Source organism: Scleropages formosus, chromosome 3 (assembly GCF_900964775.1).
Source record: "Scleropages formosus chromosome 3, fSclFor1.1, whole genome shotgun sequence".
Lineage (NCBI taxonomy): Eukaryota > Metazoa > Chordata > Actinopteri > Osteoglossiformes > Osteoglossidae > Scleropages > Scleropages formosus.
This window is the reverse complement of record NC_041808.1, coordinates 21731329-21859702: the sequence shown is the minus strand read 5'-3', so window position 1 is coordinate 21859702 and position 128374 is coordinate 21731329. Positions and strand designations below refer to the sequence as shown.

At 43.6% G+C, this 128374-nt stretch overlaps 5 protein-coding genes and 2 non-coding genes across 9 annotated transcripts; 3 read left to right on the top strand and 4 right to left on the bottom strand.

Annotated features, from left to right (window-relative positions):
- Positions 1-8782: 8782 nt before the first annotated feature.
- Positions 8783-57695, bottom strand: LOC108935265 (glypican-5-like). Its single transcript, XM_018753753.2, has 9 exons — positions 57211-57695; positions 50540-50701; positions 42784-43475; positions 30963-31174; positions 29721-29831; positions 29252-29374; positions 20788-20908; positions 17049-17184; positions 8783-11509 (listed from the first exon to the last, which is right to left on the bottom strand). The coding sequence occupies exons 1-9, from the start codon at positions 57392-57394 to the stop codon at positions 11307-11309; spliced, it is 1944 nt and encodes a 647-aa protein (XP_018609269.2). The 5' UTR covers positions 57395-57695; the 3' UTR covers positions 8783-11306.
- A 2159-nt stretch (positions 57696-59854) lies between these two features.
- On the top strand, positions 59855-59926 carry trnaw-cca (transfer RNA tryptophan (anticodon CCA)). Its single transcript has one exon. It is a non-coding gene; the product is annotated as a tRNA-Trp (tRNA).
- Positions 59927-60062: 136 nt separating this feature from the next.
- trnap-agg (transfer RNA proline (anticodon AGG)) lies at positions 60063-60134 on the bottom strand. Its single transcript has one exon. It is a non-coding gene; the product is annotated as a tRNA-Pro (tRNA).
- A 7087-nt stretch (positions 60135-67221) lies between these two features.
- Positions 67222-68168, top strand: LOC108935105 (lysophosphatidic acid receptor 6-like). Its single transcript, XM_018753396.2, has one exon. The coding sequence runs from the start codon at positions 67289-67291 to the stop codon at positions 68141-68143; it is 855 nt and encodes a 284-aa protein (XP_018608912.2). The 5' UTR covers positions 67222-67288; the 3' UTR covers positions 68144-68168.
- A 6004-nt stretch (positions 68169-74172) lies between these two features.
- LOC108935264 (integral membrane protein 2C-like) lies at positions 74173-82493 on the bottom strand. Of its 3 annotated transcripts, none has more exons than XM_018753752.2 (6): positions 81807-82493; positions 79453-79590; positions 77406-77594; positions 76975-77085; positions 76224-76374; positions 74173-75421 (listed from the first exon to the last, which is right to left on the bottom strand). In XM_018753752.2, exons 1-6 carry the CDS (start codon positions 81900-81902, stop codon positions 75330-75332), a joined length of 777 nt encoding a protein of 258 aa, XP_018609268.1. In that variant the 5' UTR covers positions 81903-82493; the 3' UTR covers positions 74173-75329. The 3 variants fall into 3 exon arrangements, with proteins under 3 accessions (XP_018609268.1, XP_018609266.1, XP_018609267.1); XM_018753750.2 differs by having other exon boundaries at positions 77406-77600; positions 81807-82492; XM_018753751.2 differs by having other exon boundaries at positions 77406-77597; positions 81807-82492.
- Positions 82494-91424: 8931 nt separating this feature from the next.
- On the top strand, positions 91425-93932 carry LOC108935035 (transcription cofactor HES-6-like). Its single transcript, XM_018753288.2, has 4 exons — positions 91425-91785; positions 91889-91975; positions 92091-92172; positions 92780-93932. Exons 1-4 carry the CDS (start codon positions 91705-91707, stop codon positions 93238-93240), a joined length of 711 nt encoding a protein of 236 aa, XP_018608804.1. The 5' UTR covers positions 91425-91704; the 3' UTR covers positions 93241-93932.
- Positions 93933-98656: 4724 nt separating this feature from the next.
- LOC108935214 (period circadian protein homolog 2-like) lies at positions 98657-124012 on the bottom strand. Its single transcript, XM_018753636.2, has 24 exons — positions 123838-124012; positions 115856-116417; positions 114448-114546; positions 114025-114182; positions 113769-113890; positions 113415-113616; positions 113114-113165; positions 112627-112769; positions 112313-112391; positions 111073-111179; positions 110821-110974; positions 110518-110626; positions 109610-109741; positions 109368-109470; positions 109055-109223; positions 108659-108777; positions 106731-106931; positions 105598-105849; positions 103654-104570; positions 102448-102610; positions 102135-102342; positions 101605-101755; positions 100512-100634; positions 98657-99125 (listed from the first exon to the last, which is right to left on the bottom strand). Exons 2-24 carry the CDS (start codon positions 116299-116301, stop codon positions 98724-98726), a joined length of 4611 nt encoding a protein of 1536 aa, XP_018609152.2. The 5' UTR covers positions 116302-116417; positions 123838-124012; the 3' UTR covers positions 98657-98723.
- Positions 124013-128374: the final 4362 nt, after the last annotated feature.

Genomic DNA, 128374 nt, shown 5'->3' with positions numbered 1-128374 from the left:
TAATGCTTTGAAAACTCACACATCAAAGTAAGGTTTTGAAGACCTTTCATAGCTGACACATAATAATATTTGGCAATAAACCTAATATGATTAAGCGTCGTTGCTGCATTTGTGATTCTGATTATTACTTAAAAGTTAAACTCCTTTTCCACAAGTTTTCGTTTTTTTGTCCTGACCCTGTGGTGTTCTTATGAGACATGACGGCGTAAGAGAACGTAAGCAGTTTTATACATAAATTTATGAAAACTAATCAGATTCAGAAGCTTTTCAACTTCAAAAAACATTGTTGCAAAGATATGAACAAGGGGGAACTTTCCTCAGCCGTGTGTCCCTGAATTAAACAATCGAAGCAGAAGGTCAGTTTGAATAACCAGGGTGTTGGGGGAGTGTTGAGGGGGTCTGGCAGGAGCCCATGTATCCATGGCACAGCTGGGCATAGTGTGGTTACCCAGATACAAAATGCTCAGAGAGAGTCTGCTCTGTGGACCCTGTCAAGATGGGCAATATTTCCTTGCAAAAAGCCCCTCAGAAGCCACCCTGGGCTGTTTTGACTATTGTCCTGCTTCGGCAGCAACAACTGAATTGTGACAAAACAGTTCCTTTGAGTGGAAAATTTTTCGAAGTGGATAAAACATGGTATTTTCATCTTTACAGTAGTTGTTTTTATTATTCGAGCTTCACATTCTGTGAGAAAGTCAGGTGTCAAATTTGACCCACAATTAAAATTTCAGACTCAAATTAACAACTTGGTAAAACGGTTTTAAAAATACCTTTTAAGGGTTTGCGCTAGTCCATTGTTTTGTAACTTTTACACTAGAAGAATATGATGCCTTATTCTTTGGGCTACTGAATGCAGTCCACAGCAGCAATGTTTAAAGGTTTTTACTAGCACTAGAGCTTAAGTGGAGGGAACTGTTTGGTGGGGGGTGAGGGGTATGTGGGGTTTTGGGAGGGATGGAGTACTAGTGGCGTGGTTGGTTTGTGTCCAGCCCCCTTGATTTTGGCACGAGGGGTTGAACATCTTTTTCTGTGTATTATTGCACTTGTTCCAACTATTTGCTGTTTCCACTGCCTGCAAGTAAAAATTCTGTTACAGAGGACAATTTTCGCTAGTAAGTTTTAATGCCTTATTTGTCCTTTCACAATCTTATCAATGGTGTTCTCTACAAATACACCCCTTTTATAGTCTTTGTCTGACTTATCCATGTTGTTTTCTTGGTGTCACAGTAACAAAGCAGAATACTACAGGTTAACTTTTCCACGGCTGTTTCATTCTTATGAAATGCACTTTTGCAATGTCTGTCTGTTTACAGAACCGTCCTTAAAATACATTTATACATGGTATTATGACCGATTTCAGTTTGACTGTATTCCCGTCACTTTGTTTTATCTTTGTTACACTGACTTGACCTTTTCACGTTCTTACATATTTGCCCATTCTGCTAATGTTATAATTATGCAGTCTCTGTATGCTTGACACTGTGTTTAATAGTCGTGTACGAGCGTTACTCAGGTGTTACTCTGTGCACGAGTATTGTTGTTTTGTGCTTCATGGGGCATCAGCAGCAGTAATAGTAGTAGTGAAATAATAGTGTGCTACCCATGTTTGTGCTTTCTGTGGCATCAACAGCAGGGACAGCAGTAGGGAATCCAGGTTGATGCTTTCTCTGGCATAAGTGGCAGGCCAGTTTTTGCAGTAGAACTTGTGGAAAATGTGTGTTTTGTGCTATCTTTATGTATGCTCTTTTGTCAACCAGCTTTAGATGGCAAGACATTTTCTGTATTTTACAGGAAGGTATTAAAGGAACTACTGCAAATATTTGTAGTCGTGTTATCTTTACATAATGTTATCATTACATTGTTCTGATTTTGTAAGAGTCACGTATAAATTTCGCATTTAGAGGCTGGATACTGAAACATTCAGTTTCACACCAATGTTCCAGGGTGAGGGTTCTACTGCTGGGGAGAGCATTAGGTCCACTGATTTCTTGAATGGCAAAGTCATGTCCCCAAAAATGCAATAGAAGTGAAAGGGGTTTAATGATCTTGTGAAGAATGCAAAGCTACTTACAGCCCAAACAACAGCAAACACTGACATAAAACACAAAAAATTAACCACAATGTGCAAGGGCTGTACAGCTTCTAGCCTTCAGCACCTTGCCTGTCTGCCTCTTTATATACCACAATCCTTGCATCCTTTCACACCAAACACTTCCAAGATGATAAATCATGGTCATACCCATACACAGAGCATCTGAACACAAAATACATATAGACATTCATTTTGCACGTGTTCCTTCTCCATCAGCCTTTCTTTGCAACAGCACTGAATCATATCTCCCATAAACAGTGGCCTAAGTCTTGAAACATTGGCTCTTGTCTGCTGGTCATGAAGTATTATCCTTTGGATGAAATGAGCCTTCAGTCAGGCACCCCCGGCCCTGCTTAGTGTCCATAGCATAGGTCAAACTGCATGGGCTGGAATGGAGATAGCCGTGTATGAATTGAATTGCTTTCTCTGGCAGGCCTGGGCAATTGAACCTCTGCTGGTTGCAATACAAAGCAACACTGTGAGAAAGAACACTACTGCGAGCTGACATTTTGTCTTTAGACATGTTTGCCTTACCCACACAGTTACTTACTTGATGGATGGGTGTGGTGTGGTGTACCAAGAGTGGACCAACAGCTTAGTGTTAAAGAGAATAAAGTGATTTCAGTGAATAAGAACCATTAACACATCATTTTATAAGAGATTTACAAGTCCTCACAATGACCCTGTTTGAGGTCTGCCTCTTCAAACAGAGGAAGGACAGCACTGTGAGCACATTTTTTGTGCAGAATGCCAGTGCTTCATAGGAAGCAATTGTAAGGGAGAATAGTCTAGGCCTGAATAGGCTTTGGACCTCCATTGCTTGTTTCCAGTCCAATCTCTCAGGTAATTATCAACCTAAGCACATTCCCTGCCTGTAACCAAGAGGACTTTTATCCTATAAATATTTAATCAAGTGCCTTGTCTGCTCTGCTGCATTCCTCGTCAGCAAGGAAGATACAGGAAGAGAGACGTGAAGGAAAAAAAACAGACAGTGAATAGATTTTAAAAAGGAGGGAATGAGGAGCAGCTCAGAGGGGAAGAGAATTCCCTCAAAAACTAAACTGTACCTTCTAGATGCAGCATCCATCCATCAACCCACCCAGTGTTCCAGGCCTCTGTCTCCACACAATAACATACAATGTGGTATTCCAAAGCTAACTTCTCTAAAATGGTGCTACATCCAAAAATACTTCTCCTTAAAAAGATGTAGATGTATCTCCTTTTGGACTAGCCATCCCAGATCAAAATCTGGCCCAGCTGGTAAAGCAGTGTGAGCTGTTTTTCTAACAAAAAAGTATACCTTGCTCTGCAGACCATGCTGTTCTAGGGATTTTTTTTGTTGTGGTTTGCTTGGCAAGGGGGCATGGTGGTGCAGTAGGCTTGACTAGGTCCTGCTCTCTGCTGGGTCTGGGGTTCGAGTCCTGCTTGGGGTGCCTTGTGACGAACTGGCATCCCATCCTGGGTGTGTCCCCTCCAGCCTTGCGCCCTGTGTTGCTGGGTTAGGCTCCGGCTCACTGCGACCCTGCTTGAGACAAGCAGCTTCAACTAATGTGTGTGTGTGTGTGTGTGTGTGTTTGCTTGTCCTATTGGACTTCTTTATTTTTCTCATTTATCATTTCTTTGTAAAATAATTGTAATTTTTTTCTACAGAGGCCATATGTCCCCAATTTTAGAAATACAAAACTTTTACTCTTATTCTTGCTGCTACTGTTCTCAGAACATACTTTTAAAAGAATGCAATCAATGGACACAGTGAATAATTTTACAGTGAAGAATGATTAGTGGTACTGGGCTGTTCCATTAGATGAGCAATCAAAAGAATGGTTAATTGCCAGTATGTAATACCTGGCTGTTCTTAGCAAATATACTATTATGATCAAAGCCCAAGTACTTTGGTTACAGGAATTTCTTACTGAAACCAGTTCACTAGTCATTGAAAGAAAAAAAAAAATTTAAGAGGCTGTCCCCACCCACTCCCCTGCCATTGCTATAGTTACCTTCTGCCCTCGAGCATGAAAAAAGTTAAATGAACAGGAATGGAAACGCCTACAGCGATTTAGTATAATGTTTTCTGCCTGGTATACATAATCCATGTGTCAACATTTAAGGCAGAAGGACTTACTGAATAGGCTCTGAATTTTTCTTCTGCTGTCATACACTTTCCACCGATTTAACCTAAAATATCTTGTGTGTGCCATAATAGATGCATAGAAGTGCAGAAAACTTCACAGACTGAGACAATGAGTAGCATGAGGGTTAGTGCCACTGCCTTACACTCAAAAGACCCGGACTTGAATCCCATCTCCTGTTGTAGTATCCTCGACTGAGGTACTCCCCCTGAGTTGATACAGTAAAAATTTCTCAGCTGTATAAATGGGTAAATTATTGTACATATCTTAACATTTAAAGTCCCTTTGGAGATAATTGTCAGGTAAAAACGAACTAAGTTAAACTACACTGATTTTTCAGGAGTGCAAAATGCACATTTATCCAACACTTTTCTGGAATGCAATGTACAATTCAGAGGACGCAATGGTGCACAGCAGACAAAGAGCTCTAGATGCGCACAACCCAAGAGAAACATATCCTGGGTAGCAAATCTTCAGGCCTCATTGTATTTAAAGTTTTGCCAGGATTCTATCCACAGACACTCTGTCACTGATTGTTTCTTACCAGGACCTCTGTGACTTGACATGTATATATATCAGCTGAGGTTTTCACTATACTCTAAACCGTTCCAAACAGCAATACAAAGAAACTTTCAGGAAACAGAGATGTTTTAGATGGATTCAAGTGCACAGTTTATTTGCACAGATGAAAGCTGTTTTCATCAAACTAAAGATCAAGCATGTCAAGCAAGGCTTGTGATGACAAAGACACTGAGACTCAAACTGACTAGAGCAGATCTTCTAGCCTAAGGGAGAATGTGTACTAGGGTGCAAATGAAACATTTTCAAAATGTTTTTTAAAACCTTACTCCTCCATTTTGTTCCTTTTGGTAAAAAAATGCATACAAGTCAATTTTTAACATAATCCAACTCTTTTTAATTTTTTCAGGAATATCTCACTTGTGTGTGCTGAGGATGCTTTATACCGTATTGTCAAGCATAAGACTTGTTCATTCAGCAAATCTACTGCCCACGCTCACTTTGCAGTTAGTTTCTTCACCGGTCTTGCCTCTTTTGGTTTGGAAAAGTCCTGTCAGTGTTCCTCCATTACCAGTTTCTGTTCTTCCTTCTTACTCAATACCAAACTAAAGAGCTCCATTAGCACTATGCTTCTTCGTCACTCACCACCTACAGTGCAGTGACTGTTGATGTTGCCTGCATGTAACATGTTCATTTCAGCAGAAGTAAATCCGGCTTTTGTCAAGAGGAACAAAGAGGTTCATTGTATTAGATGAAACAAGGTGATGCAGCTGATTTTGTGGCACAAGTTTCTTGTCAAAGTTTATGCTGGTTGAACAGTTGTCAGCGCCTTCACAATTCAGAGCAAGCAGCATGTCAGCCTTCTGTGCCTCTGGAACCTCAGCATAGATGCTGATCCAGTCATTGTCTCACTGAGGTTAAAATCATTCTAAAGACACCATCACCATCATGTCTTGAAAAGAAACAGTTATGTTGCTAGTAGAAATTAAAACTAAAAGTGTTAAATAAACTAAATGCTCTTGATACAAATAAGTAACATTAACACACACTGTCCAAAGCTGAACCCAGCAACAGAGGGTACAAGGGGACACACCCAGGACAGGATGTCAGTCCACCACAAGGGACCCCAAGCAGGACTTGAACCCCAGACCCACCACAGAGCAGGCCCCAGCCAAACCCACTGCACCACCACACCACCACATCCCTGGGCCCCCATACCCTCTTTAAGATTAACAAAAAAACGTTTATTTTAGTAATGAAGAGGCTATAAAACAGTACTGATGGTAGAAAATGAGGCACTGAGTGACTAGTTATGCATGAGATGTAACTCCCCCCAACAAAACTTGCTACTTCGAAAAAAGAACTTCCGAGTGTAAGACCTTACAAACAAGGAGGCCTAATTTTCTCCATGTTTTCATTGGGGTACAGAGCAAGACACTGCAAGGACTATGGCCACTGAGCTCCTTCTTAATGCCCTCCATGACTGGTTAATAAGCTGCCGGATATCAAAAAGCCACTCAGACTCAGAGAAGAAGGAACCATCTGTGTTCTCAGAGGATGCTCTTCCCAGGACTTATGACCTAAACAGAATCACATTTTGAAGCCCTTTTTCTCTGAGATCAATTTGTTTGTTCAGTAGAATTTTCTCTCTGGAACAGCTTATTTGCCCAGAAAATCTTGATATTCCACAAAATATTTGCAAAGGTATAATGAAATTTCCCTTCAAGTATCAAGAATGGAAGTGACAGCAGCAAAAGCATCACGCATAATTGATAGCTTTTCTGGGTCTCTAAAAGATTTAGTCAGTGAACAGAAGCTGGTGAATCAGCCTTCAATAACCTCCTTTTCAGCCAAAGCCCCATGAGAATTACTTTAGAGTACCAAGCATACCTACTGAAATGGCATCACTGAGAATTTAGCACTGCAACTGCAGCTTTGCATTTGGGTCCTTGACATTACAGAAAACTAGCAATCACAACTTTGCTTCTTGTTTGCTGTCTTTATTTAAAAGTTGCTGTCATGTATCTATAAGGATGGTATGAGTTAGAAAGAAGGTCTGCTGGAGTGGCTGTAAAGCATATATTCAGACCAAAGTTGGGCATGCACAAACTTTAAGTACGTGACTTCACCAACTAGGCATGAGGAAAATCTGATGATCATAGCAACTACTGGATGTGGTTCAAAAGATACACTCCAACAATCCTTACAGCAATCCAGGTATGTGATCCACTCTAATGATAACACATGGCAGAGGGGAGCCAAGGGCCTCCGTAGTGCTCCCATTTCTGAAAGCTCTGTTGCTGGAAAGGTCATTTCCAGATACAGCCCTCCAGCCCCAGGGGCTTTCACGTTGCACTATATTTTCATTTAATAACAGAGAGAATAAGCATGAATTCCAGGAGGATTTCATGTGATTACTGTCCATAATAACTCTGTCTGTTGCTTGTAGCAATGTTTATTTTCCTCACAGTAGAGTGTTTTAATCACTTGCCAGAGGGTGCTTCTGCTATTGGTCATGGTAATCTTCCCACTCTTAGAATCAGCTTTAATGCTGTATGTGTCTTGTTACACTATCCAAGGAATTCCAGTATATTAGTATTACAGAGGAACTAAAAAGCATCATTACATGGCCTGCAAAGCAATTCATTAACTGTAAGTGATGTAACAGTGTGATAATACCTTAAAGAAACCTACCTGTAAGACGGAATTGTCATGGTGAAACAATGGAGGCCGCAGTGAAGGTGAGTGGGACCCAATTGCGGGTTCTGTTTAATGAGCAATCAGTCCAAAATCACGAGACAAGAGCAGTAGTCGGGGACAGGCATGGGTCGGGCGATGTGCGTTCAGGGTTTCGGGAACAGACAAGGAAGATAGTCGATGAAAATGAAGCAAGGCCAGAAGCCAGGGGAGCAAGACGTAGAAAGGACGGGTTTGCTGTAGAGAATGTAGACGCAGTTGCTTGTGAGAGGTTCCGCAATCAGGCGTGGACTCCCGGTCCTTTTATCCCCTGCCGCCTTGATGAGAGGCAGATGCTGGCTGGGTGCATGTGACAAGCATGATGATAAGATGGATTACAATGGAATGTTATAGTATGACAAGTAAAACATACCTGGCGTACTATATACCCGTTTTCTCAATACCATCATATTCCCATTCCTTGCTCGGTGCTATGCATGAATAGAGGGTGTGATTAGATAGCAACATAATGATCAACATCTTTGCCTGTGTTCTTCATTTAGAACATGGAATAATAAATAACCACAGCTGGATCTGAACTAACTGACTGTGCTGTGCTCTTTGGGGTTGTTAGCTCTTTCCCTGTTTCTGCTTGTGGTATGAGTACTCACTAGTTCCCTTGTTCCAGGCTAAGGTCAATTTTTTGCCTGGAGGTGTGGTCTCCCCTTCCAAGAACCCCCCCAGTTTAATTCATCCACCAATGTTCAGTTTGCCTATCCGCAGACCCCTATTTGCTCACAGCAGCTCCTCCATTTCTTATAGAGGTTAATTACCAAGCAAAGTTTGAAACAACTGTAGAATCCAATGACCTTGAGTTGGTTAGTCTTATAGATGTCACCTTGTACAGATCTTCTGTGAGAAGTGATCTGCTCCTGACATGGAATCTGATGTGTTGCCAACACCAGTTGCATCAAACAGTAGTTAGGTACAAGAAGCTTAGGCTTATATTCCTAGACATAAACTAGGTGTGTGGGATTAAGAGTTTTAAGTCAAATTCCACCCTCTTTAGCAGAACGGGACCTAACCACACAGTCAGCTTGTGTGGTAAACAAGTCATACTGCTGGGGTGCTGTAAAGACTGCTGTTTGTATGAGTCAGTGTTTGTGTTTTTCCATGACTACTGTTCTGCACGTCAGCTGAGATAATAATGCAGACTGTGCAATTTTAAAAGGACAAAAAATTGAGACACAGCTATGATAAATGGCCGTCCAGACCTTCATACATTTATTCTTGCATCAGCTAAGTGAAATAAATGCTTCATATTTCAACCTCAGACAGACCAGTATATCAAATGAATAGGCATAACTTTAGGTAAATACTGTCAGGCAGATTCCCTTCTTATGTGTCATGTTGCATCACAGGCAAACAGAGGGACCAATTCAGCTTATGTTACATTCAAAACATGTTTGTGAAACACATCAATAAATCTGTAGGAGTGACTCTAACATACAGTTGGCATGTGTGTGCATGGAATTTCCTCTAAACTCTCAATTTCTTGGAGTCATTCTTGGCAAAAAAAGCTTTGAAACTTATCACTCGATTTAATTCTGGGAATTGTTCTTTTATCACCCCTTGCCCAACTTTAGTGGCTTCTGCACAGCACATGACTGAACCTCCAAGTTATATCCCCCTAATCACTTATAAGTCAGAGCTAAACCATGGCCTTCTTTAGCCATGGCTGGGTCCTATGTTTAACTTTCCTTCATGGCTGGCCAGGTAATCCTCATACCACTTGAATTGGGGCTCAGTTCTCATGGCCTTCCTGCAATCAGGATCCTCCTTTTTTAGATGTTGATGAGTAAATGAAACAGGTCTAAACACATCTCACAGTCTGATGTTAGCTTGTTATATATTGTTCTGACATTCATCAAAGTTTTAATACATGTGGAGAAAAAAGAATATGTTTATGGAACTGCTTGAAGAAAGAGCCATGACAGCTTCTACAGACTTTGTAGTCACTCTGTGAATTATTCAGAATGAAGAGCTTAGTCTCTGCTTCCTGTATGGATTGCAATCTTGTGACGGGCATGTATCATGTGCAGTTGCCCTAAAAGGAACATCACCATCTGGGAGAGGACACATTTTATTATAACATGGTGAAAACAAGACAGATTGTTTTTTATGCAGCATTTCTGTATATAACCTTAAAGAGAGTTATTCACACCACTGAAATTTCATGTTCAAACAAGAAAAGAAAAAAGTAGGGAATTAACTTAAGTAAGGAACTTAAACGGTGTTTAATACTGTATGTGTTAGCATTGCAGGGATGTCGTTTGTTTCAGAGCCTGGAGAAGAAGCCGATGCCTTTCTGCAGTGTGAATCTCCCTAGATCCCCATGCACGCTTCTGAACATAGTGTGACCTCTTTTCAAAGCATTGGCCTCAGCATTTACAACATTTAGAACATTTAGATTTGAACGTTTAGATTCCTCTACCACAGCGTTTCAGAGTGCTGATAAGAAACAATGACAGACACAGACACACAAATGCACACACAATAATAAAACACAAAAGCAAGCATGTTCTAGTAAAAAAGGATATGTCCTATCTTGATGCCAACCACACGTATTGTCTGGTAAAAAGTTAGTTTAATTTTTTTTCCTGCTAAGAAGTGGTTTGTGGTTTTAGTAAACAATAGCAGAGATAGTCTTCTGAAAGTCTAAGGCAATGTGTAAGTGTAAGTGGGATCTTGTGATGGCCCACAAACATGTAGACAGCTGTGTTACAATCATTACTACATGATTAAGTTAGGCCGGGTTCCAAAAAACAGCCTATAGTACTGCCATGCCATAATACAGTAAAAGCAAAGTGAAGCTGTCTGAGAAATAAAGCATTAGCAATACAAGTAGAGTGCAACATCAAGTAACAATGCCTCCATTCTCCTGTAAAAATTGCAATGCCCAACATGTACTCTACCAGCAAACTGAGGGTAACTATATTCATGAAGATAGAGAGCTTTATTACTTGGTGGCTCTGCTGTTGCTAAAGGTGATTTATGAAATGAAATCTGTTACGGTTGATTGAACATTCTGTTGGTGTGGTGACTGATACCCGGATACATCTACTGACTACATGGAACTGTGCTGTGAACCGGGCATTACCACAACCAGTCCTCTCCCTGTGAGCCACTGCATGTAAAATGCAACACTCAGCAGCAACTTAGATAAATCCATTGGCGTGCACTATATAGAACAAATAAAAGATCGACCAGAGAAGATTTCAGCTCCGGTAGAAAGTGTTCAAAGGTAAACTGTGCGCTTATTCTTTGACAGTGATGCAGGAGAGAAGAGGGATGTCCCTCCTTTTTGCTACTCTAGTATGCTAAACTTCAGATACACTTTCTGGCAAAGCAGTAACAGTAAACATCTAATGGGAAAAGGAATAATTGAGCAGGGGGTTGTGGATGTGTACTTTTTTCATGATTACCAGATATTAGAAAGACCAGTACACCCCCTTGAGCTGAATATGCTGTGACTGCTTGTTCCTGGGAACTGCAGCAGAGAACTTTGCTATATATCTGCCTAACAGCAGTAGTGTGTGCAGTAGTGTGTGTGTACATGCCTGTGTACCTAAAAGCCCTATAGAATAAGGATTTATAGTACAGCAGCTTAAGAACAAATGCAACAAGACCTTCAATCTACTTGAAGAAGGCTCAATATCCAAGCCGATGCAGAAGAAGCAGGGACTTCCTAACCTGTTTCTGCGAACAACCTACTGTCTGCCCTCTAAAACAACCGATCCCCCCCTCACCTTCCCTGCAATCCTCTTCCTACTTCCTGGCAGTGTTGTATGCCCTGGGGGTACAGGAAATAAGATCTCCCTGGTCCTGGCTCATAACAGGTTCCATTGCATCTGTAGCACTAGCAGGAAGAGGGCGATGGAGAGTAGCGCTGAGCTGGTGGTGAAGGTGCAGCCGTCCCCCTTAGGGCGCTCCTTCCATGGGCGGATGGTGGCAGTATGTTGAGATGGGTTTGCTGCTGCCTTCTTCCCTTCTTCGTTCCCCTCTGATGAGGTGTCAGGCTTCACGTCTTGAGCTGCCAGAGAGACGTGCACATTTAATAGCTGCAGTGAACCTTGAAAAGGTAGTTCGCATACAGCTTTATCAAATCCTTTACAAATCATAGAATGTGCAAAAAATTGCACAAGCAGTTCTGGCATTACGTGTGGTACGAGGCTGCATTTGCCTCTCCAAATAACGGGGCTTTCTAAACCATACAAAACCTTACAAACCTTACAAAACCATACAAAACCATCAGCTGTAGCTGAACCCTCCGAAGCACATGTTCCTGAATCGAGAAATGGCGACAAACAGGGAAAATAGTTTATGGCTAGAGACAACTGAAGCCACCTTAAGTATTTATTCAAGACACACCAAGTGACGGACTTGGTTTCTGTTCTGTTTTGAACGCTGTTGTACTCTTCTGCACGTAGTTTATTTTTCCGTCAGACAATAGGGTTTTCCAGATAACCTTTGGCTTATGTTCTGGTCAGGTTTGACCCAACTTCACAACTTTTCTCTATCATAAATGTGTTTTTTTCACCTGATTGCCATAAGGCTTCACAGCTTTCTCCACACTAACCATCTGAAAACATAAAATTATTGATCACAAATTTAATCGAATTCCATGTGTTTTATTCATACACACGCAAGTGGCATTATTTCAGGAATATGAAGCACAAAGACCACAAATTCCAAAAAAAGTGTAGAATTCGTGATAATGACTAGGAATGGAACTGGTCAAAAAGGTGTAATGCTACATTGTCATCATAAATGTTTTATAATTGCTTCATAAATAATTATAGGCTGTCCAGTTTTGGATGGAAACACCAAAACTAGAAAGCAACTTCAAACTAAACCCAAGGGTTAATGCAGCTGTATGTTAGACACATTGTGTAGAGAGACTGAGCAGGCTGCCAGAACTCTATCATTCTCACTCAATTCTTCAGCGATCTACACACTATTATTATAGCTACTTGCTCAGCAATCCTTACATCTGTATATTCTTTAGTCAGCTGGATAACCACAGTGAGAACATGAACTTAGGTGAAGGGGTTAGACAAACACACCCTGATCGCAACAGTCAAAGGCCTCATTTACTGCTCATTAGGACAAGGTTGTGGTTTACAGTATTTAGGCAAAAAACTCAATCTGAATGAAGATGAGCAGAAATGAAGTAATAACGCTCTTACAGTGTTCATGTCAGATTGTTTATCTTTTCTGCTGTGTCCCTGGGAACATGTCTGAGTATTCCAGCAGGAATATGTTGCACATAACAAAGAGAGGTATTTGTCCTTAGGGGAGGTTCAGCAGATGTGCGGTTTCTGTCAGCTGTGTCTCCCAGATTCCTCATCATCGGCAGTTAGTCTCAGGCCCAGGTGCTTACCGGTCCCTGGACATTCAGTTCTAAATAGTTTTACGAGGATTTGAATTTTTATACCCTGCTATTACCTGACTTATTGCCCTTAATTCACTATTTTAAGTTTTTAATAAATGCAATAGACAAAATCCTAATTTGCAAGTGTTCAAACGAATTTAGTATTGTGGCGTGCAGCGCCGTGGGTTTAGATGGGGCGAATAAGGACGCGGAAGCAGCGTTCATTACGAACGATTTATTTGAACAGCAGTACAAAAGAAATAATGCCCTCGGTCCAAGAACCCCTCTTCCTCCAGGACCTGCGCTTATAGCCAGCCTGCCTTAGCACCTCTAAGCTCTCCCAGCACCCTGGGAGACACGGTCACCCTACCATTTTCCCCTTAAGTGCCCCCAGTGGTTACACACCATTTAACATTATCTCCCATAATGCAACTACTTGCATTTAAACACACACTCCCCTCCTAAAACAGTAACGCGGGGTTGTTACAGTATAACTGAATTCATTAAGAAGAAGGTCTTAAGCCATACTCCATTCTCTGTGGTAATTTCAGTGTGTTTTACAGCTTTTCATTAAAACAGGATGCCGGGACCAAATTAATTATGCAATTAACATACATAAAAAATAGTGCTGGTATATTTGTCTTGTGCAGTTACTCCCACAAAAGCAATCTTCACATTAATTAGGGTTTCAAAGCATTTTTCCTGTCTAAATCACCTGCAGTACTTCAAGTTGTTCTACAGAGCTTTGTGTGTGCAAAGAATCTCTGTCCCTCATTCACTGCTAGTTTTCAGAGCAGGTTCTCAAGGGGAGCTTTTAATGAGAAAATGAGGCATACTCTTATATCATAGACCTTGTTTTCGTAAACAGCCACTGAGCTCAGAGCCTAACCCTGGGGACAGCAACAAGTTAACCTCTTGCAAGGAAGTGGTGACAAAAGTGTACCAAACTGTGTTGTTAAATCAGGCAACAACAGCAAAATATGCATTTTCTATGTTTTAAACTATGAGTTATGAAGAGCATCCCATAAACGGAGACTGTGACGTATTACACACATAAATTGTCCCATTGTTGTGTTCTGTTGCAATGGGTCCTACTCTGTCACTGTGGAGTCAGTTTTGTTACTCTGAGTCTGTCCCATCATTATGGAGACGGTCCCAAGGCCAGCAGTACCGCTCACTCTCTCACCTGGTACATCCTCCTACCAGGTCTTGCTCTGCATTGCTCCCCCATTATCACACTGACTGAGCAATGCTTAATAGTCCGGCAGAAGCCTGCAATTGCTGAAATCATCTGAGCAGCTTTCTAATCCATAGGTTAGTATGGGAAACACACACACTGACTGAAACTACTTGTCCCGAGCGGGGTCGCGGAGAACCGGAGCTGAACCCTGCAACACAGGGCACAAGGCTGGAGGGAGAGGGGACACACCCAGGACGGGACTCCAGTCCGCCGCTAGGCACTCCAAGCGGGACTCCAACCCCAGACCCGCCAGACAGCTGACACAAGCCAAACTCACTGCACCACCGCACCCTCTTATGGGAAACACAAGCTCTAGTAATTAACAGTGAAGGGAATGACATGTAAAGAAGACAGAAGAGAAAGGCGGACTAATGTACAGCACGTTACTACACTTCTTTCAGTTGGGGAGTGGAGGTTGGGAACCAGCGGTATTCTAACAAGTGGTCATCTCGCATCTACTTGTCACTAAATGGGGAAGCCTGGAAGAAAATTTCCCAAGGACAGTGTGACCTAAGGATTGGAATGTGTTTAAAAATCCCCGCTTCTGACATCTCTCTGGGTGCGAAGAGAACTCAGAGCCCCTCTTCCCCATTTTTCCAGTACAGAGAGCTGTGAAACTCGCCTCCCCGGAAGCATACATTTCCTCTCATATTGCTTACAGTTGTAGTTCACAGTCCTGTCTGTTGCACGTGACTCTGTCCGCAGTAAACAGTGTCACAGTGTCACATTCATCTCAACACATTAAATAACTGCCATCAAGAATCAGGCAAGATTGCAAACACTTGTTGCGCAACACTCATTCCAGAAATGCTGGCTGATATCCCACAACAACACTACTGTTAACGGCTGTTTCTAGCACACATTGCTGCGTAACTGAAGGAAACTGGAAGGAAACAAGTCTCAATGCTGCCACAACTGAAATGCTCTCTAGAAAAAGACATCCTGTGAGGAAACATATGAGAACCAAGGTTTTAGCTAAAATTTTATTCGATGGAATATGGCAGAACACTGGACTACTAAAGGATATCACGCAGACACTATAGGTAAATGAGGTCACAAGAGAAAAACTGAATCTTTGTGGTCACTCCAATTTCATAGATCTGAGATTAACTGCTAATTTTGACTTGATCGCTGCACTTGGTGTGGGTTTTCAGAATGACCTCTGACCTTTTGCTACTACTGCAAGGATAGGCTTATGTATTGAGGGCAGACCACCAGTACAGGAAGTTTCATAGATGAAAGTAAAGGAATGAAGCAAAGAGAACACTTCAGTGTTATTTTTGTATTACAGGCTCATAGCAGATGGACCAAAAGTCAAGTGAGCGGGCTCTGTTAAAAATAAAACCCCGAAGTTTGAAGCGAGCACAGAGAGCAGCTTGTATTAAAAACAAACAGACAGTGGCTTTATTGTGGTGCCACTTTTGGTCACCCTGACCTGCAGCCTCTTCTCAAGCTGTAGCCCAGCTGGTACATTGGCACATTGCAGAGAAAGCCTGACTGTGGTTTGTGATATTGGGGTCAACTGGCACTTGCCCCTAAGAGCTTCTAGTGAAGCACGCACCTGCCTTTCTGGTACCAGATGTTTCTTCCCAACCCGACTGGTCACACCAGAGCTCATGATCCTAGCCCACAAGAACCAGATGGGACACGAGCATATATAGATATTACCTCCAGAACCTTTCATTTCCTCTAGCGCAGTGGAGTCTAACCCAAGGCAGTCAGAGTAAGGGTTTCAAGACAAGCTTTTCTTCAGAGCTTTCTCCACACCATGGGTCATTGTATGTGCAAGGCACTATACTCAGCAAGCAGGCTATACAAATGAGTGTCAAAATGTCCAGATGCACATCTTTCAAGCCCAAAGTATATTTTAACAAGGAAAGCATGCTCAGAACATTGAAGCACACGCTCTCGTATGCCACACAAATAACTTGGGGACATTTCCTCTGAGACATTTCACAGGATTACAGAGGAAACACCTACATCTGTACTTTCAGAAATCCTGGTGACTACGCATAACTCATCTCTCAGTTAATTTTTCATAAGTGACGTCTATCCTGTACCCTGTGGCATTACATGAAATTTATGAATCAGGAACAGCAAAACACCCGCAAACAGCAACGTATGTGCTCAGAAAAACTGCTGCTTTACTCAGCATACCATGGGAACGCTCACAATATTACAGTTTTCCTTTAAGTCCAAGTTTTAAGAGATTCCTCTAGCTTAGCATACCAGCTGTAAAATTGTTGGTTTAACCATACATTCTCCTCTCACATTTTTTAGTTACTACCATAATACACCTGCATCTGTTACCATGATGGTGGTAACTTCCCTGCTTTTCATCTCTGTCTTTTCTCTGTGCCCTGTGTTGGTGTACCTACTCACAAGAAATGTGGGAGGCTTTCACAATCCTCACTACTTGAAAGAACTCCAGAGGTGTTAAAACCTGCACTTGACAATTACTCACTTCACTTAGTTAATGGTTCTTGAGTTGAATGCTGCTCTGGTAGTGCCACAGGTGTATTTTCTCCAGTTTGACTGACATTGCCAGTGATTGTCCATCCATCCATCCATCCATCCATCTTCATTTAATCTCATGTCAGGGTCACAGGGTCCACAGCCTATCCTAGAATCCCAGTACATCTTGGACAGTGTATTGTCCATGTGTTTCTCATAGTTCTGACACAGTTGATAAGAAATGATGAAATTAATTTTGAAAAAATGTAATTTGTTGAGACGTATAGACACTATTCCAATACATTTACAGAAAAGATGTACGTCGCTTTGGACAAAAGCGTCTGCTAAATGAATAAATGTAAATGTAAAATGTAAAAAGATGGCTGTTTAGAACTCAGATGAGCACTGAGTAAATAAGTGAAGCCAATGACGCTTGCATGAGGAATGAGGGATGAGACATGGTAAGATGAGACATCAGCAGATCAGTGATCACAGAAAACTCACAGATCTTGGCAGTTTCCTCTCCGGAGCCCTGACAGCCATCCTCATCATCACAGTCAGAGCTGCCTTCTGGAACCCCGCTGCCCGATTCTGGCCAGATCCACCTAGTGCCTAACCCAGGTATGGCCTCCTGCACTTCCTGCAATACACACACAAAACAAGCTTACTAAGAGAAATAGTGGCAGACTACCCAGTGGGGGACCATAATGAGACTGCTAAGGGGTTGGGTCAATTTAACTGAACTGAATCCAATTAAAAGTACTTTCAGGCCAAAACTCTCCCCCATGACAACCAGGAATACTCAGCTAAGCAAGTTAGTGAAAGAAAGTGGGCAATGTTTTAGCTGCTGAGACCAGATTAGACCGGACCAGAAACTGTATTGATCCCAAAGGAAATTGCATAAAGAAACAGCAGCAGACATACAAGAAAGTAGAAATAGAGAACAGTGAAATAACACAGCAAAAAATAAAAAACACACTCAGACAAATATAAACAAGTGCAAAAGTGGTTGGTGTGCACATATATAAAAATAGTATAGATTGCTCAGTAACTCTCTAAAAGTAAGGGAATAGTACCACATCAACAGTGTGAGGACTCATTGTAGAACCTAATGGCTGTTGGCAGAAATGACTCAAGGTAGCCCCTTTTAACAACACAGCTGCTTCAGTTCGCTGTTTAGCCAGGGAGAGGAGCATTTCCAAACCAAATAAAACCCAGGCTGCGCTCATGACCTGCTGCAGAAATGGAGCCTTTTAGTAGAAATGAACTTTTAATTTAAAACGAGGAAAACAGAAGAGCCAGCAGTGAAGCGCTTCTTCAAAATGAAATACTCACAGTTCATAACACAAGCTGTCCAGGAATAGGATAAAACAACAGCTTTATCAAAAACAGAACAAGATATGAATATATCAATAAAATACATTTCAAAAAGACACCACATTTTTCCCAACAGATACAAGCTCTGCAGTTAAAAATGTCAAGGAAATCTGTGATATGTATACACTTACACTTACTGGTCACTTTATAAAGTATACCTAGCTGTTACTGTGTGGGACCCTCTTTTGCCTCCAGAACAGCAACAATTGGGCAAAAAGATGCTGGACATATTCCATAGAGCTTTTGGTCCATGCTGTCTTGAAATTCTCTCATACAAGTCCTGAACTGTGTGTAATGGGATATTGCACCATTGCTCAAGAAGAAAGGTCTCTAGGAATCAAATCATATTAGTTTTCCCACTTCTGAGTGGTCCAAGTTTTGTGCTCCTTACAAAAGGTTATGCATCCTTGTGTGCTGGCCTTAGGTACAATCAGTTTCTGAATGGCAGTACTGCCATAAATTCCAGCTTTGTGAAACCTAGGCACGTTCTGAAAAAATCATGAATAATATAAAAACTGGGTGATGTTCGTTCCTGTTGTACACAGATTGATCCATGTGGATTGTCACCAGGCTCATGGCCGCAAACTGAAGAGAAAAAGAGGCAAAGGAAATCTAGATAGTTAGATAGATAGATAGATAGATAATTTTTTTAAGATTTTTTTTGTTTTTTTACTTTTTTAACTTTTATGTTTTTTTTTCTTTTAAAACTATATAAAGGACAATAGTGGAACACGCCCTTAATTTATCAAAAATGTTTTTGAACAATATAGAACTAATTTGCAACATTACGTGTAATGTAATGTGATATGCAAACTGGGACGTAGGGTGCGTTTCGCTAGCCATGCCGTTATAAATTAGTGGGAAACGTGCGCTTGCTTCTACTCTCATCAGCTGGAAAGAAGCTGCATCACCCTTCCTGCCTGAATGACCCTAAGTCAGGGAATGTGGCAAATGCCTAAGGACAGTTTCTCAAAACCCAAGATCCCCACGTCCCCTGCCTCACCCCACTTTTCCCAAGCCTCCCACTACAGAACAAACTGGATTGCACTGGCAATCTGAGAGTGGAAGATTCAGTCTAAAGGAAATTCAAATGTCATTGCACTTCAGGCAATGCATTCTTCAGGAAATTAATTCCTATCAATGTCACACAATGGAATGAAACTTTCGAAACTAAGTCTTAATAACTGGATAATAAGTCACTCTGTTTATAAGTAACACTCCAAAAAGAAAAGCGAGTGTCTCCTAGAAAAATGTGATGAAAACAGAGAGACTTAAACTAGTCCCAAAGAGTACCAAAGGATCAGGATTTCGGAACCCGACTGTGGCAATAACCGAAAGGTAATAATATGTGTATGTGAATAGAACCAGGAACTTTTTGGAACTGTGGATTTCTTCATAGCTGGTCCTCTCTTTGCTACAAATTCAAGACTGTGTCTGTCAGTTAGGCTTTAGGGGATTAGACACCAATCCCGATCATGACTTTTATTTTATTATTGTTTGTTCATTCATTTCTTTGTTTTATTGCAACAAAAGTAACATTGGGTCACAGCAACACGCAAAGGCAACAACACAGAGCGACACTGGGAACAACTACAAGTATGAAACCAGGAAGACAAGTTACAATATCTAGAAATGATCAACTACTTTGGTCCAAGTGCATTGTTCAAAAAAGTGTGCAGAGTATCTCAGTTTTCATATAGATCAAATGATAATTTTACATATTAGAAGAAAATTCATAACTGAAATTCTTAATATAAGAATAGAAATATGAACATAGATCACAATGGCACAATACAATTAAATTCATTTTTATTACTTTTTATTAACTTCAAACAACATGTGCAACATTTATCAGCATCTGGTCACTTTCACTTTACTTTATAATCTATACCATCAATAAATGTGCTTTTAACGCCACACTACCTCAAAAGAACATCTATAGCTGCTTGTCCCGAGCGGGTTCCTAACCCAGCAACACAGGGTGCAAGGCTGGAGGGGGAGGGGACACACCCTGGATGGGACGCCAGTCTATCGCAAGGCACCCCAAGCGGGACTCGAACCTCAGACCCACCAGAGAGCAGGCACCTGGCAAACCCGTTGTGCCACCCAATACATTAAAATAAAACTAATTTCAAATGACAAAATAAAAATGCACACTCTTTCAAGTTAACAGTTAATGTTAACATGTAATGTTGACTGATTTATTCCATAAACACCTGTAATTGATCACAAACATTAAATGTGTGCTCTGAATACAGAAAGCGAGTTGAAGTCGACCCCCACTGCTACTCTGCTTGGATATTTTTATGTCCATTAACGTTAGGATGAGAAAACACAGGTGGCCCTTACTGCACGGAAGACATTTTTTTTCTTTTTAAACAGACGAGCGATAAAAATACAGTTATAAGTAAATAACCAATTACATGTTAGCATCTTCATAAATTTGTAACTGAGGAACAGACAGACATTGGAAATGTTTAAAAGATGAGTATGTCGAGCCAGGATTGAATAGAGGTTGAGAAGATTACTTTTTTAGTCCTTTAAAATTAGATTTAATACTAATGTTAAGTTAAAATACAACCAAATAAAAGTCTTTATCTGTGTTTTTTACTGAACTTAACCCATGAATGAAGGGACATCTGTATTATTACACTTTTGTCAATCTTTTAAGAATTAAAAGCAACTTTGGATTTGCAAACAAACTGAGCTTCAAGCACACTTCTGCTCCTAATCGTGTTTGTAATTTCAGGAGCCGCTGTAATGCAACGAGACATGTCCATGACGCCATCGTGGCACATACAAGGTAGAAGCTGGATCAGCATAGGGCCATTGAAAGGATACTGTATGCCAGGAGGTTCAAGCCTACCTGAATGAATTTCTCAAGCTTTGCCTTTTCTTCAGCCAGGAGAGAGTCGATGTGATGGACCTTTACCTCAGGGTTCAACCTCTGAGCCTGCAGACCATTGTTGACCACAGGCCCTGCGTAACTGAAAGAGAGTACAAATGAGCAGACTCAGTTACCTAACATTAAGTGACTGTTTCCTTCAGATATCTTACAGTGGCCCACTACACCCTAGACACTCTAACTAGTCACTTTAAAGACTAGTTACGTTTTAGGGTTTCTGAATCCCAATCCTAAACCTTGCACATAAAATAGTCTAGCTGAAGATTGCTTCTTTGAAATATTAATAACACTTGGATGACAGTCAAGGGCCATTATAGTCCTCCTAAATAGGCTCCTAAATTATTTGTCAGTGATCCTGCAGAAGCACAGTCAGGGAATAATATGACATGACCTTGCACGGTTTCCAATATGACATCCAAAGCAAACTAAATCAATTATTTTTCCTGATACCATTAAGGCCTCAGAAATATAATATTAAAATTTAGAGAGAAATTGACATGAATTGCTAGCTAGACAGGGCAGATACTAATGGCAGGTGCTAGATAGCCACCTAGATCACCTGTTAAATTTAATAACTGAAATTTGCACTGCAACCACAGAAACACATCCTTCACACCCGAGACAGAGGTGTACAGTGCACACTGTAAGCCCCATAGTAGAATGAGATTTTCAGCAGCATCCCAGCACTAAAGTGCAAGAGTGTGTTGGTCAGACCATTTATAAGGAGAAAATATGCACTTCCCTCTCTGGCTGCCTATTTCAGCAAGGCTCAGTGTCTTATGTTTACTCAAAATTAATGAGCTTTCTGCTACTACCATCAAAATGCTAGGAAAAGGTTTTGTACAGCTGTGGATACATGTAAAGTATCAGTATGTGACTCATGCATTTTGTACAGCTGGATATATTACACCTCAGGTATAGGTCATAATGCTTTCTATTACCTTTAAGTCTTATATTATTGAAAGCCATCTATCACATGTAACCATAGCATATTCTTGTTTTGTCTTGCCTCCTGTGAGTATTAAATTAAGATGATACAGAAGATCTTGCAGTGATTGTCACTCATATTTATCATCTTTGTCTTAAAAAAACAAAAATTAATGCAGTTTTTAACCACTGTTACTGTCACGTCCACGCCCACAACTCAGTCGACAGCATCTGACTCCGGTTCAGCACCTGACTAACTCCCTACCCTTTAAAAGACACTCCACAGCTCCCATACCTTTGCAGAATCTCATCAGGGACAACCACCCCTCCTCGTGACGCTTCGTTCACAAGCATCGCTAACTCTCAATTCATGTCCTCCGGTTTTTGACTCTTCGCTTCGTTTCCCGACCACGTCCACGGATCCTTGTTCCTGTCCTGTTTGCCGCTCGACTGACCCTTCCCTAAATCCCCCGACCTCGCACATGGATCTTCACCCTGACCCTGACCGTCAATCAATCCCTCGACTCCGGACGAACGACACTGCACTTCGGTCCAGCCGTCCCGGCTCCCTATGTTTAGCGTGACAGTTACCTTTAATGCCTAGATGAGCACTAGAATACTTATATGGGAAAGGAGACATTTGTAAAAAAGTAGAGTCCCTTATTAATCAGAAAGGCAAAAACCAGATAATTCCTTCATTTGATCAGTCAGAATTTTCCTGAAAATCATAACTCAAATTCATAATGACATCTGTATTTCAAGATCAGTAATTTCAAGAAAGCATCGAGTTACATTAAAACACTGATTCACCAAGCCATGCTGAACCAAACCCAGAAAATAATGTGAAAACAGTCAATTTGTTTAGATCTGTTGAGCCATGCCATCATAAACAGCCCAGATGAGCAAAAGGGTGAACTTAGCGTTAAACACAGTAAAGCTGTGAGTATTTATTGTTTTTTTTTTTTATACATAGCCTTAAAATTCATATCATGCTATCATTTGCGGTTTTTCACCTGAAAACAGCATGTGTCTAGCATGTGATGCCTTCTACAAAAAGTTGCTTTCAGTGTTTGGGAAATGGCTGAATAGACCCTTATTCCTCATGGCCACTGAATAGATCTCTCAAACAGAGCTCCTTGAGACACCAGCAACCCTATCCTTCATTTCTAGCATACATTGTCAACATATTCAGTGGCCAGAGAGAATAAATAACTCCGCCATGGATGGTCCCAAGCCCGGCTGAGAAAGGAGGAGGGTTGGGCATGGGGATAGTTACCCCACACCATAAAAACATTGCCAGCTACAGAAATACCAAGAAGGAAACTTCAAGACATCTCAGCTCTTAGAGATGCCTGGAGAGTCCTTCTTGGCAGCTTATGTCACAGGAGGGGTGGAAGGCATGAGAAGAAGAAGAAGAGGAAAATAAATCACTGCAACTGTATTAATCTGACGTAGGGGTGCGGTGCCGCAGTGGGTTGGACCACCATCCTGCTCTCCGGTGGGTCTGGGGTTCGAGTCCCGCTTGGGGTGCCTTGCGACGGACTGGTGTCCCGTCCTGGGTGTGTCCCCTCCCACTCCGGCCTTACGCCCTGTGTTGCTGGGTAGGCTCCGGTTGCCCGCGACCCTGTATGGGACAAGCGGTTCTGAAAATGTGGGTGTGTGTGTGTATTAATCTGTAGAAGGGAGCTTCTCCACATTATATTCTGAAAAAAGCAGTACTTTGCTGTTATGAGCAGGTCTCTTGGTGATTTTGTTGAAGAAACTGTCCAGTATCAAAAAAGATTCTCTAATCTGGATAGTCATTCCGAATGTATGGCGAACCCCTTTTCAAAGCAACATGTTAGTCTGGGTCTTGGATGAAATGGAGAGGAGGACTACATAAACGACACTGCACAAAGATATAAATCTGCCCACCACTCACAGACATGACAGGTTACAAGAAAGCAGAATACAGTGTTTCACACACTTGAGCTGCCTGGCGGAATTTCCAGGAAACCTAATATTCAGAGGTCTATTCCACAAGTATGTGTCTGGTTTTGAGCCACTGCATTTGAAGGAAAGACAAAAGCAGACTGTCTATGTTGGCTGAAGAATTAAACACTCGGAATCAGGCTGTGTTTCCTCTTGGGGGGAGCGTGTCTGATGTATGATTACGATTTTCACAAAGCAGCTTGAAGAATGGATAATACTGCTTGCAATTACAGTTGTCTTGTCCTGGGGTGACACAGTGGATAGTGCTGCTGCCCCACAGCACCTGGACGGTACAGGATAATGTGAGATCCATCCCCTCTCAACGTGTTTGGAGTCTGTATGTTCCCCCCTGTTTGCATGGGTTTCTTCCCACAATCCAAAGATGTGTTTGGTGCAGTGGCATCCTGAGTGAATTTTTCTCATGGGGATTGATAAAGTATAGTTCTTATTGTTATTTCCCTGAAGTTCTTTTAAAAATGATCAAGTTCAGCTGCTGTAGGGTGCCAGTTGTACAGGCCATGTTCACTGCTTTCTTCAGTAAAGCTAATCTAATACTATGCATTTGTCCCAGAACACTCGACCCCTCCCCCTTTTTGTTGCAGATGGTGCTTCCATAGAAAATCCTGATGTTTTATTATAATCCAAGCTTTTCTTCAAACTCTCTCAAAAGGTTGCATCAGTTCAATAACGTGTGGAAAGAGCTTATTGTGGCAAGCAGAAGCCTGTTCACGCCCACTCCCTGCCTGGACTCACAACTACACCTGGTGTGGACTCATTACGAGGAAGCGAACACCAGGTGCAGCCAATGTGGAACATGAGGACTTTAAGGGGAAGGCTAGAAAGTTGTTTTTTCTTATGGGGGAGAGAGTCCTGGATGAAGACTCCTCGTTGAATAGATGTCTTCCCTTTGGGACACTGAGTTTTATATTAAAGTGTGACTTTAATACCCTACCCTACACTCATCCTAGCGGTTTTACGAAGGAAGCAAAAATTTAAAATTATTTTAGAAATAGACTAAACTGCCACGGCTTAAACTGCCAAACTGGTGCACGAGTTAAAACTGGGACAGTCAGCCACCTGGATGATATTCTTATGGTTCTCAGTCTAGAGAGAACTGTATTCTGCAGATAACATTCCTCATGTTGAGCCCCCCCCAGAGTGTTGAGTGCAGTCTGCAGCATCATGCAGTTTGTGACTCACCGGTATCTCATGTGAGTGCAGCAGTCTAGACATGACTAATGTGTCAATGAACATCCCTGCTGCACTACCACAAATTATACCAGCACGATGGCACAGTGAGTACCGCTGCTGTCTCACAGTGCCTGGGGGGATGTGAGAGGACATGGGTTTGAGCCCCGCTCAGCCTCTGTGGAGTTTACATGTTCTACCCGTGTTTCTGTGGGTTTCCTCCGGGTGCTCTGGTTTCCTCCCAAAGACATGCTGTTCAGGTTCCCCCATAGTGTGTGAGTGACAGAGAGAGTGTGTTCCACTGATGCATGGATGAGTGACCCATTGTAGGTAGTGTATCTAGCAGTGTTAGTCACCTTGGCAAATAAGGTGTATGGGCTGATAACACTACATGGAGATCATTGGAAGTTGCTTTGGAGAAAAGCGTCTGCTAAATAAACAAATGTACATTTTGGGCGTGAATGCCTGTCCTGATGAAGTCGTGTGGGTAACCATCCAATGAATACATCATACAGGTGCTCTTCCCTGTCTTCATGCAGAACATCTATGCTATGTGAGTGTTATAGTACAATTTTAAAAAATTTAAGTGCAGCTTTTCTTGTATCATACCGGATAACTACTGTCATATTTTAGGACCTGGTCCTTCTGTGTCCCATCTTCCTACACTAATGTTTCTATTTACCCTCTGATGCTTTGTTTCACAAAAAGGGGCAAGACAGGTAGACCATTATTTTCATTTTCCACTGTTACCTTCCATGCGCTGATAATGTTGCCACGATTAATAATGAAATGTTTGCACAAAAAAATGCCATGCCTGGCATTTGCCTAATAATAAAACTGGCAGGTTTATACAGAACAAAATATCAAAATAATTAGGAAAAAAATCCCTACGTTTACTGAATTATTACATCCTGTTACCAGGTCCTGATTTTTTTTTCCTGAAAATTGTCCAGATAATCAAAAAATGTCATAATGAAATTTTTAAATACGGTCTCAATTTATTGCGCAGGACTCATCGGCTGTGACCCAGTATCTCGGATCAGATGAAGTCCAAGCCAATTAGTGAAACAGAAATAAAATAAAATGAAGCCTTATTTGTGATCATAGACCAGAAAAGTTAAAATCCAGAGTGAATAACAAGGAATGAGGATACATAAGTGCAAATTTCTATTTTCAATGCTAGTGCGTTTCGAGTGCTTTAACTGTCAGATAATGGTTTTTTTTTTTTTGCAGCACCAGGAAACTGGCAGACATGTTGCTTACCCTGGATGATTACTAAAGGATGGTGGGAACATGAATAGTGCACATGGGGGGAGCAGTTATGTGGTGGGATGGAGTGGCAGCACATTCCTCAGGGAAACCCGGCGTGGCTCGACCACAGCTTTCACATGGAAGTCTGTCTGCTGACGCAATGATGTCTCAATTACATAAACATAGCTTGCTATCTGATAGTACAATACCAACGCGCACTTTCTGTCCCATGAAGCAAAAACAGGAAGTGGGAGTTAAAAATGAATTTATATGTGTTCGTTTAAGAGTTTAAAGAGTTTAGAGCCTGTGACTCACTGCGATTCACAGCTTATGAAATGCTCCAGGGTTTGGAGCTATTTAGACACACAACCTTTCACCCATCATATGGAAGATACAATTACAGTCAGCTCAAAACCCACTCAGAAGGGCTATTGTATGCCAACACTTTCCCTGGTTCACATTGCTGGGTGTGATGCTTTTGTGCTCTTTGGCTCTCTGCCTTCTATACAGCACACAAAAGAGGTCCAGCTGAACGCTGCCCGGAGGGAAATCAAGCACAAGCGATTCCACACAATCTTAAGGTGTGTCTGGTGCGGAAAGCCTAAACTCCGTGTGAGAGACTTGCTCGTATCACCTTCAAGAAGGAGAGGGGACGTGATCAGTGTGGGAGAGAAGCCAGCGAAGAGCAGAACAAGCTGAAGTGAAAGATGGCCCATATCCATTGTAGTACAAGCATAGTAGAAAAAGTAACGTGGTACTTGCAGCAGTGTAGTACCAGCAGAAGTAGTTGATGCAGCAGTAAGAAGTACTACTTGTAGCTGTGGTACCGTCTGTTGCAGCATTATAATTTGCACTAACATTCGAACCAGCAATCGCAGCAGTTGCGCCAGTAAAAAATTGGCAGCAGTAACAGTAATAAGCACGAAAACAGCAGCTGAAACTTCAGGTGGCAGCTCCTAATTGAGGTAACTGTAGCCTAACTGGGCTTTTGCAGTCTGAAATATGGTAAGTGCTCGTTGTAGATCATGGGTCAAAATCCCTTGGTAACTGCAAAAAATTACACCTTTGCTAAGTGTAGAAACCGTAGTCAAGTTAGATGTAGTGCTCAGGTGTAAGTCAGGTCAGGGTTACTACAATGTTAGCAGAGCTTCAACAGCTGACTTTCTGAAGCTCTGAGATGGATCTCTGCTGAAGGAGGAAAGCGAAGACCACAGAGGACTGGTGGATATCAAGAGCGCTGCGATGCATTGCTGCAGACACAGAAACATAGTAGTGAAGCTGTTGTGCACCTTCTTGACTGGCAAAATCAATTGTCTTAGTGCCTGATGAACTTGTAATCATTGTCATAATAAATCTGATGTCGAACGTACGGCTGCTGTTGGGAACAGTGCTGGGAATACACAAAGTGACATAATATAGGCTTGGGCAGCAGGATTCTGCGCCTGATGCTGCACTGCAAGGAAAGTAAACAACTGAGAATTTATTTAAAAATAATCTTAAATTAAACCCTTTAACAATTGTTGGAGATATCTTTTACCCTGCAATGGACTGGCATCCTCTCCAGGGTGTATCCCCCAGCCTTAAACCAACTGATTCGGAGACAGGCTCCGGACTGCCAAACTCTGCCTAGGACAAGCAGTTATCAAAAGTGATTGATTGAGTGAGTGAGTGAGTGAGTGAGAGAATATATATTTCTGTAGAGGTTTAGTTGGGTTTTGCAAAAAGTGGGCTATGGGATCCCCCTAGTGGCAACCTGAGATGTTCAACTAGTTCCACAGGAAAAAAAGAGGAGAAATCAGCACATTTTACCTTGTTTCGCCAGCGCTTCACTGCATCCTCCACTACAAACTTTCCCCACCGACAGACCAGTAGGTGTGACACTGTAAGTGGTAGCATGACAACAGGAACCATCACAGCGTCCTCATGTGGGGGGAGACCTCCACCCACACCGCAACCCTACATTATACGGACCAAGAGTGGTAACGGGAATTGTGTTGAAGTGGGATAGATTCAGCACCCCCCTCACCATGAACTACTATAATGGTTGACTGATCCATTTTGAAAATAAACTAAAAGTAAGGGTCAAAACACACTCATCACTTACTTGAACTGCATTACTACCACTAAGATAAAATCCAGACTAAAGTGGTGGCCCCACTTCACTATAAAATAGTATGATTTACCTGTTGTTCTATAAAGTCATATGTGCAAGGGAAGGCCTGTGGATGAACAGTCAAAGAGCACGCGCGCACGCACACACACACACACACAAACACACCGTCTGAAGCCACTTGCCCTGAGCAGGGTCGCAGTGAACCGGAGCCTAACCCGGCAACACAGGGCACAAGGCCAGAGGAGGAGAGGACACACCCAGGATGGGACGCAATCCACCAAAAGGCACCCCAAGCGGGACTCAAACCCCACACCCGCCAGACAGAAAGCACAGGCCAAACCTGCCACGCCACCGCACCCCCCTAGTCAAAGAATAGCAAGCCCTATTTGATGAAGGACCATGAGACTGCGGTTTTCACACCTTCCCCTGACTCTTACCTAAACTTCTCACCATGTGTTCTTGATAGCGAAATACACAAGGGTGCTGCTTCTAGGCCAAGCATCGATCCAGGTACTAATCAACGCAAACAATATATATGATACCAATTATATATAAATGCCCCAAACACAATGAAATACACATGAGCTACAAAACCAAAGAAGCAACACATGGTCATTTTTCCCGCAGGTCACAGCAAAATAAGTTTGATATGTGGTTCAAAAACTTCATTCTGTTAGGGTCTTTTTTTGCTTCTAGTCCAAAACCTGACCATAAATCATTTTCATGTTTAAGAATTATGAGGCATTTTGTCATGGATATGTGAACAACCGTTCCAAATCTACATGGTGCTGACTTGAGTCAAATTCTTAAAGATGAAAATGATTTATTATCAGCTTTTAGACTAGAAGCAAAACAAGACCCTGACAGAATGAAGCCTATTATCTTGACAGAGCCACTTGTGCCGACACAAGAGCAAATATATCACAGAAGAGGTTTACACAGACAACAGTCTGGGCGCAGCGCAAATGCTCCTACCTCTCAACCACATTGTCACCACCCCAGCAGGTCAAGTCATCAACGGCCATCTCCCCTTCACATATGAGCTCTGGCAGGGCAGTGAAGAAAGACTTGTATTGTAGCAGGTAACGAATGAAATCCCTGCAACAAAGTAGTCAAGGCAGTGAGGGGTCTTGAATAACATAGAGGAACATAAGATAAAGGAGGATCCATCATGCAGACTGTGAGAAAAGTACCATGTAAGGGTACTTTTCAGGCACAATACTACTTATGAATCCCGTACACTTCAGAAAATGAGGCAAGCACAGTATAACATGCTACAAGCAGTAGGGATGGTGTATAAGTCAGGGGGCAAAGAAGTAAGTAACATTCAGCAGACTATTAGCGTTGACTTCCAAAGGGTTTGGGCGAATGCCTGTACATTGAAATCATGAGTGGTTCGCCTACTCATGAAAAAGACCCTGGGAAAGCAGAGTTCAAGCCTTACCTAGATATCTTTTTCATATTTCTAGGTTTATCCCCCTTGGAAGGTTTCAGAGGTAGAGCACTGGGGATGGCCAGTCGCTGGGAGATGGGTGGCGAGGAAAGAGAGACAGGACTGGACACACGTAGAGCAAGGAGGCAGAGAGGGGGTGTTGGTAGTGTAGGAGGGAGGAAACAGAAACACAGAGGGGAAAACACACATAGGACAAGGGCAATAAAATGAAACACTGTTGAATTCATTATTTGACAGCACATCTACCATCCACATGTACATTAAGCAGAAACTAATGCACAGACATCAAAATCTAAATTTCAGATATTTTACTGGGTTGCTTTGTGTAGTTCAGGTCTTCGTTATTTTACTGCTATTTCACCACTGGTTTCACCTCTATAACTTGAGAATCAGGAGCTCCCATCTCAGCGTACCCATCACTGTTGCCTCACCACCACCAACGATTCTTTGTGCGCCTGCAAGTTCAGTCTCAGCGCAGCTGCCGTTGAAGTGTCAGTGCACCCACACGGGCTCCTGCCACAAGGATGGTACACCATCCTGATGTTTGTGTCAGCATCATAGAGAGCTAGCACCCCACCAAAGAGGTGGCAAGAGCAGATGCCAGCTGGAGAACCAGGGACAACATGAGTGAGCTCCACTAAACCCATAGCAGTTGCAGAACTGGCAGAGGGATTCCTCAGCACCAAAAATGAAAACATTATGCAGCTGCAGCAGCTGCCAAGTACAACCTGCTGGGCATACCGTGTGGGTAAAGTTCTCTCTGGAGGCACGGCAGAGCTGACCCGAGAACTTAACTTCAGACTCAAACTCGATTCCTGGCAGGTTACATGGTATGTTGGCTTTCATTCCATTAGAGCTTTCAATTAACATACTCATTTTGACAGAGCAGGTCAATGAACGTATTGTACAATCCAGATCATGATAACTGGTTTTTAATTCTATTCATTTTCCTGATTTTGTTTAAGAGGGTTATACATGGTACCGCCACGTTTTCATTTCCATTTCACACTAGGTGGTCATATGTACGATGCGAAATGTGCTGCAATTCCAGCGATGTTTTTTGTTGCTGACCTACATCAGCTGACCTTGCATTTGTCCTTTTCTTGAGTGCTGATTAAAAGGACTTGAAAGTTTCTGATATCTGTTTCCTGTCTCTCACCAGATAAATCCTTAATATCGGAGTAGGAGGAAGGGAAAGCCAAGCAATGTAATAAAGCAGATCCTGTTCCTCACCTCATTTGGGAAATTGGGCCAGGCAGGGAGTCCACAGTAGGCTTTAACGTGGGGGTGGATGAGGTGCTGAATGGGGTCCTGGAGGCAGTACCAGATGGGGTACTAATCAGCAGGGCAGGTGAGCTCTCTGAGCTCACTGCAGGCGCCACTGTGTGTCCAGGGGGCTGCTTGCTGTGGAATCCCTCTGTTGGCTGTCCACACATCTTGTCCACCTGCGTAGTGGGGGGGGGGGGCAGGTGCAGGGTCAGAGGAAACAGAACTCAGGTAAACTCAAGTGTTCCAGCAGAGAGGAGATAAGCCAACTCTGAATGCATTTTAAAGTTACTGTTTTCCAAAGCAGATCATTCTCACTTAGCTGTTAATTCCGCAGTTATTCTGATTTTACTTGCAATATCACAGTATAATTTGTAACAAGAAAAGAAGGAGACAGCATTTACACATCAACACCTATAAGCTTTGAGCTGGGTTAGTATTCAGTCAACACTAACAGTCAACCCTGTTAGTGCTGGAGTGCTAATCAGGACAGTTGAGACTTTTTCCAAGTGGGTCAAACAGGTTTTGTCCAAGTGGCTGGACAGAGCAATGGACCTGTTGCTTTTCACTCTGGGCCCCTTTGCAGGCTCTGTATCTGATACACAGCCATACACATATACGTGAGTTACAGCCAACATTCATTGTGCAGCCAGGTGTGTATCTGCATTATTTTAGGAAAGCCATTAAAGGCCCCTTTCAAGAACCAAAATTTTCCCTAAATCACGACCAGTCAGTTAATGATCACATGATGACATTATTGTACTTGTAGAAGAAGGGTTAAAATGCTCTAAAATAAAGGATTTATTGTAGCTACTGATTGCTAGGATCCACACTGTGAGTCTAGTGATAGACACCATGAGTCTGACAGGGGTGCGTATTAATTAACGCCTATAAAGCTATAAGTATCCGCCAGTGAGGTGATTTAATAATGCAATTCTCTGGGCAAGCCATACAAAAGCTGGGTCACACTGGATCCTCAGTAGTTAAGCATCCAGGGTTGTTAAATGCACTTCAGTAAGACATTCTAAGAAAAATAGCCTTTTCATGGTTGATGGGCAGAAAAAACCTGCAGACAAGACAACCAAAGGGAAGACTCTGCACTGAAACAGTTCCTAACCGAAACCTAGGGCGTTGTGATGAGCGCAACTCAGAACCATTCGTACTCAAGTGCGGACGTTCATGGAATGCTGAAGAAGAGTTCCTGGTACCTCATGGGACACCAGAATATTCCGTGCACCTCTCAGCTCCATTGGAGTCCCAGAAGCTGGACTTGGATGCGTCACTCCCCTTTCGCAAGTGACAGACATACAGGAACCGCTGTTTGTCTACACTGAGGCTCTACAGGCGAACAGGTGCAGAATGGAGCAGGTGGGCCAGCGGTTCTGTGCCCATGACTGCTATTAATAACCCAGCTATTACGGGGCAGGAATCTCTCAAACACCCAGGCACTGCAGCTGGAGACGGGACAAGCAACACGGAGCGTGGATTAGAGCAATGATGAAACAGTCCCGTCCCCGTGACCCCAACATGGGGCAGGATTGCTGAGTCATTTATTTAACAGGCCATAAGTCTGAACAATAACCTGCCGGCGAACACCAGCGCTGCAACTCGGCCATCTTCCTGAGCAGAGCAGGAGGAGTGGCTTTTCTAACTGTCCAAACCAGATGATTGTCATGTCCACACCCACAACTCAACCGACAGTGCCTGACTCTGCTCTAGCACTTAATTAACTGCTCACCCTTTAAAAGACCCTCCTCAGCTCCCATACCTTTGGGGAATCTCATCAGAGATGACTGCCCTCCTTCGTGATGTCCAGTGCACGCTCAGCCTTTGTTTTCAGTTCTTGTCCTCCGGTTTTCGTCCCTTCGCCTTGTTTCCCGACTACATCCACGGATCTTCGTTTCAACGCCGACTGCCGATCGACCGACCATTCGCCTGTTCCCAACACCGAGATCTTGCCTGATCCCCTGAATCCAGATGAACGACTCCGCACTTGGGTCCTGCCGTCCCAGTTCTCTCAGCCACCCATGACACTGATCTCTCACACAAAATGCATCATTAGTTTGCTCTCCCAATACCCACTTTTTCATTTGTTCAGTCTGTGATTACACACACACACACACACACACACACACACACACACACACACACACACACATTGTCTGAAACTGCTTGCCCCAAGCAGGGTCACAGCGAGTTGGAGCCTAACCCAGCAATGCAGGGCGCAGGGCTGGACAGGGAGGGGACACACCCAGGACGGGACACCAGTCTGTCACAAGGCACTCGAAGCAGGACTCGAACCCCAGACCCACCAGAGAGCAAGCCCCAGCCAAACCCACTGCACCACCATGGCCCCTCATTATTAATACCAGTTATGGCTAATCGGTTTGGATTTTCATGTATCTGGACTGTCACAATTGATCCAAGGGAAGAAACTGAGACCACATGTGGAAATTTCTCCAAGTGGCTGTGAGAGAGAGACGGTAAGCTGCACTGCATTGTGGGAATTGCATAGCGACACACCAGTTCCACTTTGGCACTTTCCAGTCTCGCTTGCCCATTTGCGTGTGTGATTGCGTCCTCTGTTTTGCAGGGCCCCGGCCTGCATCCAGTTAGTGCTGCTTCTCTAGCCTCTGCAAAGTTTACCTGCATGCTGGGACAGTCAGTGTAGTCACTGTCAAGTCATCCACAAAGGCTCTGATGGGTGATTGCCTGACCCTAGACTGGTGCACTCAACCTCTGCTGACTTGACAACCACGTTCCTGACCACTGCAAACAGGATCAGTGAAATAGCAAAGCCAATGATTATCCCCTTCTCATCCTGTGCCGCTCAAATTTTGCTCCTCCCAGTGTGACCCTCAGACTGAAATCACTGTAGAAATCCAGAATGAGGTTTTTGATTTTACTCGGGACATGGTACCGCTCCAATGGCGTCTCCACCAGTTTGTGTGGAACTGAGCCACAGGCGTTTGTGAAATCACCCTGTAAGCACTCTGCCACTCAGGAATTCCAGCTTTCTGCACTGACGCATCAATGTATGCATTCTTGAGGAGGCACGCTGTGAAAGCGCAGTGCCACAATAAGAATGAAATAATCGAATAAGAACTTATGACTATAAAAATAATGGAGTAAAAAATGTCAGTACCTGGTTTTTCAAGATTCATTCAATTTTCCAGAGAGCGTGGGATGAGTGCATTTTGAATTGCATTCAAGAAAAACAAAAAACACAGCACGAGTGTCAGATCCTCGAGCATGGTAAAGAACAACAGCACACACCTTCACTGATCCTTCAGGTCTGTCAACCACCGGTTGCTTCTAATCATTCAGCGCTCCCTTACTGATGGCATGAAAATGCAGAGTCAATGAGTTCAACAAACATGTGTTTTACACAGATCTTGCACGTGCATGTCTGAACGCATTTCACTGCATGCTTGAGTACTGGAGCCTCCCTCTAAGGGCCAGAGGAAGCACGGGGTGGTGGGACGACTCTGATGTCCAGTCTGCCCCGGCTCTCTGGGAGGATCTGCTTACAGTAACCAGAGATGGTCTGTTGAGGGGTTTATTTTTCCAAGGTTTAGCTACAGTGACTCAAGAACTTTCTCAGACCTCTTCTGCCCTGTGCTGCAATGAATTGTGGATATGAAGTTTTCCCTCTTTCCCTAATTAATTTCTCTGTGAATAGGTGGGTGCTCCACATGGCAGCAGCTGCCACTGACACCCCAAGGACTTGAAGAGATGGGATGGAGCACCCAGCAGGCTTAATGTGCACAATAAATCTATCCTATAGCAACCACAAACTCTTTTGTAAAAAATTCACGCACTTTTTCGTAGTTCCACACACCCTTGCACATCCTGCCTCAGCTTTTATAGGGCTTGACACATTTTACACAGTCTCACGTATTTTCTATACTACGGCTCCTCCGTAACTTCTCACATACAACCCTGGGCTCCATATGAACAATATCCTGTGATAAGTAAAATAATTTCCCAGGAACTGAACCATTCTTTGACTTGCGAATGTTCAAATGATATATTTTCACTTTCACAAACTCATTGAGTTTACCCCTTTAAATCTGATTTACCATCAGAATGCATCAGAAATGCATAATGAACACTTCTGTTCACATATGAGGTAAATTTTAGTCATCTTTTGAACAGGCACTTGGCAGTTCAATGATTACACTTCTCTAGTCCTGTGCATTGTGAGAAACAATGAGTTTGAGTTTGTGTTCCCCCAGGAGAGTTGATTGTGTTATGCGTTGTGATTATTTCTTGTTAAAAACCAAGCTAATCTGAGCAGTTTGTGTAGCTTTTCACCCTCTTCGCTCAAATTTTTCTTTTTTTAACTAGTTAACTTGATCATTTGTTCTATTTAAGGTAATTTCTGATAAAGAAGAAATAATCTTTTATGTTTATAAAATGTTTGCCTTATATTCCTTCCTTTCTCTTCATTATACATACATACATGTTTATGAAGTGATGAATGACTTGCAAAATGATGCCTGATGCTTGCAAAATAACTGAGCGCAGCAACCATAACCAGGCACCGGTTCCTCAGTTACACCCCAGCTTTAAATTTCATTTTGAAGAGAGATCAACAAATATTGCATAAACACACGGGAACATAATCTGGCAAAAGACATTTCTACACCAACGGTCAATTTCTTGGCTGTCCAGTAATCCTGCTATTAATATAATAAGTTAATGAGCTGAAGTAGTTCATTTAAATGAGAAAAAGTTAAATTGTTAGGATAAAATTAGACCCTACTTTGCAGCAACAAAAGTAGAGTGTTGTTACAAATACCATACATAGAATTATGGTGGGGAATGATGGGAAAATATGAACATCTCAAGTACTGCAAGAAATAACCAAAGGGACCAATTGTCTCTCTTCATTTTCCATTAGAGTCGTTGCAGGAGATCAGTATTACATTTAATATAAATGGCAAAGACTATTTTCTAATGAATAACTACACCAATCAGCCACAACATTAAAATCACCTCCCTAATGTTGTGTAGGTCCCCCTCGTGCAACCAAAACAGCTCTGACACATCGAGGGATGGACTCCACAAGACCTCTGAAGGTGTCCTGTGGAATCTGGCACCAAGACGTTAGCAGCAGATCCTTTAAGTCCTGTAAGATGCAAGGTGGGGCCTCCATGGATTGGACTTGTTTCTCCCAGCATATCCAACAGGTGCTCGATTGGATTGAGATCTGGAGAATTTGGAGGACAAGACAACAACTTGAACTTTTTAACAATTTTTATAGTGTGGCAGGACGCATTATCCTGCTGAAAGAGATCACTGCCATCAGGGAATACCGTTGCCACGAAGGGGTGTATGTGGTCTGTGACAATCTTTAGGTAGGTGGTACGTGTCAAAGTAACATGCAGATGAATGCCAGGACCCAAGGTTTCCCAGCTGAACGTTGGCCAGAGCATCACACTGCCTCCACCGGCTTGTCTTCTTCCCATAGTGCATCCTGCTGCCATCTCTCTCCAGGTAAACTACACACACGCACCTGGCCGTCCACATGATCTAAAAGAAAATGTTATTCATCAGACCAGGCCACCTTCTGCCATTGCTCCATGGTCCAGTTCTGATGCTCAGCTGCCCATTGTAGGCACTTTTGGCAGTGGACAGGAGTCAGCATGGGCACTCTGACCGGTCTGCGGCTACGCATCTCCATACACAGCAAGCTGTGATGCACTGTGTGTTCTGACACCTTTCTATCATGGCCAGCATTAAGGTTTTAAGCAATTTGTGCTACAGTAGCTCTTCTGTGGCATCGGACCAGACAGGCTACCCTTCGCTCCCCATACGCATCAGTGAGCCTGTCGCCCGTTCACCGGTTGTCCTTCCTTGGACACTTGTAGTAGGTACTAACTACTGCATACCAGAAACACCCCACAAGACCTGCCGTTTTGGAGATGCTCTGACCCAGTTGTCTTGCCATCACAATTTGGCCTTTGTCAAAGTCGCTCAGATCCTTATGCTTGTTTATTTTTCCTGCTTCCAACACATCAAATTCAAGAACTGACTGTTCACTTGCTGCCTAATATATCTCACCCCTTCACAATGCCATTGTAACGAGATAATCAATGTTACTCACTTCACCTGTCAGTGATTTTAATGTTGTGACTGATCGGCATATGTCCGAAATTCGCCAAATTTGGCACTGCCATCAAAGGCTGCTGCTACCAATATTACCTCCTCTTTCTAAGCCTTTTGTGTGTTAAAATTTGAAATCTAATTTTCCTGAGCATGGTATGAAAAAGATTGTCATTTGGAGGAATTCAAATGCTGTTGCATTACAGTACCGCTAAGTGTCAGTACAGTGCAATAACCAAGCTTTATGAGTTACAGTATGAACATTTACACTTATTAATTTAACGGATGCTTTTCTGTTTTTCTGCAATGCAGCGTGCAACTGAGTAAACAATAGTGGATTTCAACAACAGTAACACAAATGGAAACATCCACTTCGTGAAGTACAGTAACTTAGTACAGTATCTCAGTTTTTGCTGGCACATGAGCATTTCATGAGCAACGACATTTAGAACTGGCATGGAGCGCAAAAATGTTCTTCTTTAAACAGATAATGCAGTGAAATGAGCAGATTAGGGGATAATGCAGTGCAAAATGAACTGATCAGGAGGGAACTGGTTTTGAAAGAGTGTTTTAAAACTCCTTTTGCATGTTGAGAGGGATTCAACAGTTCTGAGGGGCCAAGGGAGCTCATTTCACTGCATTGAAGCCAGAACCGAGAAATTTTTGGTTTTGATTTTGGGTCTCTTGTGAGTGGGACCACCAGTAGCCAGATGTAGAGAAGCACAGAAGTCTGGTTGGAGCGTAGCAAGAGATCAGGTCCTGCAGGTATCAGAGAGCAGATCCATTAATGGTCTTGTAGAAGCTATAACCAGAGTCATGAAGCCGAGGGAGAGAGATGAAAAGGGGACCACAGCAATCTAGATCAGCTGAGGAGCCTTGATGGTGGAGGCTGGAACACCAGACAGGAGGGAGATACAGTAGTCCAGGTAAGATATCACCATGGCCTGGTCCAGTTGGAATGAAAACGTCATTATTTATTGGTCAAAATGACCTCAGGTGGTTCTCCTTAGATCAGCATAACCAGAATAGTCCATTGCTAAAGGTGCTCCTCTGTTTAGCCACGATGGAATATAGAAGATGTGGAGTCAGTATTCATTATCTCCACTTAGATTCCTTCCCTGTACCACTTCCTCAGAACATAGCCTAACTCCCAGGACTGAGCCAGTCTTTCGCATTAGATTATTCAGAAACAATGAAAAAATGATAATATTCTGTTAAAGAATTTGATTGAGCATTAATCACGCTATGTATTCAGTCAACAAAAGTTAAATAATTACCAGAAATATTGGTAAGTCATAAACAATATCATACATAATAATAAACAATTAAGGGTAGAGCTAGAATCAAAACTGGTATAAATAGCATCACAGGACCAGAAATAAAAACCTTCAAAAGCTGAAGTGATAATCATTGTGAAGGGGTGGGTCTACATGTTAGGTGTCTGTAGGAAACTCATTGACTTCCCCCCAGCACCGGAGTGAAAGTAGGGGGTGCACACACTTAGCTGGTGACATTTTTCAGGTCGTACACAAGCACTCAGCACATACCAACACTGAACTCTTCCTCCATTCTACATACCGTGTAACACTTGCACGTTACTTGTGTGTTACTCACCTATCAGCCTTGATTACTTTCATGTCTGGCAGAAGACCCCAGTACAGTTTTATTTTTATACAGGCTTTGTATAACTTTGGTTTTCCTGCTTCACATACTCACCTGGACCTGAATGGGAGAATCCAGTGCTGCGAAAATTTGTATTTACACTGGTTCATCAATTTATGAACACCACTGGGACTAGAATTTCATTTGCAAGTCTTTCTTTCGAAATCCAAAGTCACCGTTCATACTAGTTCACAATCCCTAAAAGCTTAGTGAGAAAGATGTGCCTTCTTTATTTGCTGGTAGAGTTCTGCAAAGATCTCAGATAAAGCTAGAGTAAATTTAAAAAACACTTTTTTTTTTTTTGACTTCGCTGACAATAAATAGTCATTTATCCTTATAATCGTGTATCACAGTGGTCCTGAACCTATCCTGGAAGCTTCAGTCACTGCCCTAGGCAGGGAATACCCCAGATAAGCTGTCAATCCATCACAGTTATTAAGCTTAACTGAATTGAAATTAATTTATAATTTTTTGAAAATAAAATATCCATCATTTCCACGTCCTTCTAATCACTCACAAAAGTTGACCAATTCAACCCACTTTCAACTTTACTCCTTTCTTAATTAAAGGGTTAATTAAACAGATGTCCTTTGATTTATTTTCAGGTTATGTTCTGTAGAATTAGCAGGTAAGGCTATAATACATTTTAAAAAATACTCTGTTTCTAAGATACCCCTTTGGTGGTAAATGGTTCAGTTTTTCCTAAAGGCACAATGGAGGCTGTTTAAAAGGGTTCAGTTGCTCTTTTGTGGGAAGCTAATAGATGCACACATGTAGATTTTATATGTGAAATATGGAGTAAATGTATAAATATGGTACATAGTACCTGTTCTTTTTTTTCCAACTTATTTTGGCTACTTCAGGCAACACTTTTGGACTTACACGTGTTGTTCTAACTCACCATGATTTAAAGTGGAACCCCAAAGAAAGCGTGTTCAACCTTCATCAAGCCGTGGGTTGTGAAAGTAATGCAATGTGCAGAGTTCGTCAAATAGCTCCAGCGTATGTAATGACTCATTTCACAGTTTTGTTGTGCTTGTGTCACGAAGTCTGGAAAAAAAAAAAAATCAGTTCAGCAAACACCTACATTTAAACCTCAGTTTGTCATAACCCTGAGTAAGCAGCACAGGAACGGAGCTTTTTTGGTTAACGGAATGATAAATAAACTTTGCCACAGTTAACATTTGGTTTGGGACAATCTGAATGTTATTTTACATAATTTGGTGCAGCAAGAGAAACATTTAATCTGAAATGCCAATAACACACTTTTTCCACTAAGTCCTGACAAAAGCGCACGCACTCGCACCCATAGCTGACGACAAAGCTGCGCACAAACTATTCGATTAACATCTCCGTGGAAGAGTGGTGTGTATCCGCCCTGTTGATGAAGGGGTCGGAAGCACAAAGATGGAGAGCAATCTTCCACAAACGAGCGCAGAGCCGAAACACATATTTTGCCTTCTCATCCAGTCTAACTACACAGCAGTCAGTCCTGCGAGCCAGAAATGTGGTTTGGATGTTCCTTGTGTATTTCCTGAAAAATGGCTTTATGTCCCAATTTCCCATAAACCCCTTTGCTAGTCTGTCCTGATTTACGGAGCCACACCATTCCCAACTCTCTCTCAAAAGTGGGTTCTGCCTTCCACCAAACCCCATGAAGCTGACTCACTGCATTCTGCGCAGCTCCGCTTCGCTTCTTCCTGTTTTCCTCCACATCGTCAGGCACAATTAAAGACATCCTCGCCCTCATAACGCAACGTAAACAGTTATTTGTATTGACACCACTTACATTTTTATAAAAATAACGGTTTTCGCCCCTTTTCTGCGAGTTCGCAGAATTTCTCGATCATCGCTTCATCTCCAGTTTCCCCAGAAGCACACAAAGCCGTGCCATAAATACCGTACTGAGCGGCTAGGGAGCAGCCACGCGTCTGACACTGTAGGAGAAGTAAATTTCACCATCCACGCTGACGCTAAAGATTGTGAAGAGCCCTCTACCACTATTCCCAGGTACACTTGCACTGTGAGTCCTGCTCGGTCAGGCAGCCAGGTAGGATGGGCTGATGAGTGACTGTGTGACTTTCACTGTCGCCACCAGCAGGCTTCACGTGGCAGCTGGTCAGGTGCAACAGTGAGGAGGAAAAACACAGTATTAGTCCACCCTCTGGCAGGACATAGTTGTCCTGGGGGGCCTGCCAGACATGCTGTAACCTGCTCTTGTAATGCAGTTCAGACTAATATTCACTCTCACATTGCTCGTCCCCCAGCAGACCGCAGCCTTCCCAAATTACAGTATCGCGCACGCAGGTCAGCTTCGCGTCCCTGACGGCATGGGCCTAAAATTAAACCCTTGCAGACATCCCTCCACACACGTTGCCTAATTTGAAATTAGCTGCCGTCAGTTCAGTTCGCACCCAGGAAGTATAGGTTAATCTCCGCAACACTCTCCGGCCTGCGTTTAGAAAGCAGTTGGGACGCAATAATAGTGGATAATTCACCCCAGGTCTGCACGCTTTGAAGCGAAACAGGATGGAAAAGGTGTGAGACACAGCCCGGGAAAAGAAAAGCATGGTGACTTCAACGTGACTTCTCGAATGCAGATCTTGTTCCGTGTCCCAGTGATCGAAGTTTCATCAGGACGCCGCTTAACAATGTGTAGCGGCCCAAGCAGAGCTGGATCCCCAACACACCTTGAAAATGAAAATGTGACAGCAGCGGCGTAAGGCAACCCACTGTTATTCTAACCATGTGTAAATAGTGCAGGAATAACATTTGATCCATAGGGTATGCATACCCTAAACAGGGATACTGAGATGGCTTCCTGTGAAATCACACCTCCTTTCTGGATAGTAAAACCCCAGCACCTCATTCCCTAACCATGCGCACTTCCAACAGCAGGAATGTGTTAAAACACAATATCTGCTTTTAGCGCATACAGTGTCTGACACACCCCCTCCATGTGGTCACCAGAGCCACTATCTTTCTGCCATCCTAAAACCTGAAACCTACATGTAAGAAATGGGATGTGCAGCATGAATACCCCACTGAATACCGCAGTGAATACCCAACTGCCAGCACTGCCTCCGAATGCTCGCCACACGCATGGTAGGAGGGGTGTTGGCAGGTAGACTGCTTGGTCCTCGCAATCACTGTCATATTCAGGCTCTTCCCCTCTCATCCCCCTTCCAGAAATCTGCTAGGACCTCGGCCAGAATAACCACATGATCGTAATCATCTCTTCCACAGCAAACAAGTACAGCCAAAGCGGGCTTACGAACCGCTGAAACCAGCCTGTGTAGTTCTGCTTATAATCCTCTCGGTCACCTCAATACCTTCTAAATCTGCAACTTTCTCCGGTTAAGAATTCAGAGAGGAACAGTAATGTTAATAGTAAATGGTACAGTGAATAGCCATGTTGTAGAAGATATTACAGTGCGATGTAACAGAATGATACTGTGAAAAACGGTAAGGAAAAGGAGGTGGATGAGAGAATGCTGCAGAACGAGAGCCTAAAGAGGACTGGAAAAAACAGTTTTTTAAAGTCCAGTCTCAGATGTAAGTGTTAACTGTCCTGATATCAAACAATCTGAAAGAGCTGCTCTATGGCCAAAGACCAGGCTTGCACCTTTCTTCCACCTTGCTGGGCCCAGTGGGTATGGATGCTGGGTGTTCAGTCAGCCTTGTTTAATGAGGCCTCGTTCTGCCAAGCCCTGCCAGGGGAATTCTGATCAGTGACACCTAGAATGAACCATTCATAAAAGAATGCAATCTCCATCCCAAGTCCTACACAAAGATTCCCAATGCAGTCACGTGACCTCTCACGGAGACACCACCCACTGTTTGACTGTTTGACCACTGACTCATGTAATGTCCTACGACATGGGAACATGTTAAGAGAGGTTAGTGTGCAGAGGCTGCTGTACAAACAGATACACATTAATGTGATGAGTAAATGCTGACAGGAGAACACATTTAAAAGGATAGGAGCCTCCCACACTTCTGCTCCAAGACTCACAGTTGCCAAGATGCTGGGTGCGAGGAGCTGGGCATGGAGGAGGGCATTATTGATGTGGGTATGGATGTCCAGTAGCAAGAGCTCCAGGTTATGTGCACCGGTCATGGCACTGCTCAGGTCTTCCAGGATAGCCAGGTAGCGCCTCCAGGGTTCATCCAGCTCAGCGAAGCCGGCCAGACAGCCACGCATTACATTGAGGCAGTAACCCCCACAGGGGCGGATGAGTGTGAGGCCACGGCAGTGCGGGCAGTACTGCATGCGCACTAGTGCCCGGACACAGTCCCTTGATAGTGCTATACTCTCCGAGGCATTTAGAGTCTCTGTCCCCGTGACTAGTGCCTGTCTAAGCACCCGGGCCACCTGCAAGGACTGGGCAAGACCCTCTACCAGCACTGCTGGGGAAAGGCCAAATGGCTTGATCGTGTGCCAGATCATGTGCAGACACTCTTGCTCCACAGACAAGGCTGCCAGACCAGGGTTCAGAAGCCGATGATACACTAGTGGAAAGAGATGGTCGTAGAACTGGTACACAGCAGAGTCGACTGAACTGTTGCCGCCCAGGACATAGAGCGACAGACTGGCGAACAGCTCGGAGACATAGGTGTGGGTATCAGCGCCCAGGACCTCATATGGGCCGTCAAACAGGGAGATGACAAGGCCCATGGAGAAGGACATCACGGACTGCAAAGCATCTGTTGAGAAGGTAAGAGGGAGAGCTACAGTTTGAACATGCTCAGAGTCCACCATCATCTCGCAGTGATAAATACACATGTACAACTCTGTGAGCCGCACTTTACATTGAAATAAAGCAACCTTCTTTCCTGCACAGCAAAATGGAGGAGATCTAAACTGCACCTGCTAATTCCTCATCTGAGACTGATGGAGGTATGGGTGACAGGTAGCATTCTTTTCAAGAAGATCTCTGTAGCACTTTCATGGGTTCAGTGCCACTGGTGGTCTAGGTTAGGTTCAGCTTTGGGGGAGCTGGAGGACTCCATCAGAGCACAATCACACTTATCACCATATAACGCACCCTGGCTCACATACATGCTGGTGGTGGCTGGACATGAGCCTGTAGCACAAGACCTGATGTCAGACCAGTGGCATCCTGGCAAGTGGAGCAGAAGCAGCAACTGGGGAAACTGAGCCGGCAGGCTAGAGTATGCCAATACTGCTCCACACACACACACACACACACAAACACACACACACACACACACGCACTAAATCACAAACAACACTGTGACAGATAAAAAGCATCCAGTTCATACTGAGCAGCAGTGATAATTAATATTACATACATGAAAGCTATTACAGAATTCTGTGCTGCGAGTTGAAAGTAGGCCAATATATAATTCTGAAAAACCCATTGCTATATGCTTTTCAAGTACCATAGAAAAAGAGAGAAGCTCCTGCTGGTCCTAATAAAAAAAAAATAGATATGAAATTGTGATATGGTGAAATGTGCTCTGCACCTATAAACACGTATGGTAGTAGAAGAAAAAAAATCTGCCGCCTGTGATAAGGAGTAGGTTTTACATGATTTGTTAAATTTTCAAATTTGAATCAATCGCCAATTCAAAGATTTTTCCTCCTTACAGGCTCTCTAAAACACTCTCGAACTGTAAGGCGCTTATTTAAAATTTTGAGATGGTTGGAGAATTTCCAGAAAACAAAAACATTTCCACCATGTCAGAAAATGTTCTCACGTATGTAGATAAATCTCAAATAAGAATATTTGAGTGCTTTTATAACAAAAGCAAAATAATGTTCTCTAATACACTGACAAATGTACAGCCACCTCTCTCATAATTTCTCATAATTACGATGTCAATATTTCAGCAATGATTACACTGTTTTTGAAACAACAACTCAGTCTGGATGCTTTGCTAGAACAAATTATTCCAGTTTCTTGCTGCGCATGGTGTCCCTACAGAGTTGCACAGAAAATATATGTAGCCACCAGGTCTTTCTTCCCCAACACATCTGTAATACATATAACCATGCAGTCTTTAATCGAGGAAAAAAATTATCCGAATTTTATGCTAAACATAAGCCGTGCCAGGTATCCAAGTGGCACTGTTTACTAAGAGGTGCAGTGCTCTGTCAGGAATGACTATGTAACTGTGACTTCTAAATGCTGGCAGGTCAAAACAGACAATGTGCAATCTGTCTGTTATCATAATGACCCTTGAGGAGCAGGCCTTTGAGCTTCACATGAAACTATCAGATACTTTTTGCTTTGTAGAGGAATCTGGAAAACGAGTCATCTCCGCTGTAAAATAGTTTGTTAAAGTAAGTAACCCTTTTCTGTAGAGACACATTCTAAAGAGAATCAAGGGTATTCATCATTTTTGGAATATTGCTTTCATTATACAATGTAAATGCCTCATATGATATGGCAGTTACCTTCATGTACTCTGTAGAACAGTCAAATACTAAATCAAATAATGGGAAAATATCCAGTTACACATGGATGAAACTACTGGGGAGTGACTTCTATTAATGAGCAGGAGACATTTGAATTATGTTTCCAGAGCTCAGTAACAAAGGATAGAGCTCTTGTGGAAGGTTCCTGGTATTGGCCACAATTAGCCACAATTAAATAATTTGAAATATTGCTAAATTCTGAGCAATATACAGACTTACCATTTTTGAAAATAACTCTTTCATAATGTTGCTGCAAGGGCTGAAAGTGGTAGTGTCAGTACTGTAACAGGAAGTTATAAGGCCCTTTCAAATTGTTTCCATAAGACGCATAGAAAGGACTGAAACTCAGCTACAAAAGCTGTTCCCAATCTCTGCTGCCTGGCTGCAGAGACTTGTTTTTGTTGGAGTTAATGACTAAATTGTCGCTGCAGCCTGACCACAAATGGTTGAAAATAAACATGTTGACATTTCCCCAGCTACAACTGCAAAAAACAGTGTCTCTCTTGCTCTTTCTCTCTTTCTCCATCCCTCTTCATAAACAGTGATGACGCTGAGGATCAGAGAAACTGGGCGTATCCAGGGCTTGCCACAGGCATGGCTTCGCTCCCATGCCGTATACGTGGCAGTGGGCAACTTTGATGACCCCTAGTGTCATGAAAGAAGGAATGAGTAAGAGTGAGAACAAGTTCCCTGGTGCCATAGTGCATCCTTTCCATCCATGTCCCACCTAGGCTCTAGTGTCAGTTGTCTAGTGTCTGCACCAAGACACAAATGGTTAGATATAATCTAACAATCATTCAGAAGTTCATATCGTCCCTGCCCTGTAACTTTTGGAGGGAGTTTGTCTATAATGAGGAAACGGAGACAAGCTTGATACCCAACAATCAACTGGACCCAGGCCATGCAGTCATGAAGGCCTTGTTTCTAGAGCAGCAGTGAGCAAAAACTTGTGGCAGCCCTGCAATCTTCAACACCCGTCAAACACCCGTCCTTGAAGGTGACTCTTCGAGGGGATTAACAGATGGAGCTGGGGAGAGCAGGGACAGGAATGTGCGCTCCTTATCTCTATCAGCATTCCTACAATTGTGACAGCGGCCATGATATAACAAAACTCTCCAAGATAAACAATTCCTGGGATGCCGGGATATAACGATGCTACGAAGGCAGCAACGGAAGACACTGGAACACCCAGCAAAAGGGAAGTCAGATGTAACTGAATGCATGTTTAACTCAAAAAACTGTACATTTCAATCAATCATTAGAGGTCAGAGGAACAAGGTCCACTACGTCTGCTTCAACGTGACATTGCAAGATGCCATTTGTTATTCTCCATAACACCCTGGACTGCCCCTGTCCTTCTTAGACACATCCTGCATGATCCTGATAAGCAGAAACCAGTTGCAGATGACACCGCAATGGAAAAGGTAGCTTATCTTCAGGGCGATTCCAGGGAACAGCTAAGCAGTCGATATTTTCATTAATTTTTCCTTCATTTTAGGAGACAAATATAAATACACACACACACACTTTCTGAACCGCTTGTCCCATATGGGGTCGCGGGGAGCCGGAGCCTAACCCGGCAACTCAGGGCGAAAGGCCAGAGGGGGAGAGGACACAGCCAGGACGGGACGCCAGTCCGCCGCAAGGCACCCCAAGCAGGACTTGAACCCCAGACCCACCGGAGAGCAGGACCCGGTCCAACCCACTGCGCCACCACGCCCCCCACAAATATAAATATTTATATCTTAATTTAATTTATAAGATATTTATTTATATCTCTTCTTCACAGTTAGTTTATTCCTCAAGAAACAAAAATTCGGTTGAGACTGGTTAATTACTTACCATATTTACTCAACTATAAAATACTGTTGATTGTAAAACGCATCCAACATTTACAAATCCATCTTCACAAAAAAAGACAAAATACCCTCAGCACAGGTAACATGCAAAGCCAATCGTGAAACTTAAATTAATAACTAATGAGTTATTACCTCAGCTTTGTTTTACATAAAACTTACATTTTCAGTATAAATAATGGAGAATGATGAAATGGAAAAATTTTATTTTTCAATTTCCTCTTCACCATCATCCTGTTAAATATTCAAAATTAGATTCTCCTAATGACTGTTGGATTAAGAACCACTGACATCACTGTCCGACCACAAATTATTGTCCCCTGTGCCCAACTTATATTAAACTCAACACATGTTGTATTAGCAATGGACACAGCTAAGCTGAGGCAATAAAGGGAGTGATATGCATGCAATTATGTCAGCGATTCTAAGATGCCAGCAACCGTATGATACATCTCAGTTTTCGAATTGTTTATAATTAGAAAAAAATGTGCATCTTAGAATCGCTGTGTATATACCCAGTTCTGCATGTATCAAAATCTGAAAATAAATACTCCCTGTATGTTCAGAGCACAGTGTAAAAGTAAGTTGTCAGCTCACGTCAAAAAGTTCCCAGTTGAATCTAAAGATGTAGAGATTGGAATTAAATAGTTCACATAACTCGTCATTCTCTAGCACAAGGACTGGCAACTGTTATTGTAGCTCATTTCTGTGGCATGTCCGCTGCCTTGGTTACTCAGCTGCAGGAATCACTCAGGGAGACACAATTACAACGTGCCATGGGAGTGAACCACAGCAATAGCTAATCACATGCAAATCATCTGTGATTTCTGCATAATTCTCAAGAGCAGAATAGGGACAAAAACACAGATGTGAACACCAGGGGCTTTTTAAGATGTTTCTTTCAGCGAAAGGCAAAGAGTCGTGTGATGCAAGGGGTGAAAACTGGGATTTCTCTGGAAACAGTGCTGGGAATATGAGCACAGCCAGTTGAGGTAATCCTGGGAGTAATGTGGGGGCGGATGTGTGCATGTTCAGTGCGCATAGCATGCGAGGGGCACGCCAGTGATACCCCCAAAAGCCTGTCACACCCTCTCACCTTCCGCTGTCCATACAGCTCTCTGCATCTCAAGTCTCACTGAGGTTGGCATATCAACCATTCCGAGCCAGCTATGCCTCCCTATATTCCCCTACCACCACTTTCTTCTGCCTTCCATCTCTCGTTCGTTCCCATCCTACCATTACTGACATACGACATGTAACAGCTGAGATCACAATATCCCACCGAACTGCGTGGATATACACGTGTAAATACTAAGGCACTTGAAAGGAGTGGCGACAGAATAGGACTCAGCTGAGCAGTGGAGACTCTACCCAGACTTCCTTCCCATGAATCATGTTGTCCTGAAGCCAGCTCATTTAGAACCCACTGGAGGCTGTCTGTGGAATTTTTGTCTTTCTTCCATAGGCCAGATGAATCAATTAGTGAATGACATATGTACAGTGAGGGACATAATATTACTCCCTGAGTTGACTCCAAACAGACAGACATACTTCGCCGAACGGAGAACCTTTTCTTCTGATCTCTTTCTCTAACCATTTGTCACTGCTGAAGTTTTGGACACAGGCTCTCTTGCAGTCCCCTACTGTCAAAGCTAGTCTCCCACCCATTAGCAGTCAATCACTATACCCTTCTGTAGTGTGCAGCTGTGGCTCTTGAGCACTCCGGGAGCACGAAGCTTTGTCTTGGAGCCAGCAAACTCTCGGTGCAGAGCAGCTGCATCCAGACAGCTCCTGTTACAGGATGGCTAGATCAGTCTCTAGACCAGTATCGACAGTCAATGCCAGCTCCTTACCAGTACTCCACCCACCACACCAAGAGACCCTTCACCCAGTCTGCTCAGGGAGTTACTGGACTAGAAGGTTTGGTTCGTCTGTCATAATTACACGCACATGCTTACATCAGCATCACCTTCAGGTTCCAGGCCATCTGAGCTGTTATGTTGTCTTGTCTGTGCCGTTCATTTAGTTTATACAATTCAAACTACGATGAGAGTGTACTTTAACTGTACCACCAGTAACTTATTTCAACCATGTTGCGAAAAACATTAATATTTTGGATTTTAAATTCTCTCTAAGTGGTTTCACAGTTATACAATGATTGCAGCTGTACTGCGAAGGGAAAAATTCACAGTCACCTGAATCGGTTCCAAAAGCTCCACTTGCATGGTCTCAGAATGAGTATTATAATTAAGTATCTTAAGCCATGTTTCCAATGGTTTGATGTGAACAGGCTTCCAATGAAATTTCTTCAAAGACAGCTGGTAACGGCGTTTTCGATACACAAAAATTTATAATTTTGGACGATTATTTTGTCTTCGTGTTAAAGCTATGTATGACCTCACTTGTCTAATGCGCATTATCAGTTCAACTTTACTGGACCTACACTGGAAGAAAATGAGACTGAGTGTGAACCTTAAAGAAGACAACCAGAGCCTGGCTTACACATACGTGGAAACACCCATATCACTTGCCTTTCATAATAATGGCATGATGAAATGCGGAGCTCTGGGCTCCACCCAGAAAGTGATGGTAAACTAATTTTGCTGGGCTCAAGTCCTGTACAGATGGAGCTGGGTTGTGTCGGTGTTACGCTAGCATTACACCAGCGCTGCTTACTGGAGATACATCAAGGAAGTGTCATGGTTACTCCAGGGTCAGGTCATGGTAGAGTTTCAAGGTTATGCCAGTGTTTTGTGGAGGTTATGTGTGTCACAACCTTGCCTGTAAACAACAATAGGTGAAACCCTGTGGACAAATTTGCGCTCACCACCTTTACTGCACCAGAACCAGCAGAAGTTGCATGTGTGCAGAAAGGAGTGTATCTAGCTTTTTAGGTCATCTTGGTGAATGAAGTGTGGGCTCATAACATTATATAGTCTTCACTGGAAGTCACTTTGGAGAAAAGTGTCTGCTGAATGAAGTAAGGTAAATGGATTAGAAAACAGTACTTGCGTACTGTATAACATTGTTACGTCCTGCTTCCGGTCCACTATAGCACACACGTAAAGTGTACAACTAGCACTGAAATGAATCCATTTTCTTTGTACATGACCTGATGCCATTTCAAGGACCAGACACAAGTCCTTCAAATAAGTGGATCTGATTTATAAGAGAACCAGACTGTTATAACTGTTTCACTGTAAGCATACCTTAACTGTTGAAAAGACATCAACAACTAAAAACTTAATCATCACATAACTGGAGCACACAAATAACTGACATATTAGGGGGTGAAAAGTACTCTCTCTGTCTGTGTGTTCTGTGTTGAACTGAAAAGACCAAGAACCTACAGAGCTGCATACAAACCCTCCATGCATTGGTGGTTGTCTTGAGATTTGGTACTGCCCACACAATGGGGTTACTAATGCCCTATCTGCCTGTCCCAACCCCTCCTCTTTGGGAGTCCCTACCCTGGAGAGTGGAGGCATGACTCATGATGAGATACTTGAGTTCGAAGCTGTAGGAGCGAATTTTCTGCAGGGTGTCACGACGTACTGCTGCCTGGTAGCTCTCCTCCATCTTGCGAGTGCAACATGTAGGTCCCAGGTGTTTGCAGATCCGCAAGTCCACATCTGGAAAGTTAGGAGGAGTGCAGAGTGAGTGCATCATAGCCTTTTCTTTCTCAAAGACACACACATTGCAATGTATCCATCAAATCATGGTAACAGTAAGGCTATACAAAGGGAGTGCACTTATACAAAGGACACACACACATATGTGTGGACAAATAGATTTACATACAAACCCAACCCCCCTATTCGACAAGACACGGTGTTACCTGGATATAATTCATCTCATCCTGACTTTACCGTTCATAATATGACCGGCCTGCTAATAAGGTCCTTCGGGCAGCAAACCATCAGCAGTGGTCCAAAATAAAACCCGAAGCTGGCATATTCCCAAGGCTCACATCCCTCATGTTTCAGCAAGGCAGCAGTCAGTATAATGTCAGCCTGGTCAGTAATAAACAGCCCATGGGTGGGAGGCTGGTGCCTTTTCCCCTACCTTCATTTTCATTAACAAGAATAAATATCCATTTGAGAAACCTGATCTATACACCAGCTCCCACAGTCTTGGAAATTAGTCACCGCCGTTCTGAAATCTGCTCCTGAAACACAATAGGATACCCTGGTTTGTCTGTCCAGACTCTATTGCCAGCTGTGATCATCCCTCCGGAGTGAAGTCATGGCTGACCGCCGTCCCCTGCCCTCTCCCCATCGCTATTTCCCATGTGAAACTAATACGCGAGGGCTCCAGGAATCCGGAGGCACTGAGAGTACTTCAGAAATAGACCCTGGCTAACCAGCAAGGCTACATGAGTGAGCAGTGTGTTGACAGCTCCAGTCCCTCAGCACACCACAGCAAAGATGATGATGAACACCCCCTGCACCAAGGTGGGGTACCTGCTGTCTTTGCATTTCGTTTGGGTACTAGAAACCGGCTAAAGCTTGGCAGTGTAAATCAAGTGATCCTAAGCAAAAACCAGAGCTTTTTACAGTAGCAGAAGAATGAAAAGTAAAGCATACAACAGGCTTCATGATAATACAAATCAAAGTAAAACCTGACAGTCGAAAAGGGTGAACAAAAACATTGTTTTTGACTGATACTGAAGAACCATGACCCATTGAAATACCAACCAGGATAGAAAATAACTGACCTTTGTAATAAGAACAGGTGACATCTGTTTACATCAGCCTGGTGTCATTGGAAATAACCTACAGATGACTGTTAAATTCACTTCTAATTCATCAGTCTGGCACAGCCAAAGAGCAGCAGGAATCCCAATGCCGACAATCACATTGGTCCCTTGGCTCATTTAAACTGTCAGTTAATTCCTTAACTTGTCCCAAGGTGATAGAATAGCTGCTTCACTGAACTTGATGCCAGTCAAAGATGTGATACTGTGCACTGTTGCTTTTAACACGGGACAGCAGTGTCACCATGAACCATGTCATAAAACCCAATATATAACCAAAAGGAACTACTGACAGTGATAAGAAGTGTAACCCTGGAACATCTTTTAAAACATCACCTTTTGCACTAGCTAAAGCCAAAGTCAATCAAAAGAAAAATGATTTCAATATTACTGTTTTCTCAAAAAAATCTGTTTTCTTGGGTGCCCATTTTTCTTTCTGAAAGTAGAAACACCATTGGGGAGACAGTTCATTACTATTGTGCACAGTAAGATTTGTTTTCCCCAGCTTAAGAAGTAATTAGAAAGGGTATCTTACATGTTTGTTTTGCAATGCTTAAGAAAAACGCAATAAATACGTTACCAAGGTGTTCTGGCTGTTTATAATGTTCTGGGGAAGAGCCATAAAGTGAAACTGATGCAGTGATGCACAAACACATTCTTCATCCTGAACTCCAAGTGGTTAGATGTACATTCTATGGAAAAAGGAATGGCAGTTACCCCAGACAGCTCGGGGTTGGAATGAAAAAAACTGCAATGACCAATCCTTTTCCTCTATGGGACAAGCAAGCGTGTTTTTTAACACAAAATATCAAACCACTTGGGAGTTCGGTTGAGGTTAATTCAGTTCGAGATGAGGGATAAATGGACAAAAAGTAACTGATTACAATAGAAATATTGTTTAAGAAGCACAGACAATCAAATCTGAGGATTGGGGGGAGTGCAATTAACAGCTACACCTGTCACAACTTGGTGTTCCATGTCTCAGTCCATGCAGCTGACAGCCAGAGTTTTTTAAAGGTCATCCAATACTATGTGGGGTTAAATATTTAATCCACTTAATTTTAACCTACAAAAAGCATGAAATGGGAAGACGGCAGCATGGTATTGCTGCATGGTGGTTCCAGCTCTGTGAGCAATGTTTTGCATGTACGCTTACCAAAGCACTCATCAAGAAAGTGATGATGTGGTGCTATTTCCAAACTTTCCACTGTGAAACTCAAATTTATGAAGCATTTTGATAAAATTGAGTTCTGGAAGACTTTGCTTTGAGCAATTCAGTAAATATAAGGAAAGTTAAATTATTATCACTTACAAATCCTTTGAAAAGCTGCCGTGTTTCCTGTAGAAGGAAACTTGGTGTCTGAGGCTTGATTTTCATGGAATTTTTAAATGAGTAATAAAACAATACAGGATTAAGACAATGACTATCAAAAAATTTTCTCTGTCTGACACTAGTTCAGATCCAATGAAATCAACACGTTCCTTAGGCAGGGGGTTGGAAGAGATGCAAGCAGAAAAATGTCACCTTCTCGTTCAGAACTGAGAAATTATTGCAGTGTCATCAGAGCCTTGAGATGCAAGTCAGAATCCTCACCTGAAGGTGCAGCAGTGCACAGACTACTGAGCTGGAACCCTGAGATATTATTATTGCAGTTTGCAGGTCACCATCATTCTGAACATCTTGGGTACAAAATACGCTCAAAAATGCTTTCTGACATAAAATTCTAAAGCCACACCCATCAGAGGTGTGCGTAGCAACACCCTGGACCCCGCTTCCCAAAGCTGGTTGCGCATCTCATGGTGAATAGTCGTAATCATGAGAATTTCATAATAACCTTAGAAACCACTTATCTACACAGAATCTCACCAAAGACTTTGTGCCCATCAACTTCATGACAGTCGCCCCAAAATTTGTGCCCAGATTCAAGTCCTTGTCCCTGTGTTCACCACCATCATCTCCTTTATTGTCCTGCCTCACACTCTCTGTCCAAGTCTACACATCCCACCACCTGCACTCTTCTCTGATAAATAAACTCTGTGCTTGGGTTCACCTCCAGGCACACCTCCATGCGATTCCTGACAGCTGTGGTTAATAAGAGATATTTGATCACAACGTGAATTTAATGATTTACTGCATAATGCATCACTTTGTTATCAAAACCTTAACAATACTGCTATAAAGGAAGTGTATCAGTCATAAGGGGCTCAACTGGGACATTGAAATGATCCTACTTGAGCTAAAGCACATGTGCTAGCACAATACATATTGCGGCACACAGTGCCCTGGGTTTGGATGGGGCAGAGAAGGATGCACATACAGCATTCATCGCAACATTTTATTGGAACGCCAATACAGAGAGAAACAATGCTCTTTAGCAAAGGGCCGCTTTTCCTCATGGTCTGGACTTCAAGCAAGCCTTCTCAGCCTGCTTAGTACCCCCTGGCAAACACAGTCACCCCATTATTTTGCCCGGAAGTCCCCCCAGTGGTTGCACACTTACTTTACTCACATTTTTCCCATAATGCAACTATTTACAGTAAAAAGGTTTGCCGCTCAAATTTATGGCAACGCGGGTCATTACAATACAAAAAATGGGGCTGATGGATCATCGTTATTTCTCATTCTGCAAAAGCTGGTAACAAAGCAGAGCAGATTTCTATACTACCCTGGGAGCTACATCACTGTGTTAGCCTTCCTCTATTGGCTCAGAAAGGGGACTTTAAGAGGGCAGTTCATCGGTTCATGTTTTCTAGTTTCCCAGCATATGGTGCTTATACTCGCTGGCTATTTGTCCTTACCCTCATACACTTACTTCCCAAACTACCACCTTCCCAGAGGAAACTTAATTTCTTTACAGCAGGCCAAGGGGCCCTCTTAAGAAACATGTACCTGTACATAAGCATAAAAAGTCACAAGGTATGAGTACAACCCTCAAAATAAGCACTGATGTGGAACTTACAGCTCCTCTGCCCATTAATAGGCCCCAGCTGGCTTCCTCAGAGAGGGCTGCCAGTTGCCCTGATAAATAAATTATACATATCATGGTGTTTTAAAGTACCTGACAGCTCAGAAAGAACTGTGTATAGGTTGCCCGACTCTCCTGAGCACACACAAGTTAAACATCAAGTTGTGTTGATTCACCTCTGAAAGTTTTACTGGTTGCACTGGTTACATAGACTTTAGCTTCCTTAAGTTCCAAGAAATGTGGAAAAAAATTGTCATATCCTCATTGCAAAGGAAAGGTTATTTTTTCCAAGCAAAATCAGACATCAGATGTGTTGATGAGATGAGAGGAAAGGAAGGGGAGATTATCCGAGCTTCACCGAAGACAACAGCTCTGAATGATGCCAAATTACATCTACTCCTGGAATGTATGAAAGAAGTGTCAAAAGGCTCAGTTTGACCACAGCTCACAGAACTCAGTGCTGAGCTTCTTGGGTAGGTGTGCCCAGCGTGTAGCCCAACGTTTTACGTAATGTAGTTTAGAAGAACATTTGTAAAATTATTCATATACAGTATACTATACCATAAACACTGTATGTTTGACTGAATCACAGAATAATACAACTATATAATGCTACAGACATACACCACACAGACAAAAGTAATAATAATTTTTCACTTGAAACATTTAAGACTCCATTATGTTACAATGATTTTTACACATGAGGCCTCAACAAACCGGTTCACAAGAATGATTGTGGCCCTTGGCCAGAAAATGTTGGAGACCCCTGCGCTAGCGTCTCGTGCCCTGCATTGGGAGCGCTTCACCTCTTGATATCATTACCCCAGAGAGACGGGGGGGGTAAAGAGGACAGCTGGGCTTACAGCATGTAACTCACTAAAAATATATAATGAACCTCATTGTACAGTTACTTACAATCAGACCAATTGAAAGAAGTCATACAGTCAATTTCACAAATACTACAGCTTTTAAAATGCACTTACTCATATTAACCGGTCCTAATTCATTCCTGAAAATAGACCAAATATTGAGAAACTGGATAAATAAATGACTTCATGTATTATATCTTTGGTCAGACTTTGGAGAAAGTCCAATTTGTTCAAGGCCCACTCTAAGCTCACCCCAAAATCACCCTAAATGATGTGTGATGTATAAGGGAAAAGCTGTGCAACACATTAAAAGAAATGAATAATAAAATTATACATTTTTTTTAAATCAGGTCCTCAGTGAAGCTGGGCCTGACCAACCTCAAGGTATCAACTAGGTGTGATAATGAATTTAACTTAATGAATTTTTATAACTGAAAATAATTTTTGTCTCTTTATTTTAACTTTTCTATTAGTTTCTCGTTTCAAACAATAGCTATTGATTTGAAACGTTACAAAGAACTTAGTACATTTTCTGAAGAGGGGGGTCGAACATTTGGCACATTTTCTATTTTATAATACATAAATAAAAGGTATTTTGTGAATGGCAAAGATAACTCAAACACATTTTCTATAGTTTGTAAAAATACCATTTGTATTCTGTCTTTTAATGCTATATTTTCATTCATTCATTCATTCATGACGAGTAACTGGTTGCGCGGTGTGGTTCCACCGGGGTCTGGTGTCTCCAGCCCAAAGTCTCTTATTGTCTTCTTATTGTCATGCTGAAAACACTTTTTATTCTGGTATTTTTTTTTAATTTTAGGGCATATTTTTTCCTCCATAAAACTTTTTTTAAATAAATAATGGTAATACAGGTGAGGGGGTGCGGTGGCACAGCGGGTTTGGCCTGTGTCTGCTCTCCGGTGGGTCTGGGATTCGAGTCCCGCTTGAGGTGCCTTGCGACAGACGGGTGTCCCGTCCTGGGTGTGTCCCCTCCCCCTCCAGCCTTACGCCCTGTGTTGCCGGGTTAGGCTCCGGCTCACCGCGCCCCTGCTCGGGACAAGCAATTTCAGGCAGCGTGTGTGTGTGTAATAATGGCAATTCACCCCCCTCCAACAGGAATTTCGAAAAATTACGCTGGCTGAATTAACCCCGTTATATGAGGAAAGGGTGTAATTTATACCACCTCATGACCAGTTTCATTTCCACAATGGTGAATTCTCGAACAAAAGTAGTTCAAGCCTCCTAGAAATTAGAGCAAATAGGGAGGACCAGTATATCATAGGGCACGCGCACACAAATCCCAATTTAGAGTCACCAGGCAGGACACCTGTAACACGTTTACTAGGACAGTGGGAGGAAACCGGAGCTCCCACGCGAACAGACAGAACAGAGCGAGCTCAGTGATCACGTAGGTGTGTTGAAGCCTGAAGCAACTTTGTGTAGGGTACCAAACACAGTAAGACAGCTGGGAAGACAGCGCAGATTCCTCCAAAAGAACCGCTACGGCACGGAATGGATCATCTGCCACTGAGTCGCGCAGGACTCACCTGCTCCAGGTGTTTCTGGGACCAGCGTCAAAGGGCCGATCTGGCGCAGCTGGAAGGCCGTTTTCACCTCATGACAGCTGTGGGACTTCACTTCGTTAGCTTGGAGCAGCAGCAGCAGCAGCACGAGAGCAGCGGCGAACATCCAGCGGCGGCCGGCGGCGCGTGGCGGGCTTCGCCGGGACATCGTGTCATCGCAGGGGCTGCGGAGCCGGAGGAGCTACGCGGTCCGCACCCGGAGGCACAAATCACTGCATAGCGGCAGCGAAGTGGCGGCGAAGCGGCGGGGAAGTGGCGTCTCCTGCCGTTCTCAGGGTGTGTGACGATGGAAACGGCCGTCGCTAAGTCTGCCTGGTTGTGCTTGATGTTGCACCGAGGATCGAGTCGATTTTGGAGGAAGAAGAGGAGAGTTGGAAGCTGCTCTCCCTCTCCGCTCTCTTCCTTCATAATTCTCAGGCCAGGGCTCCGATGTGTCTGCTGTCACACCCACAAACACACACACACACACACACCCTCCCTTTCCGTCTCTCTCTTTCTCACACACCCACACACACACACACACACACACACACACACTCATCGATAATAATACGAGAACTAAAAGTCTAAAGGGATAATAATAACGAAATAATAATGACAGAAAGGGAACAAAGCAAAAGGAATCATTTCGTGGCTCTAAATTATACTCTGTGATCTGGTAACTCCTACAAAGACACTATGCTGTCTGAAAGAGCATTGCGCACAATTCCTTTACTACTCGCACAGTTAACGCTTCCATACTGGCAAAGTTAAGGAAAGAAGTGTAAACTTCCACCACGGGATTATTCTCTGAATCATTCTCTAAATTTTCAGTGTGAATAAGATAATGAGATAATTTAGATTTGCTATAATTTATAAAGACAGGGTTGTAAAAATGTACCCAAAGGTTCAGTCTGATTGCTGTTAATCTCCCTTTTCTAATACAATTACTTTAAAGGTGGTGTAGGCCTAAATTGGATTACATTTCTAAAATATTGGTTTTACAGGGGAATAAAGTGGTGGTTTTCCACGTGTAAAATGCCAAAAGAGTTCTTATTTAAAGTTAAGAAGTTGCAAGTATGAAAAAGTAAAGGTAAAATTTTAAAATTCTGATTTAATGTTACTTGTAACGGGGGTGTGGTGGCACAGTGGGTTGGACCAGGTCCTCCTCTCCAATGGGTCAGGGGTTCGAGTCCTGCTGGGGGTGCCTTGTGATGGACTGGTGCCTTGTCCTGGGTGTGTCCCCCTCCCCATCCGGCCTTACGCCCTGTGTTACCAGGTAGGCTCTGGTTCCCCGTGACCCCGTATAAGACAAGCAGTTCAGAAAGTGTGTGTATTACTTGTAAAAATGTCAGTCAGTATTGGGTTTAACGGCTCCTCTTTTCTTAAGATGTGTAATCAAATATTATTGAGCCGCCTGTAATTTGTGTGCATCCATATATCCAAATACGTATTAGTATTTTAGTGGGTTCAACCATTGTGGATTTTGTATGTTCTCTCTGTGTTCACATGGGTGTACTCAGGGTGCTCGGGTTTCCACTCACAGTGCAAATATGTGTTTCAAGTGAATAAGTAAACCTAGAATTGCCCCGTGTTTAAACGTGTGAGTGTGTGTGTTATGTTGCTCATCTCTATATGTGCCAGTGACTGTTGGGAGTTCAGTGCAGTGTAACAAACACTGTAACTTACCTTGGATAAAGGTGTCAGCTAAGAAGTAGTTAATAATTAATTTAGGTAAAAGCATGGGCTATGTACTTATAAATGCCATAGTTTGTGTTTAAAAATCATGCAATAATCACTGGCAGTGGCAATGGAAATGGAAATGGTTTACAATGTTCTCGGCCATGAGGGGGTGCGGTGGCGCAGTGGGTTGGACCACAGTCCTGCTCTCTGGTGGGTCTGGGGTTTGAGTCCCGCTTGGGGTGCCTTGCGACGGACTGGCGTCCTGTCCTGGGTGTGTCCCCTCCCCCTCCTGAGTTGCCGGGTTAGGCTCCGGTTCCCCGTGACCCCGTATGGGACAAGCGGTTCTGAAAGTGTGTGTGTTCTCATCTGTCTTGTTTCCACCATTTAAACTTAGAGCACCATTGAAATATTGCACGGTTTGGAATAAAAATTTGGGATAATTTTATAGCTTAATATAATGCTGTACAGTTGTTCACAGTAAATCCATTTCCACCAGTCAGTCTTATAGTTCAGGACATTCTACTGTCCCCATACAATTATTTACTCAGGCCAGGAAACCCAGTATTGACTGGTGATTGTAACCCTCTTTATCATTTATTACTGCCTTCTGCCGGTTTATATGAAAAATGTTTTTGAGTTCTCTGGGGTTCACTACAATACAATCGAGGTTATTTCGGGGCATTGCTGTACTTGACCTCCTCCACTAGACACAGCTGTCCCATTCCCCCCACCTACTAGGGATCTCTCGGTTGACGTTCTCTCCGAAACAAACAACTTATTTGAGACACAGTGAAGAAAATAGAAATAAAATCAATAAATGGTCGACGAGTCGCAACTCGAATGTTCGCAACAGGAGAATGCAATGTAATTTCTCAGCTGTCACACGCAACGCGCTTATAATGAAGGGCTCAGAGCGGAAACCGTTCAGGTGCTGTTTTGGTTACAGGACCTCGTGGCGCAACGGTAGCGCGTCTGACTCCAGATCAGAAGGTTGCGTGTTCAAATCACGTCGGGGTCACAGAGTGTTTTACAAAATAAACCACGCTTCACCCGGGGAAAAACATACAAAATTACTGTCGCAGGCTTGGTTAGGTAGAGCGATTACTAAAACTTTATAGCTGGATAGAGAAAAAGTGTAAGCCGCGAGAAAGTAAGGGCTCGTCCGGGATTTGAACCCGGGACCTCTCGCACCCTAAGCGAGAATCATACCCCTAGACCAACGAGCCACGAGGAAAAATCTAGAAAAAATAATCTAAAAGTAAGTATATGGGTTATTGGACTAAACAAGTGTTGGTCTTGTTAGTAAAATGTACAATTATTTTAACATAGCACGTGACATAAACTATTTTTAAGAACAGGCAAGAGAGAGAGAAACGAGTTTTTTTCTTTAGGAGTCACTTACATACTAATCATACTTATAAAATTATAACATATTGTACTTTCCCTTATCAAATGTGATTAAAGAGATGTTGATTCTGGATATGCGTTCTTTTTTCATATTTATCTTAGAAGGTTCAGCCGAAAAAAATCACCTTGACTCGACAGCGACCTCTAGCGTCGCTTCACCTCTTTCCCGAGTCTTGAATTTTCTTAAGGGGTGTCGTAGGTAGGAGGGCGCGGTGGCGCAGTGGGTTGGACCACGGTCCTGCTTTCTGGTGGGTCTGGGGTTCGAGTCCCGCTTGGGGTGCCTTGCGATGGACTGGCGTCCCGTCCTGGGTGTGTCCCCTCCCCCTCTGGCCTTACGCCCTGTGTTACCGGGTAGGCTCCGGTTCCCTGCGACCCCGTATGGGACAAGCGGTTCTGAAAATGTGTGTGTGTGGGTGTCGTAGGTACGAATCCTTTTCCACGTCACGTGACATGGGGACACTTAACTTTGGGGTTAACGTGAGTGTTTTGTGATACACCAAGGCATGGCTGTGCCTCTCCAGTATTTACCTGTAAGATGGATTTGGTGCTGGAAAAAAACCGCAGTCATGTCCCGAGGCCGTGCAGCATGACTGTGGGCTCTGCTGTCTCCCGGGACAAATGGGGACAGGGGACATAAGACTGGGGACAGGAGCAGTGTCTGTCGTGTTATTATTCTGCTCGAGGGTCAATTATCTCGAGGATTGTAAAGGTGTATAACTTTTAATGAGCAATGTAAGAACGTTAAGAATCATGCTGCAGTAAACACTTCTCTCGCACTTTCCCTGCACTCCTGCCACTACATTGCTAATCAAACGTTGTCTATCGATCAGATATCAGTAATCGCTTGTCATGTCACTGTCCACTTCTGGGTCTGATATGCTTCGGTTAGACGGCAGTTATCAGATGGGTTGAGAGCCCACTCTTCGGACTCTTGCCCCCCAGCTCCCTTCCTCTGGCTCTCCCATCAGTGTCATGGGAAGATCACAGTGTGATCTTGAAGTGACCAAACATCATTTTATAAATATTTACTGTTGGCGCAGCCATCTCTGCGTTAGAGAAGTGGTAAATAGATTATACTTAACGGAGGTAACAAAGTACACGCTCACACCATCGGTTTGCTTAAACCGGAAGGGGAGAACATTTATTTACATACGTGCTTCATCAGAACACATCACGCACAACAAAGGTCATGTGATCGATACTTCACCAACATGAGAGCACACTGAATAGAATCTCCAACACCCCCACTTGCTCTCATTCTCTACAGGCCCATTTACAATACAATACACAGTTACATCCCTGTATCAGCAACATTCATGCCCCAAACATAAAGCTTTCAAACTTTTCTTTCTTATACTTCGTCATTGGTTTAGTCATCACATCAGCAACCATTTCTGTTGTTGGACAGTACTCAATTGTTATTTTACCATCACTAATTGCTGATCGAATGAAGTGGTACCTAACGTCAACGTGTTTACATCTTTGTCGACAAACAGGGTTTTTGGAAAGAGCAATTGCACCTTGGTTATCCTCAAGGATTTTTACCGGTGCATACTGACATCCATTTTCCAGTCCATTCATCAATTGTACAAGGTACAGACTCTCTTGTGCGGTCGCAGCCAGTGTCATATATTCCGCTTCGCATGTTGACAAAGCAACTGTAGGCTGCTTCTTTGACTTCCAGGAAATGAGGGGACCATTTCTGGTTAGACTAAAACAGTATCCAGTCGTACTTCGTCTGTCATTCGGATCTGACGCCCAGTCAGCATCGCTGTATGCTGTAAGTTTCAGCTTCTCGTTACTCTTCTTGTACGTCAGTTCTTGGTTCAGTTTACAGACAAGTTTTTCACCAGTATCCGATTTTACCTCAAAACCTTCTGGCTGTTCCACATAGATCTCACGATCAATTGGAGCATGTAAGTAAGCCGTTTTCACATCCATCTGATGTAGAACAAGGTCATGCTGTGCTGCCATTTGCATCAAGACACGAACTGATGTGATATTTGCTGTCGGAGAAAAAGTTTCCTTATAGTCTCTTCCCATTACTTGACTATAACCCTTAGCAACATATCTAGCCTTATACGTTTCATTGTTATCTGCATTGTTCTTGATTGCATAGACCCATCTACCCCCCACTGCATGTTTGCCTTCGGGTAGAGCCATCAATGTAAAAGTTCCATTTTCTTTTAGAGAATCCATCTCTTCTTCCATGGCTTTAATCCAGACCTGTGATTTGGTTGAACTCACGGCTTCCTTGAAGGTTTGTGGTACATTACACATTCTGTAACAGTAGTCAATATTAGTAAGTATCTGATCATCATCTTCAATATCAGTTACATAGTCAGATAAGTATTGGGGAGCTTTCCTGTTCCTTTTGGGGTTGCATCTATTCTGAATATTTTCAGTCGGATCATCTTTTTGAAGATCTGTTTTGTCTCCACTATCTTGAGACTTCCCTGAACTCTGTTCAGTGATGTTTGTTGTTACCTTAGATGGCAAACAACTTCCCCCATAAACATCCTCATCTGGTATTTGTAGGTCAGTTTGAGTTTGCTGCTCGACAGCACATTTCTTGAAGAATTTGACAAGCCTGTGTTTAAGGACTTTTCCAGTGTCTGTGTAATACACTAGGTATGAAGGGCTATTCTTGTCATACCCAACAAATATTCCCTTCTCACACCGTGAATCTAGCTTCTTTCTGTCGTGTTTGTATGCATAGCACATGGATCCAAAAACTCTCATCTTTGAAAGATCCGGTTTTCTTCCTGTCAACATGTAGTATGGAGTCTGCTTTACTCTGTTATTAATGCATCTGTTGCGAATTACTGCAGCGGTCATCACAGCGTAAGTCCGTAACTCTTTTGGTAATTTACTCTCGATGAGCATGCATCTGGCCATTTCAAACAATGTTCGCCAACTTCTTTCAGCAGTACCGTTTTGGTGGGGTGAATACAGTGCAGAGGTCTCATGTTTAATGCGATTTTTGCTTAGCAATGACCGAAAATCTGTTGCTGTGAATTCAGTGCCATTATCTGACCTAATGCACTTTACAGTACCATAAGGAGCAGTGTCTGCTAGGAATTTTTCCGTAGCCTTTACAGTGTCACTTTTCGCTTTCAGGAAGTAAACAAATATCGTGCCTGAGAAATCATCAACAAATACAAGTGCATACCTATGACCGTCTTTAGCCTCTGGTTGAATAGGACCAGCCAAGTCTGTGTGCACAAGTTCAAGTGTGACTTTGGCACGTGCATCGGGTTCTCTGTTCCTGCTTTGCGCAAATTTGCCTTGTGTGCAGACTTCACAGTGCAGTTTGGACTTGTCAATCTTTCCTTTGATTTCCATTCCTTTCACAATATCTGGCAACTCGGAAACATCATCATAGTTGCAGTGGCCGAGGATTTCGTGCCAAGTCTGAATGTCGTAAGAGCTGTTACAGTAATCTCCTCCCTCATCCATAGTGTTTAGATAGTACAGTCTATTACTCTTTCATATCAAATCTCGTGCCATCCTTGTGAATGAGCTCGTCATGTCCTTGTCGAAAATGAACAGAAGCCCCGTTGGCAGTCGCTGCTTTAACAGGGAATATGTCTCGTGGATATGAAGGAATGTACAGTGCTTTCTTTAGCATTGTGCTCACTTGTTTTCCTTCACTGTCAATCAAACATCTCTCTCCGCGTCACCTCTCTTCAGCGCAACGCCGTCCGCAAGCTCAATGAAATGTTTGCCCGTTTGGAAAGTCTCGTCAAATTTCTTAAACTTTCCTATGTCGGTAATTATGTGCGATGTTGCTCCCGTGTCAACCATTAGCCCTTATGTTTCAGCCCGTCTAGTTGATAATCACGCGTTTTGAAGACAAATGCATGTTTATCTGCGTCCTCTTCATGCGTCACTTGTTTTACGTCGTCCCTTCTTTTGCGTCTGCAAGATGCGTCTTTGTGTGTTGAGCTTTTGCAATAGCTACACCACTGTGTTTGACTTTTACGACGTTCATTTGGACATCTCCGGGCTTTATGTCCTTTTTGACCACAACTATAACGTAATATTATCAGGGTCTGCGTTTCTCTCTCTCCCTCCTCTTCTCTCAGAAGCTGCACCACTCGCTTTCATAACATTGTCGTCATTTGACCTAGCATACTTTTCAGTGTTTTCAAAACTTCTGAGCTTTGTCTTAAATTCTGCAAAAGTCATAGTTTCATCACTCTGCGTCACATGAACTGCGGATGGTTTAAACGATTCTGGCAAACCTTTAAGAATCATTGCAATCAACAGTCCGTCACTGAGCGTCTCCTCAGCATTCCTCAGAGCTGTAATGGCCGTTTCTGCCCGAATAATGTAATCCGTAGCACTTTCCTTTGCAGTTTTCTGAAGGGATGTTAATTCTGTGTACAGGTTAATAATTCGCGGCTTCCCTTTTCCTGCATAGTAGCCCCTCAGTATTTGCAGCGCCTTTCTTCCGTCATCTGCGGCTTCTCTCGTTACAAGGGAAAGACTTTTATCATCCAAAAACTGAATCAATTCCGCATAGGCTTCTTCATTTTTATCAGTGTCGTCAATCTCATCTTCGTCCGCGCTTTCTCTATCGCTCGGTGTGGGGACTTTCAATATGGTCTCTTCAGTCCCAGCAAACGCAGGTGCCCCAAAAACTTTGTCTCCCAAAGTTCGTAATTCTTTTCATCTCCGTCGAAACACAGTCTACTCAATCTATTACCTACTTCTCTCCTGGGCCCATAACCTGTTGGCGCAGCCATCTCTGCGTTAGAGAAGTGATAAATAGATTATACTTAACGGAGGTAACAAAGTACACGCTCACACCATCGGTTTGCTTAAACCGGAAGAGAAGAACATTTATTTACATACGTGCTTCATCAGAACACATCACGTACAACAAAGGTCATGTGATGGATACTTCACCAACATGAGAGCACACTGAATAGAATCTCCAACATTTACCCATAAAGGTTTTCAGTCTAGGTGGTACGGCGGTGCAGTACCTGCTGTGTGGTGGGGCTGGGGTTTGAGCCCTGCTTGGGGTGCCCTGCGGTGGACTGGTATCCCATCCTGGATGTGTTCCTTTGGCCTTGTGCCCTGTGTTGGCGGTTAGGCTGTGACAAGCCGTTGTAGACGTTGGTTGGTTTTCAGTTCACAATTTTCCAGTGTGGGATGATAGCTTATGCTGATACTTTTGACATTAGTAGCAAATTACATGAACACTAGAAAGGGCTTCCATGTGCAGTCCAACGTGGAGATGAGGGGAGGGCAAAGACGGTCCCAACACACCGGCATACAGTAAGCCCGTGAATAGTTCTTTATTTAATCTTCTCCCCATACAGCTGGAGCTGTCAGGAGAAGACAACAAATGTACTGTTCACTTAGGACCTCTGAACTTGAACCCTTTCCCACAGATTTCAGTTGTCACAAAAAAACAAAGCTTCCAGCAGCTTGAACCTCTTGCCGTATCCTGTCCTCCATCCACAGGAAATGCTACACTCCATTGTGGTGATCTCTTTGCCCCGTGTGCTCTGACCTCCTTGCACTCATGACGAACAACTGCAGAAGAGAAGAAAAGAACCAGCAGCGTCTCTGCCTTTTGGCTAAGGTCAATGTGTAGAACCAAGAACCTCGTCCCTGCATGCCGTCCATCATGTGTAGGCTGTCGCTATCTCTATCTCTATCTCTCTCATACCCACACGGACACAGCCAAGAACAGGCCTTTCAAACCTCTTTCCCATGTTAGTAATGGAAACTTGGCAGAGCAAGTCAGCTGTTGCCCGCATGAGGTTTCACAGAGCGCAAAAAAAGTGTCACTTGCGAATTTCCCCTCACCTCTGGCCACGGAGCACTTCTTCAATTACATTTTTAAACATTTCCTATTTCATTTTAGGGGGTGCGGTGGCGCAGTGGGTTGGACCACGGTCCTGCTCTCGGGTGGGTCTGGGGTTCAAGTCCCGCTTGGGGTGCTTTGCGACGGACTGGCGTCTCGTCCTGGGTGTGTCCCCTCCCCCTCCGGCCTTACGCCCTGTGTTGCCGGGTAGGCTCCGGTTCCCCGTGACCCCGTATGGGACAAGCGGTTCTGAAAATGTGTGTGTGTGTGTGTATTTCATTTTATCAACTTAATTGCTGAATTGTTAAAACTACTTACGTAAAACCAATTAATAAGAACATTAAAACCCCTTTATGTAACTGAAGCAATTATTATATAATAATAAAAATTATTATTTATTTAGCTGACGGCTTTTGTCCAGGTCCTGCGCGATACAGATTTGGCGCCAGTTGGGTTCAAGTGTGTCTGATGCAGCTCAGCGGCTGAGAGACCCGGTTTCAAAACGCTTGGTCGGACTTTGCGCTCCAAAACGCCTTGGTAATGTTGAGACTGAACGATGCCATGTGCTCATGTAAAGCTCTCGGCGGCAGAGAGAGCAGAGCAAGCCCAGAGCATTATGAAACCTCCACTATGTTGCACTTATGGAGGGTGCGTGTTCTCTTCTCCGAAGGCCTCATCCTGTCCGCTGTGAACGCGGGGCTCATTTGCATTTCCAGACAATTCTCATTTTGCTTCATCTGTCCACAGAACATTTTCCCAGAAAAGCTGGCACTTGTTCAAGTAATATTTCGCAAAGTTCATTCTGTCTCGTTTCTGTCTTCCAGCATGTCACGTCTAGCGGTGCCAAAAAATGCCATGCTGTTGGACCGGTTATATAAATTCAGCCGTAAAACTTGTCTTTGCGGTAAGCTTTATTTTCTGTGCCCTTAACATTAATCTTACTTCTAGCCTGCCCTGCCCAAATGCACAGTTTTGGTAACAGATGGTGTTAGAGATATGATATCTCTGACTAGAAGATTCACTTCCTGTAAATGCAGGAAGCTGTGTGCTATTGCTATTTTTGTGTCCTTTATGCGGTGCATTCATACTTTCTGCCTCTGTGGCAGCGATTCAGTTTTCGGTGAAGAGCAAGCTGCCATCACATGTAAAATGAGCCCAGCGGCGAAAGAGACAGACACCCCCATTGCCGTCATCTACTCACTGGCCCTGTTGGTGGGCCTCCCACTGAACGTGCTCTCACTATGGGTCCTCGTCCGTAGACACGGTCTCCGGTCTGCTAACACGGTCATCATGACCCATCTGGCTGTCTCGGATCTGCTCCTCATCCTTACCCTGCCTCTTCGCATCTATTACTATGTCTCTTCATCGTGGCCTTTCGGAGCCGTACTCTGCAAAGTGGCCATCCTGGTGTTCAGGACTAACATCTTATCCAGCTCCTTCTTCATCACTTTCATCAGCGTGGACCGCATGCTGGCAGTGTCGTACCCGTTGCGCTCGCGGACGCTGCGCACCCCGAGAACTTCCTGGATCGCGTGTGTAGCTGTGTGGCTGCTGGCAGTTATATACTGTCTCCCTGAAATCAACTGTAAACAAGGAAAGGACTCCACTAAATGCTTTCGCCTCCTGAACAGCAACTCGACCAATTCCTCCTCTGGAAAAGACACGATCGGCTCGCCACCAGTCTACGTGTATATTCTGGTTATTTGTCTCGTTCTTTTGTTTGTAATTAATCTGACCTCCACGGCAACAGTGATACGGACTCTCTGCAGGCGTAAGAATGACCTGATGGGACACAACATCAGAAAGGTCTTTTTACTTTTTACTATGAATTTGTTGATGTTTTCCTTCTTCTTCTTACCATTCATCATTGTAACGCTGCTGAGCTGGCAAGATAAAATAGACTTGCAAGTTGTAGAGGTCATCATTGCTCATGCAAGCCTGAACTGCTGCCTGGATCCGATTGTATACTACTTCTCTTTTGATGCTTTCTGGAAAAAAAACTAAATGTTGACACTTAGATCAGCCCAACATCATTTTGCGATGCATTTTTGTTATGTATTTCATTAACGCATGCTATGTTGTAAAAGATCTATTGGTCAAGAAGTAAGTCGGTGTAGATTTACATGTATTCATTTAGCAGAAGCTTGTTATTCTTAAGTACAGTTAGTTTAATGTTATGTAAAAAAGCATATTATAGAGACTAGCACTGCTTGATTACCCTGTTAAAAAACTTTTATTTTGCTTCTATAAACATAGATCATAAATATGTAACTTTTTATTGCGCTGCAAGTGGCTTTGCTTGTGTTAAATAGCAAATTTTTGTCAGTTTTTTTGCGGTGATGATTTGGTAACAATTTTGTTAAGCAACTTCATTTCATATTAACTTTGTTTAGAAAACTTTTTTACGGATATGGGGAAAAACAAAAAAAAAAAAAAGATTAAATAGCTCATTTTTTAAAATGAATGACTTGTGCTGTCTCTCCGCTAAAGTTGGAGGAACATGATAAATTCATCCCCTCTCTTTTGCCAGTGAAATAATTTCCATGCATATGCAAATATGCACTGCAAGCATCCATCTGCACAGTCGGCTGGAACTTGGACATGGCCTTCCTGCTTGTTCCGCTTTCAGCTACAACCATGTCTAAGACACTGAAGTGTCTTCTTCTCCTTGCTTTTAGACATCAAGGGAGAACCTCGGGTTGGACAAGAGCAGTTAACTCCATATTCTGATGTTGCTGGTGTCAAAAGAATGCCCAACCATTACTGCTTTTCTGAGCTTCATTACAACATGCATTCATTTGAACAAGGAGGAATGTTAATGTCGCGGTCTGTTTTTAAAACCAACCTCATTTAATGGTATTGCTTCCACTTGGTTGGCACTAAAACTGAAAAACCAAAAAAATCAATACTGCAGATTTCAGTCTCCTTCATGAACAATTAAACATCTACAAAAGAAATGTAACACTACAATGTTTTGAATTGCTTTATATATAGAACAGTTATATTTGTAAATCCACACACACCTTCAGAGCCGCTTGTCCCATATGGGGTCACGGGGAACCGGAGCCTACCCGGCAACACAGGGCGTAAGGCCGGAGGGGGAGGGGACACACCCAGGACGGGACGCCAGTCCGTCGCAAGGTACCCCAAGCGGGACTCGAACCCCAGACCCACCAGACAGCAGGACTGTGGTCCAACCCACCGCGCCACCGCCCCATTTGTAAATCCAAAACTGCAAATGAATGCCCTTTTCAAAATAGAAAAATTTACTGGAAAATAGATTAAAAGCAGAAATGGCACTAAGTGTGGTTTTCATGGCACAGCACAGCACAGCACAAACATGAGGGATGTTTTGTTTGTGCTGTGGGGGCTTGTTGTGGCAGGGCGGGGCGGGGCGGGTGCAGCTTCATGGAGATAAAGGGCTGGGATCGAATTTTATCTGTCAATGCAATATCCACAGTAATGATTTAATTCTTTCAGAGCACCCTGCTAAAGCAGAGAAAATTGAGTTTCACATGAAGGGCTATGAACTCTTGTACTTTACACACACACACTTTCTGAACTGCTTATCCCATACGGGGTCGCGGGGAACCAGAGCCTAACCCGGCAACTCAGAGCGTAAGGCTAGAGGGGGAGGGGGCACACCTAGGACAGGATGCCAGTCCCTCGCAAGGCACCCCAAGCGGAACTCGAACCCCAGACCCGCTGGAGAGAAGGACCCGGTCCAACCCACTGCATCACCGCACCCCCCACTCTTGTACTTTACATAATATTGAAATGCCACTAATTGGACTATGAACATATGTGAGTTATGTCAACTGCATTTTTACAAGACACAAGTTGTTTGTAATACTAAGAAAACTTTTAAGAAAACAGTGCTATTCCCAGCTTTGTATCTTGAGTAAAATTTATCAGTCATCAGTAAAGTACCCAGCCCACAGTAATCCCCTCTGAGTGCAGGAATACAGGACCCTAACCATTTAAAACCCAAGAACCTTTACCACTAAGATGTACAAAAAATTTAGTTTCTCAGGATGCGTAGAAGTAAAAACTTCAAGGAAGATGAATGGGATTCTACATTGATTTCCAGATCAAACAGTGTGAAAATGGTGTGGTATTTTTACCTACAGTACCTTCCCCTCTACTGCAGGGCACTTCCTCAGCTTCTACCCGCAGAAGAGCGAGCAGCAAACGGGAAGCAACCTCAGCTGCAAGTGGCACACAGATCTGCCACCGGATGTTGTTGGTAAACTTCCATTGAACGTGCTGTCACTGTGGATCACATGGAAGAGAAAGCATAAGGTTTGCTTGAGCAACACAGGACTGACAGACTCTGCCAAAGTCATTCATTGATAACTACAAATTCACAAACTGACAATAACTGTGCAGGGTAGCAATATTAGGTGGGTTAGGAAGTCCATTTCAGGTGTCAGTCACAGTACTCATACATCATCTGAGCTACTTGTCCCATAGTGGGTCATAGGGAGCCAGAGCCTAAACTGGCAACACAGGGCATGAGACACACCCAGGACAGGATACCAGTCTGTCACAAGGCACCCCAAGCAGGACTTGAACCCCAGACCCACTGGAGAGCAGGACCTGGTCCAACCCACTGCACCACTGCACTCAGTAAACAATAAAGGAAGGACTTCTTACATCCAAAATACCATAGTAGTCCACCTGTTCTGCATTAGAAACTACCTCAGCGATGTGATATTTCACAACTTACTTATATGTGGGACTGGCTGTATTAACACATGAAACTTTTCGGTGTTTCATGAACCACTGGTGCAGAAATAGTAACACGTGAGGAATCACACTGCAATAGACTGGCATCCTGTCCATCCTGTCCTCTCAGCCTCACAGCCAATGCTCCCAGGATAGGCTCCAGATCATCGCCATCCTGCTTGGGGCAAGCCATTATTGAAACTGGATACATTTACCTGTACATTTATTCATTTAGCTGACGCTTTTCTCCAAAGCAGCTTACAACGTTAATGTTACAACCATTACAAGCTCATGATTATTTACCCATTTATACAGCTGGGTCATTTTAAATAGACAGATAGATGAATAGATGTGGATTCACACCAAACAAATATACAAACAATACAGATGTTTTGGGGGGGGGGGGGGGGGGGGGGGGGGGCGCAGTGGGTTGGCCCGGGTCCTGCTCTCCAGTGGGTCTGGGGTTCGAGTCCCGCTTGGGGTGCCCTGTGACGGACTGGCATCCCATCCTGGGTGTGTCCCCTCCCCCTCCAGCCCTACGCCCTGTGCTGCTGGGCTAGGCTCCAGCTCCCTGCGACCCTGTATGGGACAAGCGGCTCAGACAGTGTGTGTGTGTGTGTGTGTGTGTGTGTGTGTGTTTGTACGTACATGTACAGATGTTTTGATATCACCATTTCATCTTCAGCTACCTTTTCTTTGAACATCAAAGGCAAAAGTGTACTGATAAGAGAGATAGAGATGCATGTGAAAAGGTTTTTCTGTTTTGGTAAATGTCAGTGCAGATGCACAGAGCAGCACTATTTGCCTTTCAGATACCCCAGTTTGACCTGCAGGGTGGAGCAGGTGCGTTTAATGAGTTGTATTTGTGGACCTTCATTCGTGGGCTGGGTTTGATGAAAATCTCAGGCACATATATGGCTAACTTAACAATTTTGGAGGTGCTTTTTGCATTTTCTGTTACATGAAGGGCTATACTCTTTTGGAGGCCTGGTCTGCATGATCCCTGCAACACTCATCTCCATAAACCTACACTCTATCTCAGTTTTCATGACTCTTCAGTGTGGACTGCCTACTGGTGTTGGTGTACCCACTCCGATCGTGGGCTTCGGACACTCCAGCAGCAACCCTGCTGGCTTGTGATGCAATATGATGTGGGCTGTCATTGTGCTGTTGATAGGGCCTGTGGCTCAGAACGACTTCACCAGCTGGGTTGAGGAGTGCCACGTGTGATGAGCATTATGGCAGCGGGAGTGGAACGGTGATTTCCAAATTCTCTGTGTGCTCATAGTGGTGAACGTCAATCTCCCCATTGTTCTTATCCTAGGCTCTACTGTGTGCATAGCGCAGACATTCATCTGAAGAGCATGTCACCTACTATCATGTGAATCTCTCTTTCTGCTATTGCATTGCACACATTTTATTTTCTGTGAGGTGTATGTCTCTTTGCAGAAAAGCATCTGCTAAATGAATAAATGTAAATGATAATATGCCTGTGTTCACTTAAAATGGTTTCATATTGCTCATCTTTTAAATGAACATGCAGGGCAGTCATGAGACCCAATAATTCAGAGATGTCTCTCTATACAACAGTTAAAAGTACCATTTTAAAAAGCTGGTGCAAAACAGTATGTGTAGAAGGCATTTCCTAGGTTTCCCTAGACCCATGTAGACATTTTAAAATGATTAGAAGACTTATCCTGGCATATGTGTCTGCAGTTCAGTTCATTACTCCAGATTATGATTTTTGCACATTAGCCCTGGATTCTTTTTTTTCCAAAGGATGCTATCACAGATACAAGCCTTGTGGAGTTCACATTGCTGCTGTTGTGTATGAATTGAGAAGGTTCTGTAGCAGGCCTTTATGGTTGCAGTGTATTCTGAAACCGTTAGTCGGCATGAAATAGCCATAATTTTTTGTTAACATTAAGTTTTTGAAAATATGAACTTGATTCAAAATAGACACTTGTACCTTGTGTTTGTCATTCGGAACAGAGGACATGGAGGAGGCTACATCCAAGTGCAGGATTGTTTATTTAGTATTAAGGGATCAGATTTGTTCTCGTGGTTGGGGACAGGCGAATGGTCAGTCGATTGACGAACTGAACAGAAGCAAGGAGCTGAAATTGTATTCGGGGGGACAAGGCGAACGGTTGCTTACCGGAGGAACGTAGAGCAGGACTGGGGAACAATGAGAAACAGGACATGGGATACATAAGGCAAGGAAAGTTTGAGAGCACAGAGGGACGGTTGTCTCAAGAGAGATTGTGCAACTAGGGAGTGGTCAAGTGATGGTTTTTTTTAACCCAAGTACTCCAACTGAAGTCAGGTGCTTAATGGGAGCCAGGTGCTGTTAGTTGAGGTGCTGGCGTGGCTGTGACAGTGTTATGAATGTCTGACTTAGAAATTTTTGAAGATAAAACTTTTCCAAGTTTAATTTTCATTGTACTATCTTCACCAGTCTGTTTTCTAAAATTTATCTAGCAGAGCAAAAATGACTTGCAGTTCTGCCTTCGGAAACACACCAGAATAGAAACTCAAGGGGAGGGAAGCAGAAGCAGCTTGGTAAAGGTAGATGCTTGTGTAGTGGTTAGAGCTGCTTCCTTTGGCCCCAAAGTCTGTAGGTTCAGATCTGAGCTGTAGTACCCTTGAGCAAGGTACTTGTCCTAAATTGTTCCAGTAAAATTACCCAGCTGTGTAAATGATGAAGTTTATTTGGGAAAGGGTGTCTCTGAATGAATTAAGAAACAAGTACATTCTTGACAGGAAACTGATATTAACAAGATGCCTGCAAACTGCAGGAAGGGGCTTTGACTTCACAACTTTAGTGAAGACCAGTACTTTTCAATGTGTTATGTACTACAGATTTTAAAAAAATTGTTGTATTGCATTTTCAGCTGTATTTTAATATAGCAGAATATGAAAAATTTACAAGGGTATGAAGGCTTTCATAAGGAACTATACATATGGCTACACATCACATATCATAGCTGATAGTGTAGTGGTTAATACTGTTGCGTTTGAAGGTTGCAGGTTTAAGTCTCGCCTACTACTACAGCATCTTTGAGAAAGGCAATTACTCTAAAATTGTAAAATTATCCAACTGTATAATGGTAGGTAGTTTAACATTATAAGTTGCTTTGGAGAAAAACATCAGGTACATGAACAAATGTAATCTGAACAAAAGTGGAAAGAGATTCCATCATGACTGAGGGACCAATGTACATCATTTTGTGGAAGCCACTTACAACCATTCTAGAGCTTACAATGTAGCTGTATCCAGCAACAAAGATAGCACCACACAGATATTGAGATCACATCCAGATTTATTCATTGGTAAAAGGCTACACAAGCAAACAGAACATACAAGTCAGGTCTGTCACATAAGTAATTGTAGGATATTGAGTACAGATATCAAATTAACCCATAACTTTCATTCTGTTTCTGAACCCCCATAGCATTTCGTTCAGAAGAAGACAGTGCAATCAGTGTCTGCATGGCTCATCATGAGCAAACTTGTTCGGGGGAATGAATTCCTGCAAATGTGGGTGAAATGGAAGAGTCTGTGTCAACAAATTCATCAAGGGGCTGCAAGAATCCCCTCCCCCAATTGCAGGGTATGAAAAACCAAATGACAAAGTTTTGACTTACAGAAGTTTTGACTGACATTAGGGGAAGCTCAAGTCACATGGTGAACCCCTTTAATGTTTCATAATAAAGCTCTGCCCACACCCTGCAGGTGTACTCCGTGAACGGAGGAGTGCTACTGGAGGGTAATGTACCAAGAGGACAAAGTGTGGAAGAAACACCAACGGCAAGCCAAAAAGGCACATTCTATAAAACAAATGGTGATGCAGCTTTGTAATGGGAACTGCTCTCACACACCCACACACACAAAAAAACTATTCATAAAAAAGTTACATCCAAAAAGGAATTTCCATAAATGTGCAGGTTTTACCTAGACTTAAAATAGATGTGAGGGAAAAAACCAAACATGCACATATATGTAAAGCACACAGAAAAAGTATATTTATACATTTTACACACAAAATTTGTATTTGTTAAATACTGCATTTCTGACAGAATTTGAATTTACTGTTAAACATAGACATACAAGACCCAGCTCCAAGATTTATTAAAATTCGATTAACCCTGCAGTCAGGAGTGAGGGCAAAACATTTTGTAAACAGAATCAGCCATCATCTGACAATAAAAACATGCCTTTGGTTCCATATTAAGAACACAATAGTGCAACAATTTTTTTTTTCTGAGAACTTGACCAAAACAACCAAAATAAACATAACAAATAATACAAGTGAAAACATAAAAGGGAGAAAGTTAGAGTAGGACTGAAATAAAAGCTGAAATGACAGTTTGCAACAGTATTAAGAATGATGTAAAGTGCAACTGCACACACACTGGTGGGGGGTTGGATTGTGTTGGTGGATCCCACAAAGCACACATTTTAGACTGAATCACAGATAACAGTTTCTACCACAAATGTGTTCTCAAAGTGACGGATGCTGTGACAGTTCTGTGCTTCACGCTTATTAATACCTATGGAAAAAAACAAGCAAACAGAGAAGAGCGTCAATAAAGCTTTCAGAACAGGGAAAAACCTACTACATTTATACTCAACCACAGCAACTGCAATGTTTTCTTTCACAGTTGAAACTTTAAAAAGTCATGCGTTCCCCATAAAGTACTTGTCATTCCAGCTTGCTGTTGAAACTCGAGGCAGAAAAAGATCATAAATGTTGATTCAATTAGTGAAACAAAATCGAAAGAGCAAGCCTGCTCCTTGAGTGCCCCGTACTCAGTAACAATTCACTGTTATGGCTGCGGGGGGTGCGGTGGCGCAGTGGGTTGGACCGCAGTCCTGCTCTCCAGTGGGTCTGGGGTTCAAGTCCCGCTTGGGGTGCCTTGCGGTGGACTGGCGTCCCGTCCTGGGTGTGTCCCCTTCCCCCTCCGGCCTTACGCCCTGTGTTGCCGGGTAGGCTCCGGTTCCCCGCAACCCCGTATGGGACAAGCGGTTCCGAAAGTGTGTGTGTGTGTGTGTGTGTGTGTGTGTGTGTGTGTGTGTGTGTGTGTGTGTGTGTGTGTGTGTGTGTTATGGCTGCAAACAGTGTCAAGTCTTAAATTTCAGAACTTCATAGACAAAATTTCTCAAAACTTTCGTAGATGAAATCCTGCGAATGCGAGAAACTCACTTCACCTCCTCTAGAAGCAAGTCAGTGTTTGCCAGGTAAAAAAGTGAATGAGGCAACGAAGACCTCAAACTACTGACAATGGGAAGCACCGCATACATTGGTCACGCGTGTGAATCTGTGTATGTGAGACTGATCAGCATGCGACTCACGTCTTTGTGAGTGGTGTCGTCGCAGCCGGTAGGTCTCCTTGCCGCTGCAGAGTCTCTGAATGTAGAAGCCCAGGGGTCGCAGGTTCCACACCCGGCCTGTTACCACCATCTCCTCCTGAATGAGGTAGGTCTGTGGCAGGTAGCTTCCCCTCTGTAGAGGCACACCAACAAAGCTTTTGTTAGCCAGGGCAAACTCTCCCTAAAGCACGCACACTTGTAAAATGCCAATGACATTTTGCACACCTTGAATGATAATGCAAAAACAGGAAATACTAACAATATTAGCAAGCATCCTTGGTCTAGACACTTAGTGCTGTAGTTCTCTGGTTAAAAGCCAAACTGCATATGAAACCTATTTGAGTGCCCCCTACTGCTCTACTGGGGGACCTCTATGGACCAGACTCTTCAAAGGAAAGAACTTCACACTGTCCTCAGTTGAGTAAATTAATTAAAAAAAAAAATAATGAAACTCCTCTTAATTAGATAAAGACTTGTATTAATTTCTGAAAAACCAGTGCTTGTCTTCTTACACTCCTACTTTACTATTATTCTTTGTTTTGATGATGCGTTTGTCTAAAGTGATTTATAGAGATAGATTAATACAAGGCAAAAAAAAAAACTTAAAAAGTCACAAAAAAATTAGTCTTTCTCAGATGCTACTAATATCTGTGAGCAGGAAGCAGATTAAAAATTGTAGTAATGCAACAATATTTAAACAAAATATTAAAAAGAAAAAAAAACTTGGCAGGACCTTGACATTGATCAGTAGTTCCCACAGACTCCTTGGGGGCATAACAATAGAGGTGTTGAGCTCTATAATGTAGCATTTGTCCAAAGCAAGGTCATGATATGCTGTCAGACCCTGAGGGAGAAAATAGAGAAGAAAAAAATGTGTGGACTTCTAAGACAACTGAATTATGCAGATTTTTCTGACTTTAATTTCTTAAACTGGACAATGTATTAATTGTGTATGGATGTCATTAACAAAAAAGTGATCAAGAAAGTCATGTCCAAAACCAAATGCCTACATATACAGGTTCAGAATAAGGGTAAGGTACATGTATTGATACTTTGTCGTCAAGTTATCAAATACTCCGCTTCATCTATCAAAATATATTTAGAACTGTACATATCTTTGAGAATGAATGCATACAAAAGTAGGTATGTGTGGTTAAGCCTTACCCTGTGGAAGTCATGGACAATGTCAGCTGGGTCACTCCCACCGAAGCGTGGTAGGGGAACACTGATCTGCTCATAGTTCTCCTTCAGGTAAATCCCCACGTTCTCCTCTAGCTCCTGACGACCACGCAGGGGGGCGTAGATTGAGTCCTCATACAACACACGGCAATGGAAGAAGTTCTCCTCTGGGACCTGCTTCTTGTAGAGCGCAAAAAACAATTCCTTTATAATCCACATCAATCACCAACACGCCTCCACCATAATCATGGAAAGTACCACGTGTTACAGCTGTCCCCAATTTACAAACACTACAAAATTTCAGCGTAACGGCTCTTGGCTTCTGATATCCAATTTTCAATTTATGGAACATAAAAGAATTATTTCAAAATTTGTCCATAGTGTGTCTTAAAACAATCTGCTAGTCACTCATAGCACAAGTGAAGTGGAATTATAGTAATGTTGAAAGGATGTCATTCATAATCAGCTATCCTACTCTACACTCAGCAAGTACAGTTAAAGTTCATTACAGTAACTTGCCTTTTTTGTTTTAAATTGCACTTATGTTTTTAAACAAATTTCATTATGGAATGTTTGTTGTTATCTACTGGACAAAAGGAAAACACAATTAGTTTCTAACATGAACTGCCTAGAAATATACACATTAATTACCTCTACGTGTTGGATAATCATTAGGTGATTCAAGTCTGCATCTAGAGCTCTCCATCTGATGATGTAATGCACTTTAGTACTGTTTTCTGAAATGTACATCTTTATGAACAAAAGCATCTGCTAAAACAATAAATGCAAATGTATGCATTTTATATCATGCTGAAATCATGGGTTGATTGTTATATAGGTGTTTTACAGTGTTTCTGTGATATTCTAGAAAGTTTTTTCAGGGTTTTTGGATGAGCTGGGATGGGCTTATTATTTTTCCCGACTTAAAATAATGGGAAATGGACTTTTGGTGTCCAAAATATAGGTATGACCATCATTTTCATGAACAGATTAATTTCGCAAATAGAGGGATTGCTGTACTAGAGAAACTGTGAATGTCATTAATGCTGAGGCCAGCTTGACAACAAATCATAGTCTGGCTGCATGCTGGTATAGCAGGTAGTGTTGCTGCCTCATAGAATCAGGACTGTATGTTGAGTCATGTGCTCAAATCCAGCTCAGTTTATGTAGGGTGTATATGTTCTGCCCATGTTTGCTTGGGTTTCCTCCCACAGTTCAAAGGCACGCTTGTGATGCTTTGGTGTCCTGTCCAGAGTACACCCTGCCTCACACCCTGGGATAGGCTCAGCACCATCAAAATGTTGCACTGGACAAGTGCTTGTCCATAACGAATAAATAAAGCGATTATACTCTCACCAAAATTTAGTTTTTCTTGGCTCTCAGATACAACCCTTGGACAATGCACATACAGGCTCTACTTTTGTTGGGTACAGAAGACACCCTTAGGAAACTATTTTATTTGCTCTCAGCAGCACATCACACCATGCACATCCTTCTGCCCACAGTGTTTCAAAAGTGAACTGTAGAAACTGCTGCTATTTTGGTCATGTATAGTTGTTAGTGGAGAGTGTTAATTTGAAAAGCTGAGCTTCCATGCTGTTTATTAAATCAATCATTTTAAGAGAGCTTTTTTCTTGATATTATTCAAGTGCATATTGAAGCCATTCCTTAAAGCATTGTTCTTCACGCAAATAAATTTTTACTGACTAGTATTTTTAAAAATAAAGGTTATTCAGTTCTAGCTGCTGATAAAACAGCAATATTTCGTACTCTTTGATTATCTTTCAGCACAGCCTACACATTCACTGCATTTACTCATTTAGCTGATGCTTTTCTCTAAAGCAACTATCAATGGTAAGCTACCAGCAATTAGAGATGCATTTATACATCAATTTATGCTAAGTACCTTGCCCAAGGGTACTAGCGCAGAAGGCGGAATTCAAACCTGCAACCATTGGGTTTAAAAGTAGCAGTGTTAAGCACTACGCTGCCTAGAAATGGCAAAGATGCACAAAATGTCGATGGGCCTCACCTGTGAAATAAAATAATGTCTGTACAGGTATACGGATGCCAGGACCAGGCCACACAGGACGACCACCAGGCTGACAACGAGACACCAAAGGTTCTTCACAGGAGACCGCTTGGGGTGGAGGCGAAGGCCGAGTTCTTCCTGCAGGGAGGGAAAGATTTAAGGCCAAGGAGCCTAAAACGCACCGAAAACAGAGGAAGAACTCTCAGAAGGGCCGTGAGACAAAAGGAGCAGGGAAAATTCGGAGCGATGCTTAGGGACACTGAAGTGCTCTGGTGGAAGTGGCTCCGACGCTTTAAAAGCGCCAAGCGCAGCATTTTATGAACTCTCCGTTTCTGGGTTTGAGATGCATTACATTTTATCAATATATTTCTTTGAACTGGTTAAACATTGCGTGTATATGTATTAAAAACAGTGCAACTTTTGAGCAATTTAAAGAAAGTACTTTATTCAGGTGTCTTACTGAATTAATATCATATGTTTCCCACGAAATACATATGTGCTTGTTTTTGTTTTATATTGTACTTATAAAGTACACAGAAAAACGTACAGTACAAAAACAAATCCTTGCATAAGTAAGAAGTTTACTGTCAGCCCTTTTAACTAAACTGGAGTAACGTTTAAGAAGCACTGCTTTCGTAAGCAGTACGCCGGCTGTCAGGAAGCGCCAAAGCTGGAAAAGACCGCCCTTCCGCCTGCTCCTGCGGGGGAGGCTCTGCGGAGGGGGTTGCCTGCTCGCTGCTGGGAAGCGTCCGCAGACGTGCGCGCGCTATGAGCAATGCATGGCCGCCCCCGGTCTCTCGGCGCGTCTGCCCGCCGTGCGCGCTCCTCCTACGCACATTACGCACGTTACGTACGTCGCCCAAGGAGAGCGGAAGCCCGTTCCCCGTTTTACAATGAACTATGCTAACGCGGGGGAGCAAGGAGTAATATTTCTATTCATAGCGTCGCACAGCTCCCCGCTGCCACGGTCTGCTGTTCCCGGGTACAAACGGAACCACACAGTACAATAGTGCACAAGACACGAACACAAAGCTTCGTGAGAAACGGGCTATTAATAGGTGTGACTACGGACATCGTGGGCGCGCTCGCCTCTCCTCAACTACGCGTGCGCTATAAATCCATTAAGCGGTGGAGTAATAAGGAAGAAAAGGGGTGTCAAGCTGAGTTACGTACGATGTCTGTCATTAGTCACGTCTGACGTTCTCGGTTAAAAAAAAAAAAAAAAAAAAAAAAAAAAATCGTTTAAGCGTCCAGTTTAACAGCAGACGTTCAGTCATACTTGTTATATACATTAATTTAGATATTTTTAAATGGTCGCAGTTTGAACACAGTTAATACTGCAGATGACAGACTTGAACAGAACGTGTTGTTACTCTGTGAAACCTTGTATTTAGATACATTACATGATACAGAAAGTTCATTCAAATGAAACAAAGAAACAAAACTAATCATCTCGATGCCGTTGCTGCCGAACGAACGTGTAAGGCTGAGCAGCACGACGCGTCCAATACACACACACTGCGCGACGCCGTTATAACACGAGCGTATCGCAGTTTTCGGAAAAGACCAACCCGAGACTACAGGTGGCCTTTTGTCCCGAAAGCCCCCCTCCCCCCCACAGGGGAGCAGCTGGGAAACAATTGAGAATCATTGACATTAATTCCGTCAGCAGCTCTAATGGATATGGATTTCATCGGGCAAACCACAACGGACAGAAGAGTGTCCGATGTGAGCGATACACTGCAGAGAGATGTGACCTTTGTGTGCGGACCGATGAGGTCACAGCTGTCCGTCCGTTACAGCATCCAGAGCGATACACTCGTGTTTTTGCACAGGGCTCAATAAATACCGCCAGCAATGCGCTACAAATGTGAAACAGCTACTACTGTCTCTGTCTGCCCGTGAAAACAATACTTTTCAGCTCATTTTGGAGAAGACTGTTCTTTAGACAAAAAAAAAAAAAAAAAAAACATTTTTAAGTCATAAAGCATGGTTTATCGCTCCATGTGTCCCTTTCACAGTCTGAATGTGGGAATAAACTGGCAGATCTGGAAAACCCGTTTGTTCCCCCCATCCTGTCGAAGTTATTAACAATAACATATCGTTAGCTATCGATAGGTTTTTTAATATACACATTGTGACATTCATTGGAATATGCAGTAAGAACACATTGCCGTTAAATTGGGTAAACCACTGTAAAGTTTATGACATGATTCATTGCGAGTCACCCTGGACAAATTAGTAAGTTAAAATAACAACAACAAAAATAATAACAATAATAATAAGCATGCACAACTATAAAAGTTATTACAGCGGTACACGATGGCATCGGCGGGCGCGAGGACGGAACTCACGTGCGGCGGACAGGGCACGAGCACTTCGGCTTTGTCTCCGTCGCCCTCCTTGTCGGCCTTGTGCCCCCCGACGCCGTGTAACGTTATCTTCACCATGTCTGAGACTCGCACCGGAGAGGACACGAGCGATCGAGCGAGCGAGCGACTGACTGACTGACTGACTGTGACTGACTGACTGACTCACTGACTGACTGAGTGACTGAGTGTGTGAATGAACGAGAGGGAGAGTCAGAGTGCGGAGGCTCCGCGCTCGCTGCTGTCACTCACTGCACACCGACACACACACGCCGATCGGATCGCCTTTTTAGTTTGACCGACCGGAAGCTCCCGCTTCTTTATTTATATATTTTCGTCGGTCTTAAAGTGGAAGCCGCTCGTACAGTAAGTACCCGCGTGTAGAGGCGTAGCCGCGGTGAGAGAGGGCCGAGCGAGGGGCTATTTTCTGCACACCGCGAGAATTACATAACGCGACCGTGTCCATAATAAAGAAAGTGCACAGGGATTGTCCCTATTATTGTCCCTCGCGTAGGGTTTACAGCACGGAACAGTTCCAATTCTTGCATTTCTGCTACATCGCCGGTTCATGCCGTTACATGAAGGTCACTTGAAGCGGGTGACTGCACAAAGCAGTACAGTACAAAACAGCAGGTGGCGTAGTGGTTAGAAGTACAATCTTTTTTGGATTCGAATGCCCCCCTGCTCTGCTACGCTTGTGCTTGTGTGCAAGATTACTTACCCTGCACTGATATAGTAAAAACCACGCAGCTGTATAAGAGGGTGAATCATAGTAAGTAGCTCCTGAATTGTGTCATGGCTGTACACGTGCTAGAGGAGCCGCAGCGCCTAGGTTAACTGTCTGTTTGATCTTCCGGCGTTCCGTGTACGCGCACGTGCGCGCGAGTAAGCGGAGTTTGCTGGACGAGCGGGGGTCGTGTCGCAGGGAAAAGAACCCCCAGATACTTCATTGATTCTACCAAACTACGTTCTGCGTAGTTCTTCAGCAGAACTTAAAACATTTTTATCACAAGATCAGAAAGGGTTAAGGTGAATGGACCCAAACCAGAGATTACAACTGAAGAATTATAGAAATAATAATTATCTCGAGACATATCAGTTAATTTCTCCCATATACACAAAATGATAACATATTTAATGGTTACAGGGAAATACACACACACACACATTTTCAGAACCGCTTGTCCCTTACGGGGTCACGGGGAACCGGAGCCTACCCGGTAACACAGGGCGTAAGGCCGGAGGGGGAGGGGACACACCCAGGACGGGACGCCAGTCCGCCACAAGGCACCCCAAGCAGGACTCGAACCCCAGACCCACCGGAGAGCAGGACTGCAGTCCAACCCACTGCACCACCGCACCCCCACTCTACAGGGAAATATTAGATGGAAAATGCCTTAACTTTAGGGGGTGCAGTGGTGCATTGGGTTGGACCGGGTCCTGCTCTCCAGTGGGTCTGGGGTTCGAGTCGCGCTTGGGGTGTCTTGCGACGGACTGGCGTCCCGGCCTTACGCCCTGTGTTGCCGCGTAGGCTCCGGTTCCCCGCGACCCCGTATGGGACAAGCGGTTTCAGAAGGTGTGTGTGTGTGTGTGTGTGTGTGTGTGTGCGCGCGCGCGCGCCTTAACTTTGCGTGTGTTTTACCCACCAACAGTGTAACATTACATTTAGATGACACTTTTCTTCAAAGCGACCTACAATTACTTTATCCATTTGTATAGCTGCGTCACTTTATTGCAGCAATTGAGAGTAAGTACCTTGCTCAAGGTGGGGGGTGCGGTGGCGCAGTGGCGCAGTGGGTTTGACCCCACTCCTGCTCTCCGGTAGGTCTGGGGTTCGAGTCCTGCTTGGGGTGCCTTGCGATGGACTGGCATCCCGTCCTGGGTGTGTCCCCTCCCCCTCCGGCCTTAGGCCCTGTGTTGCCGGGTAGGCTCCGGTTCCCCGCGACCCCGTATGAGACAAGCGGTTCTGAAAGTGTGTGTGTGTATATATACCTTACTCAAGAGTAAAGCCGGAGGTAGGAATCGAACCCCCAGTCTTTGGGTCCGCAGCAGCTCTAAGTGTAAACAGAGTAAGAACTGTCTTGGGAATAATGTAAAAACCTACACGATCCCTTAGTTTCACAGAAGCGTGAACTGTGGTACTTAAGTCCACACACAGCATGATGATGTCTGGTTACCCAGAATATATAATATATATCCTCCTTGTCCCTGAATCTTTCGTGCTTCCTCATATATTTGGATATATAATCATATACGAGATTTCTGGCACCGTCTGCTAAAGTCAGATAATTTCGTCGTGATCAAAAATCAGCGGAGAGCAAAAACTTGCTAGAACGTCCACGTAAGAAACCCGAAAAGCACGTTAACGCTTCCACGAGAAGCGCTGCAGCCAGGTGGCCGATCACGCCGCGGTCACGTTAGCAGCGCGAGGGTTACCCGGCCGTCACTGACGTCACTATTGTCACGCTGGGCACTAGGTGGCGCTCGACAGCTTTTCACATGGAAAGCTAATCGATATCGCGTCATGCTGGCGACGAACAATTCACTGATCGCTATTTAATCGACAACTTCTCTTTCCCTATTTCACCCAATAGCTTGAAAATACACGTTTAAGCACGGACACACTTGACGCTTATTGCCATTGTGCCGCAGCAGCTTTAATGTTTGATTATATGAGAAATGTGCAAAACAAGCAGATTACCAGACTTGTAAGGATTTGTTACCGAACACCTACCTGGTTCTGGCAAACACCAGTTATAGAAAAAACTTTGTTAACCTCCAGAAACTGGATCTTAGCCACATAATTTAAAATATGGATATTTTGCATAAGAAAAAAAAAATGCTGTCTCCTACTGTCTATTTAACTTTGTTGCTGTACTAGTGCGTAATACAAAGTGCTGACCTCTTTCATTCTCCTTCCATAAGAGCTCATCCTTCACGCCTCTGTTACATAACCAAAAGAGCACTTGTGAACCAAAGCTTGAAACAAGAGCTGTATGAAATTCAAGGCATGTAATTCACACACGCTGTCTGAAACCACTTGTCCCACACAGAGTCATGGCGAACCGAAGCCTAACCCGGCAACAGAAAGCATAAGGCTGGAGGATGAGGGGACACACCCAGGACAGGACACCAGTCCATCGCAAGGCATCCCAAGCAGGACTTGAACCCCAGACCCACTAAAGAGCAGGACCCAGTCCAACCCACTGCGCCACCACACCCCCCACATGTAAGTCATTTTGTCATAAAGCTGTTCCACAAGGTTTACACCTGGAAACCAGAATATGATTATCAAATCTTGGAGAACATTTTTAACTGCAAACACAAAATGCTCTTCCATGAGAGCTTTATGATGAAATGATGAGGAGCGGAGTGGCATGGTGGTACAGCAGGCTTGGCCAAGTTCCACTCTCTGGCAGGTCTGGGGTTTGAGTCCTGCTTGGGGTGCCCTGTGGTGGACTGGCGTCCCACCCACTGTGTCCCCCCGGCGCTGCCGGGCTACGCTCCAGCCTGCCGCGACCCCGTTTGGGACAAGCGGTTTCTGATAGTGTGTGTGTGGTGATGAGTGATCCTGTTGTGGCAAGAATTGCAGAACGTGTTGTTAGTTGCTTTGGAGAGAATGAGGCAAGAGTCACCCTGTATTCTTAGTACAAAAGGAAAAATCTGGTAAAAAAAAACAGTCCCAGCAAGTTTGATCAGTGGCACACATTCCAGTAACTTTGTAAAAGTCACATTATGCTCAGGTAATTCTTTTTTAAACAACATGAGTTCAGAAGGTCCGCAGTCAGCCCCAAATCGTGTCGTTTCACGAAAACGACCTGTACTCTTGAACCACTCTGTTTAATTTTGTGTTGTGGTTCCGTACAGTCAGTACCAAACAGAGACACTGGCGGAAGTAAATATGACGCACATGTCAAAATATAGAGAAGGAGGAAAAGAGATCACCAGTGGCGTGACTCAGTCTGTGCTGACATCACACAACAGGTTCTCAGAACAAAAAATACTCACTATCTGTGGGATGGTGGCAGCCCGCTTGCCCTGCGCTCATCAATATGTTAATATAATGCATTAGTCATACTATCAGTTTCACACACCCACCTTCTCAGTCACACACAGCCACTTGGCCCACACCGAGACACACACTCCCCGCACAGGCAACCGCTCACATCAGACAAGGCCTCTCACATACACACTTACAGCATCTGAGCGAAAAATGAATAGACTGTAGTTTGTGAGTTGCATGTCGACATCTCCATCTCTTTGTCTGCTGGTGGGATGCACTTCTCTTCACTCTGAGTTGTATGTTACTCTGGAGAAAAGTATCTGCCAAATGAACAAATATGTGAAAAATCAGTTCTCTAAATTGCTATTTGTATGTGTGTGTGAACCCTGCCTCATTTCCTGTGTTTCCTGGATAGGCTCTGGATCACCGCAGCTTTGTGTTGTAGCTGGATGGACATTGAAAAATAATTTCAAGTCTTATGATGGAAGTTAGGCTGATTCAGCATTGTGAGAATCATGCCATGCATACAATGAACAAATTGATAAATCACAATTAATTTAGAGATAGACTAACAAAAACTATTGCACACAGCTGTTATTTCCCTCAGAACCTCCAAAACCCTCCCGGCATTCAAGAAGGGTCTCAGAACACAGCTCTTCTGTGCCCACTTCTCTCCTGATCTTTTAGCAGCTACATCATTTGCATTATCATTTCCATCTTTGTTCTCCAGCTCTAAAATAGCTGGAGAAGATAGCTGATAATTCGAGATCTGTATCTATTTTGTGCCTGGAATTACTTTGGAAAAAATGATCAGTTATATTAACAAATATATTGTAAGTTTAATGTAAATGGGTGCACAAGGACCAGGGTTGAGAACCCTTGCCATAGTGGATCTGGTGGGCAGCAACCTCCGAAACATTTTTTGCATGGACTGCAGGTATATACAAGATCCGCGCTGAGTGTGTGTCCTACCTATCCCTGCTCAGACAAACCCATCAGTTCTGAAATACTCCTCCACATTAGCACCAGTGCCAGGGTTCGAGAGGTACTAACTAAAGGTGTAAGTGTGGTTTGTACTTTTATGTTGGTGTTTCTTGCCCTGTTCTTTTATGGACATCCTGCTGTCTTTCTGGTTTCTCATTTGTCAAATGAAAGTGGCACCAGGGACACTGTAGGCCCAATGTAACTACACAAATTTGGTTATTTACCCAAGTTACCCTTGTGATAAATCGAGGCACAGAAGTGTATAGATAGTGTAACATAACTGCATTAGGAATGCATTGTTATTAACTAAGCAAAATGCACTTTATTAAAAAAAGTAACATTTTCAGAAACCACTTACCACATTTATTTATTTAGCAGACACTTTTCTCCAAAGCAACTTCCAATGAACTTCATGTAGCGTTATCAATCCACATACCTCATTCACCAAGGTGAGTTACACTGCTAGATACACTACTTACACTGGGTCACTCATCCATACAGCAGTGGAACACTCTCTCTGTCACTCACACACTATGGGGAACCTAAACAGCATGTCTTTGGGAGGAAACCCACACAGACACGGGGAGAACATGCAAACTCCACACAGACCGAGCAGAGAGTCGAACCCGTGTCCTCTCACACCACCCAGGCACTGTGAGACAGCAGCACTACTTGCTGTGCCATTACATTTATAGAAGAAGAGATTTGGATGTAGATGTTATTCTAGAGTACAGTCAATTTGTCACATTCCATCATATGAGCCAGTATACAGTGCTGTGAAAAAGTATTTGCCCCCTCCCTGATTTTTTGGCATATTTGTCACAGTTAAATGATTGAAATCAAACAAATTTTAATATTACACAAAGATAACCCGAGTAAATACAAAATGCAGTTTTTAAATGATGATTTAATTTATTAAGGGAAAAAAGCTGTCCAAACTTAGCTAGCCCTGTGTGAAAAAGTAATTGCCCCCTAAATCTAATAACTGGTTGTGCTACCCTTGGCGGCAACAACTGCAATCAAGCGTTTGCAATAACTGGCAATGAGTCTTTCACCTCACTGTGGAGGAATTTTGGCCTACTCTTCTTTGCAGAATTGTTTTAATTCAGCTACATTGGAGAGTTTTTGAGCATGAACGGCCTGTTTAAGGTCATGCCACAGCATCTCAATCGGATTTAAGTCCGGACTTTGACTAGGCCATTCCAAAACCTTAATTTTGTTTTTTCTGAGCCATTCAGAGGTGGACTTGCTGGTGTGTTTCAGATTATTGTCCTGCTGCATAACCCAAGTGCGCTTGAGCTTGAGGTCATGCACTGATGGCCAGACATTCTCCTTCAGGATTTTCTGGTAGAGTGCAGAATTAATGGTTCCATCAATTATGGCAAGTCGTCCAGGTCTTGAAGCTGCAATGCAGCCCCAGACCATCACACTACCACCACCATGTTTGACTGTTGGTATAATGTTCTTTTTATGAAATGCTGTGTTAGTTTTACACCAGATGTAATGGGACACACACCTTCCAAAAAGTTCAGCTTTTGTCTCATCAGTCCACAGAATATTTGCCCAAAAGTCTTTGGGATAATCAAGATGTTTTTTTGGCAAATGTGAGACGAGCCTTTGTGTTCTTTTTGGTCAGCAGTGGCTTTTGCCTTGGAACTCTCCCATGGATGCCATTTTTGCCCAGCCTCTTTCTTATTGTTGAATCATGAACACTGACCTTAACTGAGGCAAGTGAGGCCTGCAGTTCTTTAGATGTTGTTCTGGGTTCTTTTATGAGCTCCTGGATGAGTCGTCGTTGCGCTCTTGGAGTAATTTTGGTAGGCCAGCCACTCCTGGGAAGGTTCACCACCATTCCACGTTTTCTCCATTTATGGATAATGGCTCTCACCATGGTTCGCTGGAGTCCCAAAGCCTTAGAAATGGCTTTGTAACCCTTTCCAGACTGATACATGTCAATTACTTTGTTTCTCATCTGTTCTTGAATTTCTTTAGATCGCAGCATGACATGTTGCTTTTTGAGATGTGCTTCACTTTGTCAGACAGGTTCTGTTTAAGTGATTTCTTGATTCAACAGATCTGGCAGTAATCAGGGCCTGGGTGTGGCAAGTGAAATTTAACTCAGCTTTCCGAAAAATGTGGTTAATCACGGTTCATTCATGATTTAACAAGTGGGGGGCAATTACTTTTTCACAGAGGGCCAGGTAGGTTTGGACAGCTTTTTTCCCTTAATAAATGAAATCATCTTTTAAAAACTCCATTTTGTATTTACTCGGGTTATCTTTGTGTAATTTTAAAATTTATTTGATAATCTCAATCATTTAACTGTGACAAAATTGCAAAAAAATAAAAAAATCAGGAAGGCGGCAAATACTTTTTCACGGCACTGTGCATCACGTGGGTAGCTGTCTTTTTTTAAAATTATTAAATAGAAAACCTACACACAGATGTTTATCAAGCACTTATGATGCTCATTGATACTGATAAAGAGAGAATGACTGTGCAACGTTATTTTTGTTGCAATTTCAAATTCGCATAATGTGAAATACTGTATGTGTGATTTTGTCTACTGAAACTTCTTTAGATTATTTTCCAGAACAAATTAATGGAGACTTTCTCATACCTACTAAGAAAATACATTTAAAAAAGCCTTATTTTGCAAATGTATATCAATAATGAATTTACTGAATTTCAGACACAACCATACAGGTGTACCACAATATAAACTTTTGGTTTAGGGTCATAAACATCACTGTGTTTTAGCTACAAGGTGACAATCTGACAGAAGTCTCCACATCAAAGACTGAAAAAGGCCAACTGGACCGATCCTTTTTATTGATCCCTAATCAGCCTAGTATCCCTAGTGCCATTTGAGGGAGGACACAACGACATGCTGTTGGTAAACATTCTGTGTTTCTCAACAGAGCTGAATGTTCCATTAATCATTAATGGAAATTAATGATTAATTTAAATCTGATTTTGATAAATGTTGTTCCTTCTGTAGCACATAGAAAGACTGACAAATTTTCTTGAAAATGGTTTTGGTCTGATTTTTTTAACTTTTTGAATATTTCTTATGTTCCTAAGAATGCAAATAAGATATTCAATAATTGTAGATTTTCTCTGAAAAGCTTTCTTTCTGAAAGATATTGAGCAGTATTTACATTGAATTATATATTGTAACTTGTGCCAATCAGCCATGTCACCTTGGCGTTAGATAAAAATAATGTCTTCCAAGATCAATTAAAATACACACTGCATTCATTTTATGATAAGGTATCATCCCATATATCTATTAATATTAGACTGTTGATGCATGTGTTCTTTTAAAATGTCCTTGTGTTTATAATAAAGAATTAAATTACAATGCCTATTGCGTTAAAAAAAAATCTTCTCTTTAAAGGTCATTCTAGCCAAAGCTGGCATGTGAAGTCTGTAATAATTCAATTTCACATTTCGGCTTTGTGATACATTTAAATGCTCAGTCGCCCTGTATAAACCATTCTGTCACAAAGATATAGACAGACACTGTACTCGGTCATTAAGCATTAACAAATACTTCTGACACTATGCATAATAGCCATTCACTCAAATGATTTATATCCATGAGGAGGTATCCACCTTCTAGGAACTGTAATTAGTTATTGTTACTGTGTCTCTTGGTGTGGGTTCCTATATAACGCTTGCGTTTCTTAAAGATGTGTAGCGTACACCTTTTGATCAAGAGTTACCGAGAAGTGTCCTCAGCACAATGACTACATAAGGGTATGACTGAATCCACGGCCACTCGCAGATCAAGGACTGCAGCAAACAAGAGGGAACAAATGAAGCGCAAAGCAACACCTGTCGCTTTCTTTGGGGACAAGGCCTCCATTCTGGGACCTGATTCATTTTGGCTGAGTGGCTGCAGGCTGCAGCTGCTAACTGTCGGCATCGGGTTACACAGCGACGATCTGTAGGATCACGTACAGGAGGAACTGTGAGCTGAAGAGGGGAGCACAAAAAAAAAAAAAAAAAAAAAAAAACAAGGCGGTAGCGATGTGTGGTTTTCACACCTCTGCCTTCTCGGCATCCATCCATTTAAACTTTTAATGTACTGTCTGTGCGTGAAACTTTTTTCACCATTTTACGCCATCCAATGTAGTGAAAATTATTAGCAGTTAATATTGCAATATTTTATTGCATGCACTGAGTCGAACCAAGTAAGCCTGAGAGGCCAGGTTTACCAGCAACTTGTCGCTAAATCAAATTCAAGGTACGAGTCCACGTACGTCATACGACATGTAAAATGAAAAATAAATAAATCCATGTATTTGCAATATATTTCACACACGTTATGTAACTGAACTGCACTGAATTTATCAATACCAACATAAAACAGAACTTTAAACCTATAAACTTTTCGGTTTAGTTGAGTTATGTTTTTTATTTTATTTCATTTGACCTAAACGAACCGGTAGTGCAATTCTAAACTCACTGTTGCACCGCTAATGCGAGAATAACTAAAAAAAATTAACCGAAGTCGGCGTCGCGAAACAGAGAAACTTCCTTCAGTGAGGGTCTCCGGCGTGCGGGCAAGAGCCGCGGGGCGCGAGACAAAGAGCTGCTCGCCCATTGGCTGAGAAGTGGTGCGCGCTGGACTCTCCTGGCTCGAGATTCGTATTCATATGTAAATCGCTCCGTATAAATAGCTACTACGACCTCTCTGCGCCAACAGCTCGCCTTGGAGGGGTCGCACAATAAATATAGGCTTGTTTGCCTATAGTGTGTTGTTTTTTTTTTGTACGTCGGGGTCCGCCTGCCATCTGCTCCTCCAACGTAACTGTGGATTACAAAAAGCAGCCTGTTTTTTTTTTTTTTTTTCCCCCCCTTCCTTCCTGCACCGTGGGTGAGACCAACATGGCTCCCTCGTCTCGAGCCTGCAGAAACGGACCCGGCCGGGACGGGGACGAACACTGCGGAATGAGGGGCGACAGAAAGGTAACGCACACACGTGCGTTCCGCAGCCGCGCGCGCCGCCTGTCACGTCGCAGCGAACGGTAAAATGACCCTCGTGCGCGCCTGCTGTGTGTGTGTGTTGCAGACGAGGAAGCCGCTGGTGGAGAAGAAGAGGCGAGCGCGCATCAATGAAAGTTTGCACGAGCTGCGCGCTATTCTGGCGGACGCCGACGTAAGTTTTCCCCCCTCTGCTCCGCGCTCGACCCCCGGCCGGCGGCTTTTCCATAATTCCACGCGCTCAGTCACGCGCGCGCCTCCATTCGCTCGTGTCCCCGTGTCCTTCGCAGTTTCAGTCAAAGATGGAGAATGCCGAGGTGCTGGAGATGACCGTGAAGCGAGTTGAGAACATCCTGGAGAAGCGCGCCCAGGGTACGTACGTACGTACTTGGCTCGCGTTGTTACTCGGCAGCAGGTGGCGCAGTGCTTAGGGCGACGTGCTCGTAGTGTCAAGGTTACGACTCTGAATTGATGATCCCACTCCTGCTGCTTTACTTAACAGTTGGTGGCATCGCGATTAGAGCTGCTGCTGGCGCCGCCGCCTTTGAACGCGAAGGTCATAGGTTCGATCCCCTCCTCCAGCTGTAGTACCGTTGAGCAAGGTACTTACCCTAAATTGCCCCAGTAAAATTAGCCAGCTGTGTGAAGGGGTAAGTAATTGTAAGTACCCTAACCTTGTAAGTTGCTTTGGGAGAAAAGCGCCAGCTAAATTATAAATGACCTTGGGAGAAAGTGTCAGCTAAATAAATGATTAATAGCAATATCTATCTAACTGGAGACTGTAGCACCTACAAGAGGTAGGTGTAACATGCAGTGACAGTACATTGGCAAATACGTGTGATTTTAATAACGACTGGGTCAACTGAGTAAAGGTTATAGGCAATAAAGTTGCAGAATGAAGGTTGCTTGTGGTCACTGGCGGTGCTGTGGATGAGACCTGCTTTTCTGTGTGTGTGTGTGTGCGCGATGGCCTCTACAGAAGCAGAGGCAGTGAACCGTGAGGCCAGCGAGAGGTTTGCGGCTGGTTACATCCAGTGCATGCATGAGGTCCACACCTTCGTGTCCAACTGCCCAGGGATTGATGCCACGGTGGCCGCTGAGCTCCTTAACCACCTTCTGGAGTGCATGCCTCTGAACGAAGAGAACCGTGTACAGGACATACTCGTGGATTTCATGTCGGACTCTACTAACGGTGGCGTCTGGCCAACCCCTGAGGGGGTGTGTGCGGCGCTGGTGTCCCCTGGTAGTGGGAGCGCGTCCAGCGGGGTTTCGCTTGCCCCATCTCCGGCACCTTCTACCACATCTAGCGAAGACCTCGGCTCAGATCTGGAGGACACTGACAGTGAACAGAACCACATCTCCTCTGACCATGTGCAGAATGGGGAAGTTCCAAATACCTCCACAACAACCTACCCCAAAGCCATGTGGAGACCGTGGTAAACGCCACAGCGCTTCTTCCATGCTGACAGACTGCCTGGTCTGGCTGGGCCTACGCAGTTTAACTAAACTTTGAGGTGTATTGCAAAGCGTGCTGCGTGGTCTCTTCCTCGACTGAACGAGATGCTAGTGTCATCTTTTTGTAAATATGTATGTTTAGTGGAATCGTTACGAAAAAGCTCTTTTAAAAGGCACAGCCATTACGAATATGCCGAACATTGTTGCAGCAAATGTTTTCATGGACGTGACATGAGTACTTTGCTTTTTTTTTTTTCTGTTTTTCAAAGAACGTGATAAATAGAACTTTATATGTGAGGTTTACATTGTCTTCATATTCCATAGGGGAATATTAATTACATAGTGGGTCGCTGACATGAAGTAGTACTGCATTTCTGCCTTCAGTGAAGGAAGGATGAAGTGCTCCGCTGTAAATATTTGATTCTTTGTGGCAGCAGTGAATTAGGACGATGTCCATTCAAAGCACGAGAAAATGGTTTCTATTGCAATTGTGTATGTAGTAAGTGTCTTATGTTTAGTTCTTGTCGGTGAAATAAGTTAACAATGTTATTCAGTGTAGGATTACTGTAAAAATGTCGTGTTTGTGAGGAGTATGTGTTTAAAATTCCCCTGGCCTGTATGTAATCTGTCATCCCAAACTGTGTATCTTAATGCCTTCTGTTGAGTCTATTAAAAACAACTACTTTGTAAAGCAACTAGTCTGTTTGCTCTTAATTCTGCTTTGTTTGCTGATGGAAGCTCCAAGAAGCTGTCTGAACAATGTATGCTTCGTACGGAGGTTAAGTATGACAGCTGTATAAAGAGAAACCTTGCTGGAACAAGGCACTACAGGATAATCATGAAACACAATCACAGAGGGTAAAAGATTATTATTTAAAAAAATAAATAAATAAAATTTAAGCCTTTCAGCTGCACCCATTTAGAAGTGTCGTTGCAGCAGTAAATGAGCGTGAAAGTCTGGGATCCAGGGCAGCTATAAAGATGTTTCCCGTCCCTGGGTGTGAACATGTCCCGAGAACTTCCTGCTCACCATCATCACAAGTGTGTCGTCATCGGCCCGGACCGTCGATTTTACCCCTCTCATCGATCATGCTCACTGGGCATATGCCATAATATAATTATAACGGTTCTACGCTGCATGTCCCAGCATTCACCAAACCCTATACTGTTTAAACATGTATCAAGTTCGTGACCGTGATTTAAACATTACACCGTACTCCTTCAGATGAATAACTAATAAAAAAATAATTAATAACAAAAATGATAGTCACCCTGTCGGTCTCCGGCCAAGACACAGCTCTTGGCGCCTTAGGGTCAGACCCCGACAAAACGGTTCGTATGGGACGCGTGAAAAGACCACCCGTGGCACATTCGCAGTGGACTCGCACCCTGCCTGTTACCAAAACAGCCGAGTGGCGCTGAGGATGTGCTCATTGCCTGTTCCACTTTGGTCCCCGATACAATGTTACACATTGAGTGCTACTGACTGTCATGTTCACTCAGTGTAGTCGCTCATTAGTTCACTAGGCTACAGACAGATGGTTCGGACATGTATCGATTTCTCTCCATTTCGGCGAAGAACGAATCGGACAATTTTTACCACCCAGACAAAACTTGTAGTGCTGAAGCGGCACGGTGGCGCAGCACCTAACGTTGGTGCCAAATTAGCTCCAGGGTTCGGACGTGGGTTGGAATCCATGTCCTCCTGGTGTTTGCCTGGGTCTCCTCCGGGTCCCGCGTTTCCACCCCCTGTCCAGAGACACCCCTGGGAACTGGTGACTCTTGATCGCCTTTATTGCGTTTGTGTGTGTGGATGAGTGTGACCGTAAACGGGACGGTACTACAGCACTAGCACTATATTGGAACCCGTGATCTTCAGATTGCGGCTGCCCTAAACACTATCCTAGTTTAAGCGCCTCTTAAGTTTAAGTCATCACCAGCATTCGTTATAGATCAACTAACGTTTCATTGACTGTCACACAGCCAGATCCTGCGAAGGAAGCAGAGTAAACGGTCGTGGATGTGCTGTCAGATGAGGGGCCGGGTCGCATGGGGGGGGGGGGGGGTCGAGTCGCGATGGGGGGTCGCGCCCTGTTTCCAGTTGGCCGAGGTGCGAACGTCTCCAAGTGGACAAGGGCGCTTTGATCAAAGCCGCTGTCCGCTGTGACCAAGAGCTCTTTGACAGCAGCTGGACAGACTGCACCGGGACACGTTAGAGACAGAGCCTGGGGTGTCCCTGTCCCCAGCGTGTCGCTCCACTGACAACTACTGCTAATGTTTTTGGTTCCCACCGCACCTGGCAAGTTGTCGCTAGCCTAGGTGCCTGTTTTTTTTTTTTTTTTTTTTTAAAAAAATCAAACAGAACCACTATGAAAATGTTCTAAGGGCTGAGATCAGAGTGCATAGAATTAAGTGATGTTACATATTTTCACCTTTCACTATTGCTTTCCGCGTTGACGGTTGAAAACAGTTAATCAAAAATTGTCCATGGCACGCGTTTTATTATTTCGTTATTGCAAATTTTCTAAAAGATTAAATTGCCCTGATTCATTTAGCGGAGACTGTGTGGTGGAAGGTGATTTACAATGTTAAAACACAACTTTAGGGGTAACAGTATGACCATGAAATTTCACTGGGACAGCAAGGTAAAAAGAGCCGTTTTTACAGATTACTGTATATTTTTAAGCTTGGGAAACACCGTTTATTACATACCAATAATTAGAAGCATGAGCGCCAAACCTCCTCGTGGTATCAATTCCTTTGAACAAAGCAGATAATTATACCGTTTTTCAGGTCGTTTTCAAAATTTCCCGCTTCGCTATGAACAGATGGCGAACCGGCCACGGAAAGCGACCCGTGGGATTAGAACCCCCGCAACGGCCGTCTTTTGTGAAGAGAGGAGGCTGCGGTGCAAACGCGGGAAGGTACGAGTTCCTTTTATTGCCGAGCAAATAACGGAACGCAGCTTTCAGGGTCAATTAGACGACGCGCTGCAGTGATTTATCGACGACGAACTGGCCAGTATTAACTATTATACTGAGTATATACGCAAAGATGCACTTCTGTCTGTTTTGTGACGCAAACTTCGTGGGTACTGAACTGGAAAAACCATACCGGGCTGCCGCGAGGATAATGCTTGACCACTGGAAAGCCATATTAAAATATTATTATAGTATTATAAAACACATATTAATACATAAATTAGTATGCATTGTAACTTGTAAGTCGCTTTGGAGAAAAGCGTCTGCTAAGAGAATCAATGTAAATGTAAATGTGATACAATCAATGTCAGATCGTGGCGACGCTGCTTCAGCTTTATTGCAGCACCTAACTCTGAAAAATCCACTCCTAAGACACTCTTCAAGTCGCTTGCGGGATACACTGCCTGATAGATGTAGCGCTGTATGGAGCGATTTTTAAACACATTTACAGTAGTTATTCATAACAGCACAGAAAGAGAGCCCAAGGCTCCCGTGGGATGCGCGCGCATTTCAAAGAGCGCGTTCGTCCCGCTATGATATGTGGCGGGGTCTGGAGTTCGAGTCCTGCTTGGGGTGCCTTGCGATGGACTGGTGTCCCGTCCTCGGTGTGTCCCCTCCCCCTTCTGCCTTGTGCCCTGTCTTGCCGGGTTAGGCTCTGGTTTGCCGCGACCCGCTCGGGTCACAAACGGTTTCAGTCAATCGTGTGTCTGTGTGTATCTGTCCTGCTGTTCTTACCTAGATGCTTTTGAATGCAGTGACCCGGATGTGTGGGAGTGGACATGTGACTGAATGTGCCTGCTACCCATCCACTGCAGACTTACAGTATGTGCTGTACTTACATACATGTCCTACATTCTTACCTTAGGGGGCAGCTGGTACTGTATTAATACACTATTTATAGAGCAGGACTGTACTTTCATGTTTTGTCTGCTTGAAGCAACTGGCCTGTGACAGACCTGTATAGAAAGGACCATCTCTGTCAGCGTAAGTCAGGTGCTATTGCTGGAGTGCTGACAGTTATAGAAACACCACTCTCCTCTGCACCTATTCCTCATCCATCCATCCATCCATCATCCATCCAGACTGTCTTTTCTCTTTCATTTTATCCCTGGTTTGGCACATAAGGCCTCAACAAATTGTCACCATCTCTCCCATCATTTGCTACATTTTGTGCATCTCTCCATGTAAGATGCATCTCCTTTGGCTCAAATATTACAGTCCTCCTCCAGGCAGTTCTAGGCCTTCCTTAATGAGGACTTGAGCTATTTTTGATGCTTCGTGCATTCCATCTTGCTACATAAATCTTGTTGGGTCCAAGGAGATTTGATTTTGCACTCCTGACTTCCTGTAGCAGGCTTTCGTGAGGAGTGGTCATATCACCAAGTGATTGGCTCCAGCTAACATTGGCTGGACCTTCCTTTACCCAGCTTTAAAGGAAAAGCTTTTCATCACTTTAAGTTTGTCTGCTAGCTGAAGGTACAACTGGTAGGGTAGTGGTTAGAACTGCTACCCTTGGACTTAGAAGTCACAGGTTTGAATCCCCCCTCCTGCTGTAGTACCCTTGAATAAGGTACTCTCAGGTTCTCTGCTAAAATTTCCAAGCTGTGTAAATTAACTGGGGGAGGGAGAGAGAAAGTATCAGCTAAATCAATACAAGTAAATACTTAAAAAAAAATATATGTACCATACACACCACTTAGTAGTGCAAGGAAACAATGACAAGGTGGCAGCCTCACTTCAAAATAACCTTTTATTTCATGTCCATTTACAAAGAATGTACAAATGTCACAATAATCTCAAGAGAAAAAAGGCAGGAAAATTGTACAAAAATAAGCACAGAAACATTTATTTCAGAGCTTTCTTTATACACATTTGTTTTTAAGGTGCTGATTGCTGGTTTGTTGGTATCCGTCGGTTTGTCTCACACATTAGCAGGCATGTAGAAGAAACCTGCATAAAGACATGAAACACTAGTACAGGCAGTCCTCGCATTACGAACGAGTTGTTCCCAAGTCTGTCTAAGGCAAATTCGTACGTAAGTCGGAACAGTTAGGTACAGTTTGTGTCTAACGTCAGTTTATCAAATGTTTGTCTTAGTATATATATATATATATATATATATATATATAGTATACTGAGTACCTTTCTATGCATAACAGGCATTAAACACTTCCAGATTCATTAAAACATCTAACATAATACAGTAATAATAAATGTTACTACAGTATTTATAATAGAGAACGTGTGTGTAGGTATAAAAAATAAAACTTTGTTAGCTTTTCCAGTGTTTGTTGGCGTTTCACCTTCTTCTGATCACTTTATTATTTCCACTTTAGTTTCGGTCGTGATCGTTTCCCTTTTCTTTCATGCATCGCCATCGCTTGAATCACATTTACGCTTTGGTGCCATGGTTACATGGGTAAAACAAAAAAATTAAAGCTAAATACAGTAACACACACTAGACACTTAACAGCAACATGGTCCATGTCATTCTGAGTGGGTGGGAGACTGAGGTAGGTGTGTGGACTCAATTGTGGGATCTTTATTGTCAGTACACAAGGGAAGCAGGCAGGATTTCTGGTCGGGGACAGGCGTGGGTCGGTCGATGCACAAACGTAGATTTTGGAGAGAATCCGATGTCGTAGTCGAGGAGGCAACGCAAGTTTCGGGAGCTGTGGACGTCAGGAGTGGGAACGAGGGATTGAGGAGAACGAGGGACTTGGAAGGCCGGGTACGTTGTCGCGATTTCACTCGAGAGTGCTGGAGAGACGGGTGTCTCAAATGAGATTCCGCAACCAGGGTGTATAGGTGCGGCTTCTTTATACCCCGCTGTTTTGATTTCGGGCAGGTGCTGATGTTCGGGGCGAAGTTGTGGCCGTGACAGTCTGACTGAAAAGAAGGAAGTGTTTGTTCTACCTCGTGCCCATGCGCCAACAAACCGCTGCAGATGCACATTGCAAAGTAGCGCCTGTTTGTTATTACGAACCATTGTATGCAACTCAAATTTTTAATATAATAGGCTTTACGAGGGGCCGATTGTAACTATGGGCTGTACGCAAGTTGGACATTTGTAACCCAGGGACTGCCTGTAGTGGGGGTGGTTGTGTTTGACGTTCGGTTGATGGTAAAACTTGGCATTTTTGGTATCAAAGTCTCATTACCAATCAAAGTAGTGATACATAAATGAGGAGACAGAAATTAAACGGTCCCAGCAAAAATACTAAGCTTGGCCATCAGCTGAACATTAAACCTGGACAAAGCTTGTGGTTCAAGAGCTCCTTTTCATCCTCTATATATTGCACATTGTGCCCTACAATGGCCCACCAACCACCTTCAGCAGGATAATACTCCCATAAAAAAGTTTTATATTAAATATATTAGACAATGTTAAGTACTGGATTCCATAAAAAGCTTAGAACACTATGTTCAGTAGATAAAATTCTGTTGGCATATGCAATGCCTTTTGTCTCACATGGACATATTCCTTGACTATTTTCCAAATGATGATCATTAACCGTGTCTCAGTTCTGTGCTAGATGTGGAAGATCTGTTAACCTTTATACAGGTCAGGTCCCCCAGGGCCTGTGGCAGACACGATAAACTAACGGCTCTTGTCTCTACAGTGCCTCCATTGTCAACAGTTCAGTTTGAACTCAAAACAGACTCAGTAAGGGTCATCCTACTATTACCTTGTCCATTAATCTTTTATAAACTGAAACATAGAACAACCAAAATATTTATTCTTTCTGTATTTCTCCGCACACATTCTTCATATTCATCTGATAGCACTTATTAGAGAACCTGAAGAACTTTTTTGAAATATCTGATACATTCAGTCACTTCTACTTGAAGAAAACTAAAACAGAAGATGGGGAAAAAAAAAGTGGCTCTAAATGAACATAAGTGATCCATGTCTTCAGCCTTTATGCCACTGCTGTGATTCATAGAACACCACTTTTCTGTCAATGAGGCTCTTCCTGCCTAGAATGTAGAACAAATTGTTGCTTTTCCATGAGTTTCTTTCATCAAGGAGGATCTGGAGGCCCCATCTACATTTAGCCTGGTTATATGTAACATGATGTGTTGTTTTCTGTGTGTGTTTCCACACTGTTCTGTGAAACGAGCACACTTCTGCATTTAGATGCTCGAAGGATGAGGCTGAGTAACATCTGTGTAGAAGTAATTGATTCCATGCCACACCTGCAGACAAGCCCTCAATGCAAGGTCCTTCAAGTGCACAAGAGTAAGGCGCTGCTAAGGGCCAAGTGGGCTGACCTCGTTTGGCAGCATTTCTTCGCTGCCTTTCTGACAGGTGCTGCTACTTGTCTCTCCCATGTCCAGATCAGGGGGCTCCTCTTCAGTTAGGACTGAAGTCAGGTCTTCGCAGCACATGCAGGCCTACAGCAGTGACACCAGGCGAAAACTTGTGAGAAAATGCCACTGACTCCAAAGTACGGAGATGCACAAGCACAAAGGGATACACACAGAAACATGTGCACAAACAGAAATATACAAATACTGAAAAGTACAAACACACAGTGTACTTGCAGTGAAAAAACACCTGTTCACACACACACACACACACACACACACACACACACACACACACACACACACACACACACACACACACACACACAGTTCAACAGGAGTCAGTCTCTGTAACAGGATGCCCAGTTTTATTTAAGCCAGCAGGTCTTAGGCCTTATGTACAACACAGAGCTCGGGGGTTCATTAAGAGGAGACCCCATCAGTCTGGCTCTTATGTCTCTCTGCTGGCATGTCTGTCATCACCTGCCCATATGTCCATCAGAGGAGTTTGAATTTTAATACAGCCTTAAGATGGGTTTCTACTAATGTTAACTGTCTGTACATTATGTTGCCTGTTCATTTAATGGATAATTTTAATTGATTTCCACTGAAGTATTGTTTTGACTCCAATGACTTGACATTCCTAAATTGGATGTATTTTAAAACTGACATGTGGAATTCCATTTGATATTTTAATGTGGAAAAAGTGGTCTATTGTGTATTTAGGGGATGATCAATTCTGCATATTAACTTAGCATCATTTGAGCTTGTTTTAATATATGTTCTATAATGAATGACACCTGTAGCGTAGAAGCTTTTTTTTTTTTTTTTTTAAAAAACTTTGCTTAATAAATTTATTTGGGAAAAATGTCCAAAACAGACATAGAAAATCCACAGTCCAGTTCTGCTTAATGGTCTGATGCCCTTCATCCTATAATTACAATGTGTTTACTGTCAGCCTAATAAAGCTTTTAGGGTCAGCTTTTAATAAAGGCTTCAGTATCGAGGGATCGAACGATTGTAACCCAGTTATCAGACTCAATTTCGCCTTCCTCACCTGGACATCAATGGCTCTGGGCAGACCTCCTTTCCTCATCCAGGGATGTACCTCCATCAGCTCCTTCTTCTGCTCCTCACTGAAGCGTGGCTGACCCTTCTGCATGTGTCTCAGTTTCTCCCTGTCCTCCTTCAGCACCTTCTGCAGATCCCTGCTGGGCCCATGACAAAACCCATGGTTGCAAGACAACTCAATAAGCCGTTAACCAAGTCTACAGAAAGAACAGCAGGAACAAATCCTAAATTCCACATTATAAATCCCACACACTACAACTGATGGGTTACTTATGGTTACTGTACGGTACTCTACAATGCTCTGGGCCCATGCCAAAGGAAATGTACGTCATAGAACATCACTCTCTACCCTACAGCTCAAAAACTGAAACAACTACAAAGGGACACAGGTAGTAAAGAAATCACCCAATATATTTCATAACACCCACATACAGGGGTAGGCTTGGTTCCTAAGGAAAGACTTGGGTGCAGGGAGTCAGGGCAGGAGCAGCCCAAACACACCCAGCAGCCACTCACCGCGAGGGCAGCTGGTAGGTCATCATGATCGCTTGTCCTGCGTTGGCCATAAGCAACCAGGGTGGGTCCTGGAGTACGTACTTAACAAAATGTTTGTTGGGCTCCTCCAAGGCTCCCCCGGCGTGCGTTAGCACCCCCTGCTGACTGGTGTGGGATGAGTCCACGCTGCCAAAATACTTGCTACTGTTGTTGCTGGTGTGGCTGCTTCCTGTGGTCCAATATGAATAACTTAATGAGAAAGTGTTAAACTACATATAAAGGGCTAAAAATACAGGGGGGGATCTGCTCGGAAAATAAAATCAAGCAGACAGACCTCGGCCACTGGCAGATGTGTCACAGGCATTGGATCCCGAGCCCAATGAACCTGATGTGGCCGATCCGGTCCCAGAACGCGAGTCCTCCTGCAACAAGATGTCCAGCAGATCACTGGAAGATGAGTGGCCATCACTGTGCTGTGCCTCATGTGCAGAGCTCACCTGGGAAACAGAAGAGATGACTGCAACTAATCTGAGAGCATCATAACTGTATAGCTTCTCGACAGGTTTTCTGATTTTCTCTGATGCAGGTAACATGGTGAGTAACACAATGAGAAACTATTTTAGTAAGGCAAGTATTATGTAGTGCTGTGCATGCACAACACCTGGATCAGTTATTTTAAGACCCTTTTTACCAGAGAAATACACTCACCGGCCACTTTATTAGGTACACCCTGCCAGTACCAGGTTGGACCCCCTTTTGCCTTCAGAACTGCCTTAATTTTTCATGGCATAGATTCAACAAGGTGCTGGAAACATTCCTTAGAGATTTTGGTCCATATTGACATGATAGCATCAGGCAGTTGCTGCAGATTTGTCGGCTGCGCATCCATGATGCGAATCTCCCATTCCACCACATCCCAAATGTGCTCTACTGGATTGAGACTGTGGAGACTGGAGACTGTGGAGGCCATTTGAGTAAAGTGAACTCATTGTCATGTTCAAGAAACCAGTTTCTGAAATACTCAGACCAGCCCGTCTGGCACCAACAACCACGCCACGTTCAAAGTCACTTAAATCACCTTTCTTTGCCATTCTGATGCTCAGTTTGAACTTCAGCAGATCGTCTTGACCATGTCTACATGCCTAAATGCATTGAGATGCTGCCATGTGATTGGCTGATTAGATATTTGCATTAACAAGCACTTGAACAGGTGTATCTAATAAAGTGGCCTGTGAGTATACATCCAGTTCACAGATATCAAAGTCCCCACAGGACATTTCACACACGGGTGAAAAGTTTTCATCTGTTGAAATCCAGTCCATCTTGGCTGAACCATTGTTTCTAAACTGCCATTGTGTGTGTGTGTCATTGTTTTGCAATAATAGCTGGTCTGTCCCATCTAGGCTGTATCCTGAATGACACCCTATGCTTCTGGAAAACGGACGGATGAACGAGTTTCTAAGCAGAGACAGGGTGTACATTAAAAAAAGACGAAGCTACGGGACAGCTACGAGAAAAGACGGAGAAGAGGCGTTCCTACCAGCTGCAGTTCCTTGGCAGGCTTCGGAACTCTAGCGGTGCTCCCCTTCTCTGTTGTGTTGTTGACCTGGGCAGCAGTACAGGGTGTCAAGCTGTCCTGGTGCTCCACGGAGCGGGGCGTCTCCTCCAGCTGCAACAGGTTGAGCTGCAGAGGAGAGCTACAACGGGACTGGAAGAGTGGAGGCGAGGCCTGGTCGTGTACAGCCAGAGACTGCGGGGTGGAGGAGCGAGAAGGGGCATCCTGTACACCTGTTCCCAAGGCCTTTGTGGATTCTGCCGGCATGCCGTAGGGAAACGATGGGGTCTGTAACGTAGGTTGGGTCGGAAAAGCTGCCTGAGGGGGGTAGGGATTATGAGGAGAGAACTGCGACTGCACTGGGAAGGCAGCTGGGGCTGGGAAGTGGGTCTGGCCAGGGTAATGAGGCTGAAGCGGGAAGGAGGCCCCCTCTGGGTAGAAGGGCTGGCGTGGGGCACCTCCTAGTTGAGGGAACATGTAGTTGGGCAACACCAGGGCCACCATGGGGGTAACCAAGGGAGCGGTGTACGGCGAGGAAGGTACGGAGCAGCGTGGCTCCCGATTGCCCTGGTTTTCTGCAAAGCTGGACAAGGCGCTGTCGGCCCTGGGCCCCGAGTACAGCTGCACTGGGTAGGCAGGCATGACAGCTGGGTAGGCCATAGAAAAGGTGGACTGGGATGTGTCAGAGGCAGACCAGCAGGTCTGGTTGAAGTTGGGCAGGGGGGCACGAGAGGGCTGTGGGCAGCGGGAAGCTGTGCTGTCTGACGACTCGTGCTGCTTGGCACGCTTCCACTTGGTCTTTTTGTTGCGTCCTCCCTTCTTGGGCACCCCACTACTTCCTCTCCTTTGCACCGGCTCTGCTCTAGTCGCACCCTGCTTGTTCGATCTCACAGCTGGTGCCACTGTGAATCCGAATGAAACAAAAAGACAACTAAGATGCCAAAAATACGGATATAAAAGTGAATACATCACCATTTCTATATACTCATCCCCGTTATTTGGTCTCCACATATCCGGTTTTCCCCCACTTATCCGGTGACTAGTTACTAAATTTCACTAATCTTTAATAGGTCCAGACTTGTTTATCCAGAATGGAACGTGTGACCCGGCTGGTGACATGCGGTCCAGCATAATGAACTGAGACCACATTTGAAAATACTGTCAAGTGGCTGTGTGAGAGAGACTGTGAAACACGCTGCATTGAGGGAACTGTATACCGCACTCCCAGCTGCACTGTGGCTCTCTATGCTTTTACCTGCGTTCTAACATGTTTGTGTCCTCTAGTCTATCATTGTATTTTATTTTCTATTCATTATCCATTTAAATAGGGGGGGCGCAGTGGGTTGGACCAGGTCCTGCTCTCCGGTGGGTCTGGGGTTCAAGTCCTGCTTGGGGTGCCTTGCGACGGACTGGCGTCCTGTCCTGGGTGTATCCCCTCCCCCTCTGGCCTTACGCCCTGCGTTGCCGGGTAGGCTCCGGTTCCCCGCGACCCCGTATGGGACAAGCGGTTCCGAAAATGTGTGTGTGTGTGTATCCATTTAAATGAATGCGAAGCCTTTATCTTCCTCAAGCCAATCCACACACACGGTCATGATAAGTTTATTTATGATGTTATCCCCCCCCTCCCCATTTCTTTTACAAGCAGTTAACAAAGGCGAGAGTGAATTTTATAAGATGCCATTCTTTCCATTTTAATGTGCTACACCATTTTCCTTTATGATATTAGGTATAATTTTTTTTATTCTGGGCAATTCTGGAATTTTTCCCCACGCACGGAACGGAAAAAACTGCCATCCGCATTTTCAGTTTCCAATTCATTTCCAGGAACAAACTAATAGCAGATAACAACAGACGAGCGTCTAACCCTAAGTAACTGTTTGAATACATTTACACGTGCGCATGTGCAGGTGTTAGTGAACATGCCTGTACCGTCAGTGCCATGCTGCCGGTCCAGGTAGAGGGAGCAGTCAGCCTGGAAAGATCGCCCACCACGCAGCTCCTGGAAGCGGCACAGGAAGGCCTGCTCCTCCTTCTGTGTGTGGGCTGCCAGCACCTGCTTGGTTAGACCCAGCTTCTTGTAAGGCTCTCTCTCCTGGATAGGTGGTGACACCGCACAAGGAGGAGGGACTGGTGCGGAGCCTTCCGCAGACTCCCCTGCTCCAGCTACGTCCTCAATGATCTCTGTGGTGGCAGGGGCAGAAATAGACATGAAGCACACAAGCCTGTTCCGTGTACGTTGCGTTCATTAGTTTTTTGATTCGAAATTGAGAGACTAAATGTGAATTACGATGCCTTCATTCATTTGTTTTAAAAATTAAAAATTATTAACTAACTATGCTCAACAACCATTTTTTTTTGCTCAAAATGGAAAATATTTAAAATACCCCTCATTTATAGTTTCACATTTTTTTCAGAACCGCTTGTCCCAGACGGGGTCACAGGGAACCAGAGCCTACCCAGTAACACAGGGCGTAAGGCCGGAGGGGGAGGGGACACACCCAGGACGGGACGCCAGTCCGTCGCAAGGCACCCCAAGTGGGACTCGAACCCCAGACCCACTGGAGAGCAGGACTCTGGTCCAACCCACTGCGCCACCGCACCCCCCTATTTATAGTTTCTTGCCGTCTTATTGTTTGACTTTATTTCGTTTTGTCGTTTTCTTGAACGACCCTGATGTAAACTAAGTGAAACTGCGCATAATCCATCAGCGGCTTCATCGAACATGCTGGCTTCGCTCCGAGTTATTGATCATAAGTTAACGTGGATCACTAGGCGCTTTTCAAAAGCAGCAAGAGAGTGACAGTAAGGGAGGAGGACACGTCCACCGAGAAAACGGGCAGGATTTTTCAGCTGCTACTTCTTAAAATATCTCATGACTAATTAAAGCGCAGGTTTTAAAAGCACCGTGAAGTTCGAAATAACCGTTTTTCAATTTTGAATCAAAAAACAAATGAATGCAATGTACACGGGTCAAGCCTGCATGCGCATGAACACATACGGGGCAACAAAAAAAAATGCTGACGAACACTATGCCCATTAAATACACTAATCTACGCACGCACCCGACTCTGGCTGAGGCTTCTTGTCCCCCACGTGGACGATGGTACTGCTGTAGCTGCACTGGCTTGTGATGGAAACCACACTCTCTGCCTTACTGGGCAGAGCCAACGGTGCCAGCGACGACCCCACGACGGAACCACTTGCCCGCTTCTTTGGTGCCTTCATGCCTACATGGTGGCTTTCGGTCTCTGCAAGTGCTGGTTCTGTCGATACAAAAATAAAAAAACACTGGTACCTCGTCTCGCAAAATGCGAGTAACGCATTTATAAAGATTAACTGTTTATTCGAAATCCATTTTCTGCCATTAGTTGGAAGCAAAACATATTCTAAACAGACAGAAGAGAAAGTCAGAGGTGGTAATAGGACTGATATCATTACACAAGCACATAACCCGGTTTACCCAGTGTGCATCTATTAGAATGCAATACTAATATGAAAATAAGTATTATTTTACCTTTTCATAGAATATTTTTAAATTGGTTACAACTCTATCTGAGACTTGTACAAAGATATATAGCATTTAAATAGAAGTCACACACACACACACACACACACACACACATCGTCTGAAGCCGCTTGTCTCAAGCAGGGTCGCGGTGAGCCGGAGCCTAACCCGGCAACACAGGGCGCAAGGCTGGAGGGGGAGGGGACACACCCAGGATGGGATGTCAGTCCGTCGCAAGGCACCCCAAGCGGGACTCGAACCCCAGACCCACCAGAGAGCAGGACCCAGTAAAACCTGCTGTGCCACCAGAATAGAAGTCTATTATGTCTATTATTTTGCTTTTTTGATTGCAAGGTGAAATGGTCACTCCCTCATGGCCAGTCCTGTAATCCTCCGTCGCAGATGAAACACATGGTTGGTGTTTAAGGTCAAACATTTTTTTAATGCATTTTCTCAGCATTATCCTCAATTAAACTCCCATCATCTTGAATGTATATAGAAGAACATAAGAAGGAATTTCTGGAGATCATGCAATTTTTAAAAAATTGTTAGCCATTTCGAAGTTGGCTTAACTTCAAAGTTGCTTCATGTTAATAAAAGACGATAAAACAAAAGTTCTGTGATAGACTGGTCTTCTGCCCACGTTTTCCTCTGCCTCTCACCTTGTGCTTCCAAGAGAGAGGAACACCAAGACCCTGCATTGCACAAGCTGTTAATGACTATAGAACCAATAAATAAAAGTCTTACATCAAATTTTTAATTCATGATGGAAAACTCCATTTAAGTTATTACAACTTTATCTGGTGTTTTTAATAGAAGCTAAACCGGGCACTTTTCTCTTCCCTGCCACCTGCAAAGCAGCTCAGGTCTATTCGAACCCGCACTGCTAGGTACAGGAACAGTCTTTACCCCACTGCTGTAAGAGTATACAACACTAACCAATGTGCCACCTTTAGTAACTAGAGTTGGACTGCTCCTCCCAAGCACATTGGTAAATTACACTGTCACTTAAGCATTCTCATTCTCTCATTCTGAGTTCTCTGGCTGTCACCTGGTATTATTGTTACTACTGTTACCATTATTTATTGCTATTGCTGTTGCACTACTCACTGTCATTGTCATTGTTTTGTTTGTGCAGTATTTCTATTCTTTTTGTCCTGTGGAGAAGCATTCAGGAAGATTTTCATGATACATGTACATAGTACTTGTATCTATGACAAACTTGAAACTGTGGACAAATTGAGGAATTAAGCTGTATTCAAATTTTATCCTGTGATATAGCGGTTGGACTTTGAGTTAAGAACAGGCTTCCGTTCCCTGTCGTCTTCATAAGATGTAATGTACGTACGTACTTACTTTTTTCACTTTTTCCACACTACTTCGGACGAGGTCCAGAACAGCTCCATTTAGGAAATGAGAACTACAGTCCTCCCCAGAAAGGCCTTTTGGGAAACTAAAACAACCGTTCCTTCCCAGAATGCTCACCTTTGGACACCTGCATGGCATCGGGGGATTTTTTCCTGTCTTCATCTGAGGAGGTGGTGTTGGAGGAGGACTGGCACTTGCGTTTCACGGTGACTGGGACATTGCAGCTCTCGAGGTACCTTTTATGGCCAGTCACACATATACAGAGATGAGACCTCTGCACGATAAGCAGCTCCTCCTTTCTTTGCGAGTTGGACACCATAGCTTTGTAATACTCTTTCTCAGTTCACACCACAAAAACTTTTCTTACTGATTTTTCTCATTATTAACCTATTTGGCTTTTGACAACAGCGCCAATCAACCGTATATTACTGAGGGCAGCCCAGTCTCGGCACTGTGATACCACAGATTCCTACACTCATTTCACAAAACTGTACCAATGAGTAGATTGCTAACCTGATGACACTGTCCAGACAGCTGATCTGCTGGTAGGAGTAGACAGGCTGGTCCTTGTAGGTCAACTCTTCCTGTACCGGGGGGCGGTCCCCCAGCGCACCGACACTTTCCCTCCAGTCCAGAGTCCCTACTTTGGCCTTCACCACAGGGCTCTTCTGTTGAGTTTCTGCTGGAGAGGGTTCATCATTAGGTCGTCTCTCCTGCTTATCCAAGTAAACAATTTTAAACATTGTCTCACTTACACACGGATACTTTATTTTTAAATAAAATAAAATACTATAATAAAAAAAAAGAGAAGACAAGGCCTGCTTACTGTCAGCGCCTCTCTTGGATTCAGATTTAGCCGAGTAGGATACAAGCTGTTGCTCTAGGTTTTTCTGCATGTGGACATCCTTGCAGATCTCCTGGAACGTGCGCTGATGGCAGAGTCAAAGCACGGAGGGCAATGAAGACCAACTGCAAGATGCTTTTACCATGCCTTACCCACACAAAATAAAAATGGAAGCAAGCACTTTACACAGACTTCTTACGTAGGAGACACCTAATATTACTCACTGGCCTGGCCTGCAGGGCCTCCTCTTCTTCAGGCCTAGTTCTGACTCCGGTGCCGTTGCTCTCACCCGATGATGCCATGTTGAGCAGGTGCTCACTGCTGCTATAGCCACCGGACCAGTTGCTGTGAACTGGCTGTTGTGGTTAAACAGATTTAGGAGTGTGGCTATGGGGAATCAGGAATTATACAGTTGTTACACAGAGGTGCGAGAAACTTAGTCATCGAGCCTCTACAGTTGATCTGGAATGCTGCTACGTGAATTTTTTTCTAACCTGCCAAAGTGCTCCAATGTGTCTCCCCTCCTTGTCTCTGTCCACCTCCGTCTTGTAGATGCCCGCACAAAGTTTAACACTCTGGTTACAGGGCCTACAAGACCATCAATGCATCTGCTCCCAGATACCTGCAGGACCTGATCACTTGCTATGCTCCAGCCACACTGCTGTGCTCCTCCAGTTCTGGCCCCCTGGCGGTCCCACTCATATAAGGTCCAAATTCAGAAGTCCACAAGTTTGCAGTTTTTACTCCAGTGTGGTCGAATGAGCTTCTTCTGTCCCTCAGAGCTCCTGAATCCCTCTCAACATTCAAGAAGGGTCTCAAAACGCATCTCTGTCAGACTCACTTCTCTCCTGATCTCCTATCTGCTCCATAAACTTTCACGAAACTACGTGTTTAAAAAATACTTTCGTACTCCCTACCAATTCTATATACAGCCACCAATGTAATGTTGACTTGCAAAAACAGTAGTATTGGACTAAGTGACTGTACTTCAAGAATCATATCTGTGTCTATCCAGCACTTTTGTTTACTCTGAATTTTACACCACTTTGGAGAAAAGTATCTGCAAAATGCATTAGTGTAAAAAGTTGAAACCTCCCAGTATAGCTTCTGTGCATCCAGCCCTGAAACCCACCTGCAGCAGCAGACGGTGGATGTGCTCGGTAATGTCTTGGACGTCAGGGTCCATGGACTTCCCCTCAGCAAACGGAGGGGGTGCAAACACATCCTCATTCACAGGACCCCTACACAGGACACATGCATAAATGTTCTTCAGCATAACATTCCAGCAACAATGGGTGCCTGTGGACTTCTCGCTCACTGAAGTGTCTGGGTAATGACAGGGGGCATGAACTTTTCTCCTGTGTATGTCAGTAGCTGGGTTGTGAACGTGAAATTCGGTTCAGGAGGAAAGGAAGGGCACAGTCAGCTCTCTCACATGCGGACTTTGTGTCTGCCGATGATAAAAGACACTTTTCGGCTCCAGGGGTTCACGAAGCTGGACCAGCTGGTGTCCAGGGTGATGTACTCGCCGTTGCGGGCGCAGAAGCGGATGGAGGAGTGGTCAAATGGTTGTCCCCCAAACTGTAGGACTGCGGGAGATGGAACGGAGCTTGAGGTTTAGCAGCTGGTACCAGAAACTGCATTGAGGGCACAAGAAGGTGAACAGCGGGACTGCAAAGGGACTCACTCTTCCTGTGAATGGCCAGCATGACAGGCCGGTCGCTTGGATGGAGGTGCAGCAAGACTGATGTGCCTATGAGGTCTTGTGGCAGGTATCCCAGTAGCGGTACAGCCCTGCAGAACACACAAATGCGCACAAAATCATTAGGGCTCTGTTGGCATGGGTTTCTGCAATGAAGAATACAGGTCATCTATGAATGCCTAGACCTTGGCTGACCACATATTGGAATGACTGGCCTGTCCAGTACAAAAAATGAGTGCAACACTGGGTCTTCCACACTGGATAATAGCTTTGAAAACACAACCGGGACCAGAAGTCTTTTTCTAAATTCATTAGTGCACTCGTGACTCAAAATTTCTTTTGCCATTTTGCAATGAAAAGCACTTGTCCAGTGCAGGGCTACGTTTCTGTAGCCTCCTGCAGAAACATGGCATGAAACATTATGCACCCGCAGACATGATGGCAATACATCAGTACGAAAATTTTGATTAATTCATTTAATGTCAAAACTACTTTAAATTTAACACTTGTTTAAAATTATTAAAAACAAAAATGTGTAATTTGCACAACCTCCCATTGAACACCACTGACTGATCCATCACACAAACATATCTAATGTTCAGCAGCTGTTTTCAGCCAACTATTTCATTAATTTACGGGTAAGCTGCTGGAAATATCCTGGATATCGCCAACTACCAACTAACGCTAGCAAATGGAAACAAAGTTCATTTTCGTTCCACGAGATAAATTTTAAAAAGAAAATAGTGTAGAAAATGCCATTTAAAACAAATGAACTGGAAAATGTTTGACCCTTTACTAAAACCTTTAGAACAAGAGGTAGCAGAATATTTCAATATTTTAAGTAATTAACTTACATAAAGCTCTCAGTAACAAAAATATTATAAATGCAGATTTGCTAAGGAAGTATCAAACGTTGCTCAGTCCTGCAACTTGGCATCATCACCTTTAGTAATTTTTGTCAAATGGCTGTTTAATCAGGAAACGAGAGCCCGATTTAAAGAAAGAATCTATTAAGATATTAAGTGATTTTCGAGCATACCATTCCTGAAACATAAAAATGTATTTTTGGAAACGTAGAACTGGAAGAAATGTCATTTTCTTTGTGCTAGCCTCCCTGATCTCAATAAAATCAGTCCCCTTGGATCTGAACCCTTAACCTTCCCAGCTGCAAGTATGCAACCTGTTGACTGCGGATTGTGGTGTCAGGGTAGATTCCGCCACTTACCGCTCATCGACATCCTGGAACACACAGTTTGGTGTATGCGTGGTGGTAAAAATCCGTTTGTCTGTGGGAATCCGAGGAGCTGTTTGGAAACCCAAAGAGAGAGGAGCTCATAACTAGCATATCACCAGGAATCCATAAGACTGGAGGATTTCTCCAGCACAGGGACCCCATGACTAATGCATTATTTGTACTGTTACTTGATACAATAAACCAAGTAAGTACTACCTATGTAACAACAACAACAACAACAACAACAACAACAATAAAAATAATAATAATAACAGAGCAGGGGACCCTGCAGGGATGGGCTGTACCTTCATACCCAGAGTGCACCCTCTCAGCCAGCAGCAAGCAGCAGAACTGGTCTTCGGCATGTTCCGTGTCCTGCACTTTCATCAGGTAGGGCGTCATGCGGAAGGGATAGTACTGCAGGTTCCCCTCCTGCTCGCGGCCTCCGCTGGCCAGACACAATCAGAGTCATGTACAATTTGAGAGCAAGCATGACTTGCAATAGTCACCCATGTACAGAACATGGAGAAATTCAACTAAAAGACTGATCAAGTCATCTGGTTAGGAGGAGGATCAGAAGACTTGACTTTTCACCACTGAAGCGCACAAGTACACAATACTGACTCTGATGGTCGCGACTTCAAATGACATTATTTACTATGAACAAGGCTCCAGCTACGCTTACAAAGCCTTGCCTTTCACCCAAATTAATTCAAATGAAAAACATCAATTAGAACAGGGAAGACAGGTGGAAAGAAGGCAAGTTGGACTGCCAATTATACACCCACGCACCTTATCCGGCAGAAGAAGGATTTCTCCCGCATACAGTCAGACGGTGAGGAATCTATAAAAAAAAAAAAAGAATAAAAAAAAAATGCATGAACATGGCAGATGGGGAATGATGCTGTCCAATGCATGAGTCCCTGAGGTTGTCAGGGTTCCGTATTCATGGCAGTGCCCCTCCAGCTCTAGGCAACACCAATACCCACAAAAATCAAAGTGAACTCTAGCGACGTGACCCTCAGAAACCCAGCAGGCCGTTCTTGGGAAGGGGGCGTACAAGTCATGTAGGGTACATGACAAGCAGATGTACCTGTTCCTGTGCACATGCTCCAGGACGGCAGCCGGTAGGGTGTTGTGAAGCTGTAGAACACGTTGACATCTTGCGGAGTGAGGAATTCCACGAACTTGCCATTTTTAAACATGTCTCGCTTGCAGTTGAGGATGGAGGCAGCCTGGTCTGAGATGTACACAGTCTTGCCCGTATTGAGGGACACGGCAACAGCAAAAATGTCCTGTTGGGCATCAACATAAGCCCATATACATTTAGTATATGGAAGTGTGCAGAAGGGGAAGAAGTACAGGGCACACTGTTTTTACTTTTTAAGAGTAAAGTGTGGGTCGAGTGATTATGTTTTGAAGAGGGTGTGCTTTGGATTGCACTCACTGTGTTTTTCATGGTATATTCAGACGTGATGCTATCAATCTCCTCAATAGTGTATGAAGAAACGTCTGAGCCTGAAGGTTGACTGTCGTTGATCATGAGCATCTGATAGTACTCCTCATTGGCTGCATCGCAGAAAAACGTACACAGATTTCCACAAGCCACATAAATCGTCAAGTTGTCATGGATACAAAACAGTTTTAAACTACTTTATTGAGCGAAAGCTCTGGAGTACGATTTGATTCCATTCTGTGCTCACCTTTGACCTGCTTCACGCACCGCAGGGCATATTTGAGTGTGTTAAGGGTACTAGAGGCGCTCCGCTTATTCCTCTTCTCCGAGGGCAGGTGCAGCTTCAGTTCTTTCAGTGTCTTGATCAACTCCTTCTGGGTCTTGACCTTGGCAGACTCCTCACTGCTGTAGAGGGTATGATGCACATACAGGTGAGCCGATCATCAACAAGCTTTTCTGCTGACCCAACTGGCCTTCACACAGTCTGCATTTCTATTCTGCCCTCTGGAACTACCAGACCTGCTCACCGCATCATCGTGCACGCTCTGCCTGAGAAGGGCCGTCATATGTCGGCCAACTCCTGCTTCTACAGTCCCTGCACTTGTGCGAGTGTGTGCGCGTGGCAGGGTGTCTCTGAGTGTGTTACGGGTGGCAAAGGGATACCCCTCACCTGCAGCCACTAGTAGATGGATTGTCCTGCTCAGAACTGACACTCAGCAGGCTGAATGCGTTTGAACTGCTGGGGGGTGAAGGGCTGTGGGAGTTGGAACTGCAACAGACACAAAGAAAAAGACAGGTTAGGCTACTGGCAGGGTGCTGAAGCCGGAATAAACCTGGAATATAGTAGACAAACCCTTCTGCAGTGCAGGATGTGTCTCTGTACACCAAGCGTTTCAGTTACAATCCATGGGATAAGTTAGACCCAGTGCTCAAAGTGGGGCGGGTGGACATCAAGACATCTTTTAATCTTCATTTCGTATTTAATATTTTCCATATATACCATTTTGGAAATCTATTGCGCACGTGGTGCATCCCTGCACGCTGGTGTGAGTTTATGTACGTCTGTGCTTTGATTTCGAAATCCTCTTTTTTCGGTGCGGTTTTGAAGCGTGAGAACAAGTTAATAGAAAAAAATCCCTGTGAGCACATTTATCCATTTAGCTGACACCTTTTCCCAAAACTGATTTACGTGATTTACCCATTTTTAAAGCTGGATAATTGTTACTGGAGCAGTTCAAGATGAGTACCTTGCTCAAGGGCACTACGGCAGGTGGTGGGATTTAAACCTGCTTCTGCTGAGTCCGAAGGTGGCCGCTCTAAGCGCTGCGCCCCCTGCTGCCACTTACAGGACAGACGTCAACATATTCTGCACGAAATGTCTTGTTATTGAGAAACTATTCATAACCGGGAAAAAAACCTGATAATAGAAATCACCTTTATAGATAGTCTTCTTAACAGCAGTGATCTAATTGTGTAAACATATCCTTTGCTTACCTTTCATGTTCACAAACTACCACTGTACTGACATATTATAATTAGACTGATTACAGATTTAAGTGAAAGCTTTTGATCATTTTCATTGTGCTTCCAGCTGCTAGAAACAAGAACATTTAATCATCTAGTCTCATTCTGAAATGCAGTAAGAAAACAAGTGTCTTAACAGTTGACGCCCCAGCAGGGAGACCAGGTGACCAGGAAACTGCCCAGTTGAAATTTCCAGCGTTCCAGAAACTGCCACTAGAAAAATAAAATTTAACTTTCCGCTCTAAGAAAAACGGATAGTTTTATTCATTCCTCTCCCTGCCTCCCATTGCAAAAGAGTAGATGGCTGCATGCGTAACATGACGTCAGCAATGAGAGGTAAGAATGAGGTCAGGACAGGGCAGGCTGGCGCAATGCTCGCTCCACCCCCACACACACAAACACACACAAAACAGCATGTTGCTAAGGAAACTGCTCCACCCAAATAATAACCGTCTGTGCCCAAAAACTCACGTTTGGTCTTCGTGAGCCCTGCTACACACACGCTCACGGTGAACAAAACTAACTGAGGTCATCCCTGGCAAACACGCACTGACCTCTTGTTGCTCCCAGAAGACTCCAGCAGGGCGGAGTCCTTACTGTTGCCGCTGGAGCTGCGCAGCGACTCGTTCCCGTGGGACTCGTTGCCGTGAGACTCGTTACCGTGAGATTCGTTACCGTGAGACTCGCTCCCACTTCCACTGGAGCCACTGCTCTTCATCTCCATGTCCTCCTCGTGCAGTGAATGGACGACCCTCTTCCTGTCATCACGGGGCAGGGCGCCATGCTCCTGGCTGCTACTGTCGCTGCCTTCGGACGCCAGACCCAGCTCCACCTCTTCGCACGCGTGGCCACGACCCTCCCCGTAGCCACTCATGAGATGCAGCTGGGACATGGAGCCACAGGCTGCCATCCCACCTTCTCCAAATGGATGGTGGCCCCCTCCATCCTGGTCCTCGAGGGAAGAGTAAAGGTACCGCTTGGAGTCCGAATCCTCAGACATCGGGCTGTGGGTTAGCCGGTAAACTGGTCAACTGGAAACTAGGGCTCTTTGAAGAGCAGAATCAACCCATTGTGATCGTGGAGAGCGCTGCTGGGAAAGTGTGCCGTGGAGCCCTCCTGGGAATAAAAACACAGAGAAGTTCAGCAATGCACGACGATCACCACCCCGGCCGCTTTGCTTCAAGTGGTACCCAAGGTCACTGCAAGAGAACAGCCACAAGAGTTATGCACTGCAAATAGATGACCCATTTCCTGTTCATAGCAAGTAATTAATGCATGTCCACATTTATTTACACCTACATTAAAACAAAATTTGTTCTTCAGCTGTATCTGTCTATCAAAGTGCAGCTTCAAGCCTGGTTCGACCATGCGCTCGGGTCCTGCGTGGGGGAATGGAAGGGCACAGACCCAAATAGAGGGGGCCATTCCGATGTAGCAGGACCTTGGAGTAACCACGAAAACGACAACGGCTTTGTTCTGTACCTCATTTGCTTAGGGGCTAGTAGTGCTGTTGAGTCGCATTTGGTGGTGCAATGATAGTGCCAGTGCTTCACAGCACCCAAGCTACACGTGTTTGGCCTTAGGTTTGAATACGGCTCAGCGTAAGCAGAGCACATGCGTTCTCCCTACACTCCCAATCTAAAGACATGTGTGCAAGAAGGCGATACCCTCCTTTACCATGAAAGCCACACGAGTGGTTGCCATGAGTCGGACTCACTTACTCTAATGTGCTACGTACGTTGCTCAGTGCTGTAAAGTACGGTATTTAAATCTGCTAGTTTTACTGAACAGCGCAAGTTACCCTTTAAAGTGACACTCAAGCACACACCTTTGACCTGCTTCACACACCGCAGGACGTACTTGAGTGTGTTAAGGGTACTAGATCTGCTCGGCACATCTGTAAATTATAAGTCTTTATACCGCTGATGTCAGAAGTGACGTATTAATGAGAGATCACTTAACTGAAGTTATTCAGCCCTCTGGCAACAATTACTTCAATTAATTCACTCAGCCATAGATATATATTTACTCTCACTTATGTTAACTGCTTGTCCAAGTCAGGGTTGCAGTGGTCTGGATCACGTGCACACACACGCACACTGACAATGATACAATGATGATGCCATCAAAGCAAGGCAGTGATAAGGTGGTGGCTGTGTTACCTAGTGACCTACAGCGAGCAGTGCCTGGTGGCCCTGGACTCTGCCCTCATAGACGGGAAGCCTGCGACAGCGCTGGCCTACAGGACACCTCAAAAAGAGCAGTACTTAAACAGATCAAAATCAGAAAGGCGCAAAGGCCACCAGTTCTCCGTACCGTCTACTTACTTTCTGCAGAACTCAGGACCACCTGTCTGTTGCTGTGCGCTTTATCCACTTCAACTCACATCTCACGCAACAAAGTGAAAGTGACGCCTGTCGGACAGCGGAGCGACAGCTGTCTGAAAACAGCCACCTGTTTGACGCCACTTAGAAACGTGCATCTCCTCATGTCTCGTTCTTACTAGGGATGTCGGAGACAATGACTCTCAATTTTAAGTAGTAATTAAGTAAATTATATAATATTATTTAATAAAGTACTTTTTTAGTTAGATTTTTTTTCAGTTTTTCTAAACTGAAAATTCATATATTTGGCCTCACACTAATACTAGTTGCAGTTCGTTACTTAAGACTTTGAACATGTGGTCAGTTTTTATAACATGTTATACATCAACTGTAGGTGATTTGAAAACGTTTAGAATTAAGATGATTTCTCATCGTCATTCTGAAATATATCCTGCTCAGTACAGGAGCTGTTTGTGGAGACCGATCACAGCCAGTTCTGTAGAGATGATCCTTTTCCTGTTCGACACGTTTCGGTGGGGTAGCTGATGGGTAGGGATGGCATCTGTGTTACTGACTTGCTATGTTGATGACGTGTTAATGAAGATAATTTAATAAGCTTTGCAGTGTTCTGGGAGCAAAAGGGATATTAAAGCCTTAACTACATCCAAAGCGTGGTTTTAAGCTCCAGGGTTATGTCCATGAAAAAGCTATTATTAAGTTAGTAGGCCACTCTGAAATAACCAATCTTATCAGACCACGTCAACAAATAAGATAAGTCAGTGCCTGGTCTCAAATCCATAGGAAAGGATTTTTACACGGGTTTTTACAACAGGGTTTCTCTGACATCCAAACCCAAACTAGTCACATCAAACTTGGTCCTGTCCACAGCACGCATTACTGACCTCTTGTAGGTGCTACAGTCTCCAGTTAGATATTGGTATTATCAATCATTTATTTAGCTGACACTTTCTCCCAAGGTCATTTATTAATTTATCTTACGCTTTTCTCCAAAGCAGCTTTCAGCGTTAAACTAGTTACAATTATTTACCCATTTATACAGTTGGGAAACTTTACTGGAGCAATTTAGGGTAAGTACCTTGTTCAAGGGTACTACAGCTGGGGATGGGATTCAAACCTGCAACCTTTGGACAGCTCTAATCACCATGCTACCAGCTGCACCATTGTAAGTAACTTAAAATGTTATTTACAATGATTTATCTTTTTGTGCAATTGATTCATTTTTACCAGGTTTCAGGTTAAGTACCTTTTTCAGGGGCATTAGAGTAGGAGGTGGGATTCGAACCTCCATTCTTCAGCTGTAACCATTAGGCCACTTGCCACTCCTGCGTATGCACATGTGCAAGACTGGTGCTGTAGACAAATCAGTGCTGTAGACAAATCAGTGCTGTGAGACAGGTGTTATTAGGAGCCTGATGCCTCTGGTTTCCCCTTTCTGTTGAAACGGCACAGTGTGTGTGTCCTCAGACACGTAACGATTACATGGCTCTCAGCTGGAAGAATGCTAAAACTTTCTGAATCAGCAGTTAGTCACATTGGTCCCAGTACCAGCAATGAGACCTGCACCTGCTCTTCCACTCATCCTGACAAGCATTCTCACTATGTGCAGACTTCTGATAATTCTGCCCCATCATGAACATGTCTTGATAAATACGGAGTTCAGCAAGGTTCAGTGTTGGGACCAATACAATTCCCTCTTTATGTGCTACCATTAGAGGAATATACAAAGAAATAAAAGTTGATTTTCATTCCTATACTAACGATGTGCAAATATGTTTATCGATAAACTAAATGACTGTCCTCATTTGCAATAGCAAACTATTTTTCTCTGATTAAAAATTGAAGTACGATCCTTAAGGCTCTTATAGTCCTCCCACAGTATCACAGTGAGACTGAATTGTGGACTTTGACTTGGCTATGCCGACACCTCAGTTCTTCCCTTTCTCAGCCTTTCACTTGTAGATGTACTGGTATTCTTGGCATTGTTGTCCTGTTGCATGACCCAATTTCAGACAGATGGCTTCACATTTGTCTCTAGAATACTTCGGTATAAAGAGGAGTTCACGGTCGACTTGATGACGGCAAGGTGCCCAGGTCCTGTGGCTGCAAAACAAGCACAAATCAGCACTCCTCAACCACCATGCTTGATGGATAGTATGAGGTAATTCTGCTGATACACTGTGATCGTCAAGCATGGCATTGCACATAATGACCATACATTTTGGTCTCATCTGTGCAAAGTACACTGTTCAAGAAATCTTATGATTCCTTCAGATGCAACTTTGCAAACCTAAGCTGCGCCATATTCTTTTCAGAAAGAAAGGGCTTTCTCCTGGCTACCCTTCCATGAAAGGCATACCTGTTCATTTTTTTTTTTTTTTTTTTTCCTGATAATACTGTCAAACTTTAACATTTCATATATTAACCAAGGCCTGTAGATGTCTAGATGTAGCTCTTAGGTTCTTGGTAATTTCTGTGAGCCTTATACAGTCTGATCTTGGGTGAATTTGCTGGGACACTAACTCCTAGAGAGATTTGACAGATTTTCTCCATTTGTATATAATCCTTCTTACTGCAGAGCAATGGATTTCAAGTTATTTGGAAATGGCCTTGTAACCCTTCCCAGACTGATACCCAGCAACAATAGTTTCTCTGAGTTCATTGTGATGTCTTTTCTCCTTGGCATAGTGTTAACACACAGCTGAATACCCCAGACTGAGAAACTGTCAATAGTTGTGCTTTTATAAAGGCGGTCACACTTCCTCTCATGCTAGAGGATGCACTTTCTCATTTGACTGTTTACCGTTACTTAAAATGATTTCACAAGTTTATTTTATGTAGTCATCATTTTAAAAATATTTTTATATATAGTGTTATGTTATTTTAATATGTTACAAAACTTTTCCTTTTATTAAGCATCATTTTATGGTGATTTTGGGGTGAACTTGGGTTGGGGTAGGAAAAAAAATTGAAATTTCTAATGGAATAAGCAATTTCACTATCTGGTTTATCGATATGCAGATGGTTTTTAGCAATGAATTAGGACCAGTAGTGGAGATAAGTGTAATCTAAAAAGAAACTTATTCCAAATGAAGAGTTACAAACTAGCTTATGCAACATAAGACATGATGAAAAGTTAACATAAATTAAGCATGATTGCTTAAAGTCCCCCAGACATTTTATAACACTGTATCTTGTTGCAAGCATTTGCGTAATTATACAAGACATCAGTACTAGCTCAATTTATATAAGTTATGCAATTCTTGTGTTCCTCTGACCAGTTGTACCTGGGCGAACAGAGTGCAGATTCCCTGCGTACATGTGACAAACACCAGCGTTGTGGGTCCACCTGGAGGAAGTTATATTGTCTGGGTTCAAAATACACCTGAAGAGAAGGACCTGCTTCACTCATACTCTGGAAGGGGTACGGAATGCACCCAAGATGAGGATTTTCCTTCAGGCTGGACTCATGAAGGTGGGTGACCATTCCTTCTTAGCATCTGTGAACTAACTCACCTGCCAGTGTTGTGCTCTTAATCATGTGGTGCTAAGACAGTCTCCAACAACTCCACTAACTGACTCTCCAACTAGTATTCCAGGTTTCTGTTCACTAGCTCCTCTTTCTGAATCTGCACGAATCCCTTTAACTGTTCTATGACTAAAGTAGCTTACACGGAAGCAGTTCCATATTGGGAAGCACTGGCCAGTGCCTCTAGATGCATTGCCTACCATGTTTACTGCTGTTTATTGGAAGCAGAATGCTCCTTCTATTCGGCATTGCTCCTGAGTGGGCAGACAGTGTACTGATGGTTGAACTCTGAGCATGAATATACCACACATTTTCCTTTCACCCAGGTGATTCCTCATGCCCATATCAGCTGCCACCCACGAATGTCACAGAGGAGCAACACCTATCATGCAGACACACAAAATAATGCAGATTCAACCACACACTACATTATACTCATTCACAAAATGCCTGATAAACCAGTTCATTTGAAATGAATGTTATAAAACCAAAGAATAATTTACAGTGTCTGTGTGTCTGACCACTTCCCCCAAAGTCACATATGGTTAAGGGGAGCCAAATTTCTTTTCATTGTACAACACATTCAAAAACAAAGAGGCTATGATTTTCTTGAGGAGAGAGCAACTGAGTAACCACATGGCTGTCCTCTATGTTCAGTTCACTCTGGGAAAACTATTTTTTTCAGATTGCAGATGAGTCATTAATGACTTCAGGGTCCCTCAAATAAGAGAGCAGCAGACAGAATGATGGGCAGCTCCATATTTTGCAGGTCTGCTCAAAAAACTTGCAAGAAACTCAAAAGTCCAGGACTCACAGATAACAGTAGATGGAAAACTCCCTCAAGCCTTGGATGTTCTTCTTTCCCCTCATTGCACCCACAACAAACACCTCCTGGACTAGTAATGAAAAGCACGGCGGATAATTTTAGGCACTTCTATGACTAGGCTCTACCAGTGGCTTAGTTGCCATCAAAAGCGCAGCGGAGAGTGTCTCTACCAGAGGTGAAGGAAACACCTCCCAAAGGCCAGAGGACAATCGCTCCCAGCCACAGAAAAAATAAGCGAATGTTAAAGGTCCAACAACCAGTATAACTAAGCAGTTGAGGTAATGGATCTGCAGATGCATGGAGATGTAAGGACAAGAGGCCATTCACATTAAACCCAGATTAGTGTATTTAGAGCACCTTGTGTGGCACTAGGTCACCTGTTTTCAATGATGCCACATCAGTCTACACAGCAGCCAATGCATACATACACAGAAAAGCTTTTAATTGCTTAAATATATTTTTATTAGCATAAGCTTGCATCCACTTAGGGAGTACCTGTGGGACAGCTGGTAATGTAGTGGTTAGAGCTGTTGCCTTTGAACCCAAAGGTCAGAATCTCACCTCAAGCTGCACATTTACATCTAGCTGATACTTTTCTCCAAAGCAACTTATAGTGTGAAGTTCACAATTATTTACCCATTTATCCAGCTGGGTAATTTTACTGGAGCAATTTATGTACCTTGCTCATCAAGGGTACTACAGCTGGAGACTGAACCTGCCAACCTTTGGATCCAAAGGCAGTGAGTAGCTCTAACCACAACACTACCAGCAGTAGTACGAGTGAGGTACTTACCCTAAATTACTCCAGTAGAATTACCCAGCTGTATAAACGGATAAATAATTGTAAAGCAGCTTAACCCTGGAGAAAAGTGTCAGATAATGTAAATACCTGCAACAATTTGTTAATACTGGAGTATCCTGACTTTTCTAGAATGACAGCACTGCAGTGTCAATGCTGAGGTTCACCGCAAACATGCAGCTATAATGAAACACGATTTGCGTAAGATAAAATGTGTCTTTGAAGAAAACAAAGCAGATGGACCGTCCCGTGGGGGAAAACAGCAGGCAGGACTCTCACTGAGCCAAACTTGAGGAGATACCTAAGCTTGAGTCAAGAGAACCACCGTAACACAAGGCCAAAGACTGAGGCATTTCAGCAAGTTATGAGAAAGCAACTCTTGCTGGCATTTAGATTATAGGCGAACCGCTGTCTCCCCGCGGCTCGTTTTTCCATCCTCGACCGTTTAACGGAAAGAGCGCGCGACCTGCCTCACCTGTGGACGCGACTCGTTCGCCACACAGTACAGTGACCTTAAGCCTTAGCCTTGCCATGGAAGTCCGAGGGTCTCGACACCCGCTACTCGGAAAGAACCCGACAACACCTAAATATTGCTGTATAATAATATTAATGACGGTATTTCGGGAGAACGACGAAGTACCTCTAACTTACTTTCTGCTCTGTATGCATCCCCGCGATCCAGTGTGCAGTGACGTATCCAGCTCAACAAGTGGCACCAATGGGACACGTGGAAAATTGGAGCAGAGCAGCGCTCGCCTCTCCTCAGTGAATCGCAAAGCTCGCACAGTTAGTTAGTTATGCAACCACTGTTTACAATCGCTTGTTAGAAACTGTAAAAAGTCTTCTGAGCTAGTGTGAAGTAGTACATCGCATACACTGAGCGAGCTTTTTCCCTTGCTCACACTAAAGTCAAGTAAAACATGCTGCAAGCCATGCCGGCTCTGTGAATTGTACTACTTATTTTTATATGATAATACTGTTTTTTTTTTTTTTTTAAACTCTCTGACAAAATTCCATTTTCGACAATCATAAAAACAAACCTTTGTGTTCAAAAGTGTTCCTCGCAGAGATTCCAAGAAGCCCGGTTTAGAACTGGGTAAGTAGAGTCTTGCTGAACTCCTTCCAGCAGCCTATTCTGTTCGTGGATTGACACAGTGCACCCCACGCCCGGTCCGCTGTTGGCTGTTCGCTCGCTCCCGGTGTCCCGAATCCCAGCACGCCCATGATGACCTCAATACGGACTCCTCCCCCTGTTTCACCCCTGGTCCTAGCTAATTGGTCACAAACACAGTGTTTCCATGGAAAAATGTACGGAAGTGACGCAAGTCGGCGATGATTGGTCTGTGGCGACGCCAATCACTTTATGTAAGGCTACAATAGGCCTCACGTGGAAACCCATGTATTCCGGCGGCTTGTCAGCAACGCGGACAAATCAGTAGTAGCGGAACGCGTACGTGAATGAAGCGGAGCGAGGGGAGTGAGGCGGTTGGCCGTCCGAGTGTGAACGCCGTCGAGTGTTATCTAAACAGTTACACAATGGTGTGTATTGTCAATGTGGGCTCATTGCTTATGGAAGTCTGTGGGATGAGGGAGGGTGGCAAAATATATATATATATATATATATATATATTTTTATTTCGGTTCGCAACGACCGCCCTGAAGTTGTGAATGGAGGTTTTGTTACACACTTGCTCAGCTTCGGTCTTGGATCGTACTTGCGATCGGTATGCGTGGTATATGTAAATATATTAACAGAATATGGTTTGTGTACAATACATTTTTTTTTCCGTGCATTTGTACACTTCATGATAAACTGACACGCTGCGCAAATCCAGCTTGCATTTATTTTGTACACTTGTTTTCTTGGTACTTTGTTTCGCAGGTAATAGGGCGAAAAAGACGTCGTTGCGGCTCCTTATGACGCTGTGAAAGTGAAACAATATGCATGTAAGCTTGGACTATATATTATCATTAATGTGTAAGAATCTCGTGATTACGTTTGCGACATACAGTTTTATTAGTCGTATTCTATAGACGGAAATATTTAATCACCGGGGGGCAGATCTTGGGAGTGTGGCTGGATTCAATGACTCGCTGAAGTTTCTGCGCCTGGGAGTGGGCGGGGCGGGACGGGTCGGGGCTGGAGGTGTGAGGACATTCACAGGTGTTCCACATTTAAACGGCACCCTTAGCATATATACATATGCAGTGTGCGGCCGCTTGTGTGAAAGTGAGCCTGTCTGTGCCGGATTCCAGGGGCTTCCAGCAGCTGATTGTTACGAAATTCACGATCCGCTCACGCCCATTCTTGCGATGTCGCGCATTCTTGCGTAAGGGAGCAGTAGTACAACGTGCTGCCGGAGACGGAATTTCTGCGCAGCAGTATAGAAATAGAAAAGAAACAGAAAAAGTCACATGCTTTTTTTTGTGTAGGTGTCCTTAACTGGTCAGCGAGTCCCAGAAGGCCTTGTCCTCACTTAGAGCTCGGAGTCGAGGATCCTGACGGGAAGGCCATCTCAGACTTGCGGGAGAAGTTGCGATGGCCAACAGTGTGACTTTGAAGAACTGCAAAGTTTGTTAACTGGGAGTGGTTTAAAGGTATAGCGGGTCATCCATATCAGGAACTTCCCATAACTTTAGCTTGTATGGGATAGTGGTGGAAGACACAGTTGCTGAAGAATAACCATCTAAAGCACATTAGAAGTTTGCAAGAAATTGTGACTGAGCCCAGAAAGGTTTTATGGTCAGGGGAGAGACCAAAAAGAGCTCTAGTCAAAAGTCAAAGCACTGTGTGTGATGTGAACACAACACTGCCCCTGCCTGAAGAAACACCATCCCTGCAAGGATGTATGGCAGTTGCAGCACCATACTGGGGGGGCTGCTTTTTGCAAGAAAGAACTGAGTATCTTGCTAAAACAGAAGAAAGGAGGGGGCAAAATACTCGCAAGTGTTGAAAGTTCACCTGTGAAAAGGACAATGAGGTCAAGTGCAAGGCCGAAGCAACAGGGGAACAAAATGATGACTGTCCTACATCTGCCCGGTCGAAGTCCTGATCTCAGTCTGACTGAAAATGTGACGCTAGTTGAAAACTTTGGCCCACAGGTATCAGCCAACTAACTTGAACAAATCTAACTAGGAAAATAGGCCAAAATTGTACCCGAAGAGTGTGGAAAAACTGGTATGGACGTGCTGCAAATTAAGCTCTTCTTGCAGCAAAAGGTAGCTCTATCATGGCTAATTTGTGGGAATTGAATACTCACACAAATGCCATAATTCTTAAAATATGAAGTACAGCTTTCAGTAATTAATTTTGAATTCCAGTGTTCTGAAATGCAAAATTCACAGCAAATTACCATTGATTTCACAAAGCACTGTTGCTTTGGACACCTCCGGAAGCTTAACAAATGTAAAAATGTGGGCGTACCATGTGTTGGTTTTCTGTGACGCATTTCTTGCAGCTGGGAGCTTCCACACACGCTGCAAACACTTCCCACACACTCATAGAATCCAGGTTCAGGCACCTCCAGAGGTTCCTTCAGTTGGGTGAGTCATGCAAATCCAGGCATAATTGGACTGTGGTCAGACTGAAAAGCAAAAAGCAATCATTGGTGACTGCATGCAGTAGGAAGTGTGGGAAGCTTGCTTTATTAGTATTAATAGTTCAATTAACCACTGTCTTTTACAATGAATCTTATGATGTTATATCTCTACATATAGCAGCTGGATAATTTTTACTGGAAAATTTGAGGTAAATACATTTCTCAAGGGTACAACAGCAGGCACAAGTACGTGATCCTGACTGTGAGGTCAAAGCATCCACGGTTACCACTATACTTGTCTCCCCTGAAATTGAATACATTAAAGCATTTATTATAAATGGTGAATTGGCATGAGAAATGCAAGAGGAGAGGAAAGTATGTTTGTAATTTAAAATAGAGTGGGTCCCCTACTACCAAATTTAACTTTGACCAAGAGCTGGTTCATAATTTGAAAGGTTGATTGTCAAATGCAACATGAAGCAGGTAAAAGGCTCCTCAAGTTCTGTATGCAGCTGCTGGAAATTAAGAGGACCCTAACCCGGCAACACAGGGCTCAAGGCTGAGGGGAGAGGGGGACACACCCCGGATGGGACGCCAGTCCACCGCAGAGCACCCCAAGCAGGACTTGAACCCCAGTCCCACCACAGAGCAGGTGCCACCACGCCCCCCTACTGTGCATGTGTATAGGTGTTAATGGAATTGCCAGTGGACTTTTAGAAATGGAACAGTGTCCACAGTGGAAGAGCAAATCCCTGAATGTTATATGCAGCATAGTCATCCATGCTACCCATACTATCCAATTCTCATGCTTTGACCTGATTCACTGGTCAACTACAGTTTTATTTCTGTTATCATCATCATCTCCTTTGGCCCTACCTGGGGCATATGCTACCGATTAGAGCTCTCCAGGCATCCCAGTCCTGAGCCAGTCTCACGAGTTGTCTCCAGGTGTAATACACTCAGCTAATTCTGTCCTCCCAATAAGTGTGTAGCTAAATCCATGATATTTGGATGAATTATCATATACTTGTTAATGACCTGAGCATAGACAGTGACTTTAACATTGTATTGCAAAGAATACTGATTTAAATGTTACCTTTTCATGTTCTAAAGGGTGAAGAATATTTAAATGTGTAACACACATGTACTGGCTGAAACCACTCATCCTAAGTGGGGTTGTGGCAAACCGAAGCCTAACCCGGCAACGTAGATTGTGAGGCCGGAGGGGGGAGGGGACACACCCAGAACACGGCGCCAGTCTATCGCAGGGCACGCGAAGTGGAACTCAAATCTCAGACCCCCCAGAGAGCAGGAGCTGGCCAAACCTGCTGCCCCACTACACCACCCTCAATTGTGTAACAACCACAAGCTTATTGCCATCTTCTGGGAGTCTAGAGTAGTGCAAACCTTCATTGAAGCTGCAAGCAGCCCAGTCTGTAGCAAGACTGATGTAAAGACACGGGAGAAGAGTGCCGATGTGGTCTTAGCAACTGGCAAGGAATGAATGCGCCAAGTCCTGTCATTTGTTTAGGCGCTGCTTTCCAAGGGCTGCTGCCATGCTCGCCTGCTTTCGCAAACAGTGCTTAAATGCCTCTGCCAGGGATTACAGTCATGGAGATCTTTGAGAAACACCATGTTTTCATTTGTTAAAGAACATCAGATAAAGCCTTGCTTTTAGGGCTGTTTTTTTTCTGTTTGTTTAGGTATCACGCTGACTTCACTGCCTTGGTCTGAATGTTCAGAATATTGATTAGTATTAATTTGTTTGTGTAATGTTCATGTGTCAAATAATTATTAATACCTGAAGGAGAACACAGAATGGTCCTATGAGTGGCACAAACAAGCACCAAAACAGTCCTAAAGAATAAGCTCAAATTCGCTTGTCTATGCCATTGCAGGGGGGTTCGGTGATGTCACATGTGATATAAATAATAACTAATATCTTGAAGAGTGAGAAAAATGTTTTAAATTGCATAAAAGTAGGCACAAATGCGGTACTAAAACAAGCCCAAATACAGGCATCTGTGGGGTTGGATAA

Excerpts from the sequence above, each read along its gene's own strand:
- LOC108935265 (XM_018753753.2), bottom strand. The coding sequence starts at position 57,394 with ATGTCCCGGCGAAGCCCGCCACGCGCCGCCGGCCGCCGCTGGATGTTC. Across the intron at positions 31,175-42,783 it reads CACCCAGCATCTTGGCAACT|GTGGACAAGATGTGTGGACA; the intron begins GTGAGTCTTGGA and ends CCCACTACGCAG. Across the intron at positions 20,909-29,251 it reads GGTGACAATGTGGTTGAGAG|TTACGCAGGGCCTGTGGTCA; the intron begins GTAGGAGCATTT and ends ACTCTCTTTCAG.
- LOC108935105 (XM_018753396.2), top strand. The coding sequence starts at position 67,289 with ATGAGCCCAGCGGCGAAAGAGACAGACACCCCCATTGCCGTCATCTAC.
- LOC108935264 (XM_018753750.2), bottom strand. The coding sequence starts at position 81,902 with ATGGTGAAGATAACGTTACACGGCGTCGGGGGGCACAAGGCCGACAAG. Across the intron at positions 77,086-77,405 it reads TTGTCCATGACTTCCACAGG|GGTCTGACAGCATATCATGA; the intron begins GTAAGGCTTAAC and ends TTTCTCCCTCAG. Across the intron at positions 76,375-76,974 it reads AACTACTGATCAATGTCAAG|AGGGGAAGCTACCTGCCACA; the intron begins GTCCTGCCAAGT and ends GTGCCTCTACAG.
- LOC108935035 (XM_018753288.2), top strand. The coding sequence starts at position 91,705 with ATGGCTCCCTCGTCTCGAGCCTGCAGAAACGGACCCGGCCGGGACGGG. Across the intron at positions 91,786-91,888 it reads GAATGAGGGGCGACAGAAAG|ACGAGGAAGCCGCTGGTGGA; the intron begins GTAACGCACACA and ends TGTGTGTTGCAG. Across the intron at positions 92,173-92,779 it reads CCTGGAGAAGCGCGCCCAGG|AAGCAGAGGCAGTGAACCGT; the intron begins GTACGTACGTAC and ends TGGCCTCTACAG.
- LOC108935214 (XM_018753636.2), bottom strand. The coding sequence starts at position 116,301 with ATGTCTGAGGATTCGGACTCCAAGCGGTACCTTTACTCTTCCCTCGAG. Across the intron at positions 112,770-113,113 it reads TCCTTCTTCTGCCGGATAAG|CGGAGGCCGCGAGCAGGAGG; the intron begins GTGCGTGGGTGT and ends GTGTCTGGCCAG. Across the intron at positions 104,571-105,597 it reads CCGGCAGCATGGCACTGACG|TGGCACCAGCTGTGAGATCG; the intron begins GTACAGGCATGT and ends TCGGATTCACAG.